We start from the raw sequence: 142,499 nt of genomic DNA, 5'->3' as shown, positions 1-142,499 counted from the left end.
CACATCATGAAATTTCAAAGATAAAGGAAAAATCCTGGAGGAGGGGAACAGAGTGGTAGAGAGAGAGAGGGAGAAAGGCAGCAAGGAAGGGAGAGTTCATTTCAAAAAGGATTAAGGATCCTAATGCTTTCAGACTTCTCAAAAGCAGAAGTAAATGCTTGAAAGCAGTAGAACAATGTCTTTAGAATGTTAAGAGAAAATTATATTCAATCCAGAATTCCTTACCCAGCAAATGATCAAACAAGTGTAAGAGTAGAATAAAGACTCTTCAGACATGCAAGAACTAAATGAAATTACCTCTGAAGTGTCCTTTCATAAAGAGTTACTGCAGGGTGTGCTTGAGCAAAACAGAGGAAACTAAGAAACTATGACATGGGCTCCCAGACAGGAGTTCCATTCAAGAGGGCAGAAAAGGGAAATCCAAGGATAATAACTATTGCCTAAAGAACAGATTGGGTCAAGAGGAATGAGGGTGGAGCAGGGCTGGTCTGGGGTAGGATAAAATGGGCATTTGGAAAAATTACTGAAAGTCACTGGGCAGATCCATAGGAACATTTGGAAAAAATTACACATAAAAGACTAAGCAAATTATAAAAGGAAAATACACAATAAAGGAAAAGAAACATTTTGAGAAAAAAAAACATAACAACAGGGCAGCCCTTTTGGGTCCCCTCCCTCTTCAGGAGATTTGTATTCTCACTCAATAATAAACTTTACTATCATTCAATAAACTTTGCGTTGCTGCCCACCACTCTTGGTCTGGTCTCCCTCTTCATTCTTTAAAGGGGCATGACCAGGAACCATGGGCACTAAGGGAAAAGAAATCCTGTAACAGTTACATTCATTAAAAAAAAGAAGATAAAGAAACATAACAACACTTTTTATGTTATAATTATTTTGAGAGAATGGGGTAGGATAAGAGAACTAAATCCCCAACCATCTCAACAGAAAATGAGTCAAAAATAAAATTTATGAGTTGGTAAATAGCAGAATAAGCATAGTATTTAGAAATTTTAATGGTAAATACCAGAGGGGAAAAGCAGCTAAAAGTATTTTTGGTGATTTTTCTGGAATGTGGGACTGATGTGAGGGCTGGGGACAAGGAACAGTTATATTTTGTTATAAACTTTTAGCACTGTTTAATTTTATGCATGTATTATTGGGATAAAAATTTTAAAAAATTTTTTACAAAGTACAATCTTCCTTCACTTTATGTATTTATTTTTTAAAGATTTTATTTATTTATTTGACAGAAAGAGAGCACACACAAGTGGGAGGGGAGTGGCAGAAGGAGAGGGAGAAGCAGACTCCCCGCTGAGCAGGGAGCCCAACTGACAGACTGACATGGGGCTTGATCCCAGGACCCCAGGATCACGACCTGAGCCGAAGGCAGATACTTAACTGGCTGAGCCACCCAGGTGCCCCAATAATAAAAATTAATTACAATTTTGAAAACCCCTGCATATAGAAAAGCATATGAACTCACGTTTATATGTTTCATAGGTCAGATAACTATTTTTTTCTGCTCTGATGTTTATCTAGAAATAAATCTATTCTGATGTTCTCAGTGAACCCTCTGACTCATACCTGAAGAGGTATTTGCATTTATGACCTCAGAGATTTCTAGATCTCTACTGCTCATGTGAAGGAATTTGTGATTCTTCTCTCCCTTTGAATTTTCTACCTCTTGGCAGTTATCCGGGGCCACAGAGAATGCCCATTCCACATCAGGGGGCATAGTGTTTTGGCAAATGTTGAGACATGACTTGGGTATAAAAGGGTTAGGCTGAGGGATCTAATCTACAACAGGTATCCTAATGGTCCCTGAAACCTAACACTTTCATAGAGCTTTGGTGCCCGAGCAACTGGATTTGAGTTGATCTTGCCATTTCTTCGTTCTGTAGCCTTGGACAAGTTATTCCTCAATTAACTAAATGGAGATAAAAATAATTACAGTTTTGGTGAGGATTAAACAGGACAATGTATGCAGTTTATTTATTCGGCATGGTCAATAAATTAGTTATGATCAGTATTATTTTTAAGAACAATGTTGACCGTTATGCAGTTAGCATAGGGTCCTGAGAAGAATATAACATAGTAAAAAAAATTTCATGGAGTTGGTATCAGATAGACTGGTGTTCAAATCTGGACCCAGTTACTTGCCTTCTATATGATTTGAGTGGAATGATCAAACAAAAGGGAGATGCTCAATGCATCCCACTGGGGCTCATGTCAGTGAGGGCCTCACACAGCTGTGTCTAGGATGACCAGACCAAAACTCACTTGTTAAAATTTTTGAAATCTGATGAATAGAAATCAGCTCTCATCTTAGAGCCACCTAAATAACATATATACATATATATAGAGTTCTTACATGTCAATAAGAAAAAGGTAACTAAATAGAAAAACGGGCAAAGGATACATCAGAAAAAATAGAACAGAATGATACCTATGTGAAAAGATCCCCAACCTGCAATAGTCAAATAAATGCACAAAACAATGATATGACTTGTTGATTCTGGTGTCTGTTTATCTAGAAATAAATCTGAAACAAATTGATATCAGTGTTTATTTATTTATTTATTTTTCAAAGATTTTATTTATTCATTTGACAGAGAGAGAGAGATCACAAGTAGGCAGAGAGGCGGGCAGAGGGGAAGGGTTAGCTGAGCAGAGAGCCCAATGCGGGGATGTGGGCCTCGATCCCAGGACCCTGAGATCATGACCTGAACCGAAGGCAGATGCCCAACTGACTGAGCCACCGAGGTGCCCCCAAGTGTTTGTTTTTTTAAATTAACCTTTTCATTTTGAGATAATCATAGATACACATGGAGTTATAAGCAATAATTAAAAGAGATCCCATGTACCCTTTACCTAGTTTTCCCCAATAGTAATCTCTTGCAAAATTGTAGTACAATACCACAACCAGGATATTGACATTGGTACAGTCAAGACACAGAATACTTCTATCACTATAAGGATTCCCTCATGCTGCTTTTTTATAACCACAGCCAGGAACCATACAGTATGTAAATTTGGGGGATTGGCACTTTTTTATCACTCAGTCTAATTCTCTAAAATTTCACCCCAGTCGTGATTGCATCGTAGTTTTTTCTTCTTTATTGCTGAGTATTGTGGGTTAGATGTACTACAGTTTACCATTCTCCCTTTGAAGACAATTGGGTTGTTTACAGCTTGGGGCTACTAGAAACTAAGCTGCCATGAACATTCATGTTTAGGTTTTGTGTGATTTTAAGTTCTTATTTCTCTGAAATAAATGCCCAGAAGCGCAGGTGATGGGTTGTATGGAAAGTGCATGTTTAAGTTTTATAAGAAACTGCCAAACCACTTTTCAGAGTGGCTGTACCATTTTACATTCCCACCAGCAATGTATAAAAAAACTCAGTTTCTCCACATCCTTACCAGCACTTTTTTATTTTAGCTCTTCTGATGGGCATGTAGTGGTATCACATTGAAGTTTTAATTCGCATTTCCTTGTTGACTGGTGATGTTGAGCATCTTTTCATGTGCTTATTTGCCATCCATATATTCTCTTTAGTGAAACGTCTCTTCATGTCTCTTGCCCAATTTCCAATTGGATTGTTTGTCTTGAGAGTTCTTTTTATTTTCTAAATAGTAGTCCTTTGTTGGATATGTGGTTTACAAATATCTTCTAACCCTCTGTGGCTTGTTTTTCCCTCCTAACAATCCTTCAGAGAGCAAAAGCTTTTTATTTTGATGAAGTCTTATTTTTCCATTTTCCCTTTTTTGAATTGGGTTTTTGGTGTCATGTCTAAGAATTCTTTGTCTAGCCCTACATCCTGAAGTTTTTCCTCTTTTTTTTCAAAGTTTTATAGTTTTGAGTTTTATGTTTAAGTGTATGATATATTTTGAGTTAATGTTGCATTAAGTGTGAAATGTAGGTTGGGTTTCACTCTTTTGCTTATGAATATCCAATTGTTCCAACACCATTTGTTCAAAAGGTTATCTTTCCTTCATCGAATTGCTTGTGCACCTTCATCAACAGTCAGTCAGGCCTATTTGTGTGGGTCTATTTCTCGGTTCTCAAGCTGTTCCATTAATCTATGTGTCTATTTCTCCACCAATACCACACAGTTTTTATTATTGTGGCTCTCTCTCTTTTTTTTTAAAAGATTTTATTTATTTATATGTCAGAGAGAGAGAGCACGCAAGCACAAGCAAGGGGAGTGGCAGGCAGAGGGAGAAGCAGACTCCCCACTGAGCAAGATGCATGATGCGGGATTTGATCCCAGGACCCCTGGATCCTGACCTGAGCCAAAGGCAGACACTTAACTGACTGAGCCTCCCAGGCATCCTTATTGTGGCTCGCTTATAAGTCTTGAAATCCATTTATTCTTCTTTTTCCGATTTGCTCTTTTTTCCCCCCAGATTATTTAAACTATTCTAGTTCCTCTGCCTCTCCATATAAGTTTAGAATATCAGATTTATATAAGCTTTATTAAATGAATTGGGAAGTGTTCTCGCCTGTCTTCTGGAAGAGATTGTTCAGAATTGCTGTTAATTATTCTTTAAACATTTGGGAGAATTTTTCAGTGAAACCATCATAGTCTGATGTGAAAGTCAATGAATGTAATCATAGTTCTAGTTTCTTATTTGAGAGTTTTAAAATTATGAATTCAATTTGCTTAATAACTATAGGACTATTTCATATTAGGTGAGCTGCAGTTTGTGCTTTTTGAGAAATTAGTCCATTTCATCTAAGTTGTCAAGTTTATGTGTCTAGTATTGTTTGTAGTATTGCTTTATTAACATTTTATGTCTTCAGGATCTGTAATGATATCCTCTTTTTCATTCCTGATGTTGGTGATTTGTGTTTTCTCTTTTACTCCACTGGTTAGCCTAAGTAGAGGGTTGTCAATTTCATTCATCTTTTCAACGAACCAGGTTTTCTCCTTGATTTTCTCTATTGTTTTTGTTTTCGATTTCTTTGTTAACTGCTCTTATCTTTATTGTTTCCTTCCTTCTGCTTGCTTTAGGTGTATTTTGCTCTTCTTTCTCTAGGTTCTTGAGATGGGAACTTAGATAACTGGTGTGAAATTTTTCCTCTCTTCTAATGTAAACATTTAGTGCTTTAAATTTTCCTTTCAGCACTGCTTTAGTGTTTCCCACAAACTTTGATGGCTGTATTTTCATTTTCACTCAATTCAATGTGTTGTTAAAAAATTTCCCTTAAGACTTCCTCTTTGACCCATGAGTTATTTAGAAGTGTGTTGTTTAGTTTCCAAGTGTTTGGAGATGTTTCCATTTTTTCTGTTACTGATTTCTAGTTAGATTCCATTGTGGTCAGAGAATTTACTCTGTATGAGTTAAATTATTTTAAATTTGTTGAGGTTTATTTGTGGCCCAGGATATGGTCTCCATTAGTATTTGATCTTTGCACTTTTAAAAAGAATGGGGATTCTGCTGTTGTTGGGTATTCTATAATTGTCAGTTAGGTCCTGTTAGTTGATGGTGTTGTTGGGTTCTTCTATATCCTGATTTTCTGCCTAGTTGTTTTATCTATTGCTCAGGGAGGGGTATGAGAGTTTTATTATAATTATACTTGTTGATGTGTCTTTTCCTCCTTTCATTCTATCAGGTTTTGCTTTACATATTTTGCAACTGTGTTGACTGGTGCATACACATTTACAAATGCTATCTTCTTGGCAGACTGACCCTTTTATTATATAAAATCCCTTTGTCTCTATTAATTTTCTTTGCTCAGAAGTCTACTTTATCTGATATTAATATAGCCCCCCTGTTTTCTTTTTTTTTTTAAGACTTTATTTTTTTGAGAGAGAGAGAGTGGGGGGAGGGGCAAAGGGGGAGGGAGATGGACAATCAGACTCTGTGCTGAGAACAGAGTCTGACTCGGGGCTTGCTCCCATGACCCTGAGATCATAAGCTGAGCCAAAACCAAGAGTCAGAGGCTCAACTGACTGAGCTACCAAGATGCCCCTCTGTCTGCTTTCTTTTCATTAATGTTTGTATGGTATACCTTTATCCATCTTTTTATTTTCAACCTACTTATATCATTGTATTTGAAGTAAGTTTCTTATAGACAGCATATAGTTGGGTCATGTTTTCTAGTTTGTCTTTCAATTGGTGTAATTTTTTTTTTAAGTAAGCTCTATGCCCAAAGTGGGGCTTGAACTCATAACCCTGAGATCAAGAGTTGCATGCTCTACTGACTGAGCCAGCCAGGCACCGCTTAATTGGTTTATTTAAACCATTTACATCTAATGTAATTGTTGATATTTTAAGGGTTAAGTGTTTATTTTTATTAAACACTTTATTTTCGTTTTCTGTTTGTTTTGTCTATTTGTTTTTTGTTTTTCTGTTTTCTTTTTCCTACCTTATTGAGCATTTTTTAGAATTCTGTTTTGACTTATCTATGGAGTTTTTTAGTGTATCTCTTTGTATAGCTTATTTAGTGTTTGCTCTAGGTGTTACATTATACATCTCTAACATCAAAGTCTACTGGTATCAAAATTTTGCTGGTTCAAGTGAAGTGTAGGAATCTTACCCCCCCTTTTTTTTAATATCCCTGTTTATAATATAATTGCCTTAAATAGTCCTATATGTACATTTATAACCATGTTGGGCAGCATTATAATTTTGGTTCAATTATCAAACAACTTAGAAAACTCAAGAAGAAAAGGAAAATGCATTTATCCATGTTTTTACTCTCTTTGTTTTGTTCTTCCTTTTTGATGTCTCAAGGTTTCTCCTTTTAGAGACCTTCCTGTAGTTATTCTTTTAGGGTAGTTCTCCTGGTGACAAATTTCCTTAGTTTCTCTTCTTATAAAAATGTCTTGATTTTAGCACTTGAAAAATGTCGTGTCACTTCTTTCTGGCCTGCATGGTTTCTGATGAGAAATTTACTGTCATTTGAATTGCTTTTCCACTGTAGATAAGGTGTTGTTTGTCTCTTATTGTGTTTAGGATTTTTTTCTTTTCTTTTTTAAGTTTTTTTTTCTTATTTATTTATTTGAGAGAGTGAGAGAGAGAGCATGAGACCGGGGAGGGTCAGAGGGAGAAGCAGCTTCCCCACTGAGCAGGGAGCCCAATGCTGGACTCGATCCTAGGACTCCAGGATCATGACCTGAGCTGAAGGCAGTCGCTCAACTGACTGAGCCACCCAGGCGCCCCTAGGATTTTTTTTCTTTGTATTTAGTTTTTAGAAGAATGACTATGATGTGTCATCTTGCCTTGGGCTCTTTGATTTTATCCTGCTCGGGATTTGCTCAGCTTCTTGAATCTGTAGGTTTATGTTTTTTTGCCAATTTGGGGAGTTCTCAGACATTATTACTTCAAATACTTCTCCAGCTTCCCCCTCTTCCTTTCTCCTCTCTTTACAAGACTCTGATGGCACAAATGTTCAATATTTTGTTATGGTCCTACAAGTGCCTGAGGTTCTGTTCACTTCTTTTTTCATGTCTATTTTCTCTCTGTTTTCAGATGGGACAGTTTCTTTTGTTCTATCTTCAAGCTCACTCATTCTTTTCTGAGTCTCCTCAATACTTCTGTTGAGCTCATCCATTGAGTTTTTCATTTTATTACTGTATTTTTTGGTTCTAAGTTTTCCACTTGGTCCTCCTTTATATCCTCTACTTCCTTGAGGAGACTTTCTATTTTTTCATTTGTTTCAAGTAATTGTTCATTAAACATTTTTATGATGCATGCTTTAAAATTTTAGTCAGATAATTCTAATATCTCTGTAATCTTGGTATTGGTGTCTATTCATTGTTTTTTTAATTCAAGTTGAAACTTTCCTGATTTTTGTTATGATGAGTCATTTTCCACTGAAACATGGACATTATGGATATTATATTATGAGAATCTGGATCTCATTTAAACCTGTTTCAGCTGGTTTCTTCTGAAACTGTTTTGTCAGGGGAGGGGGGAGAATACTGCCTCATTACTGCCCAATGGGGGTAGAAGTCCAGGTTTCCTATTTGACCTCTTTTGACATCAAAAGGGGAAGAAGGTCCTCATTAGTTCTGGGTGAAGTGGGAATTCTGGCTTTCCTTGAGGCTTCAACTGAGACCACCCTGGTTGGGAGGGTCAGGGATGCCAAGATACTGCTGCCCATGTGGCCTCCACTGACACCACAGGTATTGGCCTCATTAATGCTAAGCAGTAATGAAAGTCCTGACTCTCCATGAGGACTTCTCTGACATCACCCTGGGAGAAATGAGTCAGAAGGAGGTCAAGGTGCCTCACAACAGCCTTGAATGTGCAGACATTTAAGATCCCCATAAGGCCCTAGTTGGAATGGGTAGAGACTGGGCCACAGATTTTTTCCTGCATCTATTGGCCAGAAAAGGAAGCTTATTATCAAAACATTTTCTGTCTCGGGCGCCTGGGTGGCTCAGTTGGTTAAGCGACTGCCTTCGGCTCAGGTCATGATCCTGGAGTCCCTGGATCGAGTCCCGCATCGGGCTCCCTGCTCAGCGGGGAGTCTGCTTCTCTCTCTGACCCTCCCCCCTCTCATGTACTCGCTCTCTCTCATTCTCTCTCTCTCAAATAAATAAATAAAATCTTTAAAAATTACAAAAAACAAAACAAAACATTTTCTGTCTTGCTATGCATGCTGCCTTTTTCCTGGTCCTCTGGCTAGAAAGAATGGGTGTTTTAGGGGGCTTTTGAAAAGATCTGTTCCTCTTGGAGTTTCCAGACAGCTGGCTGCTTCTCTCACTGCTTTGTTATGCCTTGGGTCCCAAGTGCCTACTTGGCATGCCTTTTTCACTCCACATTTTAGATATTATAAATATAGTGTTCAGGGGGTTTTGTTGTGTTTAGTGGGAGGAATAAAGAAAAGCACATTCATTCCATCTTCCCTGAAGCGGAAGTCTAGGTGTATTTATTTTCAAGTAGCCTGCTTTGTTTACCACCTTTATAATAATAGGAAGAAGACTCTAAAGAAGGAGAAAATGGTTAATAAGTGGTGTGTGCTTTTTCTGTACCAGACAGCCTAAGATATAGGTTTGAACTCATTTTACAGGTGAGGAGCACATGTGCAGGTCTCAAGTTCACATACGTAGTAAGTGGCAGAGCTGGGATTCAAGCCCAGGTTGAGAGTACCCAAAACCATGATTCTTAATTCCCATCTCTTCTCTTTCTTTCTTTTTTTTTTTTTAAAGATTTTATTTATTCATTTTGAGAGAGAAACAGAGACAGAGACAGAGAGAGCACAAGCAGAGGGAGAGGGAGAAGCAGGCTTCCCGCTGAGCAGGGAGCCCGATGTGGGGCTCGATCCCAGGACCCTGGGATCACAACCTGAGCGGAAGGCAGACGCTTAACCATCTGAGCACCCAGGCGCCCCTCCCATCTTTTTTCTTATCCATTCATCCCTTTCCGGTTGCTCATTTCTGGTGACAGCTGTGTCCATTCAGGCCTGTCCTCTAGCAGCCATTTCATAGAGAGGCCACACTGCCCAATTAAAAATCCTACAAATGATTAGCCAGATGCCCTTAAGCAAGTTACTTAACCTCCTCTCGCACATGTTCCTCACTTGTAAAATGGCAATAATAGTGGACTTGCCTCATAGAGCTGTTATAAGAATTAAATAAATTGATATTTGTAAAGTACCTTGAATAATGGCTGACACAAAAGGTATTAATTCAGTCTTTGCTATTATTCTTTACATGCCATTCTACAAATGGCCCCTCTTCCTGGAAACATCTTTCCCTATTGCCAACCCTATTCAAAATATTATTTTACATTTATCTTGTGGCTTGGAGTGCCCCTTGCCCACTGCCACTTGTCACCAGGGATATAGGAGTATCCAATTTGAGAAATGAGAATGTGTAGTGTGCTGAGTAGGAAGCCTAGAATCTCACAGGTGCTTAGTAAAAGATTGCAATTTTGAGCTATTAGGGAAAAGGACTTCCTCTAATTCTTAATCCATATTTGTTATTCCCATTTTATAAGTGAGGAATGTGTAGGAGAAGGAGGTTGATTAATTTGCCTAAAGGCACATTGTTAATAATAGGTAGGTTTTTGAATCTGACTCCAGTGTGTGTCCACTGCCTTACATTGCCTCACTGTGAAATAGCCTGTATAGGGCAGATCTAAAAGTAGACAGTGTCGCCCACATGGGGATTGTCAAGCTATGAGTGACTGGGAAGAGTGAGGATGCTATCCCAATAGTTTGAGTGAGAGATGCTGGTGGATTCAGATGTATTTTGAAGGTAGGAGCAACAGATATGCCACGGTTTGGATGTGTAGTGTTAGGCAGAGTTAACATTGAATTGTGTTTTTGGCCTGAGCAACTGGGGATTTGGATGTGATTTGTTGAGAGGTGAATCAGGGGGAAGACCAGGTTTGTGGAACATGAATCAAGAATTTTATTTGGAATCCATTACACTCAGATATTTCAAATGGAATTGTCACTGCATGCATGAATAAAGTTTAGGGAAGAAATACAGGTTAGACTAGGGAAATCAATCAATCAATCAATCAGCCTGTTGATGGTATTAAAACATGAGAATGGGTATTAAAACATGAGAATGGGGGCACCTGGGTGGCTCAGTCGTTGGGCGTCTGCCTTCGGCTCAGGTCATGATCCCAGGGTCCTGGGATCGAGCCCCACATCAGGCTCTCTGCTCAGCAGGAAGCCTGCTTCTCCCTCTCCCACTCCCCCTGCTTGTGTTCCCTCTCTCGCTGTGTCTCTGTCAAATAAATAAATAAAAATCTTTAAAAAAAAAATAAATAAAACATGAGAATGGTATTAAAACAGAAAAGAGGTCTAAAGGCTGAGCCCAGAGCCTCCTGATACAGACTGAAATTCAGTAAGGGATAACAGTGTATGAAAGAGCTGCTTTGATTGATTCTATCTTTTGAGTGAAATCAGAAGCAAGGTGGAGAATGAGGACAGAGGATCAGGGGTGAAAGGGTTGTCCTAGAGCCTGGGAGGCTGAATTGACGAGGGACATTGAATAGAATCGCCAGGCAACATGGGAAGCCTGCTTGAGGTTTGTTGTCAGGAACTACATGCAATTCCATGAGAGGTTATGTGAGTCTCAGCCAGGAGTAGCTTTGTGGGTGCAGATGTGGAGCAGGCAGAGGTGGGTTTAGGGGAGTTGAGATTTGGTTGGGTAAATGTGAGAGAGAAAGATGGCGGGAGCTTTGAGGCTGCCCTGAATCAAAGTTTCCTTCCTGCTGCCCTAGACCTTGGTCCTGTTCTCAAGGCTGGTTGAGTTCTCAGTTCTCACTGGTGCCTTCCGTCTCTGTGCTCCCTGTTAATCTCCCTCCCCTGCTCACCACATTCACCCCTCTGGGCCTCAGCCTTTCTCCTACTCTTCCCCTCCTGCCTCCTCCTTTCATTTCTCATCCTGCCCACAAGTCAGCTCAGCCAGAAGAACTGGAACCAGACTTCAAAATGTATAGTAATAGTGACTTTCTCTATTCAACAAAGACTTCCACCTGCATGCCAATGCCAGAGCTGATTTTCTTAGAATGCAGCCTCATTGAAGTCAGACAGAGTTCTGTTCAGCAACTGGTCCACCCATCAACAAATGTGCTCTGAGGCCCTACTATTTGTTAGATATATTGTGAGATATGAAGGTCATCTTCTGCTGTGTTCTGCCATAAGGAGTTTGTTGTCTGGCAGAGAAAGGCTGACCCAGGTGAAAAGGATATAGTGGGCAGTGGGGTGTACCCCTCAGTCTCCCTTTAGACTGAAGGACTTATTCCCCCAGCTTTTGGGAGTGCTGCTGGCAAATGCCCCCACTGTCAGCTCTCTTGGGAATCATTGTGGCTGAAGATAGCCACCTAACCAGAGTTCAAGCTGGTCAATGCCAGGTTATAAAGGTCCAGCTTCCTTGACCCAAATTGAGACATTTCAGAAGGGTCGTCCCAGCTTCAGAACTTCCAGTGGGGTGAGCTGAGTCCTTCACTGAGACTCCATCATGGCTCAGCTTCTCCGCCTCCCCAGTGCTTGCCTCCTTCCTTCCTTTCCACAGATGTTGACCCCAAAAGCACCCCTTAATAAACTCCATGCCCCCTAATCTCCACCTCAGAGTCTGCTTCCCAGGGAATTTGGCTTGCAATAGTTGTGCCAGGGGTGATTCAAGAAAGCAGATGCTAAGGGGATATTACTGTTTTTAGAAATTTGCTTTTTTTGGCATAGCACTAAACCCACACCAGTACTCTGAAATAATCCCTTTACTGTGGCCTCATTTTCGGCTAAATCATAATTGCGTGTCATCTTCTGAGTCTTGAGCCCAGACCCTTCCTCAAATGTAAGTTGTGCCTACACTTTCTTCCCTACTTCCTTAATATCCAGACCAAGATGCTATTTCTTGGGTACGCATGAGGACACTCAGGGTTGTGCCTACTTCTGTCATGCTGGGGTCTTGTAGTCTGGGCCGAGAGACAGCAGTCCGAATTCGGGCTGTCAAAACGACTGGAAATTGTGGGACAGAATGCAGCAAGGAGGCACTAAAATCATTGTGAAAATTACCTTCAGCTGCAGGGTTATTTCTGAGAACTGAAGGAAGACCACAGATTAAGTGATTTTTTTCGTATGAAAGTCTAGAATAGGGAAACTTATAGAGATGCAAAGTATATGAATGGCTGCTTAGTGTTGGGATGGGGGTGTGGGGATGGGAGGAAGAAAGAGAGGTCACAGATAAAAGGTACAGGGTTACCTTTTGAGGTGATAAAATATTCTGAAGCTGATCGTAGTGATGGTTGTACATATCTGTGAATATGTGAAAAACCATTAGATTGTACACTTTAAACAGATGAGTTATATGTGGGTTATATTTTGATAAAGCTGTTTAAAAGAACTGAAGGAAGAACAGGAGTGAATCTAGGGGGGAAGCAGGGGCTCTTCCATCTGTTTGAGTTTGCTCTTGCTGCTGCAGAATGACAGATTTGGGGACCTCAGCAGCCACACACAGCCACCAGGGAAAAGCCAGCTTATGGTCTGAGATGGTCCTCAAATGAAGGATCGGTGAAACACCCAGTCCTGTGAACTTTCTCCCCACCCACCTTGATGGTAAATGAGATGAGGCTGACAGCTGATAAGGAGAGACTGGAAAGGGTCTTAGTTTGGGTTCCAAGAAGCAGAGCCCGAGACAGGATGTGGGTACAGGTGGTTTGTTTGGGAGGTGGTCCCAGGCATCAGGAGTGAGGAAGTGAAGAGGTGACACAAGGAAGGGAAGAAGCCAGCCCAGGATAATACTGAGTAGTTTCTGCTGTGAGCCCTTGGGCTGAATTCCACTGGGGACCCTCTGAGCCACCCAGGACTTGGGAGAGGCACTTGGGCTACCAATTTCAAGGGAGCACTTGTTCTCAGGGGCTGGTCCTGCTCTTATAAGACCTGACCATAAGGGTTGCCTCAAATTTTGCCTTGCCCTAGTCCTTGCTCTGCTGTGAGAGACTAAGCAGGACTTACTTCACAACTGCCCACCAAGCAACGAGAGGCTGGGGTATCTCGTCACTGACCCTGTCCCCACTGCCTGAGTGTCACTAAATCCTGGCACTTCCACCCATCTGTCTGAGAGTTGGGGAGGAAGCTGCTGGCCTTCCAGGAAGTACCCACTACAGATGAGGTGAACTCAGAGGCTGGCTGAGGGCATGTGGGACTGGGCATCAGTAGATAGAGAGCATTTATTCAGATAGAGTATTTAGGGAGGGCTCTAGCATTTCCCTCCTCTCCCCCACCTCCCAGCCCCTTCCGCTTCTTTGACACTTTAAGCCAATCAAGGAAAACTGCTGAAGACTACTTGGAGTACATGGCTGGGTCTCCTGGCATCTGGGGGAATGCCAGGACTGGTGGACAAACACAGCCTGGGAAACCCTCCAGAGTAAGTGGGTTATCTGGGAAAGGTCTGCACCGACAGTTGACTGGGGAAGGGAGAATGAGCTTCAGATGAACCCCAGCAAAGGGAGCTGGAGTTCACTCCTCCTGAAAGCATCCCACTCAAGAAGACCACTGCAGGGGTGTCTGGGAGATACACTGTCAGAAGCCTAGGCCTAGGGGAGTGGTAGACATAGAAGGTCTCAACCAGGTCCATGATGGGAGCTCCTGAAAACCCCACAAAAGTGCTCCACGGGAAAGGGGCAGCCTTGGGCATGCATGCCACAGGGCATTGGTGCCAGGCTGTAACCAGAGCAATTCTAATAGACCCTCTCTGCTCCCTCTTTTCCTCCCTCTCCCAGTGCACCCCTGGAAGAGAGAGAGGTAGCAGAGCAGGTGGGGAGGAGAAGCAGGAGGAAATCAACCTCTCCCTTCCTCCCCAGCACAGCTTCCTCAGCCCAAGCAAGGCCCAGGCAGGAGGAGGGGCCATGCTGAGTGCACAAGAGATCAACACTGTGATAGGTGATTGGACTATTTTTAATACCTAAAGGAAATGGAGTTTTAACGCCCATATAACACAGGAAGGTAGGGGGTCTGCCTGAGCACTCATACGCATGGGGAAGAATGAGTCAACAGGTCTGCAGGGGCAGTGGGGAGAGACAAAAATGTTATTTTCTACTACAGCCCTTCTGGGTTCATTCGTCCAGTAAAGAGAGGAGAGATGTGGTGAACTGACACCCTTAGATCCCCATCAGCTGGTGAGGGCTGTCCCCACACCATTTCCAAAACTAAGGGAATTGTTGGAATTTGAGCAGCCACCCCAACTGTGCCTGATGCAGCCACTCCCCATCAGAAGAGCCCCAGAGGTTGAGATATAATCAAGCAGTCAAGACAGGAAGCTCTAAGAACTAGAATATTTATAGTAAGTTCAGAACTGGCATTCACCCAGGACACAGTGGTACTGCAGTCCCGGATGTCTATGGCCAGCATAGTTATTAAATAGCTTGAACATCATCCCCGAGAAAAGCTACACCCTGCATGCTTGTTGATGGCTCCATGATGGGTGGCACAGAGATTTTTCTTCCAATCTGAAGCAATGGAAGGGACAGTCTAACTTAGAGTTTGCAAATTCAATGTGTACACAGATCCACCTGGGCTTCTGTTAAGATGCAGTTAGCTTCACCAGGTCCAGAGTGGGGCCAGGATTATGCATTTCTAACGCACTCCTAGGTGATGTCAATGCTTCGCTGTATGGATCACATTTCAGGAGCAAAGAGCCAGAACAGTGGTTCTCAGTTTAAGCTCCACATTAAAATCGCATGAGGGAATCTGCAAAAAACTGAGATTCAGATTTTATCAGTCCGGTGTGGTACCCTGACACTGATATTTTTTAAACTCCCCCATAATTCTATAAACTGCTAAAATCGAGAAATACTGATTTTGAACTTGTAGGAATTGTAACTGTTATTTATTTCATAGCTGTTCTTTACTTATGAAAAGATAAATGTGGTTGAAGAGTTAATGCCTGCATGGCCAAATGACGAGATCAATCTAATTCTCTCCAGCTCTAGTTGAAAACGCCCAGAAAGTGCCATCCCACCTGCAGCTGGTACCTCACGCTGGTGCTCCAGATGGCTGCTAACCAAAGTGCCCTTTCACCCTCACCACCATCCAGGGGTAGACAGTGCTGTACCAGAGGCGGGGACAGTTTGTGGTTGCTCTGAGCTGTCTCAGAACGAGGAGAGGCAGGGTGTGTGTGAGTATGTGTGTGGGAGACATCTACACAGTTGTGATGGGAATTCCGCATGACCCCATGGGCTGGAGTGTCCCTGGCACTGATGAAGCCTTCCTTCCTGAGTCTCACAGCTGCAAAATAGTGTCTTTATTTGATACAAGGCAATGCCAGCAACATTTTGAGACCACTTTGTGAAGTTCTCACGTGCTTTTTGTATTCATTTCCTAGGGCTGCAGTAACAAGTCCACTATCAACTGGGTCTCTTAAAACAACAGAAATTTAGCCTCTCACAGTTCTGGAAGCCAAAGTCCAAATCAAGATGCTGGCAGGGCCAAGGCAACGGTATCAGATTAAAGGCCCACCCTATTCAAATATTACTTCATCTTAACTACAAACATCCACAACGATCCTATAACTAAACAAGGTCACGTTTGAGATTCCAGGAAGAACATGAATTTTGGGGGGATATGATCCAACCCAGTCCACTTTTCTCACCTATAAATGGAAAGTTTCCTAAGGCCATCAGAGGTACATATTAGAAATACTTTACCCAAATACCTTCCAAAACGACTCTCATGATCTATAAAATGGGTCAGTAGAGATAACCAAACATCTATTGGACACTTTCTTTTGTGTGATACATCACCTAAGGAACCTTCAGAGTCATTATTTGATTAGCAAAATATCATCTTTATGAAGCTGTGAGGATAAGTTGGTTAACCTAAAGCCTGATACCCTGTTGGTGATGAACAAATATTAATTCTTTTTACTCCCCACCCAAGGTGCTGGCAATTTGTGATACTCTTGCCTACTCCCTAAGCAGAGCCACCTGGATTACCTGCACGTGCATTTCCTTTTTAAAAATTAAATTAAATTAAATTAATTTATTTTTTAAATGACCTCTACCCCCAACATGGGGCTCGAACTCATAACCCTGAGATCAAGAGTCACATGCTCTACTGACTGAGCCAGCCAGGCGCCCCTGTTTCTCATGGGCAGCATGGAACAGGAGACTTGGGGTTCAGCTCTGCCAGTAACTCCACTGTGACTTGGGCAAACCACTTAAACTCTTTCCATCTGGTCAAGAACGAGCTGTCTCCTCAAGAACGAGCAACATCTGAGAGAAACATGCCAGTGTGGAAAGTGGACACCCAGAGCCTAGGAGGTGCAAAGGCTCTCAGACCCTGGGTCATGTAGCTATGGAGTGTCCCTGTCCTGAGTTCAACACCAAAGTGGCCCTGAGCCCACCTGCTCCACCCCACCATCTGCCCCTTTGTGAGCCTGCTCCAAACTACACTGGGTTGTGTTCAAAACTCCTTATGGAGCTTCTAGGAGTTAATTGGCTTTTAAAGAAAATGTGAAGCCAGTAGAAGAGCCCCCCTCTGGTTTTGGACAATGTGTATGTCTGTATTTCCTTGCTCTCTTGCAGGACTTCCTGTTTCTGCAGAAATTCTTCCCCCACCCCATTAGCTCTGGAAGTCGCTGGGCACCCATGCAAATCTGCCAGTTACTGCATCACATCCTTGCTTTGTTCTCTTCTCTTTCTTCTCTAGAGACATCTCCACTGAGTTGCTGGTGTATCCTCCTGGCACAGTGGACACTTCTGATGGGCTGAGTTGCCACATCTGCTGGGCATGGCTATCTTCTTCAGGTGTCAAGTCGTGGAGATGGGGGGTCCCACTCTCACTTTATTGGACAAACCTTGGAACATTGCATCTCTACAACTGGAACGTCCCATTTCTACAAAGCATCACATTTTTTAAGGAGCAAAAATGTTCCTTAATATTATCTTATGAAGTCACAACATCCTCATGGAAGTTTTATTCCGATGTTGCAGACCAAGATCCTAACCCTGTCAAATGTGATCTTCAGACCAGTGGCATCGGCATTGCCTGAGAGCTGGGTAGACATGCAGCATCTCAGGCCCTGCTGTATCATGATATGCTGTTTAAGAGGATTCCCAGGTGATGTGTGTGCACATCAAAGTGTGGAAGCACTGGATTAACATTCAGAAAGGTGCAGTGACTTTCCAAGAATTTTAGGGTAACATGCTGGCTCAGCTGGGACAAGAACGGAGGCTCTGAGACTCCCAGAGAAATGCTTTTCTTGCAAGAATGCTTCATTCTCTGCTTGGGGGCCACACCCACCTTTTAAGATCAGCTCCTGGGTCACCTCTACATTCTTACCTAGAGGGCCCAGGAATTAGGCACCCCACTTTTGCTCCTGAAGCCCTTAATGTGCTCAGCTGTCACTGGGTGGAGAAAACTGAATCACCAAGCATCTTCTTGGAGTGTCATGGGATTTGTCTGAAAGAGTTGTATCACTTGGAATGGGCATATCTGTGCGATGGGGAAACAAAGGGAGCAAACTGCCGTGCAAAAGGAGGAATTTATGTTGATCCTGAGAGTGAGGAAGACCAAGGTGAGTAGAGAAATTAGAAGGAGAAAAAAGGAGAATGTATCAGAACCTCTTGCGAGAGGTGGTGCAGTAAGTTTCTAAATTCTTGGTGGAAGTGGATTGCTTTTTGTTTTGATTCCGATTTTGGTGGATAGTGGTGAATGGGCTGTGTTTTGCACAAAGTGGATGCCTAGGGCAACACAATGAAGCCAGGAACTGACCTGTGCAGGAGGGGCGAGAGGCCTCAGCAGGAACTGGACTACACAGTGACTGGGCCAGTTTCTCTCATTCTCAGAATCCCTGGGACCCAATTCAGTGCTCCCCAAATGCTTCTTGTATGAATGAATGAGAGCTGAAGAAATCCATCAGTATTATCTAATCCAATTCCCTCTTTTTTGTTTTGGCTTATGCATTGTTGATTTTTTAATTTTAATTTTAATTAATTAATTAAATTTATTTATTAGTGAGTAAAGCGATAGAAGTTTATTAAGTGAGGATACAGAAAAAGCTCTCAAGATTGAGAGGGGTCCTGACAGGGTTGCCCTGATTTTTAATTTTTAAAATTATCCAGTACATTAAATATCCCAACATGAAAACATAAATGTACAGTTTAAAAAATAATAATAAAGTGAACACCAGTATATCCACCATCCAAGTGAAAAAACAGAATATCAAAGTACCTTCTAAGTCTTCCTTGTGCCCCTCCCCAACCATTTCCTTTTCCTATCCCCCACTCACCCTATTCACAGGTAGATAGCTGCGCCTATTTTGAGCTTGATATAAATAGAGTGATACTGTATGTGTTATGTTGCTTCATTAGCTCAGCATTTTATTTATGAGATTCATCCATGCTAATGAGTGTAGCTGTAATGTCTTCATTCTCACTATGTTATATTCTATTGTATAATTATATCTTGATTCAGTTTAGCCATTACACTGTCAATGGATATTTGGGTTGCTTTGAGAATTTAGTACTAATATGTACAGTGCTGCAGTGACCAGTCCTGCCCATATCTCCTGATGCACTAGGCCACATTCCATCTGTGGAGTTGCTCAGCCACAGAGGATGCCCACACTCAAGTTTACTAGATAAGCGGAACTCTTTTCCAGAGGGATTAAGTTACCTTAGACTTCCACCAGTCCTATAGAAGAGTTCCCAGAGCTACAAAATCTTTGCCAACACTTGATATTGTCCGACTTAAATTTCTGATCAGCTGGTGAGTATAAAAATAGCACCTCATTACATTTTTAATTTTAATTTCCCTGACTATTAATGAGATCATGCACCTTTTCCTGTGTTTATTGGTCATTTGGATTTTCTGTTTTGTGAAGAGATTATTCAAGTCTTTTACTTGTTTTTAAACAATGTTGTGTCTATTTCTTATAGATTTCAGAATGTCTTTATATATAATTTTAGATAAAAGTCTAAAGCTATGTGTGTTGAAAACATCTTCTCTCAGTTTTTGAATTTTTTCTTTTTCTCTTTATGGGTCTTTCAGTGAGAAGTTTTTCATTTTAATGTATTTGGATTTGCCAATGCTTTTCTTAAAGATTAATGATCTTTGTGTCTTATTTAAGACATGAGCTATGCATTATCAACAATAGCCAAACCATGGAAAGAGCTCACATGTCCATCAACTGATGAATGGATAAACAAGAAATGGCATATATATAATGGAATATTACTCAGCCATCAAAAAGAATGAAATCTTGCCATTTGCAATGATATGGATGGAGCTAGAGTGTATGTGAAGACATAGCAAGAAGGCAGAAAAAGACCTCTCACCAGCAAAGGAATCGGCTGGCGCCTTGATCTTGGACTTCTAACCTCCAGAACTGTGGGAAATTAATTTCTGTTGTTTAAGCCACCCAGTCTGTGGTACTTTGTTCTGGTGGCCCAAGCAGAATAATACAATATCCTTCCCTACCAGGAGAAAATGTCCTCCCATATTAACTTTTTAAGGTTTTATAGTTTTTCCTTTCATGTTTACATCTTTAATCCACCTGGAAATAATGTTTTTGTAAGGTGTGAAGTGCGTGGTTAAATATTTTTCATATAGCTAATCAGTAGATTCAGCAGTTGTTGAAATTTTTTTCCTTTTCTCACTGAGCTGCAATGCCAACTGGGTCATAAAACAAATTCCAACCACAAGTGTGTTTGTTTACAGGATCTATCTTTGGTCCTTTGATCTATGATTCTCCATGTAAAATTACTTGGTCTTAACCTACCAAAGTTGTAAAATAATTACTGATACCCGGTATGGTGAGACCCCACATTCATATTTCTAAATAAATATTAGAGCTAATTTTTCAATCACAGAAAAATATTGTGAGGATTTTTTAATAATTATATTAAATCCTTAAATCAGTTTGGGGAGAACTGACATCTTTTGCTATTTACTTAGTCTTCTAAAGCATGAACATGACATATTTCTATACCTACTTAGGAGTTCTTTAATATCTTTTAATAAAGTTTTGTAATTTTCTCTATAAAAGTTCCTGTCCTTTTTTATGAGATTTATACCTCAATACTTCATATTTATTGATGCCATAATAAAAGGAATCTTTTTAAAATTACATTTTATGTCTGTTGCTGAGATACAGCAATGCAATGGAATTGTGTGTTATCAACTTTTCATTCAGCAAAGTTACTAAATCATCTTGCTAACTTTAATATTTCATGTATGGACTGTCTTCGGTTTCTGACATTTGTACATCTACATTTGTAGATTCATTTGGGTTTTTTCCCCACATCCTCTGTAAGCAATGACGTCTTTGTTTCTTCTTTTCTAATCCTTATGCCATTTATTTCTTGTTCTTATTATGCAGATTAGCGTCTCTCATACCAGGTAGAAGTGGTGATAGAGTAGGCATATTTTTCTTATTTCCTAATTTCTAAGAGATTACTTTCAGTATTTCCTCATCAATAATGGTAGTTGGTATAGGTTTTTGTAGCTATATTTTCAAGTTAAAGAAATTTTAATAACCTTTTTAATGAAGTTTTTTTCTCTCAGAAATTTTTAATGCAGTGCGATATACATGTGGAACAAGCTTATATCATAAATACAGGAATTTCTATACTTTGAACCTCTCTTTATGACCAGCAGCCAGATCAAGAGACAGAATATTACTAGTCCCTGAGAGGCTCCTTTCCATCTTATAAGTCACCCGATAGAGGTAACCCTCATCTTCTGACCCCTGATGCCATAGACTGGTTTTACCTGTTTTTTGGTCCCCATTTAAGTGGAATCATATAACATGCTGTCTTTGTTTCTGGCTTCTTTTGCACAACATTGTTTGTGGAATTTATCCACACTATTCTGTATACTCAATAGATGATTCATTCTCATTGCTGCAGTGTATTCCATTGTATGACTATACCAGAATCTATCTATTCTACTACTGATTGGCACTGGGTGGTTTCCGGTAGTCTATTATGAACACTGCTATGAATATTCCAATACGTGTTTTTTATGAAATATACATTTGTGTTGGATACATATCTCAGAGTAGAGTTGATAAACCATAGAATATGTGCATGTTCCATCCCAGCAGAAGATGCCAAACAATTTTCCAAAGAGTTTGCAATGGTTTACACTCCCACCAGCAGAGTGGAGAGTCTCACCATAAAAATTGAATTTTATCAGTTTGCTTGTATCTATTGAGATGATCATGTGATTGTCTGATTTTTTCCCATTAATCTGTTCATGTGGTGAATTACACTTATATTTTTTCCAATGAAAAAGCAACCTGTTATTACTGGGATAAATCCAACTGCGTCGAGATGTACAAATTGCTTTGTACGGTGCTTGACTGAGCATGCTGCTATTTGTTTACAGTTTTTATCTCTGTCTTCACTGGTGGGGGTTGGGTTCTATTTTCCTTTGGGAATGATCCTAGCCTCCTGAAGGGTTACGAATGCTAAGATAAACCCTTGAAAGCCTCCATCTCTAACAATCTTTGATTCCCAGATTCTTCCATATTGTTCAGAAAACTGCAGATTCGATTTTCCACCTGTTAACATGACAGGTGCTTAGGCCATGCATTCCCCAGCCAGAAGAATGAAGTTCTGCTCTGCCATTAATTCTCCCAGGAATCCTTTGTGATGTATGCTTGTCTGCTAAAGCCCCTAAATTAGTTGAGATCTCACACAGTTGCAAGGAATGAATGGAAAGCAAGATTGTAGGGGTGGAGGAAGAAAGCGTCTGCATTTATAAACCTGAGACCCAACCAACTTTGCTGGAACCCGATGTCTCTAAAATGCTTCTAGCTTGCTGTGCGGAGCTTCTCTCCTGTTCTCCTGCCCCCGTCCTCTCTGGGGCTGATACACAATGGAGAGGTCCTGGACCACAAGGCCCAAACTCTGACACCCCCCTTCGTAACTAACCACAGTGCTCCCACACAGGAAATTAGTGAAAATAAGAATTTATACCTTCTGCACCAAGGAAGTACAGACATTTTTCAGTGTTTCATCTTTGTGAGAATTTCTTCCACAAAAGCTTCCAGAACAGCACCCCTGAGAGTTGGACAGGAAATAGGATATTTTCATGGTCTTGAAGAATCTCCCCACAAATGGCTATTAATAATGAAGAAAAAAAGAACAGCTTTACTACTAGCAGGCATTTTAATCAAGTGAACAAGGTTATACCACCAACATTGGGACTGGCTGACATCATTTCTGTGGTGTTTTTGCCAAAAATCTCCAACCTAGACCTAATCATAAGGAAACATCAGAACATCAGACAAACCCAAATTGAGGGACCTTCTGAAAAATAACTGGCCTGTGTTATTTTAAAAATGTTAGTGTCTTGGGACACCAGGGTGGCTCAGTTGGTTAAGCTTCTGCCTTCAGCTCAGGTTGTGATCTCAGGGTCCGGGGATCAAGTCCCAACATCGGGCTCTCTGCTCAGCGAGGAGTCTGCTTCTCCCTCTCCCTTTCCTTCTGTGCTCTCTCTCTGTTCCTCTGTCTCACCCTCAAGCTCTCTCTCTCTCTCTCAAATAAATAAAATCTTTTAAAAAATGTCAGTGTCTTGAAAAACAATGAGAAGCAGAGGCACAGTTTCAGATCAAAGCCAAGTTAAAGTACTAGACAGTTAAATGCAAGGCGTGGTCCTGGATTAGATCCTGAACTAGGAAAAAGGTACTATAAAGGTACTGAGACAATTGGTGAAATTGTAAAATAGACTTCTTAGAGAGCATTACCGTGAAATGCTAAATTTCTTGATCTTGATAATAGTACTATGGTGACATAAGAGAATGTCCCTCCTTTCAGGAAAGTCACGCTGAAGGGTTTAGGGATGAAAGAACATGATACCTACAATTTTTCTCCAATGATTCAAAAAAAATTATGTATATATCACATACAGAGAGAGAAAATGATAAAGTGGGTATGTCAAAATGTGATTCACTTGGTGAATCTGGGAGAAGAATATACCAGAGTTCTTTGTAGATTCTCATAATTTTTCTTTTCTGCATGTGATTTCAAAATAATAACTTAAAAAAAAAAAGACTTCCATGTCTAGCAAAGAGGAAACCACAAAGGTAAAATGATAAGGGTTGCCTTGGTGGTTAGGAATAGAACCTGTAGTTATTAACACATATTTGGTACTAGATCTCTGGAGAAGAAAGTGCTTCTTTTTTTAACAGTCCCCTTGAGACAGGGATCACTACCCATCTTGTACAGATGAGAATGATGAGGTGTGGGGGTGAAATAAAACACCCACGGTCACCCAGCAAGTAAACAACAGGGCTGGGATTTCACCCAGGTCTGGGTGACTCCAAAGCCCTCAGGTGCCATAAATTCTCTGGGTTTTGACCCCGATAAAGACTGACCAGAAGAGAAGGTGGCATTTCTGTCCCCTTCATTGTGAGCGGTTGGGTCTTAATTCATCCTGTGCTTTCTGAGACCTACCTCATGCCAGGCACTGCCTTGGATGTATTGAGTGGAGACCCAAAAAGAGCAAGATATGAGTAGAGTCTGGTGGGAAAGACAGCCCAAAGAACATGAGGGTGAATGTGAACAAGATCTATCATGAGAACAAGGATTCTGGCAGCCCAGATGAGAAAGACTTAAGAGATGATAAATTGTGAGGAAGTGACAGGGAAATGTATGAGGGAACTAATGGAAGACAAGGACTATTTTAGTACGGTCTTTTTATGCAAACTCATCTTGATGTTCAACTCCCCATCTTTGATAAGTCATTCTCTAGTACAAGGTGAGCACCTTCATCAAAAGGAAATTTATCCCCCTGCCTTTAGACAAATGGGGAAGGGCAGAGAACTCTTCCTGCATTAGTTAATTCTCAATTGCCTTTAGTTCAAAATGATCCTTATGCCAAAGTGGCATATTTTGGGGTGGTCCCTCCTTGAAGTCCAAACCTCCTTTCCTTTGTTAAAATGGCATATAAACACTGAAGTCTAACCACTTTTTTTGAGTTTCACTCCTTTTCTGGGAACTCCCATGCATGTAAATATTAATAAAAATTACGTACCTTTTCTTTTGTTAATCTGTCTTTCGTTAGTTTAATTCACAGACACCCCCCTGCCAGGTTCAGAACCTAAGAGGGTAGAGGAAAGTTTTTTCTCCCCAGTATCTGCTTCATAAACCAGATTTGCTTTATCAACTTGGACTTCCCTTGTATATCACTTTTTGTCGGGCAGGTTCTTTTTGTTCTGCAAATCATTGGGAGAGAATTCTAAGTGTGGGTTAGTAAATTCATCTACAATGTAATCATTAAATCATTTACAAAATGGAAACTTCTCTGCTTGGAATTTGCCATTGATAGCCATTGTCTATTTCCTTAAAAACTTATTGAGAAAAGGTGAAAGATTTATACAATCTGAAGAGAAATTAGAGTAGTTAAACCAGAATGGCTCAAATTAACAGCTCAGGAAACAGCAGATGTTGGTGAGGATGCAGAGAAAGGGGAACCCTCTTACACTGTTGGTGGGAAAGTAAACTGGTGCAGCCACTCTGGAAATCAGTATGGAGGTTCCTCAAGAGGTTAAAAATAGAGATACCCTATGACCCAGCAATTGCACTATTAGGTATTTATTCAAAGGATACAAACAAACATAGTGATCCAAAGGGGCCCATGCATCCCAGGCAGCAATGTCCACAATAACCAAAATATGGAAAGAGTCCAGATGTCCATCAGCAGATGAATGGATAAAGAAGGTGTGGTATATACATACAGAATGGAATATTACTCAGCTATCAAAAAGAATGAAATCTTGCCATTTGAAACGATGTGGATGGAACTAGAGGGTATTTTATTTATTTATTTATTTATTTATTTATTTGACGAGAGAGACAGCGAGAGAGGGAACACAAGCAGGGGGAGTGGGAGAGGGAGAAGCAGGCTTCCCACTGAGCAGGGAGCCCGATGTGGGGCTCGATCCCAGGACCCTGGGACCATGACCTGAGCCGAAGGCAGACGCTTAATGACTGAGCCACCCAGGCGCCCCTAGAGGGTATTTTTTTAAAGATTTTATTTATTTATTTATTTATTTATTTATTTATTTATTTATTTGAGAGAGAGAGAGAGAGAGACTGAGCGGGGAGGGGGCAGAGGGAAAGGGAGAAACAGATTCCCTGCAGGGCAGGGAACCTGATACAGGACTCGATCCCAGGACACTGGAATCACGACCTGAGCCGAAGGCAGACACTTAACTGACCGAGCCACCCAGGCTCCCGGAACTAGAGGGTATTATGCTAAGTGAAATAAGTCAGTCAGAGAAAGACAAATACCATATGATTTCACTCATATGTGGAATTTAAGAAACAAAATAGATGAACATAGGGGAAGGGAAAGAAAAATAAAGTAAGATGAAAATTGAGAGGGAGGCAAACCATAAGAGATGCTGAACTCTATGAAACAAACTGAGGGTTGCTGGAGGGGAGTGGGGGGGAGGGATAATTGGGCAATGGGCATTAAGAAGGGCACTTGATGTAATGAGCACTGGGTGTTATATGCAACTGATGAGCAACTAAATTCTACCTTTGAAACTAATAAAAAACTAAATTAAAAAAAATATTTTAAAAAAGTATGAGAAGACAATATACCATTGTTAAAAAAAACTTTAAAAATAAAGAGATCTAATATCTGACTGTTTTCATTTCGCCTGTTTCATTCTGGAATGTGATCACACACATCCAGGTCTTGGCACAATCATCGTTACACATGCCACTTTAATTTGCTTTTCTGATCATAAAGATTTTTCTGGGTTTCCACATAGTTTTCATAATGATTTTTCCCTTTCATTATTCATCATTCTTCAAAGAGTCATTGCTAAGCTCCTTAAATGGAAACTCCTATAATTTCACCTTTTTACTCATCGAATGACCAGAACTATGCTGGGCATATGCTAGGTCCTCAGTAAGTGTTTGTAGCTTTGAGAGAAAAAAAAAGGATGTTGGTAAAAGATCAATTCCAGGAATAAAGGACCATCAAAAGGCTGAGAGATTTAATCAGTTCTTCTTGCATACAATATAGCACACACTTCCCGAACATGCAATTAAAAATACAAATATTATACTATTAGCTGGTACTATTAACTGCACATTTCTCCATGTTCAACCCTTCAAAGCAATATTGTGGTTGTACCTTTGATTGCATGCAGGCAGTGTTCCTGACTACTCTTATACAGGAAATAAATATTTACTAGTAAGAAAAATCTGTTTATTGAAACTTTTTTTTGCAATCTATGTGAAGAACTAAATTATATGTATATATACACATATAATAAACATAATTACTATAATTGATATATAATTATAAACTACAAATACATATTAAATTATATATAAACCATAAATATATATTAAAATATGTGATTAAATTATACATGAATTATATAGATGGGAAAATATTTTTCTGATAAACTGGCTTTATTATTAATAACACATGCTTTTATTAAACTCATACTTCTGTCTACCACTTTTTGTTAAGCAAATGTTTTGTTTCCTGAAAATTATTGGTGGACTTACAGTTGGAAAATGTAGAAAACCCTAAAAGATTCCCCCTAGTTTTATCCACAACTCTTTGTAATGTGATCATATGAGAATTTTAAAAATATAGTGTGACACAGAAAGAACCATAGGCCGTGCTTCAGAAAACCTGAGTATAGGATCTGGCTCTTCTACTGACTCACTGTGTGTTTTGGGGTGAGTTACTTCACCTCTTTGCACTTAAGTATTCCCATTTATAAAGATAGAGTTCAGTTAGATGGCCTGAGGTCATTTTCTGCCTAATGCTCTATGACAAGTGTCTGTGATAGCAATAATTTACACATTTACACTTAGAGTTGATTTAAACATAGTCTTTTCTTTCTCTTTATTTTGGGAGAAAGGAGGTAGAATGTGCCATTTATTGCTGGCCACATGGAGAATTGACCTCCTATTGCAACATAGCTGCCTCAGAGGAGGTCTTTATCAGAGCTTAAGCAAGAGAGGGCTATTCAGACAGGGGAGGTGCAGCTGCTTCTGTCAGCAAAGGAGGCTCAAGGAGAACTAGCCATCCAAGTTTCTCAGAAGTTTGGGAAGATAACTCACACTGTGGTATTCTTGTAGGGTCTTGCCTCCCATCTGTCCTATTTTTAAAGGCGCTCTGACTCTGCACTGATGCACATCCAGGAACTGCATGATCACGCGAGCCTCTCTAGGACAGGGGCTCAAGTCAGGTCTCTTCACCAGATAGACTTGCCTGGGTGCACAAATCAAAGAAGAAATCTGTGGTGTGGCTGCCTATCAGTTCATTCTTGTGACTCCATGACAAAATCACTTGGCTGGAGATATTGGCCCAAGGTGTGATCTCCCCGTCTGTGATTGACATGCCCACCCCACAGTCTGTCATAATGACTACAGTAGTTAGCTGCCCTGCACCCCAGCCTCTCTTCCTGTCCGCACGGAGCACAGTGCAGTGAGCCCATTTCAACTGCAGTCGATCCCTAGCACAGCACTTTTTAAAGAGTTTGGAGCTTCCTTCATCAATTTATTTTTCATTCAGAGGTGAAGGAAGACCTTCTGGACCCTTGGAGGGACATGGTGGAGTTGGATTTATATGGGATGTCCCTGATAGATCCAATCCACCATTTCTGTGCTCTGGTGAACTTAAATTCTTTCTTCTATCTTTGCCAAGAGATTTTTTTCCTTTTTTTTGGCCATTCAGTGTCACTTAGGAGGCTCCAACAATGAGTCCAGGTTTGGATTAGCCAGTTCGGCAAAGTGTTAGCCACTGTTTGGCCACAAAGCTGATCTCTGATGAAAGTAGACATATCAATGAATCCATCGAAATCCCAAGTTTCATTCTCTCTCCTTGACTCAGCAGCCATTTCCACACATTCTCCAGACTTTTCATAATTAAAAAAAATTCCTGTATGTCCTTCAGAGTACCACACTATTTTCTATATTCTGAGTTCTTATTTCACCCCCATGGTTAGGATGAATTCAGACTCTGGAGAAGTGGAGCCTGAAGGGAGGTTTTCACTAAGATGCATGGGGTGTGGGGATTCATCCAGGTCCTTCAAGTCCTCAGAATCTGCAAATAACATCATTCCTGTTGTCAGGACCCTGCTTTTTAAAAAGCACAGTGCTACTAGGTATTTACCCGAAGGATACAAAAATACTGATTCTAAGGGATACGTGCACCCAGATGTTTATAGCAGCATTATCAACAATAGCCAAACTATGGAGAGAGCCCAAATGTCTATCGAGTGATGAATGGATAAAGAAGATGTGTTACACACACACACACACACACACACACAGAGGAATTTTACTCAGCCATCAAAAAGAATAAAATCTTGCCATTTACAATGATGTGGATGGAGCTAGAGTGTATTATGCTAAGTGAAATAAGTCAGAGAAAGAGAAATACTGAATGATTTAGGAAACAAAACAGATGAACATATGGGAGGAGGGGGAAAAGAGAGGAGCGAAGGAGAGGCAAATCATAGGAGACTCTTTTTTTTTTTTTTTTTTAATTTTTTTTTTATTGTTATGTTAATCCCCGTACATTACATCATTAGTTTTAGATATAGTGTTCCATGATTCATTGTTTGTGCATAACACCCAGTGCTCCATGCAGAACGTGCCCTCCTCAATACCCATCACCAGGCTAACCCATCCTCCCACCCCCCTCCCCTCTAGAACCCTCAGTTTGTTTTTCAGAGTCCATCGTCTCTCATGGTTCTTCTCCCCCTCCGATTTCTCCCCCTTCATTCTTCCCCTCCTGCTACATTCCTCTTCTTCTTTTTTTCTTTCTTAACATATATTGCATTATTTGTTTCAGAGGTACAGATCTGAGATTCAACAGTCTTGCACAATTCACAGCGCTTACCAGAGCACATACCCTCCCCAGTGTCCATCACCCAGTCACCCCATCCCTCCCACCCCACCCCCCACTCCAGCAACCCTCAGTTTGTTTCCTGAGATTAAGAATTCCTCATATCAGTGAGGTCATATGATACATGTCTTTCTCTGTTTGACTTATTTCGCTCAGCATAATACCCTCCAGTTCCATCCACGTCGTTGCAAATGGCAAGATCTTATTCCTTTTGATGGCTGCATAATATTCCATTGTATATATATACCACATCTTCTTTATCCATTCATCTGTTGATGGACATCTTGGCTCTTTCCACAGTTTGGCTATTGTGGACATTGCTGCTATAAACATCGGGGTGCACGTAGCCTTTCGGGTCCCTACTTTTGTATCTTTGGGGTAAATACCCAGTAGTGCAATTGCGGGATCATATGGTAGCTCTATTTTCAACTTTTTGAGGAACCTCCATACTGTTTTCCAGAGTGGCTGCACCAGCTTGCATTCCCACCAACAGTGTAGGAGGGTTCCCCTTTCTCCGCATCCCCGCCAACATCTGTCATTTCCTGACTTGTTAATTTTAGCCATTCTGACTGGTGTGAGGTGGTATCTCATTGAGGTTTTGATTTGGATTTCCCTGATGCCGAGCGATATTGAACACTTTTTCATGTGTCTGTTGGCCATTTGGATGTCTTCTTTGGAGAAATGTCTGTTCATGTCTTCTGCCCATTTCTTGATTGGATTCTTTGTTCTTTTGGTGTTGAGTTTGATGAGTTCTTTATAGATTTTGGATACTAGCCCTTTATCTGATATGTCATTTGCAAATATCTTCTCCCATTCTGTCAGTTGTCTTTTGGTTTTGTTGACTGTTTCCTTTGCTTTGCAAAAGCTTTTTATCTTGATGAAGTCCCAATAGTTCATTTTTGCCCTTGCTTCCCTTGCCTTTGGCGATGTTTCTAGGAAGAAGTTGCTGCGGCTGAGGTCGAAGAGGTTGCTGCCTGTGTTCTCCTTTAGGATTTTGATGGACTCCTGTCTCACATTGAGGTCTTTCAACCATTTGGAGTCTATTTTTGTGTGTGGTGTAAGGAAATGGTCCAGTTTCATTCTTCTGCATGTGGCTGTCCAATTTTCCCAACACCATTTGTTGAAGAGACTGTCTTTTTTCCATTGGACATTCTTTCCTGCTTTGTCGAAGATTAGTTGACCATAGAGTTGAGGGTCCATTTCTGGGCTCTCTATTCTGTTCCATTGATCTATGTGTCTGTTTTTGTGCCAGTACCATACTGTCTTGATGATGACAGCTTTGTAGTAGAGCTGGAAGTCTGGAATTGTGATGCCGCCAGCTTTGCTTTTCTTTTTCAACATTCCTCTGGCTATGCGGGGTCTTTTCTGGTTCCATACAAATTTTAGGATTATTTGTTCCATTTCTTTGAAGAAAGTGGATGGTATTTTGATGGGGATTGCATTGAATATGTAGATTGCTCTAGGTAGGATTGACATCTTCACAATATTTGTTCTTCCAATCCATGAGCATGGAACGTTTTTCCATTTCTTTGTGTCTTCCTCCATTTCTTTCATGAGTATTTTATAGTTTTCTGAGTACAGATCCTTTGCCTCTTTGGTTAGATTTATTCCTAGGTATCTTATGGTTTTGGGTGCAATTGTAAATGGGATCGACTCCTTAATTTCTCTTTCTTCTGACTTGTTGTTGGTGTATAGGAATGCCACTGACTTCTGTGCATTGATTTTATATCCTGCCACTTGACTGAATTCCTGTATGAGTTCTAGCAGTTTTGGGGTGGAGTCTTTGGGATTTTCCACATAAAGTATCATATCATCTGCAAAGAGTGAGAGTTTGACTTCTTCTTTGCCAATTTGGATGCCTTTGATTTCTTTTTGTTGTCTGATTGCTGTGGCTAGGACTTCCAGTACTATGTTGAATAGCAGTGGTGATAGTGGACATCCCTGCCGCGTTCCTGACCTTAGGGGGAAAGCTCTCAGTTTTTCCCCATTGAGAATGATATTCGCTGTAGGTTTTTCATAGATGGCTTTTATGATATTGAGGTATGTACCCTCTATCCCTATACTCTGAAGAGTTTTGATCAAGAAAGGATGCTGTACTTTGTCAAATGCTTTTTCTGCATCTATTGAGAGGATCATGTGATTCTTGTTTTTTCTTTTGTTAATGTATTGTATCACGTTGATTGATTTGCGGATGTTGAACCAACCTTGCAGCCCAGGGATAAATCCGACTTGGTCGTGGTGAATAATCCTTTTAATGTACTGTTGGATCCTATTGGCTAGTATTTTGGTGAGAATTTTTGCATCCATGTTCATCAGGGATATTGGTCTGTAATTCTCCTTTTTGATGGGGTCTTTGTCTGGTTTTGGGATCAAGGTAATGCTGGCCTCATAAAATGAGTTTGGAAGTTTTCCTTCCATTTCTATTTTTTGGAACAGTTTCAGAAGGATAGGTATTAATTCTTCTTGAAATGTTTGGTAGAATTCCCCTGGGAAGCCATCTGGCCCTGGGCTTTTGTGTTTTGGGAGATTTTTGATGACTGCTTCTATTTCCTTAGTGGTTATAGGTCTGTTCAGGTGTTCTATTTCTTCCTGGTTCAGTTTTGGTAGTTGATACATCTCTAGGAATGCATCCATTACTTCCAGGTTATCTAATTTGTTGGCATAGAGTTGCTCATAATATGTTCTTATAATTGTTTGTATTTCTTTGGTGTTGGTTGTGATTTCTCCTCTTTCATTCATGATTTTGTTGATTTGGGTCATTTCTCTTTTCTTTTTGATAAGTCTGGCCAGGGGCTTATCAATCTTGTTAATTCTTTCAAAGAACCAGCTCCTAGTTTTGTTGATCTGTTCTACTGTTCTTTTGGTTTCTATTTCATTGATTTCTGCTCTGATCTTTATTATTTCTCTTCTCCTGCTGGGTTTAGGCTTTATTTGCTGTTCTTTCTCCAGCTCCTTTAGGTGTAGGGTTAGGTTGTGTACTTGAGACCTTTCTTGTTTCTTGAGAAAGGCTTGTATTGCTATATACTTTCCTCTTAGGACTGCCTTTGCTGTATCCCAAAGATTTTTAATAGTTGTGTTTTCATTTTCATTGGTTTCCATGAATTTTTTTAATTCTTCTTTAATTTCCTGGTTGACCCATTCATTCTTCAGTAGGATGCTCTTTAGCCTCCATGTATTTGAGTTCTTTCTGACTTTCCTCTTGTGATTGAGTTCTAGTTTCAAAGCATTGTGGTCTGAAAATAGGCAGGGGATGATCCCAATCTTCTGGTACCGGTTGAGACCTGATTTATGACCTAGGATGTGATCTATTCTGGAGAATGTTCCATGGGCACTAGAGAAGAATGTGTATTCCGTTGCTTTGGGATGGAATGTTCTGAATATGTCTGTGAAGTCCATTTGGTCCAGTGTGTCATTTAAAGTCTTTATTTCCTTGTTGATCTTTTGCTTAGACGATCTGTCCATTTCAGTGAGGGGGGTGTTAAAGTCCCCCACTATTATTGTATTGTTGTCGATGTGTTTCTTTGCTTTTGTTATTAATTGCCTTATATAATTGGCTGCTCCCATGTTAGGGGCATAGATATTTACAATTGTTAGATCTTCTTGTTGGATAGACCCTTTAAGTATGATATAGTGTCCTTCCTCATCTCTTATTACAGTCTTTGGTTTAAAATCTAATTTGTCTGATATAAGGATTGCCACCCCAGCTTTCTTTTGGTGTCCATTAGCATGGTAAATGGTTTTCCACCCCCTCACTTTCAATCTGGGGGTGTCTTTGGGTCTAAAATGAGTCTCTTGCAGACAGCATATCGATGGGTCTTGTTTTTTAATCCAATCTGATAGCCTGTGTCTTTTGATTGGGGCATTTAGCCCATTTACATTCAGGGTAACTATTGAAAGATAGGAATTCAGTGCCATTGTATTGCCTGTAAAGTGACTGTTACTGTATATTGTTTGTGTTCCTTTCTGGTCTATGTTGCTTTTAGGCTCTCTCTTTGCTTAGAGGACCCCTTTCAAGATTTCTTGTAGGGCTGGTTTCGTGTTTGCAAATTCCTTTAGTTTTTGTTTGTCCTGGAAGCTTTTTATCTCTCCTTCAATTTTCAATGACAGCCTAGCTGGATATAGTATTCTTGGCTGCATATTTTTCTCATTTAGTGCTCTGAATATGTCCTGCCAGTCCTTTCTGGCCTGCCAGGTCTCTGTGGATAAGTCTGTTGCCAATCTAATGTTTCTACCATTGTAGGTTACATATCTCTTCTCCCGAGCTGCTTTCAGGATTTTCTCTTTGTCTCTGAGACTCGTAAGTTTCACTATTAGATGTCGGGGTGTTGACCTATTTTTATTGATTTTGAGAGGGGTTCTCTGTGCTTCCTGGATTTTGATGCCTGTTTCCTTCCCCAAATTAGGGAAGTTCTCTGCTATAATTTGCTCCATTATACCTTCTGCACCTCTCTCTCTTTCTTCTTCTTCTGGGATCCCAATTATTCTAATGTTGTTTCGTCTTATGGTATCGTTTATCTCTCGAATTCTGCCCTCGTGATCCAGTAGTTGTTTATCTCTCTTTTTCTCAGCTTCTTTATTTTCCATCATTTGGTCTTCTATCTCACTGATTCTTTCTTCTGCCTCATTTATCCTAGCAGTTAGCGCCCCCATATTTGATTGCACCTCATTAATAGCCTTTTTGATTTCGACTTGGTTCGATTTTAGTTCTTTTACTTCTCCAGAAAGGGTTTCTCTAATAACTTCCATGTTTTTTTCAAGCCCAGCTAGTATCTTTAAAGTGATGATTCTGAACTCTAGATCTGACATCGTACTAATGTCCGTATTGAGTAGGTCCCTGGCAGTTGGTACTACCTCTTGTTCTTTTTGTTGAGGTGATTTTTTCCGTCTTGTCATTTTGTGCAGAGGAGAATAGATTAATGAGAGAACAAAATGCTAACAGGGTAACAACGTCCCCAGAAAATATACTCTAAACAAATCAGAAAAGACCTGAAGCAGTGGGAAAAGAAAGGGAAAGAGAGAAAAAAGAAAAGGAAAGAAAAAAAGAAAAAAGAAAAAGATAAAGATAAAAACAAACAAAAGCAGAACAAAACAAAACAAAACAAAAACAGAATGTGATCAAATATGATCAGGCTGGATTATAGGTCAGTGCCACACACTAGATTTTGGGTGTATTTTGGTCTGTTAAAAGAAAGTCCCTCCCAAAATTTTAAAGAAAGAAAAACTTATATATGTACAAAAATAAGGGTTGATATGATGAAGGGATGGAATATGACTGTAAAGATGGAAATTATAAAAAATTTTAAAAAAGGATTTGATAAGTTGTTTGAAAAAAGAAAGAAGAGGATTAAAAAAAAAAAAAGAAAGAAAAAAGGGAGAGAATGTGATCAGGCAGGGGAGTAGAAAAAAACCATACACTAGAGATTTAGAGTATATTTTGATCTGTTAGAAGAAACTATCTCAAGATTTTAAAGAGAGAACAACTTATATATATATGCCAAAAATACGGGTAACTACTATGAAGGGATAGAATATGACTTTAAAAATGAAAAATAAAAATGTTTTTTTTAAAAAAGGGATTGATAAGATGTTGGTTGAAAAAGGGAAAAAGAAAAATTCAAAAAAAAAGAAAAAAGGAAAAAAGAAAAAAAGACAGTTAAAAAAAATAATTAATTTTGAAAGACTAAAGAATCATGGTAAAAAAGCCATGAATTCTATGTGCAGTATTCCCCTAGCGCTGGAGTTCTGCCGTTCTCATTGATCGGTAAACTTGGTCTTGGCTGGCTGTTCTCGCTGATCTTCTGGGGGAGGGGCCTGTTGCCGTGGTTCCCAAATGTCTTTGCCGGAGGCAAAAGTGCCCCGCCCTTGCCGGTCCGGGCTAAGTAATCTGCTCGGGTTTGCTCTCCGGAGCTTTTGTTCCCTGCAAGCTCTCCGTACAGCTTTGGAGGCGGAGAGTGAAAATGGTGGCCTCCCAGTCTCCGCCCCGGCGGAGCCGAGAACTCGGGGTCCCGCTCCTCAGCGAGCCCCCAGAGAAAAGCCGTCAGTCACTCCCGTCTCCCCGGTCTCCGGCCGCACTCCGCGCTCACCCGGCCTGTGACCGCGCCCTTCTATCTGGTACCGGACCCCGGGTGGAGTCTCCAAACCCAGCAGATCCCCGCGGTGCGCTCCCGCACCTCTCCTCCCGGGGGAAGAAGGTGAGTCTCCCCGGATCTGCCGCTTGTTGGGTCCCTGCTGGAGGAGCAGTGGCCCGACTGTGCCGCGGATCATGGTTTATAGCAACCCCGAGCTGAGAGCCCGCGCCTGGGCTCCGTCTCTGCAGCCGGCTTCCCTGCTCCGGTACCTGGGAGCTCTGCCGCACTCAGGCACCCCCGGTCTTTCTGTGACCCCGAGGGTCCTGAGACCACACTGTCCCGCGAGGGTTCCACCCCCCACTTCGCCACCAGAGTGACGTCCCTCAGCGGAGCAGACTTCTAAAAGTTCCGATTTTGTGCTCCGTGGCTCTATCACTTGCCAGAAGCGGCCGTCGGAGGCCCCTCCCCCACCGTCTATCCTCCCGAATGTCGCCTCGGATTCACTTCTCCGCACGTCCTACCTTCCAAAAAGTGGTCGCTTTTCTGTTCAGAGAGTTGTTGCTCTTCTTTTCTTTGATCTCCTGTTGAGTTTGTAGGTGTTCAGAATGGTTTGATCCCTATCCAGCTGAATTCCTGAGAGGAGACGAAATCCAGGTCTCCTACTCCTCCGCCATCTTGCTCCGCCCCTCATAGGAGACTCTTAACAATAGAGAACAAACTGAGGGTTGATGGAGGGACGTGGGTGGGGGATGGGCATTAAGGAGGGCACTTGTGATGAGCACTAGGTGTTCTATGTAAGTGATGAATCACTAAATTCTACTCCTGAAACCAATATTGTACTATATGTTAGCTAACTAGAATTTAAATAAAAATTTAGAAGAAAAGGATAAAAATTAAAAGCACAGTGCTCTGTATTTCACAAAGAGACCCAGAGAAATGATATATGCAATTGTTGTTATGATTCAGAAACTCACAGAATCTGTTTCTGAGTGAGGTCCTCTATACCTCTGCCAATGGTTTTCAACCAGATGGTGCTACTCCTTGAAGGGGCATTTGGAAATGTTGATGGTAGTCGTGTTGTCAGAATAGCTGAGGGTTGTGTGGTGTCTCTGGGGAGTCTCTTGATTAGATGGGGGCCCCCCCAAAAGTGGGGCATCCTGATTGGGTGGGGGCCAGTGGCAGGGGTGGTAAAAGAATTCACCTGAGGCAGAACAAAGGAGATAGAAGTTTATTGAATACACAGCAAGGGAGTGGAGAGCAGGACAGTAGAGGAGAGGCTGTCTGCAACAAGGTAGAGGGTGGGGGTTGTTTTTAAAGGGGGAAAGATGAGGAGGTGTGACAACGTATGGAATTCTCCCATTTTTGGTAACTGTGCCTAGTTGTAAGTAGCCCATTGGTCAGTTAGGGCTTATGGATATTTTGAGGTGGGTTGCCTGATGGGTCTTTTCTACATTCAGCCAGTTTGCCTGAAAGCAGGCTCCACAGGTTGTGATTGGTATTTAGTGCCCCAAGGCAAAAGATGTTACACATCCTGTGAAATCAGGACTCAGGGATGAATTAGAGCACTTGTGGGCATCTCTCAGGAACTGATGGACAATCTCTTTTTTGGACACTACCATGAGAATTGCAGAACCCCTTTCTAACCATGGTCATTCTCCTCAAGATGCAAAATCTCAGGTGACCAAGTCTGATTGGTTTTCCTGGGCTCAGCCTTGGGCAAAGATTTAGAGCTAAGGCACCACAATTAACAGTCTCTTTGTTCCCCCAAAGGAAAAAGAGGTTTTTCACATTAAGAGAAGAAAAATGGACACTGGGTGGGTGGGCACAGAAACAACAATGTCAGCAAACAAAACAGATGCCCACCATAGTACTGTCAGCCAGACAATCTTGATCAGATCACTTCTAGGTCAGGGTATTGATCAGAATTCTTTTAATTATAAGAGACAGAAACTCAGCTGAAGCCAGTTAAATGTACTAGCCTGAAACTGTGAGATCCACCACCACCTTAGTCTATTTCCATCCATTGCACTGGGCACGTAACGGGCCCTTTCTATCTGGAAGCTGGTGACGTTTACTTCTGGGAGATTTTCTTGAATTATGTCTTTGCTAATTCCTTCTCCTTTGTTTCCTCTGTACTGTTTGTGGAACTTCTATAACTTGGACACTGGGTGCTAGTAGTGGTTCTTGAGTTGTTTTCTCTCTGTTTTTCCATATGTTGTCTTTCTGCTGTCCTTCACAGGAGAATCCTTAACTTCACTTTCTAAACCTTCTGTTGATCTTTAAAATCTGATAGCATGCTTCTAATGTCCAGAACCACTTTTGTACTATAAATATTCCTTTTGGTAGCATTCAATTCTCATTTTATGGATGTCATGTCTTCTTATTTTCTCTGAGGTATTTATATTTTTGAAATTCTCTTATCTCTGCATAGTCTCTGTTTCCTCGAAACCTTTGTTTCCTGTCAGTGTGTTTGGTCTCTGTCTTTTATATTGGAGCTTTCCTCTCATGTGTAGTGGTTCTTAGTAGTCTATCTGTTGGCAGCTCTGAGTACTTGGGACAGTTTGTCAGCTGTGAACTTCACCAAGTATTGCCTGTTTGGACTTTTGGGTGGGGGAACCACAATGCCCGTGGCCTTGAGTGTTTCCTCATGGACCCATCAGACCTTACTGAAGAAATTTTTCCTGTCTCCACCTGGTAAGGGACACAGGCCAGAGGTCCTTAGCTGGGTGTGCATATGGTCACTTAATGCTCTCTCCAGAGAATGCCAGTCTACTGTAGGGGTGAAGGAAGGGCAGCCACCTGCTGCACGAATAGAGAAGAGGACCTAGGGATGAGGCTGCTTATTAAATAGCCCTTTCTACCAATTTCCCTCATTTAAACTATCCCCTCATCCACTTGAAGACATCATTCTAGAGACACACAGACACAGCAGACTGGACCCACCTGTTCTAAACATCCTCGGTACAAGTACTGCTCATTCACACTATCACAGTTAACATCAAACATTTGTATAATTAGCTTTTTGCCCATCACCCACCACATCTGACCTTACAGGACAGAAGCCCTGTCTATGTCATCCCCACTGTATCCTCCCCACCCAGCACAGAGACTCTCATGTGGTAAGCAGTTGATATTTAGAGGATTAATGAAAAGAATGAATGCATGAATGGAGTCACTACTTCTAGAACTAAAACAGCTTGAAAATTTTAAATGCCAGTTCTTTAAAGTTTTCTCATCATTTCAAAAATCTAAGGATACAGTCTTAAGGCACCCCATTATGCCAGTATAATTTAAATATTTAAAATATTCATTCATCAATAGGAAATACTTGGGGATATCTACTGTGGGGGCTAAGGGCAGGCCACGCCAAAAGGCCTACTGTTTATTTTGATTTGAATGAATGTTACTTATGAAACAGCCAGTGCAAGAAGAAAAGTGTGACCTCCCTTTGTCTTCAGAAAGCAGAAATAATCTTCCATGTGAAAGGTACTCTCCCTGTACCAGGAGGTGGAGACATCCTTATCACCAGAGATAGGGCCTTCATAGCTAAGAAGGCTATATAAACAAACTTTGTTACTTTCACTAATTTACTACCACAGGCCCAAATCCTGTTTAGAATTCTTTGCTAATTGAAGCTCCCAAACATAAATTTTCTTTGTCTTGTCAATTCCTCACAGACTTATGTCTTTGTCTAAAATGTATAAAAACTGCATGGGGTGGGGGGGGGTCCCAATTTCATGATTAGGCCTGTGTGTTCACATAATTAAACCTTGTTTTTTCTCTCCTGTTAATCTGTCTCGTGTTAATTTAATTTTTAGACCAGCTAGAAGAATTTTGAAAGATAGAGAAAAATTTTTCATTCCCAACAGAACCCATCCCCAAAGTCCCAGCAATTATCTATTATAGCATATCCTACCAAACCACATGACATTGTTGGACAGGCTAGGTCCCCTAAGTTGTAAAAAGTCAGGCAAAAACTCACTATGTAAAGCATGTATACTCATATCATAGAAGTTGTTAGTGCAATCTCCATCTCAAACCACAAAATATTGAGGCATGTGGAAATGGAAAGTCTTGTTCCTTAAAATTATAAAATGCCTAAATACCCAAACCAGAAACATTGGTATGTTTCCTAAGAACGCTCTGAACTCTGCAATGTTCATTAGTGGTCAGAGAAGTTGTGTTGAACCAGCTATGGGACTCAGCTGGAGCAATTTCTTTGGAGGGATTGGTGGTGATTTGATATAATGGTGCATTTCAGTAGTCATCTGTTTCTAAGATATGTAACCCAGTACTTGGATACTCAGCACTACTGTTTCCTAGTCTTGCTTGTTTATTTACACCATTAACTATGGTGTTGTTTTGTGGTTTTCGTGGTATATTAAGGTCCTCCAGAAAAACAGAATTAATTAAATGTATGTATACATAGAAAGAGAGAGGTTTATATTAAGGAATTGGCTATCATGATTGTGGAGGCTTGGCAACTCCAGAACTTGCAGGGTCCGCTGGCAGGCTGGAGACCCAGGGAAGTTGCAATTCAAGTTCACAGGTGGTTTGCTGTCAGAATTCCCGCTCCTTCTGAGGAGGTCAGTTTTTTTCTATTAAAACCTTCAACTGATTGGATGAAGTCCACCCACATTATGGACAGTAATCTACTCAAAGCCCACAGATTTAAATGTTAATGTCATCTAAAAAATACCTTCACAGAAGCATCTAAAATGTTTGACCAAGTATCTGGATACTGTCACCTAGCTAAGTTGACACATAAAATTAACTATTGCATATGGTTATTATTAAACTGTTAATAGGATTTTTCTAAGTTTTGGAGCCTAGATGAAGAAGAAGGCAATCGATTTCAATTAAGATCCTCCCCAAAGCTTTGAGAAGTGTGTCAATGATAGAAGTAACAAATGCTATCAAAAATACATTTTGAAATATGTTTGCCCAGAGGGTCTTCCTTCCAGAATTCATTGAATGTATTTGTATAGCAGGAGGTGGACTCGAGAGGCTATTGATTCTGGAGGCTGTGTGTGACTTTGGCTGTGTAGATGGTTTCCACTGCCTTCCAGAATGCTGGGGCCTCCCTGGATGGCCAAAAGTGAGAAACCAAGGCTTCTCTTTAGCCAAATCACTGTCTTCTGTCTTTAGAGCTAGGGTAGAGGAGCTTGAATAAAGGCCGCCCAAAGATATCAAGTCCTAATCCCTGGAATTTGCAAATGCAAACTTAACTTGGAAAAAGGAACTTTGCAGATGTGATTAAGTCAAGGATCTTGAGATAGGAAGATTAATGCGGATTACCCAGGTGACCCTCAATGCAATCACCAGAGTCCTTATAACGTAGAAGAAGAGAGAGAACTCAGGTAGCACACAGAGGAGAAGATGGTGTGAAGGTGGAGGGAGAAACTGGAGTGATGTAACCACAAATTTAGGATTGCTGGGTGGCCACCAGGAGCTGCACTGGGGCAAGCAAGGACTCTCCTTTAGAGCCCTGGAGAACTCAGTTCTGCTGGATTTCAGTTTTCTGGACTCCAACTGTAAGAGGATACATTTTCGCCAAGTTGATGGTAATTTGTTCCACAGCAGGCTCAGAAAACTGCTACAGGGGGTGAGGGCAGACAGGTGCCCAGTCCTACAGGGCCCATGCCAGCCCCATGCAATGGCCTAGGAACCACGGCAAGGGGCTTGTCCTTCAGGTCTGGCTGTTCAAGGACCCTTCAACAATTTCTCCAATTCTTCAGCTAACCCCATGTCCTCATCTTGCCTTGCACTCTATTCAATGATTTATGGGGAGGTTGCCATGCACCAGCACCATGCCAAGTACGAGGAGCAATGGATAAAAGGATCTCAAGGAACTCCCAATAAAGACTCCTTGGGGTATAGATCGGCCCCAGAAGCACCTCTGCTGACTGGGTTTGCCTCTGCCCAAGTCAAATTGCTTGGTAAAACTAGGCCTCTACCAAGTGGCCCAGCTTTGTGGAGTTCAGGAAAGGCGGTGGACAGAAACCACAGACCATTCCCCCTGACTCTCCTCGGCCTCCACTCAGTTGCCATAACGGCACTCTTTCGGTGCCAGGTGCTGTGCTGTCTCATTCGGGCCCAACCTGGAACCTGGGCTTGGGGAAATTCCACCTTAGTCCCTCGAGACTGCTTGGCCTGGCTGGAAAAGGGTACATGGCTCCTTCCCCCCGCTGCGGGCGAAACAGGTATTGTAGTTTTTGCCATTGTGATGTGAGTCAGCAGTACCTGTGGGCCTGAGTTTCACCATCTGTGAGCCATTGATCTTTGCTTACAGGTACAAAACTCGCCTAAGGTATCCGGGGTTTTCCCCAAACTGCGTCAGAGCATGAATGATGTTGGTGAGGGGAGTTACCCAGGTATGAAATCAGGCACCGGCAGATATTTCTAAGAGATGAAATTTGTGAGGCAAAAAGATTGAATTCATAGGTCATGAAGCAAAATTTAGAGGACTACGTAGCCATTTTAAATTGTATCCAAATTGAAATATAACAGTGACATGGACGTCATCCACACTGGGAGCTCTTAATTTCCTCCATGTTTCTGAGAGGAACTTCCACATATGTCCACGAGGAGGAGCAGTCATGGGAAGAACAGCTCTGGTTCCTCTTCGTCCCTCTCTTACTGCTCCTCATTGGAGTTGTGCCCCATCTCTCTGTTGTCTTCTTGGGATGGTCTGCACTCCACAGTAAAGGTGCTTGTGGTAGTAGACCTCTGCAGCAAGTTGACCAAATGGGTCTGTTTTTGTCAGGCCCGTTAGGTCTTTGCCTCTTCTATTGAGGCAAAATATGATCCTCCACGCAGGTGGTCCTACTGGCATGGTCTCAACCAGCAGAAATAAACCATATTCCTCAATTCACAATTCTCTCTCTGAAATGCCATTGGCATCACTGTGTGGAAGAAAGCACAAAGGATCAAGTGATGTGGGGCAACCATTCTAGATAATATACAGATAAAATGGGGTATTTTTTTTTTACCTAACATTGTATTCTTCCAATGACTGAATGTTTGTGCAGGCGTCATAGTAGAAGGCTAAGTGAAATAAGTCAAGCAGAGAAAGACAATCATCACATGGTTTCACTCATATGTGGAACATAAAGAATAGTGCGGAGGACCACAGGGGAAGGGAGGGAAAACTGAATGGGAAGAAATCAGAGAGGGAGACAAACCATGGGAGACTCTGGACTCCAGGAAACAAATTGAGGGTTACAGAAAGGAGGTAGGTGGGGGAATGGGGTAACCAAGTGATGGGTATTAAGGAAGGCACGTGTTGTGATGAGCACTGGGTGTTTTACGCAACTAATGAATCGTTGATCAGTACATCAAAAACTAATGATGTACTGTATGCTGGCTAAGTGAACATAATAAAAATAAAGAATTAAGCAGTCTACTTTCCTTTTTTCTTTTTTTTAAGCTTTTAAGTGCTTTCCAAGTTGTTTCTACTATAAATTACATCCTACTGTAGCTTTGTAGGTAGCTTTCTTTCCCTCCTACATTTTGGATTATTACCTTAGCTTAGATTTCTAAAAGGTGGCCCCAAGGTTCTCCCAGATGTTTTATATTTATATTTATATTATATATACAGACACTCCCAGATTACTTTTAGCTGAGCTCCTGTGCTCCTTTGCACAGATACTGTGTTGCACAGTGGAAGCAGCAAGCAAAGACTTTCCTGGTTGCCTTGGTGGTTTTCCTGTCACCTCCTGTTCTCAGCATATTCTCTGACTTTCTTAACACATACTTGTGCAAATTTTCTCCCAAGTTACCATGTCCCACAGAATGGTGGTAGCCCCTGTTTACTCCCACTCCAGATTTGGGGTGAAAATATGGGGGGAGGGGTAAACTCAAGAGTGAGGATTAGAGGACCAACCACCTGTGATGTGCTCCACCTTCATGCTGATACCTCACTTTCTTCCTCAGAAGCTTCCAGAAGGAAACTACACCCTCATTCTACATACAAAGAAGTTAAGAGTGGGAGACATATGGGCTGTGAGTTTGATTTGCATTCTAGAATTAAACAGTGGTGATACTGACAGTTTTCATCACTCCCATACTTTCTTTCTCCCAAATTCCCCTCCTTCTAGGGGATTCTCTTCTGACATCCCAAAGAATGTGTCCATTCACAACAGGCTTCCCTGCCCCTAATCTGGCAAGACTGCTTGTATCAGTTAGTTTTTATCACAACAATGCTGCGTAACAAACAATGAAAAAAGCCTCAGCTGTATTTAATGACAAGTGTTTATTGCTCATACATCTGTGATGGGCAGATAGGCAGCCCTGTTGATCATGGATGGGCTCACTTGAACACTGAGTTCATGGAGTTGGCTGGCAGATCTAGGTTGGCCTTGGCTATGTTGAGTGAAGTAACTTGATTCTCCTCCACCTGGCTAACTGGGGCATATTTTCATGGTAATAAAGAGTTACAAGAATGAGCATGTGCCTCAGGTCTCCACTTGCTCCATGAAACACTGGAACCATGAATGCAAGGAATCTATTGCATCCTTCCAGAAATGACTGGGTTGGAAGTGGGGAGTTTCTGGAACTTCTATAGCTCCCTCCCAACATCTGGGGACCTGTTCACTCCTTTGGGCCCTGGGAAATTCATTTATGGTGAGCCTCCAAAGGCTTTCTTTTTGAAAGAGTTAACCTTCAGAACCTAATGCTTGGTTTTGACCCAACACACATTGGAACCCAAGGGCTCTGATATTTGCCAGTTTTAAGATAATGAAATTAAAAGTCTGGACTGTGTAATCCCTTGGACCTGCATTTGAAGTCTAGCCTTCAGTTAACTATTTGGGTGACCACTGCCACATCACCTCACTTCTCTGAGCTTCAGTTTCTCAAACAAAAGTGATAATAACTCTCATGCATAATCTTCGTGAGATCTAATGAGGATGAAGTATAGAAAGGAATTGGCACATAAACGGCACTCGATAACTGGGAGCTATCAAATCAGTCTCTACTGTTTTAGTTGTGCCAGAAACCCAACTGAAACTAGCTTATGCCTAAAAGGGTGGTGCTAGAGGTTGGGGGGGATGGGGAGGACACTAATGAATCATACAACTGTCATTCCAAGAACACGAACAATTTCATCAGAATTATATATTTTCTCCATTTCTTGGCCATAATTTTCCTTGCTTGGTTTCATCCTTCAGATAGTTTTCTGCCACATGGGGGCTCAAGATGTGAGATTCTGTAAATCAATCATGAGCATGGATGGGAAAATGAAACATTCTCCTTGACCAAACCAGAGTCGAGGAGCCTTCCTTCCTTTTAATGGTGTGCATGCTTGTGTGTGTGCATGTGTGTGTGTGAGTGTGTCAGTGTGATTGGCAGCCCAACCAGTAATGCATAGAATGGGAGCTGGATGGATGTCCCTTTATCTAAAGATTCATCTAAAGAAGGGATGTTGACAGACATAAGCAACATGGCCATTACATTATTACTCTGCTCACCATGGGATGAAAAGAGGGAACATTTCATAATGATGATATTTTCAATGTACAGCATGTAAGTAATGAAATCATTAATAGAAACGATCACTGCTACCACTATAATTCAAATATATATGCATATACATACACGTATCCACCACACTTGGGCCTGCCATATGCCATGAAGGAGAGCCAGTACAGGTAGAAATTATACAACTTCAAAATAATGATAAAATGGTCATCTTGTTTTAATATAGTTTTCAGTTAAAAAATCTTAATAGACTTTATTTCTTAGGGAAGTTCTAGGTATGCAGACCATTTAGGTAGAAAAGACAGAAAGTCCCCATATACACCCTGTATTAGTCTGTTTAAGCCACCATAACAAAATACCACAAGCTGGGTGGCTTAGATGATAGAAATGTATTTTCTCACAGTTCTGGAAGGTAGAAGTCCAAGATCAAGGTGCTGACAAATTAGGTTCCTGGTAAGAGCCTTTTCCTGGCTTGTAGATGGCCACCTTCTTGCTGTGTCCTCACATGGTCTTTTCTCTGTACACATGCAGTCAGAGGCTTCTGGTATCTCTTCCTCTTCTTCTTCTTCTTCTTCTTTTTTTTTTTTAAGATTTCATTTATTTATCTGACAGAAAGAGAGTGAGAGAGCATAAGGGGGGGGGGAGCAGCAGAGGGAGAGGGAGAAGCAGACTCCCTGATGAGCAGGGAGCCTGATGCGGGGCTCCATCCCAGGACGCTGAGATCATGACCTGAGCCAAAGGCAGACACTTAACCAACTGAGCCACCCAGGTGTCCCATCTCTTCCTCTTCTTATAGGAACACCAGTCCTATCAGATCCAGGCCCCATCCTTATGACCTGATTTGACTCTAATTACATCTTCTAAAGGCAAATACCATCACACTGGGGGTTAGGGCTTCAGCATATGAATCTGGGGGGGGGACATAATTCAGTCTGTAATACCACCTCCTCCTCCCACACAGTTTCTCCTATTATTAACATCTTGCATTAGCATGGTACATTTGTTACAATTGATGAATCAACATCGATAGATTATCATTAACTGAAGCCCACAGTTTATATTAGGGTTCATTCCGCATTGTACCTTCTTTGGGTTCTGACAAATGCATAATGATGTGTATCCACTATTACAGTTTCGTACAAAATAGTTTCACCACCCTAAAAATGTCCTGTGTTCCACCTTTTCACCCTCCTCCCCCTGAACCCCTGGAAACCATTTACCTTTTTTTACTGTCTCTATAGTTTTGCCTTTTCCAGAATGTCATATAGTTGGAATCAGATGGGCTTCATTCACTTAGCAATATACGCATAAAGTGTCTTTGTGTGTGTGTGTGTGTGTGAGACTTGATAGTTCTTTTTTTAAATCACTGAATAATATTCCGTTGTGTACATTACCACAGCTTGTTTATCCATTCCTTGACCGAAGGACATCTTGGTTGCTTTCAATTTGGGGCAATTATGAATAAAGCTGCTATAAATATTCATGGTCAGGGGTTTGTATGGATATGTTTTCAACTCATTTGCGTAAATACTCAGGAGCATGATTCCTGAATTATATGGTAAGCCTATTCTAGCTTTATAAAAAATTGCCAATCTTCTTTCAAAAAAAAAATTGCCAAACTGTCTTCCAAAGTGGCGGTACAATTTTGCATTCCCACCAGCAGTAAATGAGAGTTCCTCTTGCCCTACATCCTCTCCAGCATTTGGTGTCAGTGTTTTGGACTTTAACCATTCTAATAATTATGTAGTGGTATCTCTCTGTTGTTTTAATTTACAATTCCCTAATGACATAAGGTGTTTAGCATATTTTCATATGCTCATTTGTCATCTGTACGTGTTTTTTGGGTGAGATCAATTTTTTTTTAACTTTTTAAATAACTGTGGGATGGTAGACCCACCCCTATTCTGCCACTCACCACAAATAGATAAGACACCTCCCTCGAGAGGAGCTCTTGCTCACTGGGCTGCACGCACAGAGGGCAGGTTCTGAAAAGAAGGAATTAGCAACACTGAAATCTCCAGAACAAAGGCTCTAATTAAGGTATGTATTAATGAGCATCCTTGGGGAAGAAGGATAGAAGTAGGGAGGGACACTTTTATGTCCCTGGGAAAAAAGCAAAGGGAAGGCAAATATTTCAGAAGTCTGGCAGAAGAGGTGAATTTTTTTTTTTTTTTAATCTTTGTATGTCCTGAGTCCACAAACCTGCAGATGTCTTAGTGGCTGTCCATGGCTCTGACTGAGGGAGGCAAGCCATGCCATTTTCTCTGCAGGATGCTAGGAGGGAGTCAAAGCTCCTATAAGAGTGGGAAGAAAATACCTCTTATCACCAGGCATCTTTGTGCTGGTTACAAGGCTTCTATCAGACAAACCATTACTCAGCTACAAGATAGTCTAGAACTTGAAAGTCAGGTGGCCTAACTTCTAAAAGACTGGAGTGTTTTTCCTCTACCCACAAAATAGCTAAATATGGAAGAGGAAAAAGCATTCAGAGTAGATGTAGGTTTGAGTCCTGGCTCTATGGCCTCCCTCTCTGTAACTTTAGTCAGTGGACTGATGGTCTCTGAGATTCAGATACAACCCTAACTCCAGAAACAGGAGGTATGAGGGCCTGCTTCACAGGGATTCAAGAGAAATGAACGAAAGAATGCATCTAAAACACCTTGTCCACTGTAATAAATGATGGACATTCTTAATACTTCACATAGATTTTACTGATGAGAGAGCATGGGGGAAGAATGGATTGGGGTTTAGCAGGAAGAATCTGGGGAAGGAATAAGTTGAGGACTTCCCCTTATTCTAGGTTATTAGGAGAGCTGAATAGAAGGAAGGCAAACAGAAAATTATTTTTTTTTAAACAACTGTTAGACAAGTGGGAAGGAAGATGTAGGAGGAGAGACTATTATTTTGAGAGATACTAGCTACAAAAAAAAAAAAAAAAAAAGACCCACCTCCATACTTCAGAAACTATGTTTTTAAACCCACTTTGGGTACATACTTAAATAAAATTAATATCTTTAAAAATGGCTAACTTGCCAGGCATTTCAAAATATAGAAAGAAAGGTGGCTTAGTGGACAGGGGTGTCTGAATGTTCAGAAGCCAAACACCTTGGAAAAATAATGTCCAAATTGAAAGCATCTTGAATGTGAATATCAATCTGAGAATTATCATGTTGTAATTGTTGAGTCTTCCCTCACATAAATACAGCATATGTTTCCTTTTTAATCGTGTCCTCTTTGATGACCTTCAACAAAGTTTCATAATATTTTACATAACTGAGCTGCTGTTTTTATCACATTTGTTTTTAGAAATCTTAGCAATTTTTGTTGCTAGTATGATTGGGATCGTTTTTTTTTTTTCCTATTGCATTTTTAAAATAGTTATTTATGGTGCTTATAAAAGCAGTGAAAAGAATGAACTGAACTCTTTAGAAGAGCGTGGCTGTATTTCTAAAACAACAGTGCGGGGAGAAGAAAAGTAAGATACAAAATGAGAGACATGACAACCATTTGTGTGAGTCAAAAGAGCACAAAACAATATTATATATTATTTAGGGGTACATTGAAGTATGTAAAAGGACAGGGGAAACTTTGGAATGAACCATACCAGACTGGTTTCAGTAGTTGCTTCCGGGGTCTGGGAATCGGTTGTGTAGTTAGAGAGAGCTCTGGCTTCAGCTGTATTGCATTAGAAAGGCAGGAAGAGAGGGAAAGAAAGAAAAAAGAACTAAAAGCAAATCTGAGAATATGTTAGCAATTGCTAATTCTGGGTCGTGGAACGATAGGTATTTAAATTGTCTTCATAAATTTTGGCTTTTCTTATCCCACCCAATCCCCCCTGTACTGGTCAGCTGGGGCAGTTTTCAATTTTTAAAACATGTTAATAGACCTTATTGTTTAGAGAAGCTTTAGGTTTACAGGAAATTTGGATGGAAAATACAGTTTCCATATGCTCCTTCCCCCACCCCTGGACCCCTTCGTCTGTTTCGGCTGCCATAGCAATATACCACAGGCCGGGTGGCTCAAATGGCAGAAATGTATTTTCTCAGGGTTCTGGAGGCTACAAGTCTAAGGTCAAGATGCTGATATATTAGGTTCCTGATAAGTGCCCCTTCCTGGCTTGCAGACAGTCACCTTCTCAATTTGACCCCCTAGGACCTTTTCTCTGGGCATGTACTGAGAGAGAGAGGTCTTTGGTATCTCTTCCTCTCCTTATAAGGACACCAGTCCAATCAGATCAGGACCTCACCCTTACAACATCATTTAACCTCAGTTACCTCCTGAAGCTCTATCGCCAAATACCATCACAATAGGAATTGGGGCTTCAATATATGGGCACACAATTCAGTCTTTAACATCCTGCCCTCTGGCTTCCCAAAATTCACGTCCTCAAGTACAAAGTACATGCACTCCATTTCAACAGCTCCCAAAGTCTTAACCCATTCCAGCATCAATTCTAGATCCAAAGTCTCACCTGGGTATCATCGAAATCAGGTATGAGTGAGACCTGAGGTATGATTCATCCTGAGGCTGAATTCCTCTCCAGCTGTGAGCCTGTGAAACCAGACAAGTTACGCGCTTCGAAAATACAGCGGTGGGACAGGCATAGGACAGACATTCCCATTCCGCAGGGCACAAATCAGAAAGCACGGAGAGGTGGTGGGTCTCTGGCAAGCCCCAAAGCTAGCAAGGCAAATTCAATTAGGTTGTAAGGCTCAAGAATAAGCTTCGGGGCGCCTGGGTGGTTCAGTCGGTTAAGCGTCTGCCTTCGGTTCAGGTCATGATCCCAGGGTCCTGGGATCGAGCCCCGCATCGGGCTCCCTGCTCAGCGGGAAGCCTGCTTCTCCCTCTCCCTCTGCCCCTGCTTGTGTTCCCTCTCTCGCTGTGTCTCTCTCTATCAAATAAATAAATAAAATCTTTAAAAAAAGAAAAGAAAAGAATCTTCTTTGTCTGGGTGCTCTGCCCTCCGGCCCCACTAGGTGGCAGCGTCACCTGAGGACCCCAGGCTGGGGCCCCACCCCCAGGGCACCGAGCGGGTGGGCCTCCTGCCAAAGGGGAGGAAACAGTCTTACCCCTTGCACCTGTACGGACAGCGCTAGCCCTGATGATTTCTGTATCTTCAGGGTCATTCCTCCGTTTTCTTGAAGGATAAAATGTACTCGCAGGCATATGGCTCTATTGTCCCATCCTATAGAATCCTAGAAGTCCAAACGCGTTGGTTTATTTTGTCTCGTCTCTGCAGCTTTGGACCAAACCGGCAGCGTCTCTCCCCCTAGCTTCTGTTGAAACGGCTGATGAACTCCATGGGTGACCTCTCTGTGGAGTGGTCCTCCAGCCACACCTTAGGCGTGCTCTCCAGAAACACTTCCTCATTTCTGTGGTACGGACAGGCTTCCAAATCTTCGAGTTCGGATTCCTCTTTGTGTTAACGACTCCTTCAACTTACCTCTCTCCTCTAGCATTTTACGATAATCGGCACAGAGAAGCCAGGCTGCCTCTTTACCTTGGTTTAGGAATACCCCAGACAAATACCCAATCTTCCTCAAAACACTAGAACACAATTCAGCCAAGTTCTCTGCCACTTATAGCAAGGATCCGATTCCTCCACTTCCAATAACATGTTCTTCATTTCTGCCTGAGACCTCACCTTTAACATTCATATTTCCGCCCCCGTTCTGTTCACAATGATACCCGTAATCTCTAAGACGATGGAAGCTCTCTCTCCAGCCTCCTCTCTTCTGCCGGAGCGCTCAGCATAATCACCTTTACCATCCACATTGCCACCAACAGGCAACCTCGGCTTTTTCTAGCATGCGCCTCAGGATCCTTCCGCCTCCACCCATTAGCCGCTTCCAAAGCCACTTAGGTATTTGTTACAGTAGCACCCACTTCTCAGTATCATAATCTGTACCAGTCAGCTCAGGCTGCCATACCAAAGTGCCCCGGACTGGTGGCTTCAACAACAGAAATTAATTTTGTCACGGTCCTGGAGGCTAGAGGTCCAAGATCAGGGTGCCAACAGGGCCGGTTTCTGGTAAGACCTCTCTTCCTGGCTTGCAACCATCCATCTTCTTGCTGTGTCCTCACTGGTCTTTTCCCTGTGCGTGCAGAGAGAGGAAGAGAGAGAGAGAGCTTGCATGCTCGGGTGACTCTTCTTCTTCTAAGGACACCAGGCCTATGGATTGGGGCCCCACCCTTATGATATATTTAACTGTAATTACCTCCTTCCTGGCTCATCTCCAAATATAGTGACCTAGGTGGTGTCTTGGCCAGTTTGGGCTGCTATCCCAGAATAACGGAGACTGGTGGTTTATAAGCAACAGAAATGTAATTCTCGCCATTCTAGAGGCTGGGACGCCCAAAATCAGGGTGCTAACAGGCTCTGATGAGAACCCTCTTCCAGGTTGCAGACCACTGACTTCTCCTTATAACCTCACATGGCTGAGAGCCGAGAGAAGAAGCAAGCTCTCCTGTGATTCTTATAAGGGCACTCATCCCATTCATGAGGGCTCTACCCTCATGACCTCATTTAACTCAATTACTTCCCAAAGAACCCACTGCTTAATACCATCACAAAGTGGGGTAGGGCTTTAACATATGAATTTTGAGGGGCGCCTGGGTGGCTCAGTCATTAGGCAGCTGCCTTTGGCTCAGGTCATGGTCCCAGGGTCCTGGGATCAATCCCCGCATTGGGCTCCCTGCTCAGTGGGAGGCCTGCTTCTCCCTCTCCCACTCCTCCTGCTTGTGTTCCCTCTTCTGCTATCTCTCTCTCCATCAAAATAAATAAATAAAATGTTTTTTTTTTTAAAACATATGAATTTTGGGAGGACACAAATGTTCAGTCTGTAACAGGGCTTTAGGGCTTCAAAATATGAATGAGGTGAGGGGAGGCAGTTAGAATTCAGTCTATATTTTTAAATAAAAATATTTTTAAGGAATGAATCTCTCTTAGGTGCCTCTCTGACCTGGTCCTTCTGCCTTGATGGATTATACACTGGAGCCCAATGTGACCACAGTAACCGACTACTACTATCCTGATGTCATCGCAAGCCCCTGTGATGGGGAACTTATCCAAAGAGATAGCAAGTTGCTTCTTGCTGTCTTTTACTGTGTCTTGTTTGTATTTGGTCTTCTGGGAAACAGCCTGGTCATCCTTGTCCTTGTCGCCTGTAAGAAGCTGAGGAGCATCACCGACATATACCTCTTAAACCTGGCCCTGTCTGACTTGCTTTTTGTCTTCTCCTTCCCCTTCCAAACCTACTATCAGCTGGACCAGTGGGTGTTTGGGACTGTAATGTGCAAGGTGGTCTCTGGTTTTTATTACATTGGCTTCTTCAGCAGCATGTTCTTTATCACCCTCATGAGTGTGGACAGGTACCTGGCAATCGTCCATGCTGTCTATGCCATGAAAGTGAGGACAGCCAGGATGGGCACAGCCCTCAGTCTGGCCGTGTGGCTGATTGCCATCATGGCCACCAGCCCATTACTAGTATTGTACCAAGTGGCCTCTGAAGATGGCATTCTACAGTGTTATTCATCTTACAATCAACAGACTCTGAAGTGGAAGATCTTCATCCACTTTGAAATGAATATCTTAGGTCTGTTGATCCCATTCACCATCCTTATGTTCTGCTACATTAGCATCCTGCACCAGCTGAAGAGTTGCCAAAATCACAACAAGACCAAGGCCATCAAGTTGGTGCTCATTGTGGTGATTGCATCTTTACTCTTCTGGGTCCCGTTCAATGTGGTCCTCTTCCTCACATCTCTGCTCAACATGAACATCTTGGATGGATGTGTCCTGAGCCAGCGGCTGATTTATGCCACCCATGTCACAGAAACCATTTCCTTCACTCACTGCTGTGTGAACCCTGTGATCTATGCTTTCATGGGTGAGAAGTTCAAGAAACACCTCTCAGAAATATTCCGGAAGATTTCCAATCATATTCTCTTCTTCATAGGAAGACAAATACCTAGGGAGGGCTGGGAAAGATCCCCCTCCTCCTGTCAGAACCCCTCCCGTTCCTCCAGCACAGACTACATTTTGTGACAGGGGTGCTTCTTTTAGGAGACAAAAATGATTTACACTGGAGTCTGAGGCTACATGAAGGGATACTCTTAGAAATGTGGTTACAGACACAAGGCATATTTCATGAGAGTTAATGAACTCTGACTATTGCAAATTAATCTTCTCAACTTTCAAAGATTTTGTTACCTTTTTCTGGAAATAGTCTATATATCTCACTATTAAGTATAATGTTAGCTTTGGGATTTGTTTTTTAGTTTTTGTAGTCTCTTTATCATATATCAATTTAAATTTTATCAAATGTTTTTTCACATCTATTAAGGTGATCATATAGCTTTCCTCTATTATTCTGTTAATTTGGTGAACTACATTGTCTGATTTTAAATCAACCTGTATTTTCCCTGGAAAAAAATGACCTCTTGTTCACGATCATTTTAATAAATAATTGGATTCTCAGAATTTTCATATCTGTGTTCATGAGAAATATTGCCCTGTAATTTTCCTTTTAAAATGTCCTGGTGAAACATGCAGGGATGTCCACTATCACCACTGCTGTTCAACATAGTACTAGAAGTCCTAGCCTCAGCAATCAGACAAGAAGAAGAAAAAAAGGCATCCGAATCGGCAAAGAAGTCAAACTCTCATTCTTTGCAGATGATATGATACTTTATGTGGAACACCCAAGAGAAATCACCCCAAAATTGCTAGAACTCATACAGGAATTCAGCAGTGTGGCAGGATATAAAATCAATGTACAGAAATCAGTTGCAACGACGTGGATGGAACTAGAGGGTATTATGCTAAGTGAAATAAGGCAATCAGAGAAGGACAATTATCATATGATCTCACTCATATTTGGAATTTAAGAAACAAAACAGAGGATCATAGGGGAAGAGAGGAAAAAATAAAACAAGACGAATTCAGAGAGGGAGAAAAACCATAAGAGACTCTTAATCATAGGAAACAAACTGAGGGTTCCTGGAGGGGAGGAGGGTGAGGGGATGGGGTAACTGGGTGATGGACATTAAGGAGGGCACGTGATGTAATGAGCACTAGGTATTATATAAGACTCATTAATCACTAACCTCTACCTCTGAAACTAATAATACATTAAATGTTCATTAATTGGGGACACCTGTGTGGCTCAGTTGGTTAAGCATCTGCCTTTAGCTCAGGTCATGATCCCAGGGTCCTGGGATCGAGTCCCACATCGGGCTCTTTGCTCAGCAGGGAGTCTGCTTCTCCCTCTGCTTGCAGCTCCCTTTGCTTGTGTTCTCTCTCTGTGACAAATAAATAAATAAATAAAATCTTTTTAAAAATGTTAATTAATTGAATTTAAATAAAAAATTAAATAAAATTATAAAATAAAATAAAATGTCCTGGTCAGATTTGCAATAACATGGATGAACCAGATGTATTATGCTAAGTGAATAAGTCAGAGACAGACAAACAGATATCATGCAATTTCACTTGTATGTGGAATTTAAGAAACAGAACAAATGAACAAAGAAAAAAAGAGAGAAACAAAAAACCAGATTCTTAAATACGGAGAATGAACTGGTGGTTGCCAGAGGGGGGGATGGGTGAACTAGAGGATTAAGAGGTACAAACCTCCAGTGTTAAAATAAACCAGTCAGGGAGAAGAAAAGCACAGCATAGGAAATACAGTCAGTAATGTTTTTTGGTGACAGATGGTGGTGACTACACTTACTGTGTATGATCACTGAGAAATATACAGAATTGTTGAATCACTATATTGTATACCTGAAACTAATATAATATTGTATGTTAATTACATTAAAAAAAATGTCCTGGTCAGATGTGATCTCCAAAAATGTGTTGGGAAGTATTCCTTTTGCCACTACTCTCTGAAAGAGTTTGTGCAAAATATTGGGTGTTACTTCCCCCATAAAAGTTTGGTGAAATCCATTAGTGAAGCCATCTGGGATTTCTCTGTAGCAAGATTTCCAATTATGCATTCAGTTTCTTTGGCAGATAAAGATTATTCAGATTTTCTGTCTTTGCTTGTCTCAGTGTTGGAAAGTTGTGATTTTAAAGGAATTTTCCCAGTTTAAGTTGTCAAATTAGCATAAAGTTGTTCCTAATATCTTCTTACAGCATTTTTTTTTTTTTAAAGATTTTATTTATTTGACAGAGAGAGACAGAGCGAGAGAGGGAACACAAGCAGGGAGAGTGGGAGAGGGAGAAGGAGGCTTCCCGCTGAGCAGGGAGCCCGATGCGGGGCTCGATCCCAGAACTCTGGGATCATGACCTGAGCTGAAGGCAGACGCTTAACGACTGAGCCACCCAGGCGCCCCGTCTTCTTACAGCATTTTTATGAGAATATGAAGTAATGTCCTTTTCATTCCTAATTCACACCAAATCATTGGTGATTTGTATTTTCTCTCTTTTTTGTTCCTGATCAGTCTAATGAGGTTTACAAATTTTATTAATCTTTTCAAAAAAACAGCTTTTGGCTTTGTTGATTTTATGTTTTTGTCTTTACACTGATTTCTGCTCTTATTTTTTTAAGATTTATTTATTTATTTGAGAGAGAGAACGAGTGGGGGAGTCCTGAGGGAGAGGAAGAGAGAGAAATCAAGCAGACTCCCCACTGAGTGTGGAGCCTGAGGGGCTCCCCCCACCCCGCCATGGCTGGACCTCACGACCCTGAGATCATGACCTGAGCCAAAAGGAAGAGTTTGGATGCTTAACTGACTGAGCCACCCAGGTGCCCCTGCTCTTATCTTTATCTTACCTGCTTTCCTTAGGTTTAATTTCTATTTTATTCTAGCTTCTTGAAATGGAATCTTAGATTACTGATTACCAACCTTTGTTCATTTTTGAAAGATGTCTTTAGAGCTACAAAATTTCCTCCAGCGTTGCTTACATTGCATCCCATACATTTTCATACAATTGATTTTCATTGATTTCCAATTTAAATTATTTTCTATTTTCCACTGTGAATTTTTTTTTTTTTTTAAGATTTTTATTTATTTATTTATTTGTCAGAGAGAGAGGACAAGCAGGGGGAGTGGCAAAGGGAGAAGCAGGCTTCCCACTGAGCAAGGAGCCCAATATGGGACTCGATCCCAGGACCCTGGGATCATGGCCTGAGCCAAAGGCAGACGCTTAACCGACTGAGCCACCCAGGCATCCCATCCACTGTGAATTCTTTGTATCATGAGTTGTTCAGAAATGAATTTAAAATTTCCAAACATTTGGGAGGTGGGGGGGGGCGCCTGGGTAGCTCATTCGGTTAAGTGTCTGCCTTTGGCTCAGGTCATGATCCTGGAGTCCCAGGGTCCAGCCCCACATTGGGCTCCATGCTCAGTGGGGAATCTGCTTCTCCCTTTCCCTCCGCCCCTCCCCCGATCCTTCTCTTTCTCTCTTGCTCACTCTCTCTTTCTCTCTCAAATAAATAAATAAAATCTTTTTTAAAAAATTTCCAAACATTTGGGGATTTCTTTATGCTTTAGTTTCTAGTTCAACTCCACCACTCTCAGAGAATATATATGTGTGCATTTGGTTTTTTGAAATTTACTGAGAATTGTTTTATGACCCCAAATACAGTTTATTATGGTAAATGTTCCATGTACACGTGAAAAGAATGGGTGTATTGAGTGGTTGTTGGAGCTGTTTAATCAGATTGCTCTTTATTCCTGCTGATTTTTGCTGTTTGCTTATTCTATGAGTCACTGCAAATAGTATATTAAAATCTTGAACTGTGATTATGAGTTTGTCTATTTTTCATTTTAATCCCATTAAATTTTGCTGTATATATCTTGAAACTATGTTATTAGGTACATGCAAATATAAGATTTGTATATCTTTCTATTGAATTGACTCTTATCATTTTTTAAGTATATTTATTTATTTATTTATTTGTAATCTCTACACCCAACATGGAGCTCAAACTCATGATCTCAATCAAGAGTCGCATGCTCCTTGGACTGAGCCAGCCAGGTGCTTTTATCATTATTAAATGTTTCTTTTCTTCCAACAATACTCCTTGTCTGAAAGTTTGCAAAGGTCAGCATTAATATAGCCACACCAGCTTTCTCTGGATTAGTGTGTGTGTGTTGTGTTTCTCTATACTCTTCTACTTCAAACCAAACTATTTTCTTATGCTTAGTTTCTCTCCTATAAACAGAATTTAGTTGGGGCTTTTTTTTTTTTTTCTTTTTGCACAGGCAGGGTTTCATTACCATGAAGATACATAATATGTATAAAATCTAAAAATCACCTTTAGATAGACTATTCTGCTGGATCCCATTATATAGTATACAAAAGGTTGATTTCTGATTTCAGAACAATTTTTTCTTTTCTTTTCCAAGTTAACAATATAATTTCAATAACAGATGATACATTCTGCAAAATTGACACACATTATATTGACCATATTGTAAATAAATGCCTGGAGGGCAGCCTACTCAGTTTAGGAAAGCATCCAAACAGCTTTATCTTGAAATGTTTAAATAGGTGCTTAGGATTCACACACCACTCCTCCAAAAAGTGTAACTCCTGAAAAACATGAAAAGGTTGCTTCTTTCTCCTGCTTTAGACACAAACTGACTTTATTCTGACTCCTGTGAGCTCCATTATTATGTTAGGTCACTAATAACAAAAGACAAACTCCTCATTCTGAATGTCCAGACACTGAAATTCCAGTTAAATTTGTAACCATGTAGCAATTTCCTGATAATCTGTGTCTTGGTAGAATTTTCATTATAAGTCATCTCGGTGCTTGGTAGATCCTCTTTTCTTGGAGTAATTTCTTACACTGATGCAAGTAAGTGTGATATGTGCTTAATTAATAGTTGTTGCATGAATAAAGAAATGTGCCCCTGAAACAAGACAGGGTTAAGAACTAGGGTGAGGTAGGTACGCAGGACTTGTACCTGGCTCTCAGGCTAATGCAAGCCACACCAGAGAGGTGGGAAATGTTCTGGGGCACAGAGCATCTTTGAGGAAAATGCCCACACATAAGCAAAGTTTTGCCAACAGTTCTGCATTATTCAGAGCCCCCTCCAGCCCAGGTTAGGCACTCCTGATAGAGAGGTTCAAACTTATCAGGGACAGCTTTAACAATCCTAGCAAGGTCTGCCTCTTTTAAGAAACTGCACAGAGCACCAACCTGAAAGTCACATCCATGACCCACACACCATCTTCTCCATGAGTTCTTTATACAGCTCCACCATGGTGGGGCTCCAGGCAGCACTGGGATGAGGAATAATCCTTACACTGGACTGCAAGTGGCTGCTGGAAATCTGAAACGTCCAAAAGAGGTGGCAGACTACACCTGATACTATCCTGATTTGACTCATTAATTTATGCACATATATAATACATGGGCCTGTTTTCTGCAGGCAGAGCAAGTACCAATGTCCAGAGGTGAGAGGGAGCATGTCAGGTTCCCAGAACTGCAGAAGCAGAAATGTTTAATGGTAGGGAAGGGAGGCCAGGGAGCAAGTCAGAGAGAAAGCCCAGGGCCTCACCTGCCATGTTAAAGAATTCGGGCTTTATCCAGAAGAGTTACAGAAAGGAGAACAAAACGGTCAGATTTGCATGTTGGAAGGATCCCCACTTGCACATGGGGACTTGTAGTCTAGTAGCGCCTCGGTGACCCGGTGGTACAAAATTCAAAGACACCAGTCTTTTCCCTGCCACTTCCTTGCCCTGCTCCCCCATGTCGTCCAGGCTTTACTTCTGAGACGGTTCCCCTTGGTTGGCCATCTGGCTTATCATGCCTCCTTACTGGTATGCCTCGCATTACAACTGGAGGCTCAACCTGAGGCTCCTTTTTCTGGCAGACAGAGGAGAGGACCAGATGTAGGTGGCCAGCCCTCCTCCCAGGAATGCTGGATAACCCATCACACGGCAACACCTTCTTGTACCTTCTACCTGGTTATTGTTCATATGCACTGGTGTCAATCAGTCCTTCCTGTTCTTGGACAGTTTCTACTTTTTTCTGGCTTGTTTATTGGCTTACTCACAGTTTCCTGTATATGCCCTTCATCACCTACACAGATGGAAAGAAATATAGATTCTCATTTATAGGACAGACAGACCCGTAAGGGGGGAAAAAGCCTAGGAATGATCTCTAATCCTCACTGCCCTCCTTCTGGGGGCTCTTTTGCCAGCAAGTAGATGATAGATCAGCATTTGAATGCAGTCTCCATAACTTCTTCCCATTAGTACACTGTATTTCCTGCTGCTTGTCCCTTAACTGCCCTGAGCATCAGTTTTCAAGTCTGTAAAATGAGAGTAACACCATTAGAAGGGTATCCTACTGTCCCAGAGGCCAGGAGCCACAACGGGCGGGGCACTGGGCTCTTGCTCCCTCTAGTGGTCAGTTTGAGCCGCGCTCCTGAATGGGTGAAGGAAGGAGACCCGTGGAAAGGAAGGGCAGAAGCTCAGAAGTGGTGTTGAAGGGACAGGAGGAGGCAGTTGGAAGACTTCTCATATTATATGCCTAACCCGTCATGAGAATTTCTGCTTTGAGATGCTCGGCAACAATGCAGGTGTTCGACGAGTGTTTGGAGGCTTCACCCTTGAACTCTAATTAAGTCGTCTAAACCTTCCCCATGTCCCTTGGAGATAATACTGTACAGGAAAATCTTACCTAAATTTCAGACCTTGGTAATGAGAGGAGGGGCATATTTGCTTATTTTACAGACAGGATTTTCGCCTGCCAAAACTCAGCGCATTTCAGATTAGTATTTGTCATTCAGTTGATAGAAACCGTGGCATCCCAAATCCATGGGCAGTCCACTCCTCACACTGCTAACGTCTTCTCCCCGAAGCCGCTCTTCTCCCTCAGAGGAGTGCGGGGCTATTCCAGGAGGTGCAGGTGGGAAGCTAGGGCAGTGGGGTTGCCTGAGGGCCTTCTTCAGGGGCAGGGCTTTTTTGCCTTGGAGACCTGCACCGCCTGAATTGTCAGTCCCCAGCCTGAGGTCCCCTCCCCTACCCGACTCTTCCCTTTAGTCCAAATGACAGAAGACGCCCATCTCCTTCTCTGGATCACAGAGATGGAGAGCCTTGGCTTTGAATATGTCATTTTCTACAGTGAGTCAGAGAAGAAGTGTGTCTGCTAGTTCTAGCCTGGGCCCCTCCTGGAGGGGCCATCTGGGTGAGGCTGGAGGAACAGCTAAGCCGACAGCTCGGATGGGCTTTCTCTTGGCCCCAGGCTCACTGGTGAGTCTGAGGCTGCTGTGAGCAGGTTCTCGGTTACTGTCCCACTGAGGAGCATCAGCATGCTCATTTTACTGGCTCCCTGGAGAAGGGCGGCTCCACGGGCCCCTCACTGAGGGGCCCCTCCCTGTTTAGGGATTTCTTCCCTGATCCTCAGCCTCCTAAATGGCCGTGGGACACACAGTGGATGTTAAACATGATAAGGGAGAAAATTATGCCTTTTCAGTGCGAGTGCACGCCTGACCCTGTATAGGGAGCTTCGGTTACGTAAATTGCTCACAAAAATTCTTAGAAGGAGACATTCCTTTTTCCTATCTTACAGATGAAGACACAGATGCCCCCAGTGGTTATGTGACCGAGGTCACGTGGCTAGAAATGTGGGATCCATAGTCGGGTCTCTATCGCTGCGCCATTCTGGTTCCACCAGAACTAACCCAGGAAGGAACGCAAGATTCAGCAAAATTTGAGGTTGAGGCTGGTGGTGGGGTGCAGGGCTTCTTCGGCCACTTTGAATAGCTCATCGCCTTCTAAGCAGGTGCAGCTTGTTTCAGACAACACTGCTTGTCTTCCCCTGGCATGGGTTTTCTCTGGCTTCTCCGCTCTACCCTGAGGGAGGTAAGAATCTGATGCTGGATGACAGGAGATCTTCAGCATTTTGCCTCAGCAGCACCTAGCTGTGCCAAGTGAAGTCCCAGCTGACTATTTCTCCCCTCATCTGGCCCTGCAGGATTATCCACGGTGGTGCGCTGGGCACCCTGATAGACACCACGTTTTTCGTGATGGCATACGACAGTACCAATGCAGTCTTTACAGGGACTGTGAGCATCACCTTCAAGAGGTCTGTTTCCTTGGGGCACCTGGGTAGCTCAGTTGGTTAAGAGGCGGACTCTTGATTTCATCTCAGGTCATGATCGTGAGATGGAGCCCCACCTCAGGCTCACGCTGGGTGGAGAGCCTGCTTAAGATTCTCTCCCTCTGCCCCTCCCCACCCCTTCTCTCTCTCTCTCTCTCTCTCTCTCTCTCTCTCTCTCGCACTTTCTCTATTTAAAAAAAAAAAGAGAGAGGTCTGTTTCCTTGCCTGTGTCCAAGTTAGGTGTGAGCTGCTGTGGGGTTATTCCATGTGTTATCATGGAAAATAAGGGCTCATGCAGCAATCCTGATGGCAAAGAGAACTTTGTGCTTTTGCTTTTCTTGTGGACCAAACTTAGATGTTCCTTTTTTATTCAAGGACAAGGTAACAATCTTGAAGATGGGTTTTATGTTCAAACGTAAACATAAGCTACATGGGATGCTGATGAGTTATTTTTGGCCACCTCTGATTTAGGGAAACACCAACCAATGTGCTTGTAAATATCTAAGTTGGTCTACAAAAAATCATTGGGCCCCTAGTGAAATGATCATTCCTTACGTTTAATTCATCTCTTACTTAACACTTAACGTGTACATTACTTCATTTGGTCTTTACCGTAATCCTGGGAGGTAGGTACTTTTATCTCCAATTTGAGAAATGGGGAAGCTGAGGTGAATGCACAGCTAGCAGGTGACAAAGTCAAGATCGGATGCAGGCCTCGCCGCCTGCTCCCAAGGGCCACTCTCTTTGCATGCTAGCACTCTGCGTCTGCGGGCTTCCAAGGAGGGGAAACCAGGTGCATTGGTCAGAGTTCTCCAGAGAAATATATATATATATGCATATATACATACATATACAATATCATATTCATATATTAATCAATATAGCTAGTATATAATATTAATATATTTATAGATAGATCTTAGATTTATTTCAAGGAATTGGCTTTTGCAATTGTGAGGATTGGCAAACCCAAAATCCACAGGGCAGGCCATCAGACTGGGAACTTCTGGGAAAAACTAAAGCTGCAGTCCTGAGGCAGAATTCCTTCTTGCTCAGGGAAGCCTCAGTTTTGTTCTTAAGGCCTTCCAGATGGTTAGGTTAGGCCCACTTAGATTATTGAAGATAATCTCCTTTGCTTATAGTGTACTGATTGTAGATGTTAATCACATCTACAAAATACCTTTCCAGCAACTCCTAGATTAGTACTGATTGAATAACTGGGGATTGGGGCACCTGGGTGGCTTAGTCAGTTAAACCTCTGCCTTCAGATCAGGTCATGATCCCCCTGCTGAGTGGGGAACCTGCTTCTCTCTCTCTTTCTGCCCCTCCCCCTGCTCGTGTGTGCTCTCTCTCTCTCATTCTGTGCTTTCTCAAATAAATAAATAAAATATTTAAAAAAAATGAATAACTGGGGATTATCACCTAGTCAAGTTGACCCATAAAACTCAGCATCTCACAAGGAATACTTGTTTACTGATAGGGCCATTCTGCTGAAGATGAAGACAGCTTGCCATGTGTGGCTAGAGCTACTTGGTAGTAGATGGACTTCTGCAAGTGGGTCCTCCTCACCCCTGTGGGCAATTCAAGCTGGTCAGGAGCTGGGAGAAAACATGTGCTCTGTAAACTTTGTAAACTTTCAGCCAAAATGTAGTATATGTTTCCTCACTGGGAAGATGACAGGAAAACTCGAGGAGCTTGATCGTTGCAGAAGATAGGGAAATGGTTTGTCACAATGCTGATAGAGAGGTTTGTGGCTTCTATGTGATGATTAAACACAAAATGCCACATGGCCTGGGTTTGCTTCCCAGCTGCTTTCTTTCATTGATCCTGATATCTTGGCCATTGGAGTAGAATCCCAGGACCCCCACTCTGCAGGGGCATCCTCCCCCCCCACACACCCACCATAGAGTCTTCCGCCGCTTTCTCGGAGACCAGCCCATGAATAGCTCTACTTCATTGCTCTCTCTCATGGTCCAGTCATCGCCGGCTCAGTGGTGAGGCTGGAGGCAAAGGTCACTGGCACAGAAGGACGTAAGGTATCTCATCTCTCTCTTGCAAAGCCCGACACAGCGACAGGACTGTCCTCTTTGCCGAAGCTTCTGGTAAAGGCATTAGAATTTTTTTTTCCTTCTGGTTGTGCCCATCCTTGAGACCAGGCACAGAGGGTGACTTCCTCCATTGCTGAGGGCAGTGTGTGCCCTTGGAGACTCTTAAGACTGCTCTTTCAGACTGTGTTTGGGGTCAAGGGGATGTTTAAATGGAGAGGAGCTCCTATTAGTTACACAATGGAGCCCGTTATAACATATCCATTCACCTCTCTGGGAGGCCACTAGTCTTAAAGAGGCTCATGGAGATGGAGGGGAGAGGACTGTGGCCATACCGTGTGCATCATGTCTCCCCTCTTGATCCCTCCTGGCTTCCACAGGGCAAAAGTGGACTCATTGCTTTGACAACAGTAGAGGGACTCTAGATATTTCCAGAAGCAACTCTGGATCCAGGCACACAGAAAGGAAAAGTCTCCCTGAGCTGGTTTCCTGGAAGCATGGGGGGCAACTCATCGATGTGCTCTTCAGGATTCCAGCCACCTTCTTCCAAATGAAGTGACACAGGTGCCAGGTGCTGTAAGGCTCATCTCCTGCCCTGGAGGGCAGGGAACCGAAGCTTGGGAGCAGATTCTGTCTCCCATCTATCTCCAGTTTCCCATGCTTACTCCAGCTTTTTCCTTCTTGGATGGTGGAAACTCCTCCAGATGTCAAAGCTTGCTGTGAATAAAGCTGTAAAAGGGAGGTCGTGTATCCAAATCAAAGTATGTGTATTTCTTCCTGGATTGAAAGTGACTACAATCACCAGGATGGGAAATCATCATGAAACCTTAACACCCAACTCAGAAAAAAAAGGGCCAGATTGGGTTTGGGGGATCGAATGTGTAAGTGGGGGGGAGTCAGGTCATAGAAGCAAAAATCACCTTCCAGAGACTGCAGACAAGTCAGGGAAGCCGTGACTGATGTTAATGACCTTGTTTTGAACTGAAGTCACATGCAATGTTTTCACCATATATTTTTCTTTTATTTTTTAACTCACCGCTCCAAGTTTTGCCATTAAGTAAGTAAGTATTGCCCCAAAACTCTCCCTCATCTGCTAATGGGTAATGCTTCTTTCACGTGATCTCATACGTTTCCACATCTCCAAGAACATGGGGGAAGGATTGAAGAGGATGGGGGGACTCTGGGTTCCAGGGCTGGGAGTGTAGCAGGAACAGATAAAGTGGAGGAAAACCTGGCAGGCACCTACCACCCTTGGAAGCCAGCCCATTTCTTCTGAGCCCACAGCCAAGCCAATGTACCTGCTGGTGGTGGGGCAGCCAGCGGCAGCAGGCTTTCATTGTGGGTTTCACCTCTGCCCCAACCCCAGAGTGGCTAAGAGCAGCCTCTGAAATTCACCAATCCACTGTTTCTCAAAAGTAGGAATCCTTGACCTCTGGGGGAAAACATAGCTGTTCCTCAAAAAGAGAAGTTTTAGCTTAGTCATCCACACTGCACAAAGAAAATGAAACTCACGCTTAAAACAAGGAGTAACAAAGTATTCAACAATCACCAGACAGATTTGTTTATGTATTTCTTACTGTTTATGCTTTGCTTAATCCCTTCTGAGGACAAAGAGCCACTTTTTTTAAAAAAATTTATTTATTTGACAGAGACACATTTATTTGATAGAGAGGGAACACAAGCAGGGAGAGCGGGAGAGGGAGAAGCAGGCTTCCCGCTGAGCAGGGAGCCCGATGTGGGGCTCGATCCCAGGACCCTGGGATCATGACCTGAGCCGAAGGCAGACGCTTAACGACTGAGCCACCCAGGCGCCCCCAAAGAGCCACTTTCTTGCCTGTTCCTTGTGCCTCAGTGGCACAGGAAAGAAGTCTTAAAAAAACAGCATCTTACTCCCTGAATTATCAGTTTCTTCCCTGACCTAGATATCCCCGGTGGAGACTGGATACTGGAAAGTATCCAGTACTTTCAGTACAGGTGAAGCCTGTCACCATGAAAGTTTGCACTTTATTCTGCAGGTAACCAGGGATGTTGAAGGTGTGTGCCTGCCTTTTTCAACAGGCATGTCAGGATCCCTGCAGCAATACCTTTCAAATGCTCCACCAGACAGGAATAATGGGAAGCTGGGAGGCCATAAATGTTATTCCCAGAGTCCAGATGAGAGATACACCATAATCTTAAACATCTAGACCAGTGTGGTCTAATAGATATGTAGTGTGAGCCACATGTGTAATTTTTAATATCCCAGTCGCCGTATTGAAAAAAAAAGGAAAAAGAGTGGTGCCTGGGTGGTTCAGTGGGTTCCGCTCTCATGATCCCAGGGTCCTGGGATCCAGTCCCACGTTGGGCTCTCTGTTCAGCGGGGACTAGCTTCTCCCTCTTACTCTCCCTCTGTTCTCTCTCTCTCTCAAATAAATAAATAAAATCTTAAAAAAAAAAAGGAAAAGGAAGTATGTAAAATTAATTTTAATAATATATTTCACCAAATATATCCAAAACATCATTTCAACATGTAATAACAATTATTAATAAGTTATTTTACCATATTGTTGTAAGTCTTAGAAATGTGGGTGCCTGGGGGGGTGGGAGGATGGGTTAGCCTGGTGATGGGTATTAAAGAGGGCACGTTCTGAGTGGAGCACTGGGTGTTATGCACAAACAATGAATCATGGAACACTACATCAAAAACTAATGATGTAATGTATGGTGATTAATATAACAATAAAAAAAAAAAGAAGAAATGGGGTGCCTGGCTGACTCAGTTGGTTAAGCCTGGGACTCTTGATTTCCACGGAGGTCATGATCTCTGGTGGTGAGATAGAGCCCTGAGCCCCCGCAGAAGATTCTCTCTCTCCCTCTCCCTCTGCACCATTGCCGGCCTTCTTCCCCGCACTTGTGCGCGCACTCTCTCGCTCTTAAAAAAAAAAGGGGAGAGAGAAAAAAAGAAAAAAGAAATGCGGTGTATGGATAACTTAACAGCACATGTCAATTCCTTCACTAAATTTTAAGCGCTCAAAGGGAAATGTGGGTCTGCCAAAACAATAAAGTTGTTTAACAGAAAAATATTCCAGACTGCTTCAATTTTTAATACAAATTAACTACAATTAATTACAATTTAAAATTCTGGTCGTCAGGCACACGAGCCGCATTTGAAGTTTAACAGGCACAGATGGCTACAGGAGAGCAAGTCTGGACTGCAAACACGTTCACACCTTGCACCAGACCTTGGAAACCGCGGGCCCTGCAGTTCTGGACATGTTCACCAGGTGGCACTAAAGCTAACACCCTCACCAGCTCGAGACAGGCGCCCAACCCCGGAAGCGAAATCCCACGGTTGCACGCAGTTTCCTCCGGCTTTCTCCACCTCCGGATATACCCTACCTGATCTGGGGTCCGAAAGCGTGCAGCCGGGCAGGATGGGCAGGAGAGCAGAGCCGCGGGGTCTGCAGAGCGAGTGAAGAGCTGTGAGCAGGTCGCGGTGTGCCACGCGGAGCCACGCAGGTGGGCGCGCAGACCCGGCGTCCGACCGCGCGGACGGCAGAGCCCCCGCCTGAGAGCGCGTCGCCTGGCCACTGCTGCCGCGTCGCCTTCTCCCGCGAGGTCGCTAGCGCTGGGCCCGAGCTTCCACCAACGGCACCCAGAGCCCGGCGTCCTCTCCAATGTTTCAGAAGTCACGCCCGGCGCTGCTGCAGCCTCAAGATGTCGGAGACAGGGTGGAGACGCTTATGGTAAACTGCGGGGAAGGGACACAGGGGTTCCGAAACCGCCGGCTCGTGGAGGGAAATTCTCGGGAGGTAGCCAAGGGTCAGCGGCTCTCTGGGAACCTTTTCCGCTCCCTGGGTGTGCACAGAACAGGTTGGGGACGTGGCGCGAGAGGGATGGATTGATCAAGGGGATTGAAAAGGGAAGGGCGAGGGAGGAGAGGAGTTGCAGCCCCCTTGGGACAGACAAGCGACGGTCTCGCTGCTGCTTTGGCGTCCGGGTAGAGTGGGCGGAATTGCCGGGGCCTTGGGGGTGCGAGGGAGTGTGCCGGTGCGACCCTGAACAACGTGCGAGCGCTACCGGATGATGCTTTGAGTTGGATGCCTAGGGCGACAGAGGTGGAAGGACGCTCGGGCAGGTATTTGGACCATCGCAAGGCCCGGTGGTCGCGCCAAACCTGAGAAGCGGTGGGTGCCCGAAGGAGGTGAGTTAGGACCGCACTGGGCCCCCGGGCGGGGAGGGAGGACACCCTCTGGGTCTCCACATCCTAGCGGGCGAGGAACTGGTGGGGCCTGTGGTCCCGCGAGGCCACGCCCCTGAGTCTGGATTGGCTGCCGCGGTCGTGCCGCCGGACCTCCATTGGTGGAGGCGGAGGCGGGGCTGGGCAGGCGGGTCCCGGAGGACGGTCTGGCTGAGGAGCCGCTGGCGGAGGGTGGAGGCGGGAAACGCAGGACTAAGCCGCGAGCGCCGCGGGTCGCCGCCACGGTCGCTCCGAGGTCTGGTGGGCCGACGCGGGCGGGCGGGGTGTGGGTTGTTTTTTTAATCGTCAAAAAAGGTAGCGGCTGCGGCTCCACTTTACATCTTTGAAAACGTGCTTAACCTACTTCTCTTTCTGGATCCTCCAGCTCTGGCCTGGAGACTTCTTTGGATTTAGTTTTTTAAAGGGAATTAAGAATTGCTTGTGGCACCTGTTTGCTAACTACTTAAGTACTATTTACTGCCTTTGTATACTGTATATTATTCGGTTGTTTTTGCCCTCCTCCCTCAAAAAACGAAATTGTTACTCATCGTTTTTCCTTGAATAACTTTAGGCTATTTTCATCCCTGGGGGCCTCTGCTTAGATCTCTGCTGTGGCAAAGCCCCTAATCCCTCCATTGGCGTTCAGTGCTCCTCCTCAGTACTTAGAAAAAAAATCAAACATGCCTTCAAAGGATGCTCCATGTGACGACATCTTAAAACTATTCAAAATGAAAAGTGTAAATTCTGTTGTTGTTTTTTTTAAACAATGATATTACCTGTTTTATGTGGGGGTTTTTTGTTTTTTGTTTTTGTTTTTTAACTAGTAGAGGTTAGTCTCTCTAGGTGGTATATATTTAGCATCTACTCTGTGCTAACTGACCAAGAAAATTACAAAATTAAAAAAGTTGTGGGCTCTAGGCATTTATTCAACAAATATTTATTATACGAATGATGTGTCCAAGCATTGCACTGTGAAAATAAAGACATAAAATAGTTCCTGCAATGAGGGAGGGTGGGTGTGTTGGAGCATGTGTGTGAAGGACCTCAGCCTTAAAACAAATTCCGTACAATACCTGTGGGAGTGTTGGGGAAGCAGCACGGAGAACTGCACAGAAGCTGTTAACTATTTGTCATTCACACAACCTTGCCAGAGCAAAGGGCTGAAGGGAGCCTGGGGAGATCACCCTTTCCAGGGATGGGCCATGCAGGGCTAACTAAGCTTCAGCCTATGGAATTGTGCTCAAGGGAAAGCATATGCAGATTCCCTGCAGATGACACGATTCATTCATTTTTGACTCTTGGGCACCTACTGTGCACCAGGCTCCGTGGTCAGTGCTGGAGGTACCATCGTGAACAGGACAGATAGTGGCCTCTTCTGTACTGGATCCTAAGGGAGATGGGCTCAGATGCAGTGGAAGTACTGAGGAGCACTGAATGCCAATGGGGGGATTAGGGGCTTTGCCACAGCAGAGGAGATCTAAGCAGAGGCCCCCAGGTATGAATCAGACATGGGAGGAGCCAGGATGGGAAGGCGGAGAATCCCTGATGTACCATGGGTTAGAGGTAGGAGGCTGAGAACACAGGCTGAAAAAGTAACAAGGGGCCACGTGATTCAGGAAGGACCTTGTAAGCCTAGCCAGTGGCCTTGAACCCTGTGACGTAGGACACATTCGTGACCTCTGTGAGCTCCAATTTTTCTTTTCTTTTTTTTTTTTTTTTTTTTAAGATTTTACCCATTTATTTGACAGAGAGAGACACAGCGAGAGAGGGAACACAAGCAGGGGGAGTGGGAGAGGGAGAAGCAGGCTTCCCGCCGAGCAGGGAACCCGATGTGGGGCTCCATCCCAGGACCCTGGGACCATGACCTGAGCCGAAGGCAGACGCTTAAAGACTGAGCCACCCAGGCGCCCCTGTGAGCTCCAATTTCACCTGTAAAATGGGTTTAAATACCTAGCTTTTAAGAGTGTTGTGAGATCTCGAGGGGGTGTACATAGATGCCTTACCCAGTGCTGCTCCGGGAGCTCGGGAGGGTGGCTTAGTAGGGTTGAGGCTAGAGACTGCCAAGGAGGTCACTGGAATAGATCGGTGTGGGCCGGCTCTGGCAACACTGAGGGCTCATCAGCAGGACTGGGTCATGAAGCCGTAGGTACAGTGAGGAGTTTTATTTGTCTCCCAAACTTGCGGCAGGAATATCTTGTGGATTAGAGTAGAGGCAGGAGTGTGGTGAACTATTGACGGGGTTTCCATTTGGGAGTGAGTCGGAGCAGCCTGGGGGCCTCTCAGAGAGGGGGTTGCTGGGCGTTACGGGCTGCGGGCACGGTGCCCTGTGGTGTGGGTGAGGTGGCCTGAGGGGCTGTGGCCGGCAGAGATAAGAAGAGCAAGGTCTGAGGCTGAGGGAAAGAAGCAGCCTGAAAAGGAGCCCAAAACCAGCTGTTTGAAATGCACCGGAGCAGCCAAGTAAGAGGCCTAGGGCGGGAAAGGGCTCCTGGGATGGGCAGGTCCTTGGTGAGCAGGAGGGGCAGCTTTAGCTGGATGGCAAGTGGTGGGGGCTGAGGGGTGACTAGCCCAGGGGGAGTGGAGGTGATGTGGCTTGGGGCTGGAAAGACAGGGGCTTTGCCCAAGATACCAATGGAAGGATGAGACCTAGAAGCACAGACTCACGGGAATAGGGCTTAGCATTAGCCACCCCCCACCCCCTTGGGGGACAGGGAATGGCGTGCTGACAGACTGGCGAGGTAGACACATTTTGCTTGGTTGTATGTGTTGTGTTATCACTTTTGTCACCCCTGGATACTTGACAAGCCATTTGAACAGAGTTATGACCTCCAGGATTACGTGAATTTTTTTAAGTCTTTTAAGTGGTTCCAGTTCTAATTTGAAACTTGCTAGTTTGGTAGAAATGTGGAGTGATCCCTGTGAAACAAAAAAAACACAGGTTACGAACGTTTTAGTTCTGGGTTGGTGGCTATATGGGTATAACCGGCAACTTCATCTTCCGAGCGTCTTAGGAGAACAGTTGTCCATGCATTCAAGAATAATAGTCCGAGTACCATTTAATGAGGAGAGAAGATCTTTTTGGATGGAGTTTGCCAAGCCGCTTGTTTGGAGAAGAGCGCTTTTCTTTCCTCATTGGGTTTTTAAACGTGCCTTTTCACAACCATTTGTGATCGAGTGGATTCTGAGGCAAGCCGTGAGGCCTCTAGCGTGGTGGGCTCAAGGAAGTACATTTAGTCTTTGCCGTTCCAGGTGGTGCCTCTAGATTAGCCAGGGTGTGCAGCTGGCCTGGTTTAAGGGAGAGCCAGCAGACCCAGGGGTAACGGGTGGCTGCTGGTCTACCACACCATCTGCGATCTGCTTAGGTCCCAGTGAGAGGCGTGGGTATAGGAGAAAGGGAAAGCTTTTAAGTTAAGGAAATTCATAGGTTTCACAGGGAGTGGTCCATGTTTTACATTGAACCTGAGCTTATGGTTTCACTTCCTATGTCTCGCTCCTGTAAATATCTACAGGTCCCATAACCAAGAGAGCCTGGCAACCAACAGTTCAGACACTAGGTTCAGTTGATTTTGCTTCTGTGAAGATAAGGAGATGGCCAATAACTTTTAGCCTCAGGACAGAGAGGGAGGTATAGTTGGCAGCCTAATTCACAGGTGGACATAGACATGCTGCCCAGTAGGATCCTCATTGCTCATTCTCAATCCTAAGGCCAGAGAGATCCCCTCCAGCTGGGTATCATGTTCTCCGCAGGGCATTCCAGCGCTGTTAATTCCTGGGTTCACTTTTCCCTTCTCTGAAGTGGGAAGATAATACAGGGCACCAGCAGGTGGTTTCCTAAGCCACCCTTACAGAGGAAATGACTGGTCTCGGTGTGTAGAAAGCTGAGGCCCGTGGCCGCAGAGTTGCTGACTCAGTGTTCTCTTGCCCTGAAGTTGCATCCGGTGATCAAGGCTTTCCTGTGTGGCTCCATCAGTGGGACCTGCTCCACCCTCCTTTTCCAACCCCTGGATCTCCTCAAAACGCGTCTGCAGACTCTCCAGCCCTCAGCCCATGGGTAAGGCCAACTGCCCCCCGTTTCTTTGAGGAACCGGTTTCAACAACTTCTCTCAGACACAGCAGCATCTCAACTGTGTTAAGTCAACTGCTGTTCTGTTGGATGCTTCAAGAAAAACACGGGCCATGCCCAACTTCTTTGACATTTCCTGTTAATGATTCTCTGGAGGCACCTTCCTGGGATCTGCCCTGATGACATTTGCATTTTATTGTGCTAGCCTGTAATGTCATACTGTGCTGTCTGGTACGAGTAGCGTGGGTGATTTTCTGGAAATAACGTGTGTATTGAGTGTCTCTTTTATGCCCCACAATGGGCTCAGCACTGTGGGAAGTATACCAAATGCATGTAACATGAGAGGTCATCCCATTGCTTGCGGTGTGAATCAATAGATAAAACACGTATGTGCCAAATCATGAACATATGGGAACTCAGAGTTATTCCAAGATGTGTTGTAGAGATTCTTTTTTTATTAAAGATTTTATTTATTTATTTGAGAGAGAGAATGAGAGAGAGAGAGAGCACATGAGAGGGGGGAGGGTCAGAGGGAGAAGCAGACTCCCTGCTGAGCGGGGAGCCCGATGCGGGACTCGATCCCAGGACTCCAGGATCATGACCTGAGCTGAAGGCAGTCGCTTAGCCAACTGAGCCACCCAGGCGCCCGTTGTAGAGATTCTTGAGTGCTCTTAGGGAAGAAGTCATACAAAGAAGTCTTTGGATGGGAAGTTCTTTTATGAGGATGGGGTCTAAGTGATTTTTTTTTTTCTTTCTTCCCTGCCTCCATTTTGTCTGCTTTCAGATCCGGACGCATTGGGATGCTTGCTCTGCTCTTGAAGGTGGTTCGCACGGAGAGTATTCTGGGCCTTTGGAAAGGGATGTCCCCTGTAAGCTGCCTTTTGGGTCTTCTCCTGCACCCTCTGCTGTCATAGCTAGCCCTTTCTCACGCACCTCACATATCCCCTCTTGTAAGGATAGGTGAGCGCTGGAAGCGGTGGGAGGACTTACATGGTCTTCTCCCTGTCTCATGCTACCGCTCGCTCCTATTAGAGGGCTCAAGGAAATAGCTTTATGCCCTAGATGCAGCTTGTTGGAGCAGTAGCAAGTCTAGAGCAGACGCAGCTGGTGCCCCCAGCTGCCGGCGTATCCTTGCACTTGCCCTCCGATGCAAGCAGGCCACACCTGAGGTTCTTCACCTGCAGGCTTTTTCTGGCCCTAGGAACTCAATTTGCTGGGAGTGCCCGGGCATGAATGCTCACCCCAGCTAAGTGGAAGATGACAGTTGATGTTTCAGAACCTCACTCACCCTCCTCAGCTGGAGGGCCAACTCTGAGGTGTGCCCTATACTGATTCCCAGAGTTCCCCCCAAAGGGATTCCGTTGTCCGGGGCAGTAATGAGTTAGGTAGCCTGCCCTTCGTGGGCTGCCTTCTCTCGTCACTTCCCCATTCTCTTATTGGCGTTCCCTCCACACCTTCAATCAGCTACTTGGATGCAAATCTCTGTCTTTTGGGAAAACCCAGCTAAGACAGTATCTTACAGTGTCGGTCTGGGATTTCTTTCCTCCCTCTGACTTGTTCTGCAGTCCATTGTGAGGTGTGTCCCTGGCATTGGCATCTACTTTGGCACTCTCTACTCCTTGAAGCAGTACTTCCTGCGAGGCCACCCCCCCACGGCCCTGGAGTCGGTCATCCTGGGAGTGGGCTCTCGCTCGGTTGCAGGGGTCTGCATGTCACCCATCACTGTGATCAAGACACGTTACGAGGTGAGTCCGACTGCTTTCGGCCTTCAGGGTGGGTAAACAGAGGCACTGGGCTTTTGTCAAGTGGCCACCGATGTCAACTCCGGATTTAGAATCCAAAATAGAGGCCGATGTGGTCAGAGAATGCAAGCCACATGGGAACCAGAGCCCGTGGTGCCTGGTAATGCCATGTACCCCGAAGTCAGGTGGGTTCGTTGCTCAAACCCAGGGCCGCCGCGCCAGCCACTGGTTCTGTGCTTCTTTGCAGAGCGGGAGGTACGGCTATGAGAGCATCTATGCGGCCCTGAGGAGCATCTATCGCAGTGAGGGGCGCCGGGGACTCTTCAGCGGCCTGACGGCAACACTCCTTCGTGACGCACCCTTTTCTGGAATCTACCTGATGTTCTACAACCAGACCAAAAACATCATGACCCATGGTATGGATGAAAGAAGGTGTGGTGGGGAAGAGCTATCTCCAAGACCTCATATCCTCACCACTTTCTCTGCGATCGGAGCCTGTTTGTTGATCTTAGCAGAGCTTTAGGAATGGAACCATGTCGGCCTCGCGTCAAGCATCGGGCCGGGTGCTAGGACGCAGTGGTGGGCGTGACAGACTTGGCCCCTGCCCGTTGGAGTATATAGTCTAAATTTGCCTTTAGTAAATTTAGTAGTTTGGTAGTACTGTAATTCTTGAGTGGGGTGGGGGAGGTATAAAGCATGTTTTGCAATAATACTTCGCAGATGTGCCTGATTCTTTAGATTGCTGGGTCCCGCCCTGGGGCCTCCTAAATCAGAAACTTTGGGGGAAGACCTTGGGAGTCTGTGTTTCTCAAGAAGCACTTGATCTGATTCTTATCAGACAAGTTTGATGAGGTTAGGGAGGTTAGCACCTCCCCTTGCCATGTTCCCAGTTAAAATGGTTTTGAGCCCTCTATTTGGGTGGAGAGAAGGTGCCGGACCTCAGGCATTTTGGCAGACCCACGCTGCCAGGAAGTTCAAGTCAGTCATGACAGGGGCACAATCAGTGGGCTGTGAACATCTACCCAAGCAGAGCCAGGTTCCGATAGAAACACATCCTGTGGAACAAACCTGCATTCAATAAGGTGTCTCTGGAGAATTTGAGCAAGGAAATGCAACCAAGGTCGTATAAGTGGAAAACCGGCATGCCCCCATCATGACAATGGTAATCAAGTAGAGTTGGGGTGCTTTAGGAGTTTGCTGCTCCACCACAGGCACCAGGAGGCATGATACTGCAGGTCACAGCCTTATTTTGCCACAGGAAGTTAGGGCAATAGGGGAGCTTGGTGTACATTTTTGACCTCTCTTTATGTGTAATTGTTTATTGCAGTCCATTTAACAGTAAGTTGCAGGAGTGATGCCCCTTTACCCTTAGATACCTCCATGTGTGTTTCCTAAGAACAAAGATATTCTCTTAGAACCATCTCCTCAAAATTAGGAAATTTAACATAGATACTGTTCTTTAGTCTCCAGTGCCTGTATCGGGAAGCTCGTGACATCGGTTTGACTATTGTGGGCGATGTTTAACTTTTTATCACTTGGACAAGATGGTGTCTCCAGTGAAAACTCTTTTGTAGTTGGGAAACACCTGGGGTGGGGGGGAATACTTTGAATCTGTATAAATCTATATAAAACATCCTGTTCCTTTCACCCCAGTGTTTGAGCCTCAGTTAGTGATTCTTTCCCAAATCAATTATGATGGTGATGGTTGTAAAAAAGGCAGATTTTAACTTCATGACTCCCATCCACATGTAGTTATACCTTTAAATGTTTACTTCTTAACCCTGTTTGAATCTAGACCCTTCTGACTTTGCAGAAGAATTACTGGGCAACTTGGTATTGATATTTATGTGATGAATGTGAGATTCATTTGTCACTGAATGTTGCCTTTGTCCTGTTTCAGACCAGTTGGATGCAGTCCTTATTCCTGCTGTAAATTTCAGCTGTGGGATCTTTGCTGGCATTCTGGCCTCCCTGGTGACTCAGCCTGCCGATGTTATCAAAACTCATATGCAGCTCTCCCCAATGAAGTTTCGGTGGATTGGCCAGGCAGTGACACTCATTTTGAAAGTAAGGCTATGGAGTAAATATTGCTTCTTATTGTGGTTAAGGCTCTCTCTCACTCTTTCTCTAGAATGTTAGCGCATGTCCTTTACACATTAGAATCAGCTGGGGAGCTTTAAAAAGTCCCCACCCCCAGGTCACAACCTGGGCTGCTTCTACCTGAATCTCTGAAGGGGGGGTGAAGCCCGGATCAGTAGCTAAGTTCCCCTGCGATTCCAAAGTGTTGCCAAGGTTGAGGATCACTGTTAAAAACCTATGGTTGGCCGTGGGTTGTTTTTGTTTTTTTGTTTTTTGGGGGGGTTTTTGGTGGTGGGTGGGGGGAACTGACTACATTAGGACAACCTGTGATAACTAGTTAAACTTGGCAGATGGCTGGACTCCATCCCAGACCTATCAGGTCAGGCAATCTGGGAGGGCCTAGTCAGCTGATGACCAAGGACCTAGGAGGAACTCAAGTCAGAAAAAAATCACACACAAATTATTTGTCTCTAGAAATTTGCTCTAATGCAAATAGACAAAAGGTATTATTAAAGATAAAAAGTACAGGAGACATAAAGTACACTTAAGCACCATTTAAAAGCCACTGAGTTGGTCCTTTGGAAGCATGCACTGTTATCACATACCAGATATTCTTGTTCAAGCTAAGTTTGTCCCTACGTTTTTATATTTTTCTGTACGTCTCAGTTTTTCTACGTAGCAGAGGAAACAATGTGAGCATACGCATCATGTATCTGTCTCGCCCTAGATATAAGCAAATATTTTTGAATCTGATCATATTTCTCACCCTGCTTGGGTTGCCTGCTTTCTTATTCTCTATACCTAAAAGCCTAAACTTTGAAAATAATATTCTTCAGTATGTATGAAAATGGCAGGAATGATAACGATAGGAATGAATAAATCAGTCCAGATTATGAAGGAGGAGTTAGAGGTGTTTTGTCTTTAATGCTTATGTAGGATGACAAGAGCATACAATGAATTATGCAAACTATGCAAAGATGTTTCCTCCAGGCAGACAAATCGCCAAAAAGGCAGCTTTTCCTCCAGCCTGGAGCCAGGGCCCAGGGCTTGGCATGCAGACTGTGGCCTGGCTCTCGGCTGCCAGTTGGGGCTTGGTGCTTATGGGAGCTGCACAAGCTATCCAGCTGTATATGGCCACCCTGTAGAAAGATTTTCAGCTGAGAAATAAATTCTCCTGGATAAAGCAAGCCTAAAAAGATAAAGTTTAGCAAAAAATGATGCAAAAAATGATTTTTTTTTTTTTTTTTAGTTCATCGTCTCCTTGGATCCATTATTCATAGTTTTGGCATTATCTATAAAAATCCAAAACCTGAGGCTCACAAATGGGGTAACAGAGACCCTCAGTCTCGCACTAGGTGTGTTCATTGTTTTGCTACTCTGCTTCCAGACTGTTGACATTCGTTTTCCTCGTAGGATTATGGGCTGCGTGGCTTCTTCCAAGGTGGCGTCCCCCGGGCCCTCCGCAGAGCTCTGATGGCAGCCATGGCGTGGACCGTGTATGAAGAAATGATGGCCCAGATGGGCCTGAAGTCCTGACCGAGAGGGACTGGGAAAAGACGGGCTCCGTTGCCCTGTTGACCTCCCTGGCTCTTGCCAAGGGCTGCTTTGTCTCACTGTCCTGGAGTTAAGATGAAAGCCAGGCAGATGTGTCCCCTTCCATTACCCAGTTGGAATAGAGAATAGATGGGCCTGACTCAAGCCTTCAGAATCTCCCCAAAGAGGAGTTACTGATGCCTACAGCACACAGGGAGTTAGAAGAAGGGCTTGCACATCCTGCCAGACTACTTGAAAAGGCATTTCTGGAAAGAGCTCTGTCAGGTGCTTCCGCCACCCACCGACGCTAGGCTGCCTGTTTGGATCTGTTCTTGGGCAAGGCATCGCACAGCCAGAGTTGCTGTGGCTGAAGAGCTCCATCGGGGGAAGCCGGGTCCGCGGAGAGAGGGGTTCTTGTCACCAGGCTGTAGTCTGTGTCTGGGATGCTGGTAGGATGAGGAAGAAAAGATGTCATTACTTAATTGGCTACTAATCCCCTTCTCAGAGGCCCTGAAGAAGTGGGGAGAGTGGCTTCTTAGCCTGTAAGTGTCCAGATAACTAATTTTGTTTTTGGCCTCTGCACTGTTTCAATTCCAAATTGTTCTGGCATTTTCCTGTAGCTAAAGTTCGCATAAATAAAAGTGAAGCACTTATCATTGAAAACTGGAAAACCTAAATAGTGTCCTTCCTGTGTTCTAAAATAACCCAGTCGTCTAAGGTGGCTGGTTCTTGACCCATATAGGTCCTAAAATCTAAACGTTTTTTTAAACAGCTTTATTTCACACATTGTATAATTCACGCATTTCAAATAAGCCATTTAATGATTTTTAGTAACTTTACTGAGTGGTGCAACCATCACTATGAATCCGTTTTAGAACACATTCATCCCCCAAGAAGAGCTTGGATTTACAATTAATCCTCATTCTGAGCCCCAGCCCTCGGCCACCATTGATCTGCTTTCTGTCTATAATTTGCCTTTACTGTACACTTCATATAAATAAGTCATAGAGTTTGTAGCCTCTTGCATCTGGCTTCTTTCACTTAACATAATGTTTTTGAGGTTTCTCCATGTGGCACGTTCAACACTGTCCTTTTTTTGTTTGTTTATGGCCAAATAATACTGTATGCCCGTATAAGATTTTATTTATCCATTCATCAGTTGATGATTATATTATTTGAATGGTTTCCACTCTGGGGCTCTTATGAATAATGCCACTATGAACATTCATGTACAGGTGTTTGTGTGGACCTATGTTTTCATTTCTCTTGCGTAAATAGATGCCCAGGAGTGGAACTGCTGGATCATGTGATAACTGTTGAACCATTTGAGAAACTACCAGACTGTGTACCATTGTACATTCCCACCACAGTGCAGAAAGGTTCGGGTTTCCCCACATCCTCCTCAACACTTGTTATTGTTTTGTTTATTATAGCCACACTCGGGGGTTCCCAGGTGTTTCTATCAACTTTCAAACTTAGGAAAGAGCCATTATATTATCCAAACTGCAGGAAGGGGAATTTTGGTCTCCTGGTTAAGAATATGGGCTGTGATCTAGGTGATTCTAGATGGAAAGCCTGGTTCTCTACTTTTTTTAGACACACTTGCAATTGTTCCTGGAAAGTGGGGATAGTAATGGTGAGGGTGAAAGGAGCAGATGTTTCTGGCACCCTAGGTTAGTCTAGTGCTGCCACAACAAATTACCACAAATTGGGTAGCTTCTAGCAGAAATGTATTCTCAGTTCTGGAGCCTATGAGTCTGAAATCAGTGTCAGCAGGGATGTATGTTCTCTGAAGGCTCTAGGGGAGGATAGCTCTGGTCTCTCCAGGCTTCTGGTGGTTGCTGGCAATTCTTGGCATTCATCACTCCAGTCTGCCTCAGTCTCCACAAAGCCTCCTGTGCATCTGTCTCTGTGTCCCAATTTCAAGGACACCGGTAGTTGGATTAGGGCCCACCCTCCTCTAGAATGACCTCAACCTGATTACATCTGCAGAGACCCTATTTCCAAATAAGGTTACGTTCTTAGGAACTAGGGTGGAGGTTATTAGGAACTAGGATGGGGGTTAGGACTCCCAGCATATTCTTTGGAAGGCGGGTCACCATGGATGTAGTGGCTGCCTCCCAAGAACTTTCCTCTTAGGCCAGGAGAGCCTAATGCCAGTGGGGGCCCTCCCAGGGGCCCTTGGCAGGGGAGGGGCAGAGATGAGGCCCAGAGGTCTAGGCTTCAATTTGCTCACCTTATACTTGGCTGGTGAATTTCAGTCACAAGAGTCACCTTCTAAGCTCATTATGATGTGGTTTTGGAGTATAGGTGAGGTTCGGTGGGGTGGGGTCAGGAGCTGATGACCAAGAGAGACATCTTTGGTGGTTTATTAAAGCACAGGGATAGGACCTGTGGGCAGAAAGAGCTGCTGCACTGGAATATGAGGGGTGGCTGATTATATACTTTGGGGTTGGGGGAGGTAAGGAAAAAGGTTTTCAAAAGGATTTTTATATGTTAAAGTAGACTGGGAGGCCTTGCCATTGTCAAGTTAAGGTTGTTTTTTCTTCTAGCCTGGCATTAACATTAAGATAGTTGGGAACTCCCTGGAGGAACTTTATACTCTGTCCACTTCAAGTATCTGTCAATGGACTGCAGGTTATAAGGACATTTAATTGTACCTACATTTCCTACTGGAAGATAGGTTATTGATAGAAATGCTTTGTTCTTATAAAATGCTAAGACATTTGTAAACTCAGGGACACTCATGTCTTGCAGGATTGTGATCTCTATAAATTAACCGTTTTTCCTTTCCTTAGTTTTAGGGCAGCCAGGAGTGCCTGAGGAATGTCACGTAAATCCCATCTGGGGGGGGCGTTGTGGGGTGTCAGCTTCTGCTTTGTCCTCAGCTTGCCTTCTGTTCCATCAATTAGAATGTTCTTTTGGGGCAAAAAAAAAAAAAAAAAACCGTAAGATTTGGAGAAACAGTCTAATTTCCTCTACACATGGAGTAAAACTGGAATTTGCCCTTTTTAACCCTGATTCCAAAGGCAAGTGGCCCTGGGTATCTCCATATCCCAGGCCCCAAGAATTTTTTTTCCTCTTTTGCAGTCTGTCACAGCTATTAAAGTTTGTGAGTTTCAGCTGGCTGGAAACAGTGCCCAGTGCCTTTTTTTTTTTAAAGATTTTATTTATTTATTTGATAGAGTGAGAGAGCACAAGCAGGGGGAACAGTAGAGGGAGAGGGAGAAGCAGGTTCCCCGCCAAGCAGGGAGCCCGATGCGGGGCTCCATCCCAGGACCCTGGGATCATGACCTGAGCCGAAGGCAGACGCTTAACCATCTGAGCCACCCAGGTGCCTGCCCAGTGCCTTTTTAAATTGATTTGTTCTTGGCTGCCTCAGACTTAAAGCAAATTATTTAGAGGCAGAGCTTTGTGGAAGGAAACAATCATCTGGCCACTACAGATAAGGCCTGGTAAGGCATTCGCTAAAAAAGTACAGAAGCAAAGCTTTCAAGCTGTTATATTTAGTTTCCAAAAATATATTACAAAATATTTCAGTCACAAAGAGTAGAGCAAATGGTACATTGGCCCTTCATTCCCATTACTGAGATGAAATGATTATCAGAATTTTGCTACCCTCGTCTCTCTACTCTCCCCTTTATGAAGTCTTTAAAAAATCAGATTCCAGACATCACACCATTTCACCCTTCCATAGTTCATCTCTAAAAATTTGCATCTCTAAAAATAACATATTTCTTACATAACTACAATGTCATTATCCCACCTGGAAAACGTTAACAGATTTGTTGCATATAATCCAATACCCAGCCCGTATTCACATTTCCAATTGTCTCAAAATTGATTTTTTTAAGGGCACCTGGCTGGCTTAGTCCGTCAAGCAAACCCCCTAGATCTCAGGGTTGGAGCCCCACGTTCAGTGGAGATGATGTGGGATATAAAGGCAGAAGGAACTGTAGATAAGATTAAGTGTCCTTATAACCTGCAGCCCATTGACAAATACTTGAGGCAGGCAGAGTATAAAGTTCCTCCAGGAAGCTCCCACCTCTCAATGTTAATGTCTTGCTAGAGGGAAAAACAACCTTAGTTTGACAATAGCAACGCCTCAGGTTTCCAGCGATTCTTCTTTAGCATATGAAAATCCTTTTGGAACTTCCCTTCCCTTTATTTCCCCCAACCGCAAAGTATGTAATCCGTTGCTCCTCACAATCCTGGGGCAGCAGCAGCAGTGGTATTTTGTGCCCATGAGTCCATCCTCATGCTTTAATAAAATCACTTTTGCACCAAAGACGTCTCAAGAATTCTTTCTTGGCCCTTGACTCCCGACCTCACCAACATTCCGAAACTACATTATAGAGATTACTTAAAAATAAAATCTTAGGGGTGGCTCAGTTGGTTAAGCCTCTGACTCTTGGTTTGGGGTCAGGTCCTGATCTTGGGGCTCTCGGGTGGAGCCACCCTAGGCTCCTGCTCAGCGGGGAGTCCGCTTGACAATTCTCTCCCTCTGCCCCAACCCCCACATGTGTGCGCGGGCTCTCTCTCTCTCAAATAAATATTTTTAAAAAATGAAATCTTAAAAAGAAAGGAAAAGTGTTTTTTACAGTTGGCTTATTAGAATCAAGATGCAAACAGGGTCCTGAGTTTCCTTCACCAGATCTCCCACAGGGTAAGTAATTTTGAGGTGAACCACAATTAGAGTGAGTTCCTGAGGGCCTCATCAAATCAGAGAACCTAAGAGCAGTGACAGTAATGGGCAGTTGCCAAGCTGAGATCTGCTCCCCAAAGCAATGTCCCTTCCATACCCCACAGGCTGAACAGTAGGCATTTCCAACTTCTTGCTGACTTCAAATTCTCAACTTTTTCACCACTCCGTCTCCAAAAAAAGCTGGCTGAATGCAATAGTCTCTAGGTGTTATTTCAGCGTCCAAGGTCTTCCCAGTGGTTCTTCCAAGTGGGATCCAGTGGGTTAGGTAGCTAATAAACACTCGGGATCTAAGATCAGTAGTTCTGATCTTACACATTGGAATCACCTGAAGAGCTTTAAAAACTGATGTCTGGGTCTGCCACCCAGAAATTCGATTGTAATCAAGCGAGGTTGTGGCCTGGGCACGAGGGGTTTGGTGACCCTAACGCGCAGCCGAGGCAGAGAACCACCGAGGAGCCCTGGAGGGCAGGGTTCCCACTTGGCTCTCCTTAACCTGCTCCAAGGGTTAAGCCGGAGCTGGCGGGGCGGGGCGGGAGCGGGGCTTCGGGGCAGGGGCGGGGCCGAAGAGGAAACAGGGCGGGAGAGTCCAGGTCACCGCGGCCAGCACGCTCGGCTGTTGCAAAAACGAGCGGAAACGCCTCCGTTTTACAAAACAAAGCGGAGAAGCGGGAGGCGTGCGCGGTCCGCGAGGCACGGACCTCGGCGGTGGGTCCCTCCAGTCCGGGCGCTTCGGCATCTTTGGGTGGAGATGGAGAGAGGCCTTGAGAGCTGCCGGCGCTCGGAGTCCAACGGCCTCTGGGCGCCTCGGATCACGGCGGTGGAGGAGCTGCAGAGCCGCGTGCAGGAGACCCTGGACCTGCTGTCCCCGCAGGAGCTGAGCAACTTCCGCATCTTCCTCAAGTCGGTGGACGAGGAGCCGCGCGTGACCCCGTGGCGACTGGAGCTGGAGGGCAAGAACACGAAAGGGCTGGCCCGTCTCCTGGTCCAGCACTACTGCGAGCCCGCCGCTGCGTCGCGCGTCCTCACCAAGGTGCTGCAGCAGCTACGCCGCGTCGACCTGTTCCAGCGCTGGCAGGACGCCGCCGCCGCCGAGGACCGGGGTGAGCTGGGGGCTGCCATGTACCCGGGCTGGGGGCGGGGCCTGGTGAGCCGGGGGGCCGCGGGGCCTGGGGCTGGGCGGGTGGGCCGGGCCGGTGTAAGCGCGGGGTTTGGCCGCGGCGCCCGAGGGTTCCGGGCTCGGCTTGGGGGCGGGGCACCCGGTTTGACTGGGGGTGCGGAGGCTAGCGGAGCGAGGAGCGGGCGGGCTTCCTGGGACCCAGTGACGCGCCGCGCGGGGGGGGAGGTGGTCCCGAGAGTCGCCGTTTCCGAGCGCGGAATCCGAATGAGCCGTTGAAGAGCAGCGATCAGGATCTACCAGCACATTTTGGGATCAGATCGACTCAGCAGGCCTGAGATGCTTTGTTAACATGTACCTTCAAGAGATGATGATGTGGGAGGTTTCTAAATGATGCAGTGAGAAGCACGGTATTGGAATTCCCGCTGTCGCATCTCCAGGGAATGTATTCACGGGGGCCGAGGGGGAGGGCCCCTCTTATTGCACACCATGAGACTATTTGCCATTAATCTATGATCAAGAAATGCAGTATGTAACAGGTTAAGGGAGGTTGGGGCTCCCCCCCCTCCAGATTTAATAAACGTATGTGCACCATGATATGTGTGTGTGAGAGAGAAAGCAGCACTTACATGAGAACCATCGAAGTAGACACTAAAATATACCGTCCGTGACCTCTGCCATTAGTATGCTTACGATCTGATCTGATTGAGCTTTGAGGTGTTACGGTTGCTGATGTTGTTTAGATTTGTAATGAACGGATCACAGCGGTAATGGCCCAACGAACATGGCGTGTAGGCAGAATACCCGCTCCGTGGAAACGACTCTCCCTGCTTTGCGTCGCCTGTACAGCATTTGTGTTGTCCCTCCCAGCTTCGTTGTTCAGGTATCACATGAACACCTCTTTAGGTGTTCTCACCTCTTTAGACTTTGAGTCTCTTACTGTTGGTAAAGTGGTTTTTTTTCCAGAATCATCCAAACTACACAATATTATGGCTGTACCCTGTCGGCACCCAGTAAATATTTGAATTAAATGCTAGGAGATTATGTTAAATTAAAAAAAATACCTAATTCCTTTACTTTATCTGTCCCTTTATTGATGTCTCGATCGCCTCTTCAGGAAGTACATGTGAAGTAATGTCAATCAATTACACCTTGTCCTTTTTATCCCCCGCCTGGCTCTTTCTGCCCTTGTACCTAACTGCGGTCTAAGGGAGGTCTGTTTTAAGTTTCTAGCCTTGTAGGAGTTTGAAAGAGGGTGTGTTCATAATCCGGGGAACCTGTTCTAAAATGAGGTTGAAGCCTACAGGACCTGAAAACATAAGGCAACAGAATTCTCTGGGAGGAGCTTCCTGTTAACAGTAATGACAGTGGATTGATTGAAAAGAAAAAAATGGGGAAAAAATAATGCAATAATGCTCTTTTTTTGTTTTATTCTCTTTTCATGAAAATTCATTCAGGGATTCCAAGAAAGATTCTAAAGAGAAGCCATGATTGTGTGGATGGCGAACTGGTAAATATTTTTGCTCTTACTCCAGCACTACACACTGGTGAAGAACAATGGTATTTAGCCACTTTAGCTGACATTGGAACATTTTTTGTGCTGCTGTCTTGTTAGTTAAAGGAAACTGTCTGGTTGTCTCAAGTGGTCAGATCTCACTGCTTTCTGTTATGATTGTGAAAGATAAACATGAGCCATTTAAAACCGCTGTGCCTGCATTAACCAAATAGGTAGGCACTGCTGTTATTTCTATTTTATAAATCAAGAAAAATGAGGCACTGGAGGTTCGAGGATGACAGGCTGTGTGGCCTTGGACGGCTATATAAATTGCTGGTTGTAGGGCTTTTTTTTTTTTTTAAGTTTTATGATGGAAATTTTCAATAAATACTAAAATAGAATAGAAAAACAAATCTCTCAAACTCCAGTCCAATGTACTTATGACCCTGCTTCAGCAAATTAGTAACATAGGGCCAATCTTGTTTTGTCTGCTTCCTGGCATAATTATTTTAAAGCAAATCCAGATAACCTATCACGTTCATCTACAGATACGTTAGTATGAATCTCTAAATCTTTAGTACGAGAAAGAGGTTGTTCAAAACATAACCACAATGCCATTATTCTGCCTAAAAACAACTTCCTTAGTGTGTGCAAAGATGTGGTTGGGATTCAGATTTCATTGACTGGGTCCTATGTCTTTTGCAGGTGGTTTGTTTGAATCAGGATGCTGACTCATACAAAGTCAACACAGTTACAGTTGATTGCTTTGTGTCCTAAAGCTCTTAACTTAGGATACTTCTCCCTTCTTTAACCTTTTTTCTTATTGTTTAATTATTGAAGAAACCAGGTTATCTGTAGCATGTCCCATATTCTGGATTTTGATGACTGCAGCCCGGTGTGGTCATTTTACTCTGTTCCTCCTTCTGCCATGCTTCCTTAAACTGATAGTGATAGCTATACATAGGAATTTAAAACTGAGATTGGCCTATTAGTCCTGGTGTAAGGAAGATATTTGAAAGAAGTATAAATCCAGTCATCCCCCCGCCCACCCTCCTTCCATAACTGATAAGAGAGACAATCACTGTTGCAGCCCTGATCCAAACTGGGAAACCTCACCATTGATCCCAGAAGAAACTCATTATTTCAGATCGATGACATATTTGGATTTCTGAGTTTGGTTTGGTTTGCTTTAAATATTACTGGCTTTCCTGGAAAATAGGACTGTTATGACCTGAGGGGCAAGCGGAAGGCTTTTATCATGTGCGTGGAGAAGAACAGACCAGGGGCTCAGCGGGACATCCATCTAATGGAGGAGTGGCTTGGCCAGTGCCAGTTTGAGCATACACAGTGCATCGATCCTAACAAAATGGTATAATTTTCCTTTTTTTTAAATTGGGTTTTGGAGGGGCACCTGGGTGGCTTAGTCGATTTAAGCATCTGACTCTTGGTTTTGGCTCAGGGTCCTGGGATCCAGCCCTGCGTCCAACTCCATGCTCAGTGGGGAGTCTGCTTTAGGATTTCTCTCCCTCTCTCTCTGCTCCTTCCCCTGCTTGCGCTCCTTCTCTCTCAAATAAATAAATAAATCTTAAAAAAAAAAAAAAAAAAAAATTGGGTTTTAGTACCTGGCAAGAACCAGGACCTGCTGAACAATCCCATGCATGTCCTGATAAAATTCTTGATGCTTTTGTAATCTTAAGTGTGTGATACCCTACCTCCCCTTCCAGTCAAGCAGGGACCTCTTGGGCTCCAGTCTTGGCTAGGGCTATGCAGTTGAAGAGGGAAGGGGACCCAAGAAGGTGTCCTAAGCAAGATGGGCAAGGAGGCCCAAGGACAAGGCATGAGTCTGGAGTAGGCAAGTTCCAGAGACTTTGGGAGCGGGAAAGACCGAGGAAACCCCTTTGAGAGGTCAGCAGGAGGCAGGCCAGAGGCATTGCAGCACTGTGAGTCCTTGTGGGATTCACTTGGAACCTGGAAGAGGTATAGAGAGGGAGCTGATAGCCCTGGGCAGACCTGCATTGTGACCTAACTAGTTGATACTGAAAAAATAAGGTGGAAGAACGGTGGTGGGAACTCAATTTGACCTCTCTGACTCTACCTGAGTCATGACCTAGACCTACCCTTTTTTAGGGATAGTAACATGGGAAAGCCCTTCCTAGATCCCAGAAGTCCCTGCTAATGAATGTCTAGGAACAGCGCAGCATGGGGCTGTGGATGCCACATAGACTGCCTGGGCTGGAATCCTGTCTCTTCCTAGTTGTTACCTTAAATCTGGTTCTCACCCGAGGGTGATTTGTCCCCCTCATTTGGCCATGTGTGGAGACATTTCTGGTTGTCACACCTGGAGGGTACTACTGGCCTCTGGTGGGTGCTATCATGCCCAGAAGAGCCCCCACAGCCAAGGGTTTTCTGGCCCCAAATGTCCATAGTGCCATAATTTCAGCAGCCCTGCCTGAAATTGACTACTTTCCTCTCCCGGAAATGGGGTTGTTGAGAGTGGCTTATTTTGGAGGGCTGTGGTGATAATGAGCTGCTGTGTCAAAATGCCCAGAATAGTAGCGGGCTTATAGCAAGTGCCCAGTAAGCTTTGATTTTATTATTATTTCAAAGGTAAAAATAGACTCTTTCACTTTCCCTAAGGATTGTACCAGAATCTCTTACCTATTGCATGGTTTTGAATCAGATGGCAGATACTCTGCCGGTGTTCCTTTCGTTTATTCTCTTAGGGGTCTCCAGTGGCCGCTTTGCCTGCATCCTGGCACGTTTAGTTTATTTGTAAATATTTAGCAGTGTTACTGGCAAAAGTATTTCATCGTTCTTAGTTTCATTTTCCAGATTATTAGTTTGGTTAAACATCTTTTGGCCACTGTTTTCCTTCTGTAAATTGTCTGTTCTGTTTCCTTTGCCCTTTTTCCTACTGGGTAGTCTTTTTCCTGCTCTTATAGTTATTTTCCTGGACTTTATTCATTTACAAAACATAGTGCAAATACTTCTCTCTTGTGTCTGTTACTTTTTTGATTTTTTGTTGTTGTTGTCTTAAGTTGTATAGAAGTCTTTTTTAAATTTTTTGTGAGTAAACCTGTCAATCTTTTTTGGTGGCTTCTTGATTTTTGTGTCTTGATTAAATCCCATGCCTTAGGGCGCCTGAGTGGCTCAGTTGGTTAAGCGACTGCCTTTGGCTCAGGTCATGATCGTGGAGTCCCGGGATCGAGTCCCGCATCGGGCTCCCTGCTCTGCAGGGAGTCTGCTCCTCCCTCTGACCCTCCCCCCTCTCATGTGCTCTCTCTCTCATTCTCTCTCTCTCAAATAAATAAATAAAAAAAAAATCTTTAAAAAAAAAAAAAATCCCATGCCTTACCAACTTAAAAAATGTTTAAATTATTTTTCTGTACTATTTGTATAGCTTAAGGTTTCCTTTCTAACTCTCTGGAATCTTATTTTTGACGTGTGAGGTAAGAGGTCTTACCTTATGTCAAGATGGATAGTCAGTTGTCTCAACATTTATTGAATGATGTGTCCTTCCCCCACATATTTGAAACTCCACCTTTATCATGAAATAAAGTCCTACAGATAATTTGATTGGTTTCTGGAATCTAAAATATCCCATTCATATGTTTGTTTATACTTCTGCCGGTATATCACTGTTTCATTCACCGTGATTTTTTTCAGGACATTTTGATGTCTGACAGGACCTGTCCCTCCTTTTTTTTTCCTTTTTGACTTCTGAATATTCTTGGCACTTCTTGAACATCATCTGTTCTCTGTGAGCTTGAGAATAATCTGGTTAAGTTCCACCGAAATCCTTTGGGAGTTTGATTGCCATGACACTGAATTGAGATTCATTTGGAGTGAATTGACAAATTAATAGTGTTAACAGAGCATGGGCATGTCATGTGTATGTTTCCTCTTCCCTGAAGCTTTCTTTATCCTTTTCTTCATTTAGGTGATGTGTGTTTCTTAGGTTTATTCCTAGGTATTGTCCTTGTTTGGGTGTGACCATGAACGGGACCCCCTTTTCATTATGTGGTTTAAATGATTGTTGCCAGGGCGCCTGGGTGCCTCAGTCGGTTAAGCGTCTGCCTTCCACTCAGGTCATGTTCTCAGGGTCCTGGGATCGAATTCCGCATCAGGCTCCCTGTTCAGTGAGGAGCCTGCTTTTCCCTCTGCCCCTCCCGCTGCTCATGCTCTCTTTCTCTCTCTCTCAAATAAATAAATAAATAAAACCTTTTAAAAATTTTTAAAAAAAATAAATGATTGTTGCCAGGTAACTGGGGCGGGTGGTGGGTGGTGGGCGTTAGATCTTTGTGAGTTAATCTTGTGTCCAGTCAGCTCTCCAGTTGCTAGTTCCAGTAGTTACTTGGTTGATTATTTTCTATTTCTAGATAGTCATGGTATCTGTAAGTAATGAATTTTAGCTCTTTGTTTCTCGTATTTAGACTTCATTTAAAAAAAATTTTGTATTTAAATTCAATTTAATTAACATATAGTGTATTACTAGTTTCAGAGATAGAGTTCAGTGATTCATCAGTTGCATATAACACCCAATGCTCATTACGTCAGATGCCCCCCTTAATGTCCATCACCCGGCTATCCCATCCTCCCACCAACCTCCTCTCCAGCAACCCTCAGTTTGTTTCCTAGAGTTAAGAGTCTCTTATGGTTTGCCTCCCTCTCTGTTTTCATTTTATTTTATTTTTCCTTCCCCTATGTTCATCTGTTTTGTTTCTTAAATTCCACATATGAGTGAAACCATATGGTATTTGTCTTTCTCTGACTGACTTATTTCGCTTAGCATAATACCCTTTAGTTCCATCCACGTCGTTGCAAATGGCAAGATTTCATTCTTTTTGATGGCTGAGTAATATTCCATTGTATGTATATACCACCAGGGTAGCTCTATTTCTAATTTTTATTTTTTTTATTTTATTTTAATTTTTTTTTAAAGATTGTATTTATTTATTTGACAGAGAGAGCGAGAGAGCACAAGCACGGGGAACAGTAGAGGGAGAGGGAGAAGCAGGCGCCCCACCAAGCAGGGAACCCGATGCAGGGGTCAATCCCAGGACCCTGGGATCATGACCTGAGCTGAAGGCAGATGCTGAACCATCTGAGCCACCCAGGCGCCCCTCTATTTTTAATTTTTAGAGGAACCTCCGTACTGTTCTCCAGAGTGGCTGCCCTGTTTGCATTCCCACCAACAGGGTAGGAGGGTTCCCCTTTCTCTGCATCCTCGCCAACATCTGTCGTTTCCTGAATGGTTAATTTTAGCCATTCTGACAGGTGTAAGGTGGACTTCATTTAACTTTTACTCACTTTATTGAAGTGAGGAGCTAGGATCTTGGCTACGAGGGGCATGGGAGCTGTGATAGTGGCCATTCCTGCCTTGCTTCTCTCTCTGGGGAGCTTGATTCTGATGACGTCTCCCCATAGGTTCTGGCAGACCTGTATTATTGGTAGGCACTTCCATTCCCTTCCATTTCTAGCTTTTTGAGGGCATTAGTTTTTGAGAATAACAATTTTTTTTGTTAAAATAAGTTAATAATATAAAATTTACATATACTAGCCCCTTGGGGAGCTATAATTCTGTTGTATTTTGTGGTAGAGAATTGGAAATGCCCTAATTCTGTCCAAGAAGAACCAGTGGCACAAGAAGAAATCATGTGAATTCTGAAAGCAACCAAAAGGGAAGTGACCAGTTAAGGAACTGATATTTATCTCATACTAAGCCTGTTTGAGATGTGATTATTGTTGTATTTGTCATGTCCTCCAATTGCGAGGGAAAGGGGCCGTCTCTAGCATTTCTGTTTTTTCTTACCTCCAGTTCTTTTGAATATGTTATCCTATTTTACAGGTGTTAATTGAGAAAATAAGATCATTCCGTGATGGACTCAATGAAAGTAAAGATGATGTTGGCTGTTGTCTTGTTACCCTTATGTCCCACGGAGAGAAAGGGTTTATTAAAATGGAAGATGGTGAAAAAGTCAGCCTGGAGGACATTTTTGAAATGTTTAATAACAAAAATTGTCCAGCACTTCAGGAGAAACCAAAGATCTTTATCATCCAGGCCTGCAGAGGAGGTAAGTGAAGACTTCTTTTTAACAGTCATGCTTCTAGGAAATTCTCCTACGGATGAGTGAGGAAAGAAAAAGAAGTTAAAAATATTTGTTTGTTTCTTTAAAATCAGAGGCCCCTCCGCTGATGTGACTTTAGTTGTGTAGTGTACTAGAGACTTTGGGCTGGGAGGAAGGGATAGAAGGAGAACTTAGGCTGAGGAAGGGTCCAAGTCTCTCACGTCATGAGGTGGGCCAGGGAGCCTCACATCTGAGAGAGATGTGTGCAGTTTCCAGGGGCTGTCCCACTGTCCATGGGATGCCAGGAGGCCTGCGGGGCCGACATCCAACTTCTGTAGCTTCTGCGGATATTTCTGTCTCTTGTGGAGATACCAGCTTGTTGGGATTTTGATTGGGGGCTCCTGGTGTCTGTGGTGTATTACTATAGTTTGTATTTTTGTTCTTCAACAAACAGAGAGAAGAGACACCGGTGTTGAGACAGACGATGAACCCATGGAGTCTGACGACATATCCGAGAGGAGGAGGCTGCCCACCTTCAGTGATTATTTCATCATCTATCCCACCCAGGCAGGTGAGACATGAGGGTAGATGACAGTGACACACACTTTCTTCCAGAAGGTTTGGGTCATTTGTACCTTTTTTTTTTTTTTAATTTTTTAATTATCGGTGCTTTACAAATTGACATGTATAAGGAGATTTTTCATTAACCCATCCATCTCTCTTTACAAATGTTCCCACTTTTAGAGATGGCAGGTTGGCATCTTACTGTTCATTTCTTCCGGGAAGGCACGAACCTCTGAGCAAAATATCACATGGTAAATAAGATCACTGGCTCTCCTATGAAAAAGATGTTGGCCGAAAACCTAGTTCCTCCACTTGCTATATTGGAGAATTTCAATATTTTTTAATCTCTAGATATATCAGTTTCTTCATGTAAAACGGGAATGATGGAATTTACTTATGTCATTGAGATGTTACATAAATTGAATAATATAACCACAGACGTGCTTATCATAATAACTCGCATAATCCAAAAAAAGAAATTAGCTACTATTATTACTAATACATTATGCTAATAATATTACCACCATTACTTCATTACTGATACTATTATTAATAATAAGGTAAGGTCCAAAAGAATCTTGTGTGTGAAGAGCCACCCCTTCACTTGATTCACTTGTAGGAGAGATAGAATTAAGAGGTCAAGGACATTTCTTTAGCTGGGCTGTTTTTTTTGTTTTTTTTTTAAAGTCATGTCTACACCCAACATGGGACTTGAACTCACAACCCGGAGATCAGGAGTCACATGCTCCACCAGCTAAGCCAGCCAGGTGCCCCCCTTTAAATGTTTTTATCTTAACTTCTTTCAAAGAGGATTTTAAGGCAGTTTACAAAAATGTATATGGAATTCAACATAAATTTTATTTTATTTTTTTTTAGAGATTTTATTTATTTATTTGACAGAGAGAGAGATCAGACAGGCAGGCAGAGGGAGAGGGAGAAGCAGGCCCCCCGCTGAGCAGGGAGCCCGATGTGGGGCTCAATCCCACGATGCTGGGATCATGACCTGAGCCGAAGGCAGACGCTTAACGACTGAGCCACCCAGGCGCCCCCAAGATAAATTTTAATAAAGAAATGTAAGCAAAGGAACATAGGGCAACAACTTAAAATGAAACACGCTTAGTGGTAAGATGTGAAAAACACCCCCATTAAAGTGAGATGTCAGATTTCACTCCTTGGTTATTTACCCAAGAGAGATGAAAGCATGTGGCCTCCCAGAGTGGCATAGCAGCTTTATTTGAAGTAGTCAAAGACTAGAAACAACCCAAATGACCATCAACAGGTGAATGAATAAACAAATCGTGGTATGCCATATATGGAATACAGCTCAGCAATAAAAAGAAATGAGCTGCTGATATAAACTAACCACAGAATTATTATGGAGCAGTTAAGGGTCAAGGTGAGGAACTTCATGTTCCAGTTTTATTGAATGAATGAATTTTATGACTGTGCTGAGCTATACATATTTAAGGGCTAGAGATTCAGCATTGAACAGAAGAACTAAAAATCTCTGCCTCCACAGAACTTACGTGCTAGTTAGAGACAGACAATAAACACATAGAGAAACTATATATTGTGCTATTTTATGATCCCATTTGTATAAAGTTCAAAAACAGGCAAAACTGATCTGTGGTGTTAGAAGTCAGGATAGTGCTCGCCCTCCGGCATGCAGTGTTTGGGGTGGTAAGGACCAGAGGGGGCAAGAAGGGGACTTCTGGAGTGCTGGCACTATCTTGTTTCTTGATGAGGGCACTAGTTACAGGGTGTGTTCATTCTATGAAAATGTATTGAGCTGTTTTATACCCCTAAGCTTTGCACTCTTTTCTGTGCGATGGTTACCTTTCAGTGAAATGTTTACCAAAAATAAAGTATGTTACATGGTGACCATTGCTATGGAGAAAAATAATGCAGGGACAAGGGATATAGGGAGTGTCCAGGGACAGGAGTGGAGATTGCAATTTTAAAAAAGAGACGTATAGAGATGTCCCCACTGAGAAGCTGATCGTTGTGTAGACACTTGGGGGACATGAGAGAGGGTGAGCTATGCAGATATTTGAGAGAATTTGTGTTGTAAGATAAGAATACTTCATATATAGCAGTATCAAAAACTCTATGTATAGTGTGTCCCCACTGGGATAGAAGAGAGAACCTAGAGGCAGAACCAAATATGCAGGGAAACAAGACATGTGACAAGCCATTGCTGATTAGCGTGGAACGAATGGGCCGTTCAGTATAGTGTTGGGAAAACCGGCTTCCCCGTGGGAGAAAAGTAAAAATTTATTTTCAGATTTCTTGGCCCAGGGTTCAGTGCCTCTTTAATCATGTGAAATGTCCAATATATAGTAATGCTCCTTTTATCTCTGATATTTGTGGGTTTCTTCTTTTACTCTTTATCAGCCTTACCAGTGGTGTATTTACTTAAGAACCTATTTTTAGTTTTGTTAATCCCCTCTAGTATCTGTTTTTGATTTCATTAATTTTGACTCTTGTTTCCATTTTTCTTCATTTGGGGGGTGTTTATGCTACTTGTCTTTCCCTGGCTCTTTCAGTTAGGTACTTGACTCATTATTTTCTATCTTTTTAAGCATATAAGCATGTTTAAAGCTTTAATTCCCTCTGAGGACTGCTTTCACTCTGTCCTTCACATTTTAACATGGACCAGTTTTGTCCTTCAGTTCTAAAAGTTCTTAAATTTCCATTGTTCTTTTACATGTTAGAACTATCTCTAAATTTCTGTGTTGGGATTTTAAAATTTGTCCTTTTGTTACTGATGTCTGGTTTATTTGTGTGAGGAACTGCGAAAGAATATGGACGACAGTACTGATCTGAAATATGTTGAGACTTGGGTTATGCTTTGGTCTTTAGTAAACTTATTTTAAAGATTTATTTATTTTTTAGAGAGAGAGAGAGAGCATGTGAGCCCCAGATGGGGGTAGGGGGGTGGAGGAGGAGGAGAGGAAGAGAATCTTCACATAGACTCCATGCTGAGTGGGGAGCCCAACCCAGGATTCAATCTCAAGACCCTGAGATCATGACCTGAGCCGTTTGAAACCAAGAGTTGGACACTTAACTGACTGAGCCACCCAGGTGCCTCTCTAGTAAACTTTTTAATGGCATTTGGACTTTCCTAGATATTCTGTGTGTGCTTAAGAATATGTGTTCCGCACTTGTTGAATGCAGGGTTCTAAATATTTCTATCAATTAAGCATAATTGTGTTCAGTTGTTTTATGTCTCCACTAAATTTGTCTGCTTGACCTGCCAATATCTGAGATAAGTGTGTCCATATGTCATGTTATTGTGGTAGGCGTGTCTGTTTCTTCTGTAGTCCCAGTGTTTTTGTTTTATTTTGACACAACTTGAGTAGAGGCATACAATTTTAGAATTGTGGTGAAATATATAGAAGAAATAAGATAAAATGTTCTAAGCACTCTTTAGTGAATCTACTGTCCCAAGTAGTGCTTTTTTTGTGTGAGTTCATTTTGTCTGGAATTTATATAGATACTGAATATTCTTTTGCTCCATATTGGCCTGGTATACCTCCTTCAGACTGTTTTCTGTGAACCTTTCTGGGCCTTTATGTTTTAAGTGGGTCTCTTTTAGATAGGATATAGCTGGGTTTTTTTTTTTTTTTAATTCATTGTGACATTATCAATCTTTTTATTGGTAAATTAGGGCAATTTGTCTTTATTGTGACTATTGATATATTTGCCCTTTTGCCATTTTATTTTGTGCTATTTATTTTTCTTTGCTTTATTTCCTTCCTTTATGGCTCTTGTGTTTGCTTGATTAATAGTTTAGTATGTTATTCTAACATTTTTTGACCCCCTGCTGACCTAGAAGGTAGACATCCCATAATTCTTTTTCTCATGGTTACCCGTGAAATTTTATACATGCGCAGTTAGCCTAAAGTTAATTTAAAAAAAGCTTATTTTTACTCCCTGATGATTCAAGGAACCTTGGAACACTAATTCCCATTACCTTCTCCCACACCTCCGTGCTACTTTTAACATTTATTTCTTTTCTTTTTGTATCTTGCTTAACATTGTTTATATAAAAATATTTATGTGTTCTTAAATTGCCTTAAATTATCCTTCCACTGCCCCCTGGTTTTCTTCTGAATTAAGACATCAATTTAACACACGTTCATCAAATGTGTTGGCACACACTAGGGTGGCAAGCACTATTCTAGGTAATACCTAGTCCTTTTTTTAAAACCCCACAAATTAGAACACTATTTTTTTTTTTAGGATTTTTTTTTTTTTTTTTTTGACGGAGAGACAGCAAGAGAGGGAACACAAGCAGGGGGAGTGGAAGAGGGAAGAAGCAGGCTTCCTGCTGAGCAGGGAGACTGATGAGGGGCTCCATCTCAGGACCCTGGGATCATGACCTGAGTGGAAGGCAGACGCCCAACCGACTGAGCCACCCAGGCGCCCCTGGAAGGAGGTGGAACCTGAATGATTATCTGAAAGGCACTTTGAAACTGCAGCCATTTAGTAGGTTGACAGTTGAGGAATAATATCGATGGATCATTCCTCACTTCAGTCCCTTTTCTTTTTCTTTTTTTTTTTAAGATTTATTTATTTTAGAGAGAGAGACAGAGAGACAGAGCATGACTAGGGGGAGGGGCACAGGGAGAGGGAGAGAGAGAATCTCAAGCAGACTGCCCGCTGAGCACAGAGCCCGACGCAGGACTCAATCCCATGACACTGAGATCATAACCTGAGCTGAAATCAAGAGTCAGGTGCTCAACCAACTGAGCCATCCAGGCGCCCTCAAGTTAGAACATTATTATTATAAGTTTACAATCCATGTTTCTGTTTATTCATGTGATTACCGTTTTCTTCTCTATTCCTTCTTGAATCTCAGACCATTTTTCTGGATTCATATTCTTTCTTCCTGAAGTATATCCTTTAGAAATTCATTTAAGGAAGATTTATAGGTGAAAATCCATTTTAGCACCCAAATCTGGCTGTTTATTTGACAGAATCTTTGCTTATTTCTTCTTGTGAGTCCATCTTTTATTTCTTCAAACATTTCAGGCGGTTATTTTATATTTTGTACCTAATACTTCCAATGCCTGATGTCTTTGGGGGTCACTCATTGGGTTGCTTTTGTTGACTGTCACTCATGGTGGCTTATTTGTGTGTTTGAAGTCATATATTTGTTGAATCTTAATCTGTGTGACTTCTGGGAGCATGAATAGGGAATTCTTTTCTTTAGGGAGGATTATTACCCACTTGGACCACTGTAACTCTCTTTGGGGTCACAAGGTGAATGCAGGAATCTCAGGTTCATCTCCGGCACCTCCCGGGCACATCTTCAAGACTTTTGTGCCCTCGCTGGAGGTGCTCCTAGTCCCTCGGACAGGGTGCAACTCTGTGTTTCATGTTTATTTTCTGCTCTGAGCTCAGGTTTCAGTTTCCTCATTTGGAGGAATAGGAGCCTTGGAGATTTCCATGAATTTCCGTCAGCCCAGGATAGCATTAAAAGTTTTATTTTAATCAAGTTTTACATCTGGAGGAGCATTTAAAGTATATGGTGTCAAAAGTGGAAAATTTGGAATATGTGTTAAAATCTCTCAAAGTTACCCACTTGTATTTCATCAGAGAACACATAAATGGCCTGGCAGTACCGAGTATATGTGGGGATAGGGAGCAACAGGTACTTCCATACACCACTAAGGAGAGCAGATTAGTTCTACTTCTTTGGGGAGCAATGTGTGATACCTAGGAAAGTTAAAAATATGTTTATGCCATGACCCAGCAATTTCACTTCTGCATATATACTCTAGTGCTGTGGTCCCCCAACCAGGGGGCCACAGTGAAGTCACATAGCTCTACTTAATTCTGGGAGCCACTAGCTTGAGGTCGTTTATGGTTTCTACAATTAGATTATGCTGCATTCTTTTCAATGATACCATATCTTGGGGGAGTTAAGTTTTGGAGGGTTGCTGAGATAAAAAGCAAGTACTTAGGTATCCTGGGTTGAAAAGTCATGCAGTGCCAACAGGTGCACACATCCCATTAGTAAGTAATTATGGTTCTTTAAGAATGAAATTAAAATATTAGTTGTCTTTCAATTTGTGTGAGTTCTTTCCCCCTAAATGGCTAATAAGTTATTTAGATAATAATACGGAGCTTAGACCTAACTACTTTAGTAAATGGAACTCTTAGATATTTCTTTTGGCCTAGGAGCACTGCAAAAAAAGTTACTAAGACACTAAGGGCACCATGAACTGAGAAAGCCCGGGAACTTCTGCGTAGGAATCTTTTGCACGTGTATATCCATGATATGGGATGACCAACTGCCCTAGTTTGCAAGAGATGGAGGGGTTTCCTGGGATACTGGACTTTTCAGTGCTAAAACTGGAAAGTGGGTGAATGAGGATGCGTTGAGCACTCTAATCTGGGCGCTCCTTTGAAATTGTTTATAGTAGGGAGAGTGAAGAGGCGGGAAAGCTCAAAGCCACTGGGACTGGTATATTCACACTGTAGAACATACTATGCCACCGTTGGAAAGAATCCGTGTGGAGAAGTTTTAAATGTAACAATGAATGAAGATAAGGCAGCTGTAACAGGATACAGGTAGTATGCCTTTCATATAAAGATTTAAAAACACAATAATACAATCTATTATGACGGAATATATAGCTGGTAAAAGTATAAAAATATGGCACAAAGAACAGCCAACACCTTTGTAACAGGGACTGCCTCTGGTAGAGGTACAGAAGGCAGGGAAGTGGGACCAGAAAGTAGTCAGGGAGAAAAGTGAAACGAGGCTTCAGCTGTATTTCACCAGAAGAGAAGGGCTGAAGCAAATAAAGCAAAATGTTTCCTGTTTGTTAGACCTGGGTGGTGGATGCTCAGGTGTTGATACACTATTCGGTGTTCTTATTTTGGTATTTTTAAGGAGATGGGAGCTAAGGAAAGAAATTGGAAACTGCAGATACAGCCAGCTCTGATGGAGTTTTGCTATGAAGGGAGTTGAGAAATAGACAATCTGGATGGTGATGAGGGATCAAAGGTTTTTTTTTTGTTAAGATGGGCAGTACTGCCGCACAGCTGCTGATGGAATGATCCAGTAGAGAGGGGACATTTTTTTTAAAGATTTTATGTATTCATGAGAGGCAGAGGGAGTGGGAGAAGCAGGCTCCCCATGAGCAGGGAGCCCGACACAGAACTCGATCCCAGGACCCCGGGATCATGACCTGAGCCAAAGGTAGATGCTTAACTGACTGGGCCACCCAGGCGCCCCAAGGGGGGGATATCTTTAGGAGAGATTGCAGGTGCAACAGCTGGTGGAGCTGAAATTTTGAGCATAGGCAGTGTATATCCTCCAGGGATTAAGGTAGACTGATTTTTCAAATGGAAGAAAGAGGTTGCCCTTTTCCTCTTTGGGGAGGACTCCAGGAAGAGCAGGTTTGAGGAGGAGGGGAAATCCAGAGTTTGAAATGGTAATTAGCTGTCCCAGTAGACATGTGAAGAAGGCAGTTGATTATTTAAGTCCGGAATCAAGTGAGTGGTCTGCCTGGGAGAGAGAAATGTGGGGGCCATCAGCTTGTAATGTTATTTAAAGCCATAGTCCTAGATGAGGTCACGGGCCTTGCTCCAACATTTATAAAATGTCAAGATGAAGAAGAGTCAGTCATGGAGACTAAGAAGGAGCACCCACTGACATGGGAGAGAACCAGGTGGGTGTGGTGGGCTGGAAGCCGGGCACAGGAAGTGTTTAAGAAGGAGAGAGTGACTGTCACACCCTGCTGACAGGTCAAAGAAGGATGGGGACACAGAATTCATTGGGCATCTTGACAAGAATAATTTGGGATGTGGACAAAATTGTGGACTCAAAAGAGCAGAACTACAGCTACATGTGATAAAAAGGATCAAATCTCAGAAATAGAACATTGAATAAAAAAAGTCACAGTAGATTTGGGTTTGTTTTGGTTTTATTTATTTAAAGTTCAGGCAAAAACACAATGTGTTCAAGAATAGCATATACACGTATGTATGTATGTGGTAAAACTGACATTAGTGGTTTCTGTGTGGAGGAGACGGAATGGGGTCTGGGAGGAGCTCACAGGTAGATGCTAATTTTCCTAATACCTGAGTCAATGAGCAAAAGACCTAATAGAACATGAGGTTTGGGCTATTAACTGATAATTCCTAGGGAACACCATTAACATGGAGAAGATGCTCAATTTAGAAGAAGAAAGTAAACAATATTGGAGTACCACTTTTCATCTATCGGATTGGCAAGAGATCAAAAAGTTTGAATGTATATAGGGAATATACTTCTTAATTCCTGGCGGAACTGTAAATTGGTAGCATTTCTTGGGAGGACCACTTGGCACTGTCTAGCAAAATTGTAAATGCACACATAATTCCTTGTCGAGGATTTTATCTTCCAGATATTTAGTACATGTCTGAGTGACATGTGCTCAACGTTATTCAGTGACGTTGTTTATAATAGCGAAAGTATAAGGACAACCTAAACATCTATCTCTAGGGGACTAGTTAAATAAATTTTGATAAATCATAAAGTAACAACTATTTAATCAGAGGAAGAAGCTCTTTATGTATTGATGATGAGCAACCTCCAAGATGAACTGGCAAAAACAACAACAAAAAAATCAGGTCCTAGAACGGCATGTACAATATACTACTGAGATCGGGAGGAGGGTGGTTATACCCTCAAATATGTATCAGCCTCTTTGTACGCAGCGTGGATCTGGAAGGATACACGAGAAACGGATACCTTTGGTTTTCTTGGGCATGGGATGAGGAGGGAGGGAGACTTTGCTGGATTCCTTTTGTAATTTGAATTTTAAACCGTTTGTATTTGAGTCTGTTTTTTTGTTTTTATTTTTCAAAATTTTAAGAAGATTTTATTCATTTGAGACAGAGCTACAGAGAGGGAGAGCATGAACAGGGGGAGAGGGAGAGGGAGAAGCAGACTCCCTGCTGAGCCGGGAGCCCAACGTGGGGCTCGATCCTGTGACCCTGAGATCATGACCTGAGCCAAAGTCAGATGCTTAACCATCCTGAGCCACCCAGGCGCCCCTTTTTCTTTGTTTTTAGATTCCACATGTAAGTGAGATTATATGGCAGTCTTTCTCTGTCCAGCTTATTCTACTTAGCATAATACCCTCTAGTCCATTCATGTTGTCACAGATGGCAAGATTTCATTGTTTCTTATGGATGAGTGATATTTTACTGTGTGTGTGCACATGCACACATGTGCACATATAAGATAAATACGTAAAGATATATATATGTATATATATATATATCACTCTTACCGATGGATGAATTGTGAGTCATTTGAATGTATTATCCATTCAACAAATGGATTTAATCACTTCTTGGCCTTTTGGCTAAGATCATGTGCAAAAAATGGATTTAAAACGTTTTCAAGTTATCTTCTTTTAGAAATTGGAAGATTTCAACAAAATTCGGGTTTCTGACATCTTAGCTCACCATAGACATTTATACCAGCTACCTGACCGCAGTGAGTCCTTAGAGCTTGTCTCTCCTGCTTTGTGACAGAGGCATGTCATCTGTATGCAAGAGAAGCTGCAACATGCTCTCACCTGCTTATTGACTATTTGTAGTTAGTCTTGTGATTGTCGCTCATGTTCTATGGCCAGAGTTCTCTAAACAGCTTTTTTTTTTTTTTTTAAGATTTTATTTATTTGACAGAGAGAGAGATAGCGAGAGCAGGAACACAAGCAGGGGGAGTAGGAGAGGGAGAAGCAGGGGGAGTAGGAGAGGGAGAAGCAGGCTCCCCGCTGAGCAGGGAGCCCGATGTGGGGCTCGATCCCAGGACCCTGAGATCATGACCTGAGCCGAAGGCAGACGCGAAACGACTGAGCCACCCAGGCACCCCTAAACAGCTTTATTTTTTTTAAGATTTTATTGATTTATTTGAGAGAAAGAGAGATCATGAACGGGGGAGGGGTAGAGGGAGAAGCAGGCTCCCCACTGAGCAGGGAGCCCGATAGGGGACTCGATCCCAGGACCCTGTGATCATGACTTGAGGCAAAGGAGACGCTTAACCGACTGAGCCACCCAGGTGCCCCTCTAAACAACTTTATAATGCAAGTATGGGGAATCCCGGTCCTAACGATATTTTATTTGACCTTGTTTGGTAAATCTGTGGACATTTACTAGCTTTCGGCCATAGTCTAAAGTTCTCCAATATCACTCATCAGACTCATTTTTTTATGGCCTAGAATCTGTCCTGACGACTGACCCCATGGCCATGAACGTAGGATCGCTGATTATTTTCAAAGCAATGAGAAATTTATAATCTATCATTTGATAAGATACTTGGCAGCTGCTCTGATTTTCGTTTTGCTGACTGGCACGTGATTCTTCAAAGGTGTTGAGACCGCATTAGGTCAGAGGTTTTCAAATGTTATTTGCCATAATCCACAGGAAGAAATAGCTGTTGTGTTTCACCCAGTCTAATGCCTTGATTGTAAGACATACCATTATTTTGTATTCTCTATGCCACAGAAGAGATTATACATCACATCCAGATTTCAGATTGGTGGGAAAAAGAAACTTCGATCTTAGAATTGATAAAATACATAATTCATTGTAGTCTATTATATCTATTTATATAGAAGTATAAATATACATGTAATACTAGTTTTATAAATCATAGCTGCACTTGCTACATTTGAGCCACTTTAATATTTTCTATTACAGCCCATTTTATCCCATTATTAAAAAAGGCAGTTTCAGTCTGCTAAATTGATTTCTTGGCTGATTATTGGGCCACAACCGACAGCTCGAAGCACACTGGACGAGATGGATTGTCAAGCTTTGTAATGAGGCGTTTCTGACTCAGATTTACTCTCAGAGGGACAATACTGAAATTCCTGTGTAGTTCCTACACTGAACAGATAGGTTCTGTGGATTTGTTTACAATGTTATGGAGATGTAATTGAAGTATGAGCTGTACATATTCCACGTATACCATTTGAATGCATGGGAGAATACATTCATGACACCATCACCATGATCAAGATCAGCGTAGACTTCTATCACCCCAAAAAGTTTCCTCATGTTGAAATCTATCCCTGCCTCCATCCCCATCCCTGGGTCACCACAGTTGTACTTCCTGTTACCACAGGTTAGATTACATTTTCTGGAATTTTAGATAAGTAGAATTATATAGTATGTATATTTCCTATCTGCCTGCCTTTCTTCTTCCACTCCACATAATGGTTTTGTGATTCGTCCACGTTGTTTTGTCTATCAATAGTTCATTTCCTGGGCACCTGGGTGGCTCAGCTGGTTAAGTGACTGCCTCCGGCTCAGGTCATGATCCTGGAGTCCCAGGATCCAGGCCCACATCAGGCTTTCTGCTGAGCAGGGAGTCTGCTTCTCCCTCTAACCCTCCCCCCTCTCATGCTCTCTCTCTCTTTCTCTCTCAAATAAATAAATAAAATCTTTAAAAAAAAAAAAAGTTCATTTCCTTTTATTTTCTTCCTCTATCTATCAGTAGTTCATTTCCAGTATTCAGTTGCGTGAATATAACACAACGTGAACACAATGTGTTCAGCCGTTCACTGGTTGAACATTTGAGTTGTTTCTAGTTTTTGGTTATTAGAAGTAAAGCTGCTGTGAACACATGTGTGTAAGTCTTTGGGCATATGATTTTGTTTTCCTTGGGTACATACCAAGAAGTGGAATGGTTGGTTCATATAGTAGGTGTATGTTTGACTTTTATTTTTATTTTATTTATTTTTATTTTATTTTTAAGATTTTATTTATTTGTCAGGGAGAGAGAGAGAGAGCACAAGCAGAGGGAGAAGGAGAAGCAGGGAGCCCGATGCGGGGCTCGATCCCAGGAGCCTGGGATCATGACCTGAACAGAAGGCAGACGCTTAACCATCTGAGCCACCCAGGCACCCCTATGTTTGACTTTTAAAGAAACTGCCAAATTGAAATTCTTTTTCAAAGTGGTTGCATCATTTACATTCCCGCCAGCAGTGTATGAGAGTTCCAGTTTCTCCACATCCTCATTATCAGTTGGTTTGACCTGTTTTAAAAATTTTAGACAGTCTGATATGTGTGTAATAGTATTGCCTTGGGGGTTTAATTTGCATTTCTTGGAGGACTAATGATTATCTTTTCCTGTACATATTGGCCATTCATATATCTTCTTTTGCTGAATGTCTGTTCATATCTTTTGCCCAATTTTTTATTGGGTTGTTTGTTTTCTTGTTAAGTTGTAAGAATTATTTATGTAATCTGGATACAAGTTCTTTGACATGTATTACAGATACTTTTTTCCAGATCTGTGGCTTGCTTTTCATTTTCTTAATAACATCTTTCAAAAAAACAAAAGTTTTGGGGGCACCTGGGAGGCTCAGATGGCTAAGCATCTACCTTCGGCTCAGGTCATGATCCCAGGGTCCTGGGATCGAGTTCTGCATCGGGCTACTGGCTCAGCGGGGAGTCTGCTTCTCCCTCTCCCTCTGCCTCTCCGCCCTGCTTGTGCACACACACTCTCTCTCTCTCTGTCTCTTGAATAAATAAAATCTTCAAAAAAAGAAAAAAGTTTTTAATTCTGATGAAGTCCAATTTATCAGCTTTTTCTTTTTATAGTTTATGCTTTTTGTGTTCTAAGAAACCTTTGCCTATGCTGAGGTTGCAAAGATGTCCCCGTGTTTCTTCTGTTCCAACCTAGATTTATTATCAGAGGGTACAATTTTGATATTCCCATCAAATTTCCACACTAAACCGACATGTTTCGTGTTTTTTAATCTAACAGTAAAAATAATTTCACTGAATTTTTGAGGACCCCAAAATGAATTCTATATGGGTGTGTTCTGGGGGTATTTAGCTTAAAATCCTAAAGCAAAAGTCAGAAATTAAAAAAAAAAAAGAAAATGAAGTAAATATGGCAAAATGATGATAACTGTTGAATCTAGGGGATGATTATATGAGAATTTGTTAAACTTTGCTTTCTACTTTTGTGTATATTTGAAAAGTTTTATTTTAAAAATTCATATAAGAGAATTGCCCTCATGAGGGGTTACGTGCTGCTGGTCACAGGAGTCCCCTGGGAGGCTCAGGTGCTTCCTCTTTTTGTGTCTGTGTCTCTTACAGCCCCAGACACACTTATTAATGCAAGAGTGCTTCTGTATTCTCAGTTCAAAGCCATTTTCCAGGTTTAAATGTGGGTAAAAGACAAAGTGTGGTGCAAAGGGAGGAGGAAGATGGACGAAATGTCTTGTGTTTGCTTTGTAGATCACGTTGCTTTACGGCACCCTCGCACTGGTTCCGTGATGATTGAAGCGATGTCTAAAGTCTTTAAACAGTACGGAAATAAGTGGCACATCGTTGACTTCTTCACCAAAGTAAGTAAATTCCAAGGGAACTCGTGCTCCATTCGTGCTGACGGTAATGCACTTGATGAGAGCATTTTCAGGAGAAGGTTGACTTTAGCCATGAAAACACGAGAGATACTGAAAAGTTGCTTAGAAATGATGGGCTGATCATGAGTTTCGATGATGGTGGCATTCAGAAAACATGGTTGAGCCAGCTGCTGAGGGAAACGGGTAAGTGACACTTTCTGTTCATTTGTAATACGAGTGCATTGGATATGAGGTGAGCTTTCAAGTTCCTGCCTGCTCTGTAGCCCACCATTGCAGTCAGCTTTGGCCTGACTCAGGACTTCTTTAATGACCGACTCTGGCTCACACTTGTCTCCCCATTTTGTAGCCCATAGTAAACATTCACTGAATGAATGGGTGCCCAATAATGGCAGTAGATTTATACACGAACCATAGTTTGGAGAATGGCCCAATTATTGTAGTTTATCATGTCAGGATTAAAGGGCAATTTTCTTCTCAATCTGAGAGTTTTACATCCAAAGAAAGCTAATTAGAAGAGACTGTCGAAGACTACAGTAACATGGGGCACCTGGGTAGCTCAGTTGGTTAAGCGTCTGCCTTCAGCTCAGGTCACGATACCAGGGTCCTGGGATCAAGCCCCACATAAGGCTCCCTAATCAGGGGGGAGTCTGCTTCTCCTTCTGCCCCTCCCCGTGCTCCTTCTCTCTCTCTCTCTCACTCTCTCTCTCAAATAAATAAAATCTTAAAAAAAAAAAAGTACAGTAACAACAATGCTAACATCTATTATCTATTGCATGGCTCACTCCATGTCAGTTACTGTTCTCTGTGCTACACAGATATTAATCCATTTAAGCCTTCCAACACCCCTCAGGTAGCTACTGGGATTCGCATCCACTGCGACAGGTGGGGGCTAGTCAGTGGCTGGGCTGGCATTCCAGCCTGGGCAGAGTGCTTCTAGAGTTCATGCTGTAATCACTGAAAAAATGTTTTGCTGACCAATGTTCATTAAACCTTTACTGAACACCCTTCATTTTTATTTTTATTTATTTTTAAAGATTTATTTATTTATTTGTGAGAGAGAGAGTGAGTGCATGGGAGGGGCAGAGGGAGAGGGAAACAGAATCCTCAAGCGACTCCTTGCTGAGGCGGGGCTCGATCCCAGGACTCTGAGATCATGATCTGAGCCGAAACCTACAGTTGGCCACTTAACCGACTGAGCCACCCAGGCACCACCCTTCATTTTTAAAGCACTTGCTGAGTAGGCCCTAGCAAAAAAAAAAAAAATCCAAAAATGAGCATGATGTGGCCTTTGTATTAAAGGCACATACAGCTTAGTTAGGTAGCAGATGGTAAATGTGCTTATAACCAACCCCAAGACTGTAGAGCTGTGGGATGTTTTGGACATAGCATTATCCAACCCTTTCATTTTACCACGTGTTCCCAAGGCTTAGAAAGGGTTAATATCTTGCCTACTATTACCCCGGGGCAAGTTGAGACCAAACCTAGGTCTGTGGACCTGAGTCTACTGCTCTTCTCATCCACAGTGCTGCATTCCAAGCACTTGGTGGGACATGCTCTTTCGAATGCCATTTGCATCGCTTTCCGGAATGCATAGAATTTGGCCATTTCACTCTGTAGGGTTTACTAAAAGACTTTTGCTCAGGGCTTTTAGACAGTTTGTGCTTTAATCTTCCAGGTGAATAATAGAGTGGTACACGCCGAATTTCATCTACATGAAGAACCAATTAAAGTATCACTCGTCATGGAATCAACTTTAACTAAATTTGTGTACTTCTGACATCAGGAAGATGAAAAACTAAGGACTGCTTTGTAACAGACTTTGTAAAGAGCTGAGAGCATTTGTAGCATAGTACTATTAGTTATCATTTTGCATTATTACTGTCAACAGCTGTATTTCTCCAAATCGTTTTGCATATATATAGTATTTTTCTAAGATTGAACCGTGCTTATTTGACACTTAGAAGTAATTTGACTTCTTTTAAAAGATCATTGTTTTTTGAAAATGATTTTTCCTGAACTGTTATCAAAACATGGAAGTCCAGCTCTATTTGTGGACCATTTTTATCATGTGCTTTTTTTTTTTTACTGATTACACCCCATCCTTTCCCACTTGGTGCTGGTGTTCGTCCTCATTTTCTTGGCTGTCTTCAAGAACTGTCTTTATGTAGTCTTGTCCTATGTTTTACCTGATTTCCTCCATATTCTTGTCTGTAGCCAGACTTGTCTCCTTTTGACTCCATGAGCCATTCTCTAGTCTTCCTGGATGTTCTCATTTGCACTCTGTGCCCTTGATGCCTCATGTTTCCACCTTCCCCCATCCCCCAGCTTCCTCCCAGCTGCACAGCACCTTTGAACTGCTATTTTCTCTGCCTGGAACACTCTGTTCCACCCCAATCTATTCAGTCCTTCAGAGTTTGGCTCAAGCATCCTTGGCACAGGGAAGCTTTTCGCAACCCTTCATGCTAGGTCAGCCTTTTCTACATGCTCACAGACCCCGTGCTTTTCTTCTGCAGCAGTTAGCACTACTGTACTTAAGTGACTATGTAGTAGCTGTTAAATCTCTCTCTTCCAGTTCAGTCATAAGCTCTGAGAGGCAGAGGCCATGTGTCTCATTCATCCTTGCCTAAAGACACAGAGAACCGCTGTGATGAATGTTTACTGAATAACTGGTCTCTGTCTTTCAATTATTTTGTCCATTCCTCAGACCTCACCTCATTACCTCTGTGCATCTAGCCACCTTCTAGTCATCCCCACCTACTTGGATGTCCTGTGGCCACTTTAACTGAACAAGTTGGAAGTCAACCTTACGTTTCCCTTAAACCTCTTCATAATACCCATCTCATTGTTAATAATCCTTTGAGTCCCCACTGCCGGCAGAATATACTCAAATTCCCCTAGGAGAATATCCCAAATCCTTCTCTGTCAGGCCTTAACCTATACTACTTGTATACTGCCTACTTGTCCTGGGTCTTGACCACTCCAAGTGATTTGCCCTCCCCTCAATAACCCCCTCTCACAGAATCAGGCTTGTGGATTACTGAATGTTGAATGAATGCTCTTGGCTATGTTATAGTTCATTCTCTCCTTTCTGCCTGAAATGCCCTTTGTTCTCACTGTACGCTTCCTCTCTACCATGCATTCCTTAGGGTGCAAGTTGGGTCCCATCCCACTAGAATGAAAACCTGTATGTAGGCCAGTGTTTTTAGAGTAACAAACTCCGGACTGAGCATGAGTTTTCATTGTAATTGTGTTCTAACTTCCAGTGTAACTTTGGACTATATTAAACCCCGGTTTCCACATCACAACAGGAGGGCTGGTTCGGCTGGGAACTCATTCCACTGGACTTCGATGAACTTTGGCTTCTTAATAAACTGTTCGTGAATATCCTGCAGGTGTGGCTATTCCTGAACCTAGAGGTTCACACTGGCAGTTGCATAAGACTGTTGGGTCTGTACGAGGTTACAGGCGTTTGGTGAAAATGCTCTGAAGATTGAGGGTCACGATGACTGAAGCAACCCGGAATCTCCAGGCCTGTCTCCATTTCAGGGACAGTTATGTCCTTTTTAGTTAATGTGATTTCTCAAGTATACATATGTGTGATTGAATTAAAAAACTTTTGAGTTTTGATATTTGATATGTAACTTTCCTTTTTTATAGAGCATTAAACTGACACCTTGGTTCATAAAATATCTGGTGAGCCTTCTCTGTTCACTTGCATGCTGTGTGAGCCTAGGATTCCCGGCACAGGCGCTCATTTCAGGGGAACGGCAGCAGCTGAAATAGGCAATAGCTCTTATTTCCTGAGAGAGGTTAAAGGACTTCTTCAGAGTCAGAGGTTAAAGGACTTCTTCAGAGTCACACCATGTGGCGAAGCTGGGATTCTAATGCATGAGCACTTAACCGACTGAGCCACCCAGGTGTCCCCCTTTTTATTATTTTTTAAAGATTTATTTATTTTAGAGAGAGAGTGTGCAAGCGGGGGGGAGGGGCAGAGGGAGAGAAAGAACCCTGAAGCCCACTGTGCCCTGAGCGTGGAGCCTGACATGGGGCTCAATCCCATGACCCCAAGATCAGGAGCAGAAACCAAGAGTTGGAAGCTCAACGAACTAAGCCACCCAGGTGCCCCAAGTTTTTATCTTTTTAAATATGAACCCCAGAAATCAAAAGTTTGCAAAAGATAGGCTCTGAGATTTTTATTAAAAATTGGCATGAACAGGGACACCTGGGTGGCTCACTCAGTTAAGCGACTGACTTGGTTTCGGCTCAGGTCATGATCTCAGGGTCGTGAAATTGAGCCCCTCGTTGGACTCTGCTTAGCTCAGAATCCACTTGGTACTCTCTCTCCCTCTGCCCCTCCCCCCGCTCTCTCTCTCTCAAGTAAATCTTTTTTTAAAATGGGCATGAATAAAAAATATTGCGAAAACTTGTGCAGGAGGACTGGGAAGCAGCAAGGTGGCCACAAGAACACTACAGATATTCTTTGACAAATGCCTCTTGGGGCAAGGGCTCCTCACCATGGTCTACTGCCACCACAGTCAGGCATTCATCATCTCTGGACTTTTGTCAACTCATTTCCTCGCCAAGGATTTTCATCACGCAGATGAGTCCTCAAGAGCAAAGTTACTGGGGCGCCTGGCTGCCTCAGTCGGTTAAGCGTCTGCTTTCAACTCAGGTCAGGATCCCAGAGTCCTGGGATCGAGTCCTGCATCGGGCTCCCTGCTCAGTGGGGAGCCTACTTCTCCCCCTAACTCTGTTGCTGCTCCCCCTGCTTGTGCTCGCTCGTTATCTCAGTTTCTCTCTCTCTCTCTCTCAAATAAATAAAATCTTAAAAAAAAAAAAGAGCAAAGTTATTTTGTGAGAAAAATATTTTGTGGAGAAACACCTAAACATAATTACAGTACCATGTCCTCCTTGTAACAAAGGAAATAGTCTTGGGACTGGAGCGTGCATATGGGAGGGAGCCTACGGTGGCTTGGGAGTGTCCCAGAAGGCCCTCCAGAGAAGTCATGCAGTGACAGAAAACTGCCCCTAAAAGCCACCCATTACCTTTTCATAGAGCTACTTCTTTTTCTTTTGAAAGCCAAAATGTCTCCAGATATTTTCAGCAGTTTCTAAGGATGCTTATAGCCATGACTAAATTTACTTCTTTCCTTCTATATCAGCTTTTTAAACTGCAATGGGGTTTTGTTGCAATGTAAAACAAACTGTGTTCCTCAGAAAATTTCAAAAATACTAAAAATGAGAGGGGAAAAAAACTCACCCAGTTTCTCTACTTGTACATTAGCGGTTCTCACCCTGGCTGCACATTAAAATTTTCTAGGGAGCTACTTTTAAGAATCAGATTTTTTAAGTCCTGGAAATGTAATATAATATACAACGTGGTGACTATAGTTAATACTGTGTTGCATATTTGACAGTTGCTAAGAAGGTAAAAGTTCTCATCACAAGTAAAACAAACTTTATAACTGGATGGTGACAGATGTTAACTGGATTTATTGTGGTGATCATTTCACAATATATACAAATATAGACTATGTAGTACAACTGAAATGTTTTATGTCAATTATACTTCAATTTTAAAAATCGGATTTTTAAAATTGAGGCTGGGCATATGTTTAAAAGCTCTCCAAGTGATTCTCAGGTGTGGCGGAGATTGAAACCTACTATGTAATTTAATAACTTGTCTATTTTTTTACCATCATCTTTTAATGTATAGGGCTTCATTTATTTATTTATTTCCAGAGCGAGCCCCCTCCCCAGGGAGCGGTGGAGGGAAGGGAATCTTAAGCAAGCTCCATGCTCTAAGCAGGGCTCGATCTTACGCTCTGAGATCATGACCTGAGCCAACATCAAGAGTCGGTAGTTTAACCGACTTAATCCCTTTTTTTTTTTAATTGAAGTACAGTTGACACGGGTTTCAATTTTAAAAATAATCTCCCGCATCCTGCAGTTCTTGTTTGTACATAGAGTATCTTTTGAATATTTCTCGGTGGCTGCATAGTACTATATGAACAGAATACATTTTTAATAACTAACCTATTGATATTCCTTTTCTTCTATTAAAAAAAAAAACAAAACCTTGCCATCTGTACAGTCTTTTCCTTTTAATTTTTTCAGGAAATTTCCCGTAAGTCAACTTTCAAACTCTGAATTACGTACTGCCAAGTTGTTCTTCAAGAAATGAAAATAATTCCAGCTTTTGTTGATCGAGTATTTGGGCACGTTGTGTTACAGCTTCCTACGTACGGAAACTGCAACTTAGGACAGGTAACCCGCTCAAGCTCCCGGCGACCAATCGCTGAGCTAAAGTCGGAACCGCTATTACTGGCCGCCTGCAGGCGCTCGATCCTGACGAAGTACTGCAGGGGCGGCCGCACAGCGAGGAACATCTTTGCGGCGCCGGAAAGCACTAACGGTCGCAAACGGCCCTGCGGAGTTAGGGCGCCCATCCGCCCTTCCGCTCGGCTTTTTGTTGTCATTGGCTGGCGGAGGAGTATATAAGGACGTCATTTCCGCCCGCCTGTCCTTTCCGAGCTACCCAGGGAAGGGTCCATACGGCGTTGTTTTGCGTGAGTGCCTTATGGGGTTCCCCAGCCTCTCCGAAAGCCACCAGAACAGCTTCCTGCTGGAGTGAGGGGTGCGAGGACTGGGATGGAAGCTAGGAGGGAGAGCGGGTCTGTCTCCTGCCGGCGCGCTCCACCACTGCCCGGCCGCGCGCACGTGGCTGGGCTCGGGCCCGCGAGTTCCCCCAATGCCCCGGGAGCGCGCGGAGGTCGTGCTGGAGCCGGGGTGAGGGTGCGGACCGGTCTGCAGGTGGGCGGCGGGGCTGCGGGAACCATGGCCCACGCACCGCGCTGCGATCGCTGCGGACCCTGGCACTCGGCCGTGAGTTCAGGCCCAGGCGCCAGTTTACAACAGCTATTTAGGCTGTTGGTATTTCCCGTTTGTGTTAAGATTTTTGGCAGGGTTTTGCAGAAAATTAGTTGTAACCCTAGAGAGAAATAATTCTGAAGCGCCCGCCTGCAGTCTGTTTGAAAACAAACTTGTTCGCATCTGTACTGCCGTTACTCATCCATACTTTCACTCTTGTTACTGTGGAGTGTTAGTGGCAATTCACCATTTTCGTCTTGTTTAATTATTTAGGTGTTTTTTCCCATCTCCACACTCTAAAGATTTGCTGTAATTTTATAACGTGTGGGATATGTCTGTTGCGTTGTGTCTCATCCCACTAGACTATAAACTGAAAGGTGTGGTCCTTGGGTTGCACTCTTGAGTACGTAAGAATGCCCCTGGTCCCTTACCCACTTAAGTCACTGGAATGAAAATGACTGGATTGTTAACTTGTTTTTCAGGTTTCCATCGTAACTTAAAGGGAAACTTTCACAATGTCCGGAGCCCTTGATGTCCTGCAAATGAAGGAGGAGGATGTCCTCAAATTCCTTGCAGCAGGAACCCACTTAGGTGGCACCAACCTTGACTTCCAAATGGAACAGTACATCTACAAAAGGAAAAGTGATGGTCAGTTGTTGCTTTGATTTGTGGGGAAGGGCATTCCAACTAAGCACTGAATGAAACCAGATCACTACTTTGGAAATACGCTTTAAAACTAAGTAAAAGTGGGGTGCCTGGTTGGCTTAGTCGGTAGAGCATGTGACTCAATCTCAGCATTGTGAGTTTGACCCCATGTTGGATGTAGAGATAACTTGTAAGAAATTAAAGTGTTCTGGTGGTTTTGGGAAGGATAGCTTTCTGGGCTTCAGTGTAAGAGTATGTCTGTTGACAGGTTATGGGACTTGGGTTGCTCCATGAAAGAGCTGTGAGATATGATGAGGAAGCTCATTAGTTTTATTTTCTACAGTGCCTTGTATTTCACAGGTACTGATACAGGTTCGTTTGAGTTCTGAGAGTAAAGTAGAGCAAGAGATAGGAAAGAACAATTAGGCTTGGAAGGGAGTAGAAAAGGGAAGGTAGGTTGTGAAGCCTTTGTAGTAAGGCATGTTGGGCAGGGGAGTGCTTCAGCTCAGAGATGCAGCCACTGAAGGATGTAAGCGTGGGAGTGGCATGTTGTAAAGCAGTTTTGGGTGAATCTGGCATGGAGGTAGGTTGAAAGGAAAGTGTGGCTAGAGGCCAGGAAGTGGGTAAGAGCTTGTAGGAATCCATATGGGGGCCTGATGGAGGCTTAATGCAGGAAAAGAAAAAGATGCACTTCGCCTACTGAATCAACGGTGCACACTATTAAAGCTCAAGGTTGAGGCCAGCCGTGGCCAATGAACTTCTGAGTGTCGGAAGTGTGCTATAAAAATTGCAGGATTTTCGCTAACACCAGTAGAGCTTGCCTCTATGACTGGAGTTTGATAGTACTCTCTGCTACATTCAGTTTTTTAAAAGAAAATCCATTGCAAATTAGGTCAGGTGTTACAAAGCTTTTTGTTATCATCTAGGTATCTACATCATAAATCTGAAGAGAACCTGGGAGAAGCTTCTGCTGGCAGCTCGTGCCATTGTTGCCATTGAAAACCCAGCTGATGTCAGTGTCATATCGTCCAGGAATACTGGCCAGGTTTGTAAACAATATGCTTGGTTTTTATTATAAAAAATAAGCTTACAGACATTGTGGGATATAGGGAAAAGTATAAGAAAATAAAAATAGTCTGTAGTTTAACTACTTATACAAATCTTGTATTGCCAGTATTCTGTGTCTGCAATATACATAGTACTTGGCATCTGGTGGTTTGTTGCGCTTCAGTTTTCAAGAAAGGTTTTCTTATTTTTTTTTTTTTTTTTTTTTAAAGATTTTATTTATTTATTTGAGACAGAATGAGAGAGAGAGAGCACATGAGAGGGGGGAGGGTCAGAGGGAGAAGCAGGCTCCCTGCCGAGCAGGGAGCCCGATGCGGGACTCGATCCAGGGACTCCAGGATCATGACCTGAGCCGAAGGCAGTCGCTTAACCAACTGAGCCACCCAGGCGCCCGCAAGAAAGGTTTTCTAATAGGATACCAGTCCCCCAAGGCTCATCACGTCTCCTGAGAGAATCTTTACTAACACAAGTAACTTAATTTTTTTTTAGTGGCCAGTGGGATAAAACTTGTATTTTGCCCTATTTCTGTTTTGACAATTTTTTGTTGAGAAAACTAATGAATTTCTTGAAAATTGGTTTACAGTTGACCATTGAACAGCACCGTGAATTAGGGGCACTAACCCCATGCATGACCGAAAATCTGTGTAACTTGACTCCCCAAAAACTTTACTGATAGCTTACTGTTGACCTTCAGAAGCCTCACCAATAAGAAAAGCAGTCAAGTAACATTCTGTATATGTATTATGTTCTGTGTTTTTAGGAATAAAGCAAGCTAGAAAGAAACTATGCAGTACTATAAAAAAAAAAAACACATAAGTGGATCTGCGTGGTTTAAACCGTGTGGTGTTCAAGAGCCCACTAGATTAAGAGCTCTAGTAAGGATTTCAGTCAGCCCATTTCTAATTTGAAAAGGATGTTTGACTTGGATTTTGACAGGTACTTAAATTGTCTAGTGAGACAGGTTCTTTTGTACTTGTTTAGATTGATGGTAAAACTGGTTCCCATGAATTTAGGGTGTATTTTGCAGGGGGTTATTCCCCAGAGGCTGGCTTGTGACAGCACTTAAAGTAGGGTGCATAGTAGAAGACAGTTTTTAATTGCTACTGTGAATGAACTTAGTGACAACTCATCGTGGCTTCCCTCAACAAAAATTTACAGAGCATCTATATTGATAGTCCAGGCAATGTTGCTAGGGTTTTGGGATATAGCAGGAAAATACCAAGTCTGCCTTTCTGAAGGGATGCAGGAAATACATTTTTATGGAGGTAAAAAGGAAGGGAAGGGAAAGAATGTGGGTATATTCCTGCTTTATGTAGGGTAGCTGTGATGAAATTGGAGCAGGTCATGGAAGTGCTTATTGGTTGTCAGGCACTGTCGTATTGATGAATTTAATTTTCATGACCCTGTTGGAAGCACACAAGTAACCTGCCCAAGTCACTCACAGGAGTGGCTTTCTTGGTTCTTGAAACCAGGTGGTGTGGCCCTGGAGCCTGCAGATGTGAGGAAGCCAGTGAGCCACAGGGGCCCTAGGGGATTGAGAGTGGGGACAGCATTCCAGGCAGAGGGCCTTGGGGTGGGGTATGCTTAGCATTTCTGGACCCTAGTTCTGTAAGTAGTTCTCAGCTAGCACAGAGGACAAAGAATTGCTGGGTGTGTGAAGTGCTTTGATGTTTTCATTGTTGAGCAGGGAAGATGGGAGGGCTCCCAGCTCCGTGGGCTGTTGCAAGGTGGTTACAGAACTGGGTGTCTGCACGTGGACACTTGGGGAGTTCTTTGATGCCATCTCTGGAGCACTGCTAACTCTTGATGTTAATTCTTAAGCGAGCTGTGCTGAAATTTGCTGCTGCTACCGGAGCCACTCCTATTGCCGGCCGCTTCACTCCTGGAACCTTCACTAACCAGATCCAGGCAGCCTTCCGGGAGCCGAGACTGCTGGTGGTTACTGATCCCAGGGCTGACCACCAGCCTCTTACAGAGGCGTCCTATGTTAACCTGCCTACCATTGCTCTGTGTAACACAGACTCTCCTCTGCGCTATGTGGACATTGCCATCCCTTGCAACAACAAGGTAACAGTGTGATGACGTACACTAGAGCCTCGAGAGTGCTCTCGAAACAGTTGGGCATTCCTCTGCACATTGTTAGAGCTTGGAGTTGAGGCCGCTGGCTGGCCGATGAACTCACAAGTGTAGGTAGTGTGCTACACGAGGGGCAAGTCTTTTCGCTAACACCACAAGGGTCTCTGGCCCAATGAGTGGAGTTTGATAGTAATTCTTGCTACAAGTCTAATTCATATGTGTCAGCTTTAAGGAGAAATCCTTTTTTAAATGGTCTGTGTTTTCTTTTCTCCACATTTCTTAACTGTTTGGGCCTCACACATTACTGGGCCTTTTCGATTTTCAGAGCAACTTGATGAATCCTGCTATAAGGTCCTAAAAAAGGTGGGTTGCGTATGGTTCACATTGGTCCAGTTTACTGGTCTCAAAATCTTGGTTCCACATAGGAATCACCCAAAGAGATGTTTTAATACCAGTGTCCAGACACTCGTTCCAGGTATTTTGTTTCATTGCCTAGGGTGGAGTCTTGACAGTTTTTTTTCTTTAATTCCCATGGGTCCAGTGGCAATCAAGGTTGAGACCCACTAATACACAGAGTACTCCTTAAAAATAAGCACTTAACAAACTAAGAGACATGTCTATTTTGTTGATACCAGGGGTCTAGATGATGGGACAGACAGGTGGGATGGGGAGGTGCATGCTGTTGGGGGTTGACCCAAGTGTCACTTCTTAACCTGGCGCTCTTGCAGGGAGCTCACTCAGTGGGTCTGATGTGGTGGATGCTGGCCAGGGAAGTTCTGCGCATGCGTGGCACCATTTCCCGAGAACACCCGTGGGAGGTCATGCCTGATCTCTACTTCTACAGAGATCCTGAAGAGGTAAGCTTCCTCCACAAAGGCCTGTGGTCACATAAGCAAATCAGACATCTTGGTCTGCTTCTTTGAAATAAAATTGTCTCTATAAACTTTTTTTTTTCCCTTAACCAGATTGAAAAGGAAGAGCAGGCCGCTGCTGAAAAGGCTGTGACCAAGGAGGAATTTCAGGGTGAATGGACGGCTCCAGCTCCTGAGTTCACTGCTACTCAGCCTGAAGTTGCAGACTGGTCTGAAGGCGTGCAGGTGCCCTCGGTGCCTATTCAGCAGTTCCCTACTGGTATGTGTTGGGATAAGTCAGGCTGGTGTTTCGGGTTTTTGGTATTCTTAGTTTAACTTTTAAAGGATCTCCATGGCTATGTATATAAGCATTGAAAGGTTCTCATCCCAGTGTGCTGTAGCTGTGCTAATGACCTGACAGGTTGAATTCAGGTGTTTTTGACGTGGTGTGGCTGGCCTTGGGTGTTTGTCCTTCCGAATGTATAGTTGGTGGAATTCAAGGCCCAGTGTTGGTGGGAGTGGGGCTGACTGTGTTTTTTGGTGTTTCCTTAACAGAAGACTGGAGCGCCCAGCCGGCCACTGAAGACTGGTCTGCAGCTCCCACTGCTCAGGCCACTGAATGGGTAGGAACAACCACTGAGTGGTCTTAAGCTGGTCTTCCACAAAGGCAAACAAAATGGAAATAGAAATGGAAAAGGTTGACGGAAAATAAACAGTTTGTAAAAGTCGAGTCCATTTCTGCTTATTTTGCATTCCAGATCAGGAAATGCCTGGGATTACTTCAGGTCCTGACTTGTTTACTTCTAAGGCCCACTTAAGAGAAACTCTCAAAAGATACTGGTTCTTGAGAGTTTCTCTTCACTTTCTTTTTGTGTAAGGAACAGCTGTTCTGAAAATAGATTTAGGGGTGCCTGGGTGGCTCAGTCTGTTGAGTGTCCCACTTTTGATTTCAGCTCAGGTCATGATCTCAGGGTTGTGGGATAGAGCCCCATGGGCGTGGAGCCTGGTTAAGATTCACCCGCCCCACCCCCCACTGGTGTGTACTCTCAAAAAAATTGATTTAAATAATTGTAAATAGGTGGTAATCCTGGGAATATTTTTTCCAAGTTCAGACCTGATACTCTCTCATTGCCATCTGCCCTGGTAAATTGTGGAGCCAGAGTTCGAGTAAATTGCTTTTCAGTGACAGCCTTGTATGCCAGTTGTGTGGCCAGTCCTCGAGTAACATACGGTGTTTGAAAACCTGCCTAGGGCAAAGGTGGGGTGCAGTCTTTTCTATTCCGGAACCACTGGGGGGGCCCCAGCCTGTCACCAGGTCAGCTTGCTTCCTGGTTCTGGGAGGGTTGTACAGGTGTATAAAAATGTCATCACGTTGTGCTCTTTATATCTGCCATTTTCTATGTACTTTCCATTCTATTTAAAATGCAGCACTCCTGCATTAATTTTACAATAACATTTGACCCATTAAAAATTCTAGAGAAATCGGATGGACCCAGGTTTTTGAGGAACCTGAATGAGTTAAACATTGATTCACTTCCCTCTTGGAAGAGCTATAAATATCCATGTGACCTGATTCCCAGGGCCACTTCCAGTAGTGAAGGGACCCCATAGCTCAAGCATCATTGGCTTCATGGGGATTCTGCACTGGCTCTGTGCAGAACAAGTTTGGATGCCTCTACCATAAAACTGTAAAGCTCCAATGTGCTTAGGCCTTGAACGCATAGCACTTTGTAGTGCTGCAAATGGTCATTAACACCAGTTAATTCCTGGAATCAGGATGGCTGGAGGGAGGGATGAGATGCATGAGGAGGACCAGAAAGAAAATTGGGAGCTGGGGAGAGGTGTACCTCGTTTAACAGCCTATCAGTATGTTTTGGGGTGGAGGGGAACAAGAGAGAGGAAAACTGGCATTTCCTGGCAACTTAATCTGTATTCTGGAAAATAATGCTGGCATCAAAGACTGACACCCATCCCTGCTTCAAGCTGTGTGTGCTAGTGGCCAGGACCTCCAAACTAGAGCCCTTGCTGTGTTTCTTTTTGCTCCTTGCTCGGGCACTTGTCTCCTGGCATTCACACGGTAGTTCCACAAACAGGCTTCTTTTTTTCCTAGAATCTAAGTTACTAAACTTAAGTTCAGAGCTAAGAGCACCAGCTGGCCTCTCCTGGCATGGTTGGTTTATGCCCAGTGTGATGCAGCCAGGAGATGGAAGTGGAATTTTTCACAGATCTTACCTACCTGGGTTTAGCTTGCACAGGGCTTCACACCCTCTTCCTGCCTCCAGGAGAATTATTTGATCCCGTTTCTCTTGTCAACAGCTGCTGAGATTCTGCTCCAATTGGGGACCACAAGGTGGCCCAGACAGAAGCCACACCACTCTGGGACAACACAGCTGCCCCCTGGCTGCAGAGCCAGTACCTTTACGCCAGCACGAACTGGAATAGGCATTTTTAACCAATCCAAACTCACTTTGTTTCAGCTCGATGGTACCTACCTGATGGTTAGTCCCTAAGGCCTGCTTAATCTACGTGACAAATTAATGTCCCCCTCCAGGTGTCCACCCTGCAACTGGCAGCTTTCCCCCATGGGTGTTAGCAGCCTTGATCTTCCCAGGGACTGCTGGAGCGAGGAGGACCTTCCCTCCCTCCCCTGCCCTGCATTTGATTTGGCCGAGGGGGCCGCCTCCTTTTTTTCCCTTGGCACCTCTCCCACCTCTGTTCACACTAGGACAGTCTTTCAGGACGCAGTAACTCAGTTCTCTTGTCCCACCTGATCTTGGAAACTGCTGTGAGTAACACATGGCTTGCTTATGATTTTTTTCCTCTTTATTGTGGAAACAATACCATAAGAAGAAATGTCCAGCTTAAGATTTTTCTTGTTTTTATCACAGCTTCCAGCTCTTGATGCACTTCTTGGGTTTTGTCTTTTAAACTTAAAAAACTGAATTCCATCCAGTTTTGTAGAGTTCTCCCTTTTCTCCCTCTGCTTTCCTAAATACGTTGGGGGCTTCTCCTTCCATAGAACACGTTTCTTAGTACATCCCAGTACAAAGGCAAATCAGCATCCCTGCTGAATTCAGCCTAACACAGAACTTGACGCTTGGTAGATATTAGTGAGTGAGTACTTTGAACAGAGAAAGTGGTTAAGAGTGGCTCAGTCAGTTAAGCATCCGACTCTTGATTTTGGCTCAGGTCGTGATCTCAGGGTTGTGAGATTGAGCCCCGCATTGGGCTCCATGCTGGGCATGGGGTCTGCTTGGGATTCTCTCTCCTCCTCCTGCCCCTACCCCCTTGAGTGCTCTCTCCCTCCCTCTCTCTCTCCCTCTTTCTCTCTCTCTCCCTTTTCCCTCTCTCTGATAAAATCTTTGAAAAAAAATACTAAGTCTTAGAGATTTACAAAGCATTTAAGAAAGAGATGGAGGGTTAAATTCCATTTGGTGAGCCTCAGGCTCCCAACAAGGCTTGAGGTGCCCACTCTTGCACATTATTTGGCAGCACAGGGCTCACTTCACAGGCAGCTGCATCACCTGCTCTAAAACTTCCCTAGGGTGTTAACAGTCTGCTCCCCTATGTCAAAGCGTAATCTCACACGGTGTTTCAGGGACATGCTACAGTCCCCAAGGTTGGCTGGGGTTGAGGTCTTCTGGTGAGGGGGTGGGTGAGACTGGGTCTGGTCTGGGCCATGGCCCCGCACCAAGGACACCCTCACCCAGTGACCTGTGAAAGGACTGGCTGTTGCATTACCCTGGACATCATGTGCTATGAGTGAGGCAGATAGCAGAGCAGACTTGGGAATCAGCTATGCCTGAGATGTTGAAAGCAAGCCCTGCCTAGCTCCTTCCTCGTGTGTGGCTCTGGGCAAGAGATGTCTTCCAGTGGCCCAAGTGGCCCCAGCATGGGGATAATCATGGGGTTGTGATTCAGAGATTGTTATGCACAGCAATTAGCCTGGATCCTGGCATGTAGCAAACATTCATTCTATGTATCACATTGTCTTTTGTTAATGCATAATTTAAAAAGAATTTTTAATTGTAAAATGCATGATGTATGCAGATGACTACAAAAGATATATTTGTATATTCTAGAAAAATAAGAATCAAATGAAAGCCTCTATAATCATTACATGGGTTTTGAAATAGAAAGGTACCAGGACCCGAGAAAGTTGTCAAGTGAGCCTCCTATTCCTTGCTTGCCCCTGTAGTCGCAGGGTTCCTCTCCTGCAATCCCTTGGTTCACTTGATTTACCTAAGTGCCCTTTCAATCAAGAATAGTTTCCCTGTTTTTGAGTTTCCTATAAATGTATTCCTAGCATATTTTCTTGTGTCATTTGCTGCTTTTTTTAATTTTTAATTTTTTTGGGGAGGTAGGGCAGAGGGAGAGAGAGAGAATCAACCTCACAACCCTGAGTCATGATCTGAGCCAAAATCAAGAGTTGGTGACTGAGCCACCCAGGCGCACCTTGTGATTTATTTCTTGCCTTCAGTGTTATTTTTGTGCTTTTCAATCCAGTTGCCGTGTTCCTACAGAATCATCCATGATATCAATATCCTGCAATGGCCATTTGGGTTGTTGCCACGTTCTGACCATTATCAACAGAACTACTTTGAATGTTTTTGATAGATCCTGGTGCACCAAAATTTCCCCACTGTGGCCTTCTACTCTAACTTCACCAGATAATGTCAGATGGTTTCACAATAGTATACAAAATCCTATGAAAACACCACCACAACCCTCAGTACCTTGTAGTGAAAACATCCTTTCTTCACTGCTCAGAACTGCTGCCTCTCAAAATCTAGGGGCTGTCGATGCAAGGTCTGATCCTGATCTCTCTATTCTATCACTGCTCTAGGAGTCAGTCCCTGGGCCAATGCCACACTGTTCTTCCTCTTTACTAGAATTTTATAACCTATCATGGCAATAGGGACGGCAATCCTCCTCCCTTCCTCTTCTTGATCATTTTGCATTGTTATATACATTTTTTAATCAGTACAGTTCCACTATAAATCCAGTTGGGATTGTATTGATTCTATAATTTAGAGCAGTATTGACTGACATTGAGTTTTTCAATCCATGAACAACCTATATTTCTTGCCAGTTTCTCATTTTATGTCCTTCCCTCAGTGAAATTTTATAATTTTTCCTGAAGAGGTTTTGCACATCTTTTGGTAAATTTATTCCTAGACACTCAAGATATTTTAAATTGTACTCTTTAAGAAGCCACTATTAGGAATCCTGTTTTAACAGCTTAATCCATATTCTAAGTAACATAGATATCCAATGGTAAATGGTAAATGTCACTATTGCCATGGGGTTTCTGACTCTGCCTGAGCAATCCAGACCTTTTGTGCAAGGCAAGAATGACCTTATTAAATTCCATCCATGAAAAGCCCGCTCCAAACCTACATGCCACACATTGTAGTCATTCAGTAGAGCAGAACCTGTCATACTTCTGGTGCTAAGTGCAGCAGGGTTCACTTAGGAATAACCCAAGAATTACCCAATTTTATCTCTGCAAAGAATCTCAAGTAAAATAAGAATTCAACATTCAACATATTTATTAAGGACATACTCTAGGCCAAACATTCTAAGCACTGGGGATAGAGTAGTGAATGAAAACAAAGCTTGTGACCTTGTGACCTATATTTTGATTGGGGAGGCAAGTAATTAGTTAACAAGGAAACCATTTTCTATGGGAACAGAAGTGAGGATGATGGGAACATGGAGAAGATGTCTAAAACAGAATCATAGGCATTAAGCTATAGAAAGAAGCAAATGGAAAGTATTATTGGGGAGAATCAAGAGAGTGAAAAAACAAACCCTTCTGGAAGGAGGAGTCTCAGCCCAGTCTCACCAAGTAGAGCTGAGAGAGGTCTACCCTCGGGGAGCTGGGGGCCTTTACCATAGGCCCTGGAGTCTCTTGGAGCCCATGCTGTGTGAAAGGTGTAGATCTCCCCTGTCTGCCCCACAGAAAAGTCACCTACATTTTTTCCCTCCCTTTTCCTTTAGATATTTCTGGATATTAGATATTCTGGAAATGAGTTGGAAACCAGGAAAATAATCTCTAACTGCATAGACATCTACCCCCAGTTCCGCCCCCTGTTGTACCCTCACTGGAAGACAATGTCCCAAGGAGCACTCTCCCCTCTCCGTGGGTGGTTGGCTCGGTTCACACTGGGATGAAGAGCACCCAACATTGCCAGAAGTGCCCAACATCATGTCCCCACCAAAAGTCCTTCCACTACCTCCTAAGCCACTGACCTCTGCATTTCCTTCTATCCAATACCCTATCCCAACCCAAAGGTGTCTTCCATTTATGATTTGCAAGACAAAGTTACAGCTTTAAGCTAAAAGTAGTCCTCCAGACCATCATGGCCATCCATACATAGGACTCTTCTCAGGGCCTCAGAGGCTTTCAAGCCTGAGGGAATGAATGGGCTGGTTTGACATTTGTTTCAAAATCCCTTATAGAGGATTTTTTTTTTTTGTATTAGTGTATATCATTTCATATAGATATAATTGTGTTAAGTAAACTGGTGTTTCAAAACAATGTCTATTAATACTCTGCAATTTAGAAATGAAGAAATATCAATTTAAAATATAATGGACAGATTTAACAATAAGACACTGTTGGAGAGAAGTTTGGAGAAAAGTTAGAAAAACATGAAAAAATTACAAGGAGACAGAGACAGAGGGACAGAAAATCAGAAAGAGAAGTTAAGATACACAGAGGGTAAAATGAGAAAGTCAAACATCTAGTTGGGAATTGCAGCAGGAGAGAGAATGAGGACAGTCAGTGTCAAAGAGAAAAGGCTGAAAACTTTCTGAAATTCTCACGAATCCACAAATTCAGGAATCCCACTGTGTACCAAGTAGGATCAATTCTTTTTTAAACATTTATTTATTTATTTGACAGAGCACAAGCAGGGGAGCAGCAGAGGGAGAGGGAGAAGCAGGCTCCCCACCAAGGAGGGAGCCTGATGAGGACCCTGGGATCATGACCTGAGCTGAAGGCAGATGTTTAGCTGACTGAGCCACACAGGTGCCCCAAGTAGGATCAGTTTTTAAAAACCTATCCTTTACATTGTTGAGGAATCAAGGAAACACCAAAAACAAAAGTGTTCTTAAAGCAGCCAAGGAGAAAAAGAACACCTGATTATTCCCCATTAAGAGTGACCGAAGACAGTTGATGGAGAAAAATGAATGGTCAACCCAGCTCTCTTATCCAAGAACTAGGACAATATAAGGACATTTCCAGAAAACAAAAAGTTAATAAGGGGGGAAAAAGTGATGCTGGTGGAAGCTGTGACCCAGTGCTGGTGGTCCACCAATGTCCATCCTCCCTTCTTCCATAGTAATAGCTCCCCTGACTTCTATAGCTGGGCATAGGCTGAGAAGCTGGTACCTCAAATTACATGGTGGTAGAATGTTTGGTCAGGTTTTGAGGCCTGCATTACTTTGGACGGTAGACTATAATTTGACCAAATCTGTAGCATTAGGGAAATGGTAGGAAAGATCCAGAATGATGGCTTATGTTGACAATTTTTTGACTGCTTTAAGCAAAGTCATGAGAGAGACAAGAATTCCAGCTAAATCTGGCCAGCCTGTAAAGCAGCAATGGAAGGATCCAGAGTTTTGCTAATACAGGCACATTCTATCTTTGGTATCCATATACTCAGCCAAATATTTCTGTACAACCAAGTCAAACAGTTATGAGCTATGCAACGGAAGGGGCAAACTTTTTAGGGGAAAACTTTCTTAACTCTTTGGGAAGATGGCATGCAGGAAGGTGAGATTAAGGTAGGATTAAGGTGTTGTTTTCCATTACAAAGCTACCATAAACAAGAAAAAAATCTGGCAAAATCAGATTATGGTTAACAGGGCTTTGGAACAGGAACTCTCCTACTGACTAGTGGGAGTATACATTGGTACAGTTTGGCATTATTTAGTAACATAAGCATCTCTAATATCCCTGTTAGGGATATACGCCAAAGAAACTCATGCACATTTGCACTACGATATGTGGACAAGAATGTTAATCAGCAACCCTGGAAACGGTCAACGGTCCACCTACAGCACAGTTGATCAACTGTCATATATTTACATCACAGAGTGCCAGGCAACAATGAAAATGAACAAAGCACAGCTACACAAAATGACATGCATCAGTTTCAAAAACATAGCTTTGGGCAAAGAAAGTGGTAACAGAAATTATTCTTAATATGTGATTCCATTTGTAAGAAGCTCAAATACAGACAAAGGGAAACTATATTCTTTAGAGATGTATTCCTTGGTGGTATACATTAGCATCCAATTTATGGGGTAAAAACCAAAAAAAGAAAAGGGCATCTGGGTGCCTCAGTCGGTTGAGCATCCAACTTGGTTTCGGCTCAGTTCATGATCTCAGGGTCGAGGGACCGAGCCAAGCACTGGGCTCCATGCTCAGCAGGGACTCGGCTTCAGATGTTCTCTCCCTCTTCCTCCCTCTCAAATAAATAAATAAATAAAATCTTTTCTTAGAAAAAGAAAAAAAGCATTTAATAAAATATATACAAAGAACAGAGGGGGCATGTTGAAGATAAAGTGTTTCAATGTCTTTGTTAATGAAAGAGGTTAAAATATCAACTCTAGAATTTAAGAATGTCTTTCATCGGGGCGCCTGGGTGGCTCAGTTGTTGAGCGTCTGCCTTTGGCTCAGGTCATGATCCCAGGGTCCTGGGATCAAGCCCCGCATGGGGCTCCCTGCTCTGTGGGAAGCCTGCTTCTCCCTCTCCCACTCCCTCTGCTTGTGTTCCCTCTCCCTGTGTCTCTGTCAAATAAATAAATAAAATCTTTAACAAAAAAAAAAAAAAATGTCTTTCATCCCATACAACCTTGCCACTACCTCATGGATGGAATCTTTGTCCTCCTCCTCTTAATCTGAGTGAAACTTTGGGATTCCCTCAACTACTAAGCAACAGTGGAAACTATATTGTGTGATTTCCAAGGACAGAGCATGAAAGTGCCTTTGGTTTGGATCTCTTGGGACATTCGTTCTGGGAACTCTGCCATTGTCCAGTGAAGAAGCCCAAGAATCTGAGAAGCCCACTTGGAGAAGAAACAAGGCCCCTTGCTCCCAGACCCCAGACCAGCCAAACTGCCAACCGACAGCCAGCATTAACTTGCCAGCCATGTGAGTGATCCGTACTGAAAGTGGATTGTCCAGTCTCAGTTTGAGCCATCTCTGTGGATGCCATATGGAGCAGATGAAAGTCATTCCTGTCCAGCTCTGTGGAAACTTGAGTATCTGTGAGCAAAAGAAATGTTTCAAGCAGCTTCGCTTTAAGAAAGCTTGTTCTTCAACAATAGACAAATGATACAATGGAAAAATTCTAGAAGCATTTCACTACAGAAAGAAGACATGGATGCCCACTATCACCAATCCTTTGTATCATAGCAAGGACCTTATCAGGCAATGCGATTAGGCAAGAGTAAGTAATTATAGACACAATAATAGCCAACTGACTTTTCCCTATAGAATTTACAATAAGCATTTCTCCATGATATTATAGATATGTACCTATTGTATATGTTAGCTCTATAATATAAACTGTTGGCTACCAAATAGTTTATATGTTTATTTTCCTATAGTTTACAGAATTTCTACTTCATAAACATAGCTATCATGAACATCCTTGTAGTTTGCTGGATCAAATGACAGGGACATTTTAAGGATTTAAAATAAAATCATTACATGTTCTTAAATTGCATTTTTAGTAGCGTCAAAAGAGAATGCAGAGTTTAATTTCTCATCACCCACAGTAATTACTGATCTTTGTTAATCTGATTAATGAAAATTTTATCTTGGTGATGTTTCTTTGCATTTCAACTAGGTAAAAAGCAGTTACTGACCTGCTTTGATTTAAATATCCAGGAAGAGGCTGCAAGACTTCCTTCATGCAGGGGGAAGTGGGTCTAGGTGGCATAAGGTCCCTTCTGCCAACAATAATCTATGCATAGGATAATCAAATAAAAAAGCCACTGCCTGCCACGTTTGCTGCAAAAATAAAGAGAAACATAACATAAACTCTTACAACTTGTAATTTTGTTATTCAACAATATTTGCTGGAAACCATGTGCTCTTCATTGAGCTAGGAACATGGGTCTGACAAAGAACTAGAAACATTCCCTACCCTCCAGGAATTTACCTTGTCATGTAGAAAGAAGACAAATAAAAAGACATTTATTATGTGAGGGTGCCAAAAAGCAGAGATATTTATACCACTTTTTTTCCTGTAAAACAGTAAGTTTATGAATTAAAGATACAGTACTTGAGAAAAACCTTCCATTTCATATTTCAAAGAATTTATATCTTTCACCTTACCCATGCCTATAATAGAGACTACCATCTAAATTAAATGGGAAAATAGAGGAATGTATGGCTTTCATTCATCTAAATCCACAAAGGGAAGCCGGGCCCCTGACAGATCACGGTCAGTCATTCTGTTAACCACGGGAGGGCAGTGGCACTCTGCCTATGAAATGCTTCCTGGCTAGTACTTTTCCAAACCTTGGTGAAGATCTGTGCCTGTTCCACCATCTGAGAACTGGCGCTCAGGACCAGAACATGACCCAGGTGCTTAAAACATGGCTTCTCTCCTGTCGGTAGGATTCTCAGCCTCACAAGGGTTCCACCAGGAGACAGCTCCAAGGTCCCCTTTTGTGACAGATTCACAAGGAATTGCTTTGAACCCCCTGCATCTTGCCAGTGATGGGCAGTCCCAGGGGCTCAATATCGCAGAGGACTTCCTCCAACTCAGATGGGCACTCTCAATGAGAAGGCGCTGTGGGAAATGGGCGTCTTTCCCACGGCGTCTTCCTGAGGCTGGGAGGGACATATTGTCATCACCAGTGCAGTTCCAGTTGTCTGAGCAGGCCCAGAAGAATCCTACTCTCAGTGTGAACAAGCTGCTTGTTGCTTTTTCTTGTCTTCTCTCTTAGATGACTTCATTTTATTCGAACCTTCTAGAACCCAAACTAGTACATTATTTACCATGGCACAGACCCCAAACACTTGCTACTGTAGAAAATGCCATCTACCGTTGTTCAGGAAACCAGAACCTTAAATATAAGACTGAAAAATTCAGCAAGAATATATCCGATTTAATTCTGTACAAAGAACCTGGTGCATATTGTACACATTCCAGGTTGAAGTCTGCTTTTGTGAAGCAACCCAGATAAATCTAATTGAGTTCTTGTTCTTGCCTTCTAAACAATCCCCTTGGGCAGGAGCTTGGCCACCTTACTTGGGAGGTCATAGCTTATTACCACTCTGGAACTCCTCTTGGGTGCTCCCCCTCCCCAAAGCCCTTTAGCTCAAGGGGCTTTGAAATATTTTCCAAGGTGGGAAATCCTTATAAGAGAGTGAACTGAATTTCTGATACAGACTGAAAGAAGTTTGGCATCTGTGAGGTGAATAAAAGGGCAATCAAATTGCATATTACCACCCGGGATGGAAAATGGAAATGGACTCGATAGGAATGAGACCAGGTTCTATGAGTTCTAAGCTGGCTCCAAAAGGTATTTCCAGTGACGGGTCCTAAACATATTCTGAACACCTATAGGGTGTTCCTTCCTATGCAAGTCCAGTCTCTAGGTTAAGGGTCAGTCATGAAATTTCACTCATATTTCTTAGAACTTTGTTAACAGATTGGATCTGCTCTTGTAATGGCCACGCAGCTCCTATCAATCTCCCATGGATAAACACTAAAAACTCAGGAGGAAATATAAAAAAACTGTTGCCGGAAAATACAAAAAACAAAACAAAACCCAAAAGTAAGTAGGTTCTGGAAGAGAGTTGACCCCTATAAGAATAAAGTCACTGGATGAGTTTCCCACTTTTTGTAGCTGTTATCTTTTGTCAAGCCCAGTCTACTGGCAGCAGGACAGCTAAAGCTGGAATAGAAGCCCGCAGTCTTCTAGCATGCATAACCAGGACTAGTTTGAGGCAGTTTAGTTAAAATCACCTGTAACCCTCCTGGCACTTATTGGCTATCACCTCACACAATGAAAGAAACGCATTTTCTATCGACGTTCTCACACATGCATGGATACAATGTGTACCTGAGATTGTTCAAGGACAAAGGACATCTTTATGAAAGGACCAACTACAGGGGGTACAGCTATCATCACAACCAGGTCTTCCTAATTCTCTCATCCTTGCTTACCTGTATGCATTTGTCTGTTTCAGCGGTGTGGGTGTAGGAAGCTGACTTGTCCTATCTCCACGGTGCCTAAATCTAGTGGCGAAGCGCACAGCCCAACCGTGTGTCTGTCAAAGCCTTTGTCGACAAGCTCTTGGTAAAAGCGGACAAATCTGATCTCAGCCTGACATGGAGAAATCTTCCCTCCGGAGTTGCGTCTTGGGGGTCAGGACAGCTCAGGGCTTTCACAGGCTCACAGGATCTAAGTCACCGAGGTCAGCCCTGGCGCTCAGGGTTTCAGCCATTAGCGCACAGCCAGTGAGTGAGCACTGGGCAGGGCGGCCGGCGAGACCTCCCGCGCACTCACCCTTAGCCAGAACTGGCAAGAGCCCTTGCCAGGTAAAGGCCCTGCTAGCAGGCCTGGGCTAAGCTCTCTCTTCCACAGCCTCTAAAATTGGAGCCTGTGCTCGAACAGGTCGGGAAAGAGGCACAGGAAGACGGGAAACTGAGCGCAGTCCCACATCCCTCGCCGCTCCCGCGGATGCAGCGGGCGGGCGCCGGGCGCCTCCGGGCTCCGGGCAGTCGCCGCCGGGGACTTGCGGGCGAGCTGAGGGCCGCGCGGTCCCGACTCCCCGGACGACTCGCCAGGGGGCTCGGCCTCCCCGCCCCAAAAGACCTGCTCCTCGCCGCGGGGGCGCCCTCGCCCGGCGCCCGCAGAGGGCCGGACCCAGCAGGCCGCTCCGGGGCGCCGCAATGCTCCCTCATCCGCCCCGGGCCTCAGAGGCTGGGGGCTCCCGTTGGATTCCTCCTCACTCCGGGTCCAGGGCGCCGGCGGGCGGGGGTCCCCACCCTCCAGCCCTGTTTGTCTCAGGAGACCCACCCTGGGTGTAAGCCCGGCCTCCCTCCCTCAGCGCTTGCAGCAACTGCCCGCGGCCCAAGATCCCTGGAGAATCCCCAACGGCCCCCAGCCAGCACCCCAAAAGCACCCAGTCAGCCCCCAAGGGAATCCAGCCAATCCCAACGGACCCTGGCCAATCCCAACCGGTTCCCAGCCAATCCCTAACGGCACGCAGTCAGCCCTCAAGGGAATCCAGCCAATCCCAATACCCTGGCCAATCCCCGGCAGAACGCTCCCAAAGGCTTCCAGCCAGTCCCAAAGTCCTCCTGCCAATTCCCAACGGTCCCCAGCCAGCCCTCAAAGGCTTCTAGCCAATCCCCAGCGGCCCCCAGCCAGTGCCCAACGGCCGCCAGCCAACCCCCAGTGACTCCTGGTCAGCCTCTAACAGACCTCAAGGACCCTACATTCGGATCTCAACCTACTCTCTGGACAGGGTGGGGCTGGGAGGGCTCCCTAGAGGACGCTGTCTTTAAGAGGGACAGGAAGGATGAGGAGGAACTGACAAAGAGGGTCTGCAGGGTGTTGTAGGTTGAGGGGAGGAGGGTGCCTAGGGAAGTCATAACTTGGGGGGCCTCTCTGGTTATCTGCAGCTGGAGCTTAGAACCAGGGGAGAGGGGAGAAGACAATGCTGGGTAGGAGAGTGGAAATGAGATCATGAGGCCTCCATGCTCAAATGGAGAGGGTTGACTGCTGCAGTCAGATGTGTGGTGTGGAAGGAAGCTCTGGAGACAAGGGGGACAATGGCTGAAGTTCGCAAGCAAGTCTGGGGCAGGAAGCTGGCTAGGAGATTGTGTGTGTGATCTAGGTAGGGGGGAAGGTGGCCTGGGCTAGAAGATGGCCCTTCGGGTGGAGAATTGTGGACTTGTTTTTAAAGCTACAGACAAGAACCTAAGTCACACAAAGCAGGAAAGAATATCCAATGGAAAAAAGACCTTCTCTTCAACAAATGGTGTTGGGAAAATGGGACAGCCACATGCAGAAGAATGAAACTGGACCATTTCCTTACACCATACACAAAAATAGACTCAAAATGGATGAGAGACCTAAATGTGAGACAGGAATCCATCAAAATCCTAGAGGAGAACACAGGCAGCAACCTCTTCGACCTCGGCCACAGCAAATTCTTGCTAGACCCGTCTCCAAAGGCAAGGGAAGCAAGGGCAAAAATGAACTATTGGGACTTCATCAAGATAAAAAGCTTTTGCACAGGAAAGGAAACAGTCGACAAAACCAAAAGACAACCGACAAAATGGGAGAAGATATTTGTAAATGTCTTATCAGATAAAGGGCTAGTGTCCAAAATCTATAAAGAACTTATCAAACTCAACACCCAAAGGAGAAATCATCCAATCAAGAAATGGGCAGAAGACATGAACAGATATTTCTCCAAAGAAGACATACAAATGGCCAATAGACACATGAAAAAATGCTCAATATCACTTGGCATCAGGGAAATACAAATCAAAACCACAACGAGATACCACCTCACACCAGTCAGAATGGCTAAAACTAATAAGTCAGGAAATGACAGATGTTGGTGAGGGTGCAGAGAAAGGGAACCCTCCTACGCTGTTGGTGGGAATGCAAGCTGGTGCAGCCACTCTGGAAAACAGTATGGAGATTCCTCAAAAAGTTGAAAATAGAGGTACCCTATGACCCAGCAATTGCACTCCTGGGTATTTATCCTAAATATACAAATGTAGTGATCTGAAGGGGCACATACACCACAATGTTTATAGCAGCAATGTCCACAATAGCCAAACTATGGAAAGAGCTCAGATGTTCATCGACTGATGAAAGGATAAAGAAGATGTGGTTCATATATACGATGGAATACTACTCAGCCATCAGAAAAAATGAAATCTTGCCATTTGCAACGATGTGAATGGAACTAGAGGGTATTGTGCTAAGCGAAATAAGTCAATCAGAAAGACAATTATCTTTCTTTAGATTTTATCAGTGTTTTTAGAGTCTGTTCAGATATCTGCTTCTGCCCATTACCATTATCTAAAAAAAACTTTTTTTTCCTAAAGGTTTGTTTTATTTATTTGAGAGAGAGAGGGAGAAGCAGGCTGCCTGCTGAGTGGGGAGCCTGACACGGGGCTCAATCCCATGACCCTGGAATCATGACCTGAGCCAAAGGCAGATGCTTAACCAGTTGAGCCACCCAGGTGTCCCAAGAGATTCTTAATCATAGGAAATAAATTGAGGGTTGCTGGAGGGGTGGAGGGTGGAGGGATAGGATAAAGGGGTGATGGACAGTCAGGAGGGCACGTGATATAATGAGCACTGGGTATTATATAAGACTGATGAATCACTGAACTCTACCTCTGAAACTAATAACACACTATATATTAATGAATTGAATTTAAAATAAAAAATAACTAGGAAACCATAAATTAAAAAAACAATCCTGTCATCTGCAAAAAAACCACAAAAAACAAAAACAACCTAAGTCACAGACCAGGCAAGATGGTGGGCACAGGGCTGTGAAGACAGTGGGCCGAGGGTGAAAGTGGCTGAGTTGCCCCTGCCCCTACCTGAGATGGGGAAGCAGCAGTAAAGGGAGGTAGGGCTGTGGTGGGGAAAGGGGGATGCCAGGTTCAATTTGGGAATGTTTTGTTTCTAAACAGAAATACCCTGGGCCCATCCAGGATTCACAGGGAGGGGTCCAGGGTGTGGACTTGGGAGTCAGATATGGGCGGGATTCACCGACCTATACTGGAGCTAATGGATGATATCAGAGAGCTGGGCTCAGAAATTTGTGGACAGTCCCATCTGAGGGCTAGGTAGAGGGAGAGAGAGTTCACAGGAGACTGAGGTGGCCAGGTGGGAGAAGATGAAGAAAATCAAATGTAAAAGTGTTTTAAAGGCTGATGGAAAAAATCAGCTTTGGGGCGCCTGGGTGGCTCAGTTGGTTAAGTGACTGCCTTTCGGCTCAGGTTATGGTCCCAGGGTCCTGGGAATGAGCCCCGCATCGGGCTCCCCCTGCTCTGTGGGGAGCCTGCTTCTCCCTCTGCCTCTGCCTGCCACTCCCCCTGCTTGTGCTCTCTCTCTCTCTGTCAAATAAATAAATAAAATCTTAAAAAAAAAAATCAGCTTTGGAATGGAGTTTGCAACAAACATTGGGCAACGCTCATGAACATTGAAATATAATTCCACTTTTCAGTATCTACCAGGAAGACAGAGGAGGAAGGAGGGAGCAGTCCATTTCTGAAGGCAGTAAGGGGTGCATTGGGTGGAATTCAAAAGCAGTTACTGAGTAAACGCATGTCTTCTGCTAATTAACACCATTCAATAGAAATTCTAAACAAAGGCATGGATAGACTCCCCCCCCACTGTAGCGGACTACTGCCTTATGGCCCTCCAGCTGGGCAGGGGATTATTATTGCTGCATTGCTTATAACAGAGGAACTTCAGGTACATCCTAAATGTCCATCCACAGGGGAAAGGCAAAATCAAAGAGGATCTGTGCAGGTGATGAAACAGGACATACAACAGTTACAAGGAATTCACATACCTATATATCTGAACAGACTCTAAAAACACTGATAAACAAGCAAACATGCACGAATATATTCATATTGACACTTTTTATGAAAAATTACCTCCTATAAAGGAATTTCTATATAGGGATGGGCTGAAGCAGCCGGGCTGGCTGAAGGCGCCGAGCCAGGTGCTTGTGGCCTGCCAGACCATGCATGCTGAGTGGAGCATGCGGTTGGCCTCACCTCTGCGCTGTGGGATCCACATGTGCCACAGTTCGTGGGCGCCCGTAGGTGCCTTCTCGCCTCGGGGTCATGGCCGTCCACAGACAAGAGCGAGAGGACCAGGGACCAGCCCTGAGCCTTCGACCAGGCGCTGCTTGAGTTCCTGTGCGCCCGCTCTCCCAAGAAGCCACTCAGATATGAAGCATTGGCAAATGAACTGATTAATGAAGAGTTGGGAATAGCCTATCCCATTATTGATGGGATCCCTAATATGATACCGCAGGCAGCTAGGAGGACACATTAAAATAATAAGAAGAAATGGAGCAGCACTGGATCATAATTAAAAACCACAACACACACAACTAAATTTTTTTAAAGATTTTATTTGAGAGAGTGAGAGTGCATGAGCAGGGGGAGGGGCAGAGGGAGAAGCAGGGTCCCTGCTGAGCAAGGAGCCCCACGCAGGGCTCGATCCCAGGACCATGCCCTGAGCTCAAGGCAGACACCTAACCAACTGAGCCACCCAGGCATCTCACAGACTAGATTTTCTTAATACCACTTACGTTTTTAAAAGAGTGGCAGGTGATAAGTGGGGGAGAAGAATGTTTCTGTCTCTTCCTATGGTGACTGCCCTCATTCTGTTGGTATCTCTAGCAGGACTGTTGGCAGCCTCCGTGGAAGAAAACTCCCCACAAGATTGCACCAACACAACCAGCTTGTGCTTTCACGGTCTGCTTCTGCCCATTACCATACCAGTTTCTGTGTTCTTCCACCTTTGGACCTGGATGGGTATTAAACTCTTCAGGCATAACTAATACAACCAGAGCCAAGATGATATATATGTATTAATGATATGTCATGAGCATCCATCTCTGAAAGCTCAACTACATGGAAATACTGGAAACCCACTTAAATTGCAGGAAAGTTGCTTTGCCTTGCTTCTCTCAGAGGTTTAGGACTATGGGAGGCTTAAGCTGCAGAAGTTTCTTTTATTGTACTTTTGTTCTGCCCTTGTTTTTTGAAAATTCTAATTTATAACTACTGTATCAGAAGAAACATTTCAACACAGTTTCTTGTTGGAAATTAACAGTCCCAACCATGACCTGATGACTTTCTTACCCCATTCATCTAGAAGTTAATAATTAAAATTTTATATGTTTATTTTAGATTCAAAGTATTTGGCAGAGTCACATGTTAAGGATGACTGAAATAATTCCATAGGAGTTATGTTGGAGTAGTTGTAGAGAAATGCATTTGAACTAGTGTGATAGAAAACTACAATAAAATGGAAATTTTATGTACTTGCAAACATTCTGTGTTTGTAAAATTACCTTCATTTCTTTGGCATCAAATGATTACATTAGTAATAATAAAATAAGATGACACTTTTCCATTAAAAAGAAAAAAGGAATTTATATATATAAAGTGTAAGGACAGGCCTAGAGAGACACACCCCAAAAGGGGTTACACTGAGCAGGACTTGGGGCACTGGGGTTGGTAGCGATACCAAAGAGGATTTGAACTTTGATTTCCAGCAAAGAAAAGAGGCAAATGCAAAGTCAGGGTATGATTAGAAGTGGCACAACTGGAAGTAAACAAGTATTTTTTTTAAGTACCTATGGTGAGGGGCGCCTGGGTGGTGCAGTTGGTTGAGCATCCAGCTCTTGATTTTGGCTCAGGTTATGATTTCAGGGTTGTGAGATTAGGCCCCGAGTGGGGCTCTGCACTGAGCATGGAGCCTGCTTAAGATTCTCTCTCTCTCCCTCTGCCCGCCCCTCTCTCTCTAAAAAAAAAAAATTTTTTAAAAAGTGTTAAAAGTACCTATGGTGAAAAAAAGGCATCAGCCTCTTTACTCCATTGTTTAGAAAGTACACCACTGCAGCCCACGCCAGGTTTCCCTCTGCCTTGGCCTCACTCTGGGGACATGAGTGGGACACGGGAACATCATGGCCACCCCTCACTGACTTATGGTCCCACCCGTACATGGAACCTCTCCGGTGCCTTTCAGGCCTTTCCACGGCCCTGCCGTTTCTGGGGACCCTAAGCGGGGTGGGTCCCAAGAGTCATCTGGAAACTGCTGCTTGGGGCCAGCTTCAGGCTGCTGCCTCCTGGGAGGGTGGAGGGATGTCTAACTTGACCTATCAGATGGACCTAGGACGTGGGTCAGAAGCTGAGGTAAGACTCAAGGAGTGGCCCACCCTTCGGGCCAGGTGGCCCACTTCTCCTTTGCCCTGGGTTCTGTAAGATGGCACTACCCCTCCAAATCCCCTCCCCAATAGTCACCTCTCCAGGCCACCTGCGCAGCCCCCAGGCCCAGGTTGTCAGGCTCTCAAGCAGGCCGAGGCAGGGCTCACAGGGAGGTGGGGAGCTCTCCTTAGATTTACTTGGCTTGCGTAAATATTGTGCGTTTAAAATTTATTGAAGTTTTAAAAAAAATTTATTGACGTTTTCTTTCTGACGGTGATTTTTTAGCCATACAGGTCAGCTTCCTTAAGGTCCATTTTTATTTTCTGGAATTTAGACTGAGTCCAAAAGTAGGCACCAATACCATCCTCTGCAGTCCAGTCCCTGCAGTGGGATTTGGGTCTCCTTGAGGACCATCCATCCCTCTGTCTACACTGGAGCCCCCACTGACCATTGCAAAAGGCTGGGAATTTTGTACTCTATGCTCCCAAGAAGAAAAAGAAAAGGTGGGGGGAATGATCTTGATTATGGACCGACCTGGAACCTCCCTCCCGTCCTTCCCCAGCCTGGCCGGCATCCGCTGCTCATTCTGTCCTTTGCACAGTTCTCTAGCTGCACTCGAGATCAAGGAAGCTGAAAGCCCAACCTCGAGAGAGGATGCCTCCACTCTGGAAGAGGTGTCTTCAGTCCTCTGGGGTGGCCTTGGTGGGAGTGTGCCCTATGGGGTAGGGGGCAGGAGTTCTTATAAAGCCAGAACCCCATGTCCAAGATAGGAGGGTGGAGTCTGGAAGAGAGAGATGGGCACTGATTTCCTCTCCTGCCATTTGTCCTGGTGCTCAAGGCCATGGGGAAGGACTCTGAGCTTAGGCAAGGGCACCACTAGGCTAGGAGGGGAGCTGGAACCCCGAGTTTTGGTAGGGAGAGGATCAAGTCGAAGCCTTTCCAACCCAACTGTGCCCCAAGGGTCACTCTTGGGGTAAGCACAGCAAGCGAGGTGCTTGTGATTCCCCCCCACCTCCTGTATCTGCCATGCACGCCCTTGTGAACCCTCCCCCCTCACTTCTTTAATCCCCAGCCCCCTCCCCACAAGCCCCTGTCTCCTCTGTGACATCCCACCCAAGCACACCCCCTTCTGGCCCTGCCTGGTAAGTCAGCATATATGCTTTTGCCCCCACAATCAGAGTGTTTGTCACAGAAGAGTACCATATCAGGGCAGCACGTGAAGTAAAGGAATTCTGGAAAATGTGAAATGTCCTAACCATCTCCACAAAATATGTTCTTTTGAGAACCTTGAACCATGCAGAGAGCCCAGGGTGCCGCTGTGAGAAGCAGGTGGGAAACCCAAAGGTCAAGGGGAGGTGCCTGCACAGGGGGCCCAAAGGACACTGTTATTCTCAGGAAGGGCATTTTTAAACATGGTGGGGAAAACACAGGTGTTGAGACTGGAGGCTGAGGAGCTGGCCCAGCGGCACCGAGGAGCGGTGGCAGGGATTCTGAAAACAACAGGGTGCTCAGCTCCAGCTCTGGCCTGGCCCTCCGTCTGTGCGGAAGGAAGGGAGCAGTGCGCGCAGGTGTAGGTGTGTTTTCAGGGTGCAGATGCCCTGGGATGAGGAGGGGCTGCCCCGCCCAGCCTCTCTGTGGAGCCTCACTGCACGCCCAGCCTGCTCTGTGATTCACAGCAGAAGGAAGCAGGAGGGGTGGCACGTGGCTCTGTCTTCCCAGGAAGGCTGGAGTTATTTCTTTAACTATCTTATTTGCTCTCATCTCACTACATATATATAGACATTTTCTTTTTTGTTTGCTTGTTTTTGTTTTTGTTTTTAAGTAGGCTCCACACCCAGTGCAGAGCCCAAAACGGGGCTCGAACTCATGATGGTGAGATCAAGACCTTAGCCAAGATCAAGAGTTGGACGCTCAACCAACTGAGCCACCCAGGCGCCCCAATAGACGCTTTCCTAAAAGAATACCATGTGAATTGTTCTTTGATATTTCCTTTCTCCCGAGGTCACAGAGCTCCTACTCTTGTGATACCTTGGTTAACTTTATCATTTTACCCCAAAATATGCCCCTTTGATTCATACATTATTCAGTTTTTATGTTTGTTTTTTAGAAAAGAACCTTATTAAAATCTAACTCACATACCATACAATTTAGCCATCTAGAGTATACAATTTCCATGGTTTTTAAAATGCTCAAGGAGTTGTGCAACTATCTTCACAATCAATTCTAGAACATTTTCTTTATCCTGAAAGGAAACCCGTGCCCATCAGCAGTTATTCCTTATTCCCCCATCACCCCATCTCTTTTTCCAACCGTAGACAACTGTTAATGTGCTGACAGTTTTCATAGATATTTCTGTTTTAGACATTTCATATAAATGGAATCCTACAGCATATGGTCCTTTGTGACTGGTTTCTTCCTCACAGCATAAGGTTTCCAAGGTTTGTCCATACTGTATAGCATGTATTCATACTTTCTTTTTATTGTTGAATAACATACCACCTTATGGATATGCCACATTTGAAAAATCTGTTGATCAGTGATGGACATTTGGACTATTTCCATTTTGGGGCCATTATAAATAATGCTATTACGAACATTTGTGTACAAGTGTTTGTGTGGGTATAGGTGTTCATTTCTCTTGCATATACCCCTAGGAATGGAATTGCTGGATCATACCTTAAGGGATTACCAACTGTTTTCCAAAGTGGCTGCACCATCGTACATTCCCACCAACAGTGTGTGAGAGTTCCAATCCAATTCCCTCCAATACTGCTATTATCTGCCTTTTAAATTATGGTGTTGATGTGCATTTCACTGATAACTGTATGCCTACTGGCCATTTGTATACCTTCTTTTAGAGAACTGTCTCTTCAGTCCTTTTCCCAATTTTTGAATTGGGCCTATTTGTTTTTGAGCATCCTGTAAATGGAATCCTCGCATATTTGCTATGCTTTGTGTGATCTGCTTTGTTTCCTCGATGTTATTTTTGTGCTTCTCATCAATAGTTGACATGCTGCTGTAGTCATTCATGACATGTCCAGTCATGAAACAACACTGCCTGGGTAGTTTATGAACAACAGAAATGTATTGCTCACAGCTCTGGAGGCTGGAAGTTAAGAGATCAGGATGGCAGCATGGCCGGGCAAGGGTCCTCTTCTGGGTCAGGGTGGAAGGAACCAGGGAGCTCTGTGACATCTATTTTATAAGGGCACTAATTCCATTCATGAGTGCTCCATCCTCATGGCCTAATGCCCTCCCATAGGCCCCACCTCCTATTAACCATCACTTTGGTGGTTAGGATTTCAACATCTGAATTCTGGAGGGACACAAACATGCAGACCACAGCACCTGGCCATTACCCATAAGGGTGCTTTGAACACTTTTGATAGATCCTTGTGTGCCAGAATTTCTCCACTGTGGGTTTTAAACTCTAACTTCACCAGATAATATCAAATGGTTTCATAATCATATATAAAATCCTATGAATAGAGCAACAACCCTAGGCAATCTCTGTTGAAAACACCATCATTTCTTCACTGCTCAGAACTCCTGCCTCTCAAAAATCCAGGGCCCATCCATGCAAGGTCTGATCCTGGTCTCTCTATTCTTCCCCAAGCTCTATGAGTCTGTCCCTGAGCCAAAGCTACATTCTCCTAATTACTAAAGCTTTATAGTTTATCATGACATCTGGTAGGACAGATTTTTTACCTATAGGTTTTGGTTACAGAAAGATATTTTGCATGGCGTGATTTGGGATATACCAAAGGCATTGATTAGAATGAGGGAAGGGTGGTTTGGGGGAACTTCTATGAGCAGAAGCCCTGCAGGATCCACTGTCACCAGGTAACGTGATAGCTGTGATTGGAAGGAACACTTAATACAATACTGGCCAGAGGGCTGGTGGTACCAAACAAAAGGAGTAAGGTCTCCGGGTGGAAACAGGACTGTCCGTGATCCTTTGTTCTTCCTTCTCGTGGTCTTTCCCTCCATAGCCTTCCAGAAGTCACAGGATTGTCCCAAATACTTCCTACTGTTCCTCGACCAGTCCTATCTTCTATATTGCAGCAGCAGAGAGATGAAAGACTACTTACATCTTGGAAAATAATCATTAAAATAGAAGGAAAGGGCTTTCAGATTTCACCAAGGAGGATTATCACTTTGTACCTCATAAAGAAATGGAACTTAAAAACTCGTAACAAAATTCCCTCTTTCCAATTATAGAAACACCAATGGATTTTTCCACTTTATTATCAATATATACAAGAAAGTGGTGTCCAAACCACAAGGAGTAAACCCTTAATCCTTCTTTAAATAGCCCACCTAGTATCTTTATAAAGAAATGGAATAGATTGTGAGCAATATAATAAAATAGAAACCAGAAAAACACTCCTAATATGATTGAGCAGGGTTTGGTGAAATTGCATTTCAGTTATTTATAGCGTGAATGAACAAATTCAAGATGCCAAATGCATTTTTTAATTTTTTAAAAGATTTTATTTATTTGACGAGGGTCGGGGGAGAGAGCACAAGCAGGGGGAGCGGCAGGGGAGAAGGAGAAGCAGGCTCCCCCCTGAGCAGGGAGCCTGATGCAGGATTCGATCCCAGGACACTGGGATCATGACCTGAGCCGAAGGCAGATGCTTAACCGCTTAACTGACTGAGCCACCCAGGCGCCCCAACCAAATGCATTTTTAAATGTAGGTCTTGTCAAAGACTGTTAAATACAGAGTTCCCACCATAGATCTAGGTGTCACCTCGAGCTGGAGAAACTTCTGAAGTGTCTGTGTAGGAATCTGTCCCCAGGGGGCCGTGGACAGGATGCTTTGGCCCTTGGAGCCCACTCTGAGTGAGATGTGGGTCCTCCACTCTGGAGTCTTACCTTGATTTTCTTCCTCTTCTCTTCATTAGATATGTCTAGAAGTGGACCAGAAAGAGGCACCTATCTATATTTACCTGGGTAAATGAGGTTAACAGAATTTTCCTATAATTCTTCTTCTGTGGTATAATAAAAAAATATATTTGGTCTTTGCCCCCTGTTCCTAGCACAGTGCTCCTAAAACCCTTGGAATTCCCTAAGTGAGAAGAAGAGGGCCTTGTGTGCTAATAAGATGACTCAAGGTGGGGGCCCCTACATAGCTTCAGGGTGGTAGCCATTCACCCGAAAACCAACCAGATGACTAGAGGGCCAGAACTTTCAGCCCAACCCCAACCCCCAACCGTGTGACCTCCAGGGAGGCAAGAGGGACCAGAGATTGTGTTCCATCACCAATGACGGACGATTTAATCAATCATGCCTAAGTAATGAAACCTTTATTTAAAAAAAGAAAACAGCCTTTAAAGAGCTTCTGGGTTGGGGGCCTGGCTGGCTCAGTTGGTAGAGCATGCGACTCTTGATCTTGGGTTGCAAATTCAATCCCCACGTTGGGTATAGAGATGACTTAAAAAAATAAGGAATTCTGGGTTGATGAACACATCATTGTTCTGGGAGTGCGGCTGAACCAGAGAGGACACAGAAACTCTGTGCAAACCACCCCCCCCCCACCCCAACCCCCAAGGGATCTCAGCCCTATGTTTTTCTTCCACTTGGCTGTTTCTGAGCTACATCCTTTATAATAAACCAACAATATAAGGAAAGCTGGGGGTCCATTTATTTCTATGTATAATAATATCTCAAGTGAGTCACTCTAGCATGTCAAATAAGGCTTACTAAAGAGATTCTTCTCAGGACTAGAGCAGCTTTACACAAAAGACAAATTCCAATCCTACACTTATTGTCAAAAAAGGCAGTTTTAGAAAGCTTGCCTTGTCCCGCTTTCCAGAGATGCAGAAATATGTAAAAAGTTGCAGAAATATTAAAATCGCTTTTCTGCTACTGGAGATGGGGTCTTGGGACCCCACAATGATAGAAATGAGGCCAGACCCAAAATTCAAAGGCACGGGCAAGGCTTTACTGGGGCAGCAGCTGGAGCTGAACAGAAACTCAGCAACACCAGAGTGCAGTTAGGCGGGCCTCCCCCCAGCAAAGCTGAGGCCCCGGTTCCCGCTCAGGTTCTCACGTTGTCCATTATGCTAATGAGGGCTAAGAAGGTTGTCTCCCCCTGACTGGTAGATATTGGCAGGCAACTCAGGCAGCTCAGGTAGCTCACTGGTGGTTTTGAAGGTTTGTTTTTTTTTTTTAAGATTTTATTTATTTGAGGTGGGCGGAGCAAGATGGCAGAGTAGGAGACCTGGATTTCATCTGGTCCCAGGAATTCAGCTGGATAGGGATCAAACCATTCTGAACACCTATGAACTCAACAGGAGATCGAAGAAAAGAATAGCAGCAACTCTCTGAACAGAAAAGCAACCACTTTCTGGAAGGTAGGACGTGCGGAGAAGTGAATCCCAGGCGATATTCGGGAGGATAGACAGTGGGGGAGGGGGCCTCCGTCGGCCGCTTCTGGCAAGTGATAGAGCCACGGAGCACAAAATCGGAACTTTTAGAAGTCTGCTCCGCTGAGGGACGTCACTCTGGTGGCTAAGCGGCGGGTGGAACCCTTGCAGGACAGTGTGGTCTCAGGACCCTCAGGGTCACAGGAAGACCGGGGGTGCCTGAGTGTGGCAGAGCTCCCAGGTATCGGAGCGGGGAAGCTGGGGCTGCAGAGACGGAGCCAAGGAGTGGGCTCTCAGCTCGGGGTTGCCATAAGCCATGATCCGCGGCACAGTCGGGCCACTGCTCCTCCAGCAGGGACCCAACAAGTGGCAGACCTGGGGAGACTCCCCTTCCTCCCCCGGGAGGAGCAGCGCGGGAGCGCACCACAGGGATCTGCTGGGTTTGGAGACTCCACCTGGGGTCGGGTGCCAGAGATAGAAACATGCGGTCACAGGCCGGGTGAGCACGGAGTGCGGCCGGAGACCGGGGAGACGGGAGTGACTGGCGGCTTTTCTCGGGGGGCTCACTGAGGAGCGGGACCCCGAGTTCTCGGCTCCTCCGGGGGCAGAGATTGGGAGGCCGCCATTTTCACTCTCGTCCTCACTCTGTACGGAAAGCTTGCAGGGAACAAAAGCTCCTGAGAGCAAACCCGAGCAGATTACTTAGCCTGGACCGGCAAGGGCGGGGCAATTCTGCCTCCGGCAAAGACATTTGGGAACCACGGCAACAGGCCCCTCCCCCAGAAGATCAGGGAGGACAGCCAGCCAAGACCAAGTTTACCGATCAATGAGAATGGCAGAACTCCAGCGTTAGGGGAATACTGCACATAGAATTCATGGCTTTTTTACCATGATTCCTTAGTCTTTCAAAGTTAATTTTTTCTGTCTTTTTTTTTTTAATTTTTCTTTTTCCCTTTTTCAACCAACATCTTATCAATCCCTTTTTAAAAAAACATTTTTATTTTTCATTTTTAAAGTCATATTCTATCCCTTCATAGTAGTTACCCTTATTTTTGGCATATATATATAAGTTGTTCTCTCTTTAAAATTTTGAGATACAGTTTCTTCTAACAGATCAAAATATACCCTAATTCTCTAGTGTATGGCTTTGTTCTAGTCTCCTGCCTGATCACATTCTCTCCCTTTTTTTTTTCTTTTAAATCTTCTTCTTTCTTTTTTCAAACAACTTCTTATCAATTCCTTTTATAAAATATTTTATAATTTTCATCTTTACAGTCATATTCCATCCCTTTATCATATCAACCCTTATTTTTGTACATATATAAGTTTTTCTTTCTTTAAAATTTTGGGAGGCACTTTCTTCTAACAGACCAAAGTACATCCAAAATCTTGTGTGTGGCACTGATCTATGCACCAGCCTGATCATATTTGATCATATTTGATCATATTCTGGGTTTTTTTGTTTTGTTCTGTTTTTGTTTGTTTTTATCTTTTTCTTTTTCTTTTTCTTTCTTTTTTTCTTCTTTTTCTTTTTCTTTTTTCTTTCTTTCCCTTTCCTTCCCCCGGCTTCAGGTCCTGGGACCAGACCTGGATTTCGTCTGGTCCCAGGAATTCAGCTGGATAGGGATCATAGAATATATGATTAGAATATATTTTCTGGGGACGTTGTTACCCTGTTAGCATTTTGTTCTCTCATTCACCTATT

The 142,499-nt window shown here is 43.5% G+C and overlaps 5 protein-coding genes, 1 long non-coding RNA gene and 2 other non-coding genes across 12 annotated transcripts; 7 read left to right on the top strand and 1 right to left on the bottom strand.

Annotated features, from left to right (window-relative positions):
- Window positions 1-46,846: 46,846 nt before the first annotated feature.
- Window positions 46,847-52,906, top strand: CCR8 (C-C motif chemokine receptor 8). The gene is made up of 2 exons (XM_032408342.1): window positions 46,847-46,899; window positions 51,809-52,906. Exon 2 carries the CDS (start codon window positions 51,839-51,841, stop codon window positions 52,904-52,906), a length of 1,068 nt encoding a protein of 355 aa, XP_032264233.1. The 5' UTR covers window positions 46,847-46,899; window positions 51,809-51,838.
- Window positions 52,907-66,317: 13,411 nt separating this feature from the next.
- Window positions 66,318-77,278, top strand: SLC25A38 (solute carrier family 25 member 38). 3 transcript variants are annotated; one of them, XM_032408963.1, is made up of 8 exons: window positions 66,318-66,472; window positions 66,640-66,699; window positions 71,120-71,241; window positions 72,038-72,122; window positions 72,819-72,998; window positions 73,243-73,411; window positions 74,896-75,062; window positions 76,488-77,278. In XM_032408963.1, exons 2-8 carry the CDS (start codon window positions 66,697-66,699, stop codon window positions 76,608-76,610), a joined length of 849 nt encoding a protein of 282 aa, XP_032264854.1. In that variant the 5' UTR covers window positions 66,318-66,472; window positions 66,640-66,696; the 3' UTR covers window positions 76,611-77,278. The 3 variants fall into 3 exon arrangements, with proteins under 3 accessions (XP_032264854.1, XP_032264853.1, XP_032264855.1); XM_032408962.1 differs by having other exon boundaries at window positions 66,318-66,699; XM_032408964.1 differs by lacking the exon at window positions 74,896-75,062 and having other exon boundaries at window positions 66,318-66,699; window positions 76,488-76,576.
- Window positions 77,279-81,895: 4,617 nt separating this feature from the next.
- On the top strand, window positions 81,896-107,699 carry LOC116635139 (caspase-14-like). Of its 3 annotated transcripts, XM_032408960.1 has the most exons (7): window positions 81,896-82,412; window positions 83,884-83,936; window positions 85,141-85,290; window positions 89,770-89,995; window positions 90,444-90,560; window positions 103,817-103,926; window positions 105,620-107,699. In XM_032408960.1, exons 1-7 carry the CDS (start codon window positions 82,061-82,063, stop codon window positions 105,719-105,721), a joined length of 1,110 nt encoding a protein of 369 aa, XP_032264851.1. In that variant the 5' UTR covers window positions 81,896-82,060; the 3' UTR covers window positions 105,722-107,699. The 3 variants fall into 3 exon arrangements, with proteins under 3 accessions (XP_032264851.1, XP_032264850.1, XP_032264852.1); XM_032408959.1 differs by lacking the exon at window positions 105,620-107,699 and having other exon boundaries at window positions 103,817-104,275; XM_032408961.1 differs by lacking the exons at window positions 85,141-85,290; window positions 105,620-107,699 and having other exon boundaries at window positions 103,817-104,275.
- Window positions 107,700-110,462: 2,763 nt separating this feature from the next.
- Window positions 110,463-116,184, top strand: RPSA (ribosomal protein SA). The gene is made up of 7 exons (XM_032408957.1): window positions 110,463-110,513; window positions 111,297-111,462; window positions 112,386-112,504; window positions 114,346-114,591; window positions 115,329-115,457; window positions 115,566-115,731; window positions 116,007-116,184. Exons 2-7 carry the CDS (start codon window positions 111,330-111,332, stop codon window positions 116,099-116,101), a joined length of 888 nt encoding a protein of 295 aa, XP_032264848.1. The 5' UTR covers window positions 110,463-110,513; window positions 111,297-111,329; the 3' UTR covers window positions 116,102-116,184.
- LOC116635371 lies at window positions 112,169-112,319 on the top strand. Its single transcript, XR_004300153.1, has one exon. It is a non-coding gene; the product is annotated as a small nucleolar RNA SNORA62/SNORA6 family (small nucleolar RNA).
- On the top strand, window positions 114,653-114,807 carry LOC116635370. The gene has a single exon (XR_004300152.1). It is a non-coding gene; the product is annotated as a small nucleolar RNA SNORA62/SNORA6 family (small nucleolar RNA).
- Window positions 116,185-124,243: 8,059 nt separating the features above from the next.
- Window positions 124,244-128,743, bottom strand: LOC116635312. The gene is made up of 3 exons (XR_004300133.1): window positions 127,652-128,743; window positions 125,337-125,481; window positions 124,244-124,731 (listed from the first exon to the last, which is right to left on the bottom strand). It is a non-coding gene; the product is annotated as an uncharacterized LOC116635312 (long non-coding RNA).
- A 4,094-nt stretch (window positions 128,744-132,837) lies between these two features.
- On the top strand, window positions 132,838-133,050 carry LOC116635311 (phosphatidylinositol N-acetylglucosaminyltransferase subunit Y-like). Its single transcript, XM_032409226.1, has one exon. The coding sequence runs from the start codon at window positions 132,838-132,840 to the stop codon at window positions 133,048-133,050; it is 213 nt and encodes a 70-aa protein (XP_032265117.1).
- Window positions 133,051-142,499: the final 9,449 nt, after the last annotated feature.

This window comes from Phoca vitulina, unplaced genomic scaffold (genome assembly GCF_004348235.1).
Source record: "Phoca vitulina isolate PV1807 unplaced genomic scaffold, GSC_HSeal_1.0 scaffold10, whole genome shotgun sequence".
NCBI lineage: Eukaryota > Metazoa > Chordata > Mammalia > Carnivora > Phocidae > Phoca > Phoca vitulina.
The sequence above is the reverse complement of the archived record's forward strand: the minus strand, read 5'-3'. Positions and strand labels throughout refer to the sequence as shown.

Excerpts from the sequence above, each read along its gene's own strand:
- SLC25A38 (XM_032408962.1), top strand. The coding sequence starts at position 66,631 with ATGTTTCAGAAGTCACGCCCGGCGCTGCTGCAGCCTCAAGATGTCGGA. Across the intron at positions 72,999-73,242 it reads TGATCAAGACACGTTACGAG|AGCGGGAGGTACGGCTATGA; the intron begins GTGAGTCCGACT and ends GCTTCTTTGCAG. Across the intron at positions 73,412-74,895 it reads CAAAAACATCATGACCCATG|ACCAGTTGGATGCAGTCCTT; the intron begins GTATGGATGAAA and ends GTCCTGTTTCAG.
- CCR8 (XM_032408342.1), top strand. The coding sequence starts at position 51,839 with ATGGATTATACACTGGAGCCCAATGTGACCACAGTAACCGACTACTAC.
- LOC116635311 (XM_032409226.1), top strand. The coding sequence starts at position 132,838 with ATGTTTCTGTCTCTTCCTATGGTGACTGCCCTCATTCTGTTGGTATCT.
- RPSA (XM_032408957.1), top strand. The coding sequence starts at position 111,330 with ATGTCCGGAGCCCTTGATGTCCTGCAAATGAAGGAGGAGGATGTCCTC. Across the intron at positions 112,505-114,345 it reads CGTCCAGGAATACTGGCCAG|CGAGCTGTGCTGAAATTTGC; the intron begins GTTTGTAAACAA and ends TTAATTCTTAAG. Across the intron at positions 115,732-116,006 it reads TATTCAGCAGTTCCCTACTG|AAGACTGGAGCGCCCAGCCG; the intron begins GTATGTGTTGGG and ends TTTCCTTAACAG.
- LOC116635139 (XM_032408959.1), top strand. The coding sequence starts at position 82,061 with ATGGAGAGAGGCCTTGAGAGCTGCCGGCGCTCGGAGTCCAACGGCCTC. Across the intron at positions 83,937-85,140 it reads ATTGTGTGGATGGCGAACTG|GACTGTTATGACCTGAGGGG; the intron begins GTAAATATTTTT and ends CCTGGAAAATAG. Across the intron at positions 90,561-103,816 it reads CATCTATCCCACCCAGGCAG|ATCACGTTGCTTTACGGCAC; the intron begins GTGAGACATGAG and ends TTTGCTTTGTAG.